General features: G+C 42.0%; 2 protein-coding genes across 4 annotated transcripts in view; one reads left to right on the top strand and one right to left on the bottom strand.

The window, feature by feature from the left end:
- GADL1 (glutamate decarboxylase like 1) overlaps positions 1-24,861 on the top strand; it is a 162,798-nt gene extending 137,937 nt beyond the window's left edge. The window contains exon 15 of the mRNA XM_032861030.1: positions 23,046-24,861. Coding sequence (XP_032716921.1) covers positions 23,046-23,219 — 174 coding nt within the window. The 3' untranslated portion in view covers positions 23,220-24,861. The remainder of the gene's footprint in view (positions 1-23,045) is intronic.
- A 29,339-nt stretch (positions 24,862-54,200) lies between these two features.
- Positions 54,201-139,795, bottom strand: TGFBR2 (transforming growth factor beta receptor 2). Of its 3 annotated transcripts, none has more exons than XM_032861027.1 (8): positions 139,502-139,795; positions 131,327-131,380; positions 104,674-104,842; positions 99,786-99,976; positions 71,274-72,073; positions 69,445-69,586; positions 57,599-57,726; positions 54,201-54,931 (listed from the first exon to the last, which is right to left on the bottom strand). In XM_032861027.1, exons 1-8 carry the CDS (start codon positions 139,593-139,595, stop codon positions 54,752-54,754), a joined length of 1,758 nt encoding a protein of 585 aa, XP_032716918.1. In that variant the 5' UTR covers positions 139,596-139,795; the 3' UTR covers positions 54,201-54,751. The 3 variants fall into 3 exon arrangements, with proteins under 3 accessions (XP_032716918.1, XP_032716920.1, XP_032716919.1); XM_032861029.1 differs by lacking the exon at positions 139,502-139,795 and adding an exon at positions 131,081-131,137 and having other exon boundaries at positions 54,202-54,931; positions 131,327-131,367; XM_032861028.1 differs by lacking the exon at positions 131,327-131,380 and having other exon boundaries at positions 54,202-54,931.
- Between the last annotated feature and the right edge of the window lie 4,384 nt (positions 139,796-144,179).

Here is a 144,179-nt window from a genome sequence, read left to right as displayed (position 1 = left end):
TCAATTTTTGCCATTCTACCTGGCAAATACATGTCCTTTTACATTTCCACATTGTTTTGGAGATGATGTCCTGTGTCTTCCAAAAAGATGCAAAATATATAATGTCCTGTTTATTATAGGCTCTACCAGGTCCTGATGTTCATTGTAAATTTTAAAAAAAAAAAAGAGCTTCTAAGTCAGGGAAATGAATTAGCACTTATTTTGAGTTAGCTGAAAATAAATTAGCTTGAAGAACATGCTAATTTAAATCAAGCAATAAGAAACCACAGAAAGAATTACAAATATGCATGTGTATATGTTGTGTGTGTGTGTGTATGTGTTGCTAATATTGACAACTGGTTGTGGAAATTGTGGCCAATAATTGGCCTCAGGGGTAAAAGGGAGGGAGATGGAATTTATCTCCAATGGGTGTTTCCATCATTTGAAAACACATTGGGAACCTTTCCATGGCCACATGGCCATTTCTTGTTGCCTCACCTTTGGAATGTCATTCTTGGATCTCAGTAGACATAGCATTTTGGAAGCCTAAGCCAGGGCACGCTGATAATGTATGAGCCCTCTCGCCCTCCCCCCATCCACTTATGCAACTTTTATGAGATAGACAGTTGGTATGTGTCTGGTGACCAGAGAATGCATTGCCCAACTCAGGACACTTTTGAAAGTGAAGTGGATACTATTAATAATTATACCAGGAAGAACATGCATAAATCAGGACTCCTCTAGTCCTGAGCAAACCAGCAACCCTAGTTGTATGCTCTTTTGATTGTAATTTTCACTCCTTTCTCATTCATGAAAGCACATCAGAGCAAGAGTGAGATGCATGGTATATGAAATAATCTGAAATGCTCTTAACTGGCTTTGAAGAAAGAGTAAGACACTTGTACTCTCTCCCAATTAATATTAAGTTGCCCACACATCACCCAGCTGACTGAGTGCTAGTAATAGCTCTAGACCCTTGTCAAAGGTACACAAATCTCCTACCCAAAGCTTTACCCTCCCCCATCCTTGATCGCTGGCTAGAAAACACTTTGACTTACCTCTCCATCATAGTTCATGCTATTCAACACATTTTGTTTCTCATGATAGTCATTTTCATGTTTTCTGACCCATCCCTGAGAGGCGATGTGTTTTTCTAGCCATTCCTTATAAGAGTCCCTCAGTGGCTTGTCTTTGTGGGGTGCTGACCTAGACCCAGTGATAGTGAGCCCTGTAGTTCTAAACCACTGTGCCAGTGTTTCCCCCATTCTGCCTGCCCACATGTGCTTTTCCAGTATTGGCTTACAGATTGAGAATTTATTGCCAAGTTAAAAAAAAAAAAAAAAAAAAAGCTCCCTCCCATTAGTTAAAGGACCACAAATAAATACAAGGGAAGCACAGTTGCAGTGTTGGAAAACTCCTCTATTCTCCAAGTTCAAAGTTAATTCTAATTGACTGCAAGTGTTGACTTCTTGAAGAAATGTCCCAAGAGTCACCTGTTGCTAAAAATAAGCATGGTTTAGGCAGTGCTTGGCTGGATTCAGATACTAATAGCTACTTAGCCATTTGTCAAACAGTGGACGATTTGGAAAGGGGAAAGTGAGAGGGACACTCTTCTTTTCTTCTGATTGGAGAGAGAAGACCAAGACCAAGGTTTGGTGGCCTCTCACTGAGGCTCGGAGACCTCTTGGAGGCATGCCTTCTTCAGCTAGAAAGGAAAACCCAGCAACACGAGGAGCATAAATGCAGCATTTGTTTCCATGGAGAGCAGCTACAGTTGGTTACTCATAGAAACAGTGACGTCCCAATGGCAATCTGACCATGGAGCTTCAGAGCAACAGCTGGAAAAATGACAGAACATGCATCCAATCGAGAATGGTAAAGTGGGGTTCTCTGAAAGGCAGAGTAAGATGGGTGAGGATTTGTTAGAAACAGTTGCTAGTTACAGTAAAAAGGACCACAATATTGAACTGGGGAGGTTTGCTGACATTTTGCTTTATTTCTCCTCCCCCAGGCCCATGGGAAGTTTAGAGGCAATCACAGAACATTTATTCCACACCAAGAGCACGGTGTTATATAGAAGAATTCAGAATGTAATAGTTGAATTATATTCAGCTTTCTTCACCAGTTAAAAATGCTAGCTGCCAATTTTAGTTATTGAACAATATTATATTTATGGAGAGCTTTTGGTGTGCAGCGCACTGTGAAATAGGTACTGTTGGTACTGATTTTCTGGTGATAAAAGCTATTGAGTTCTAGAAAAAAACTTAATTTTTTGATAGCTAAAGCCTCTGACATATATACAGCTTAACCGAAAAACACTGCAGCGGATAGATTTGTGTTTGAAAATCTGGGACCCTGGCATCATTCTTCCCAGACCCTCTGGTGCCATTCCCAGATGCTGACTTCCTGGCAGAAGTAGACTATTGATTGAACTGATTCTGCGGGAGCATTTCTTATGTCCTTACCGTGGACGGTGGGCAAGGGCTAAGAGGGGATATTGTCCCTTCTTTCTCAAGAGGCAGGGGGATAATCAGACAAATCCGGTCTGTGCTGGAGTCACTGGTCATTCTGTTTTGTTTTTGCCCTAATTTAGGAAAAAAAAAAAAATCACAGCATAGTTCACTGTGGGACCACTTAAAGTAGTCTGAAAGAAAACAATCAATTGAAACATAATTTGGCTTGGGAGTTTTTCTTCCTGTGTTCCTGCACTTCCTCAAATCCCTCACTAGATGGTGTCCCAAATCAATCCATAGTCTCCACACCTCTGCTTTGGTCCCGGAGGAAAGGGAAGTACACAAAGCCTTCTGCGACTAACCTAACCGCCTTCCTCTGGCTTCAAGGATAACTGCAACTTTCCCCATTATCTGATAAGTGTTGAGGTCCTTTTGCAGGCCACACCTGTCGATATTTTGGGGGTGGTTCTGACAGGAAGCATTTTGCGTGATTGGCAGGAAGCTTTGCTGGCTCCATCATTAGTGGCCCCAGGGATCTAGCTGGTCCCGTGAATCTGGAGCAAACTCATTTTAACTCCCTGGTGAAGACAGGTCAAACCACAGGCCACAATCCTGACAGAGCTGAAATCCAAGTTTGGAGAGTGGGTGGACAGATAGATAATGAAGAGAAAATACAGACTGTGATAGGCCAGTGGAAACTCATAATCCCAGTGCCCTTGTATGTAAGTCTTCAGTCCATGTTCCCTGAGATAGGGCCATGTCTAGAAACTTCACTTCAAAGGAAATGATAAATTACTGGGGGTTTTTTTGTTTGTTTTTGTTTTTGTTTTGTTTTGTTTTGTTTTTAAAGACTGGATCATTCATTTGATTCACTGAAGACAGTGGAGACTATCTTTCAAAAAGCAACTGGATTTGAGGATTCTGTAAAAACTGCCCAATGGGTTGTATTCGGAGATAGGAATCCACCGTTTCCAGAATTATTAAGTGTGGTTAGTTTCAGATTCTACTTAGCTCCACAGCGCCCCCTCCCCCTTCTCTCCCTGCTCGATTATTCAGATAGCTAAACACACCTTCATTCTGACAGCTAGATAGCAGTCGATTCATTGTTGTCAGTAGTCAAGGAGACTGAATTTTTTCATGATATGTTTTGAGGTCTGGAGCCAGATTTGTGGAAAAAAAGAACTTTTAGACAAGCCAGTGAATTGGATCCTGAAATCCCTGGGAGGGAACAATGGCTGGGCTCCACGTGGGATCACTGTCTGTCAATACAAGCAGCAGAGCTGGATTCTGACTGATTGGTCTGATGAGATGCTTCATGTGGAAGGCTTGGCTCCGGCCAATGGTAATGAAAATCACGTGAGGGACAAAGAGAACAGGGTCAGAACCTGAAAGTTGCCATGTTGTAGAGACATCCTTACATAGCTGCTACAATGTCACAAGGTACCGGAAAGGGCCTGTGGGGATGAAGGATGGAGAGAACTCCTGACCTAAATTGCCTTCTTGCACTGAGGGAATTTTCTGGACACTTCTGCCCTTAAACACCCAAACTCCACACTATTTCAGTTTTACTCCTCTGCATCAGTGACCCACAGAAACACCGAAACACAACACTGAATTTGTAGAAAATGATTTTTGTTCCATGATAGAGCTGGCTCATTTTTTTCAAATACTCTAATGGCGATTTTTATTGACAGTTATTTGGATGACAGTTTTCTGTCTTGTATCTCCCAAATAAACCTGGTTTTTTGGATTGATGTTCCTCAGTTTGAGATGACCAATGATGCAGGCTTTGATATTGTTGTCAGCTGAGAGAGAAGTACAAAGTAGGAGAGAAAGAAGCTTCTCAGGGGGAATGATTGCCCACCCTTCACCTTATTGCCCAGTGGGAAATGCCCTGGTGTTATTTTCACTGATGGTGATGACTTTTTGCATTTCTCATGATCTACCTGTCCCTTTACTTGGCTTTACATGGAAATCATAGGGAAGTTTTTGGCAAAAGTCAATTTTCCAGGCTCAATTTCTTAAAGAATGGAGGTTTATGAGGTCTACAGTGAGTGGTGCCCTAAAATCTCTATTTTTAACAAGCATCTCCAGATGATTCTAAGGCAATTTCTGCACATCTTAGACATATGAAGAAGGGTGATGTAAGGCCTGGTACAGATGCTACTCTCTCCACCCATCTCTGTACTTGAATTATGTTAACATCAGGAGTAAATGAATATTAAGCTATTTTCATGTACCATACTCCCTGTCCCATGTTTATTCAAGCATGGAATCATATTGTCGGTTCAGAGCAATTTCACTTACCTTCAAAATCTCCTCTATGAATAAGGTAGAAGTCTCCTTAAGCATATACTCACATTTTACAGAAGAATATTTCCACCTTTTGTTTTATACCATTTGAGGAAGAAGGTATTCATACCAGCCTTGGTGTCTTGGGAGGCAGCTGTGACAGATAAGAGGCATGTCAGATTATCTATCTCATGGGTAGAACAGACGCAGTGTAGTTGTTAATGATGTTGGTCATTATTTTGGCAGCAGAAGAGGTACAAAGAAAGAAGGAAAAGGGATTTTATTTGGAAACAGGGTGAATGCCAAGAGGATTGGAAGATAAATTTAAAATGTTAAGTCAGGCAGAAAATGTATTGGAGAAATTAATATACTTTCTTCTGATGGCATTTAAATTTACAGGGAGAAAAGGGTGGTTCAACTGTCTCACGGTTGTCATTGTAGCCCATGCGCCAAATATAGTGGATATTGGCCATGGGCTCCTGAGCACATTTGACCCTAATTATTTATGACAAAGGGTATTGAACAGATCATAGGGCAACATATTAAGATTCATTGCTCTTTTTTAAGGGGGGAAGGGGCAGAGGGAGAGGGAGAGAGAATCTTAAGCAGGCTCCATGCTCAGGGTGGAGCACAAACTGGGGCTCGATCTCCCAACCCTGAGGTCATGATGTGAGCTGAAATTAAAAGTTGGATGCTCTAACCCACTGAGCCAGCCAGGCACCCCAAGATTCATTGCTTTTTAAAAAGAAAACTTGACCCCCTAGTCTGAGTTTGAGAAATCCCAAAACTGACTTGTGTTTAATTGAGCAGATAGCACTGAGATTTTGTTTTCTACCCTTGTTCATGTAGGGCAGAGCTCTAATGTAAGGTTTTCAGAATTGCATGGCTTTGGTACAAAACACAGAATTATTATCTGTCATTCAAAATATATTCCTGAATTGAGAAGAAAGCATTTTCATGTCAGGTCAATATCATTAGAAGCCTAATTAATGAACATGCAATTATGACATGTATTAATACTTACTCTTCTTTATCATACCTTTATCTTATCAAACCAAATGCAGATGTCGACTTAAAGATTCTCTGCTTCACCTCATTACTGTTTGACTTCTTTCTTTAACCCGGCATGCAGTAAATAGGCCTTCAATGAGAATCCACTCTGCATGGACAAATGTGAAAAAAAGAAATGAAAGATGAAAAAAACTGAAATTCATTGAGTGCCTACTCACTGGCACTTTATGTTATCTCAATTAATTTCCATAAAAACTTTGTGAAGTGCCTTATATCATCTCTATTTTAAATGTGGGAAAGCCAAGGATTTATCCATGTCCTTTAGTGATCACTGGATAGCTTTTAATATTAACCAATATAAACATGACTGTGAAACATTAGTTTTGCTTTAAGATGCTTTTGCTTCCTTACGTGTCCTTTGAAGTTTTCTTATGCTATAGCAGGGTCAGCCTACTGACCAAATCCAGCCCAAGGCCCGGTTTTGTAAACTAAGTTTCATTGGAACAACCACACTCCCGTGTGTTTTCTGTTACCTGTGGCTGCTTTCACCTACAACCTGAGTAACTGACAGAAACTGCATGGCCTACAAAACCGACAGTATTTACTCTCTGGCTCTTCAGATAAAACATTCTCCTCAGCTGGGCGTCTGCCTTTGGCTCAGGTCATGATCCCTAAGTCCTGGGATTGAGCCCCATGTCTGGGTCCCTGCAGGGGAGTCTGCTTCTCCTTCTCACTCTGCCCCTCCGCCCTGCTTTACTTCTCAAACAAAGAAGTAAAATCTTAAAAAAAAGAAAGAAAGAAAGAAAACGTTTGCCAACCTCCATGCTATAAATTGATACTGCCTCTCCATATGTCTAAATTACTTTTAGGATGGCGGATACTCATTGAACAGTAGTTTAGAATCATCCAGTTGTTGCCTTGACTTTGCCTATGGAAATCTACATGTGTGGTATTCTCAGGATTCGAGGGCTTTAAGTCAGCCATGTCTAACGCAGGGAAAATTAGAGCCAGAGAAGAGGTACCTAGCTTCGTGTAAAGGGGAATTCATCCTGGATCTAACCTAATACATCTACTGTGAGCTGTGTTAATATGGTTTCACTTAATCATACAACTGCAGCAAAGGAGCCCCCACCCCCAATCTCAGGGGTTCTAGTAACTAAGACTCATTTCTTGATCACATGTCATGTCTGCTGCGGGTCAGTGGCAGTTCTGTTCTGCCCCATGGTCTTGATCTCTGCACCCATGCCAGAAGAGGAGCTCCCTTCTCCTCACAGCAAAGGGAAAGGAGGCGAGGGCTGGTGGAAACACTCATCCGCTCTTAAAGTTTCAGCTCAGACTTGACCAGATAATAATGGAATGGCGACCAACACATCTGCTATGGGGAGACACTGCAGGTTTCTAGGCAGAGGCAAGGACGCCTCCTCTCCGAGCAGGGCAGGGCGTGTGAATAATTAAGAACAATAATAAAATCTACCACAGACCCCACCAGTCAATCTCCCATTGGCCACCCGGAGCGCGTCCATTCTCCCAGCCATCGCTTAGGTAACCGGAGTGCACGGTGAAACCTCAGACTTACTGCTTCCTGGGAGCCCTTCACTCTCCCACTCCTCGTCCGGGTGGGTTATTGTTCTGGGTTTTGTTCTAGCAACCCAGCCTTATCTCATCTTCCCCACATGTGCTTCTGCTTCCCTTTCTGGGGTGAGTGCCCGTGACTTGACAAATAATCAATGGTGAGGTACAAGCCGGTCCGGTCAACAGATTTTGATTTATTTCCATCCAGAGGTATGTGCTCTTCTGAAGCCCTTCGGTTATTCCCCAGCCCTGCCTTCTATTTGTCGGGGTTATAAAAGAGAAAGTAAAATCACCTCAAAACCTGCCTTGTGATATAAGTTTCAATTTCCTTTTTAAAGAAAGCTGACCCTTTTGTGAGCCCGAAGATGAAAGTTGCCTGTTAAATGCAGATATTTCTGGCTCTTCTGCCTGGAGGTCAGTGAAGTAGAACAAGATATTAAAGATACTTCCCCAAACTGGGTCAGAACAGTGTTAAAAGATGAGAGGATTATTTCAGGGAGCTATACAATAATCCACTCACACAGGTTGAAAAACTTAATTTATGTCGTGTTTTTTGGATCCCCAAAAACTGTCTGAGGAGATGGATTAGCCAGCCAGCGTTGCACGCCGGGATGCCACACACGTCCCGTTTTTACCGCTCCATTCAGCAGAACTCCATTATTTCAAAAGCTAAGCAAAAGCAGGCTTTAAAAAAGCAATTTCATCATTTTCTACCTATCTCTGAACTAGTAAATCAAGAAAGCATTCCAAAATTATTTCTCCCACTTAAAATGAAGCAGGAAAAGAATCCTTAGAAATTGAAAAAAAAAATACGTAGGTTGAATGACCAAAATTAATATTGAGGCTGACAGGTTAGCTCACGGTGATATCCTTTGTTTGCTTATATGATGTATTAGATTAATATATCCTCAACATGAAAGCCCTTCTCATTAAACTCAGTAGTGAACGAGGAACATCTGCCCTCACTGTTGTACATTAATGTTGTTCTGGGAGTGCTAACCAACGCGATGTCCAGACAAAGACTTGGGCTTTAAAATATTTCAGAGGATGAGCCCCAAATGTGTTCATTTTAGATTGTGTGATTATGCATCTACAAAACCCAAGGGCATCACATAAAAAGCTTTTAGAAATGGCTATAGTAGGTATATAAAGTTAAATATCCAAAAAAAAAAAAAAAAAGCTTTTTCTTACACAAAGAGTAAGAATCTAGGACCTGGAAAATTGAAATTTTTATCAGAAGGCAGCATTTTTTTTAATTTTATTCTTTTTAAAAATAAATATTTTATTTATTTACGTGAAGGAGAGAGTGTAAAAGAGAGCAGGAGGTGGGGGGCAGAGGGAGAGGGAGAAGCAAACTCCCCTCTGAGCAGGGAGCCCGATGTGGGGCTTTATCCGGGGACTCTGGGATCCTGACCTGAGCCAAAGGCAGATGCTTAACTGACTGAGCCACCCAGGCACCATTTTAGTCAGAATAATTTTATCAACCACAATAGCATAAAATACATTTAATAACTGAGAGTTAAATGAATTATAGTACTTATGGAAGAAAACTGTAAAACTTTAGGGACCCCCTCCAAAAAACCTCAATGTTCCAGTAACAATTTCTGTTTTATAAATTATTCCAAATGCAACAGCTTTAAAGAGCCATTTTATTATGCTTATGGCTTTTGTGGGTTAAGAATTCAGATAGAGCACAGAAGGAGTGGGATGTCTGGACCCTCATCCAGAAAGGCTGAAATAGCTGAGGGTGATTCCATGGAATATTCTGAAAGCATCTTCACTCACTATTTGACAGTTAATGCTAGCCCTTGGCTGGGACTTCATTTGGGCTATCAACCAGAGCACCTACCTGAGGCCTCTCCAGGTGGCCTGGGATTCATAATAGGGTGGTGGGCTCAGGATAGTTGGACTTCAAGAAGTGGGTGTCCCTGAGAACCAGCTGGACACTGTTCTACCTCTCCTAACCTCACCTTGGAGGTCATGCAGCATCTACTGCCTCCTATTGGTAAGTAACCAGCCTGCCACAAATCCTTTCCAACTCAGGAAATCTCTTTGAGAAGAATGCCAAAGAATAGGCAGCCATATTTTTCAAAACTGAGAAACACCAAAATTCTAAATAAGATTAATCTTCCCTAAATAATATGCAAGATGAATATAAGTCTAATCATGTTAATGGAAAGCTTTTTATTTTTTTCTTTTTATTTTAACTTGTCATGGTGTTTTTTGATACCACCTAAGAGACCAAGTAGGTGGTAATAGGTAAGAACATTTTGAGAAGCGTGAATACTGAAAGGGGAATTCAATATTTTATAGACTGCAATAAATAAAATAGCTTGATTACTCTAAGAATAGACATATCAATCTTGCAGAACAGAAAGCTCAGACCCAAGTATTCATAGGAAAATGCATCATAGGCATTCCCAGTGTATGCTGGGGAAAGGCAGACTTATCCTATCAGCAGTGTGGAGACTCCTGGTTAAACACAGGGAGTGTTTCTCTAATTTATGCAAGGTACCAATGGAATGTTCAAGTGGATTAAAGGTTTTAAGTGTCGAAATCAAATCAGAAAAAAAATACTTATTTAACTGGTGTAGAACGTTTTCTAAGTACAAAACCAATGTTGGAATACATACATATATAGCTGATCAGTCTGATTATATAAGTTAAAAGACTGTACATGAAATAACTAAAATAAAATTAAAATAAGGTAAATAACTTGCAACACGTCAAGCAATCAGATAGCCAATGTTCCTAGTAACAAAGTGTTCTTCTAAATCAGTAAGGTAAAGATGATCGCCCAAAATGATCAAGGAACGTGAACAAGCAGTTTTCAAAAAAAAAAGCCATTCAAATGGCAAATGGATACGTTGAAACTCCAGGGTGATGATGGGAGAATAAAAACACAGGAATGGAATAACGATCACCTTCGAGAAGCAAAACAGCTCTTGGATGGGAAGGTGATACGGCTTTGTTACGCAGCCATGCTAGGACATACTTGAGGTTCAGTTATACGAAATGCCCAGTTTTTATGCAGTATGACTTTATTCTAACAAAGCTTGACCATGTATGACTTAACCTTAACTCTCAAGCAAAAGAAGCTTGGTTTGGGCAAAGCAACCTTTTCTCTGTGACTTCCCTCCATCTCCCCAACTTGGTCATGAATGTCAGACCAAGAACTCCCCTCTCCTCTTAGATTCAGCACATAGGAAGAATTAATTCCCTTAGCCAACATCCAGAGGGGTATTTTTCAGATATCTCAAAATGATTGATCTTGAATAATAATAATAAATACATTGCCAGTCAGATTTAGACTTGGTCTTTTTTTAATGGTGAAGCATTTTTGTCAAACAGATTCTTGCACAAAACTCCAATATATGAGACATGTCAAGTGGAGGTTGGTTTAGGCCACAAAGGGCCCTTTTTGCTCTGCTTCCTTCTGGCCCCTGGAGCAGCCCCGCTCCCCTCTCTGCCTTACTTTGTAGCCTGGAGCCCGCAGGAATTCCTGGACCTCCATGACTTTAAGGAAAGGGCAATTCCGATGTTAAGCGCTAGTTAAAGAGTGTTGAGTGAGCTCCATAGAGAAGAATGGATAATCACTTCCATCAATTTACACAAAATACACAAACCTAGAGCATTTTGTTACTTAAGGAAACTGTCTGGGTTGCTGTGAAAAGCTGTTGCTTAATATTTACAGCATTAATTGTAAAAAAAAATCCTCTAGGAGCATTTAGAAAGACTTCAGTGAAGAACACCTAACACTTATTTTCTAAATATTTTTATGAGTAATACAGGAACAATAATTATTTTTAAATCTCCTCATGGTACCTCTCTTTGATTTAGTAAAAAAAAGAAAAAAGAGAGAAAAAGGAAACGAAAAGTAAGGTACATAAAACACCTGTCTTTAAAAGTTGAGGTTTGCCTCTGAGGTTGAAACACCAAGAATTTTAGGATGCACTTGAGCTTAATTAATGAAGTACAGTGAAATCCTGCAAAAACCACTTATAAATAGACCTGCAAAGAAAAGGCCTGGGAAGAGGTGGGGGTATATCTTGTGTGTGCTACTAACTTCGGGATGGACAATGGCCATCTGTACTCCACCGGATCCCAAAAAAAGATCAAAAGGACAATTTGGACTTCAGTTTACTCTGGAAGCAAATAGCAGTGCAAAATAAAAAACAAAAACAAAACACACACACACCCCAAAAAAAACAACCCACCAAACCCCCCCAAATCTATAAACCAGATAAGGGTGCTGGTGAGTGGTTGCAGGTGGGTGATTGAGGCCAGTGGGCACTCGCTGAGGCATAATTCGGACGCATTGGCAGGCTGGGCAGAGTAAGATGTCTCTCAGTTCAGAGCAGCGTAACATCATGGGATCACTTCCTGTTTTACTCCATCTGTCAGGCCCAGAATCTGCGATAAAAACCAATAATTTTGCTACTCAGGAAGCTAAGCCTCCCAAGCCTAAATGCAGGTTCTGCACCTTAAAAATATTGCTGTGCCAACACAGCCCTGCCTCCCACACCTGTGCCTGGACCCCCAGGTAGGGCTTTGGCGGTTAAGCCCCAGACAGCCCCATGGGCTCTTTGTGTCTTGTTGGCAGGGCTGAATCAAAAGACAGAATGTCAGCTGCTAATTGCCCTTTGCCAAATGTCTAAAGGGAAAAGAATTCTTGGGGAAAGTTACCCTGGGGAAAAGGAACCAGTCTCTCATTGGCTTTGGAATGCTTAACCCGTGCTCCTTACCTGGCTTGAGTGTGTAGGAGAGATGAGAATGAGCCTCCCTCGGGCTAAAACCCAGGTAGTCTGAGTCACCTACTGTAGAAGGCAGTCTTTAAGCTGTGTCCCTGCTCAGAGAACCAGAGGCAGTATTTAGAAAAAGGCGCCACTGCCCGGAGGACCCGGAGAGAAACCTGGACTGTACTCCTTTTCTCCTCTCATGTGGAGTCAAACTCTTGGAATATGTAAAGAATCCGGGAGCCATCACTTCTCAATGTATGTGTGTATCAAGGCATCATATTGTACACTGTAATTATCTCCCATTTTTAGTTGTCAATTATACCTCGATCAAGCCAGAAGAACTTAAAACAAGGAGAGAATCTAAAGGCAACAACCAAAGGGACTGTTGTCTTTTGAAGATCCCATTTGGTGGGGATTCACTTTGCTGACCTATCAACTGAGTCCTCTGTTCTGGACCAAAGGAAGGTTCCTAGGTCTTGAGAGAAACTGGGAGAATCCAGAGGAGTCAAGACAGAGGGTGGGAGGGATCCCTGGAGCACACGGGGCTCACGATCCATGTTTCTCAGGAGAGGCATTGCTAGCATTTTGGGCACCGTGACTCTTCCTTGGGCAGGTCTAGTTGAAACTCTGTGAAGCATTCAGCGCCCTTGACCTTCAGACATTAAACGCAAATAGTCTTTGCCATAACCCAAAACCTTAGACACAGGTGGGACCACCCGAGGGTGGTTGTCATTTTAAGGAAAGAATTCCCGAACAGCTTGTCAAATGAAGGAACAATATAGGGACCTCCCCAAATGGGCGAAAACTTCGGAGCTGGCCCACAACAGTTACTGAGCACCTATTAGCTCAGACGACGGCTGTGACACATCGAGGATTAAGTTTTTGCTTTATAGAGTGTGTAAAATATTTATTGTGTCCATTCTTCAGCTAATGCTTTCAGTTCAGTTTGGTTTATTTTTATGACTGTTCATTTCAGCTGCCTTGAATATATGACTGACATTAGGTTTATTGGAATTGCTGTCATTATCATTTCCACGTTGTAAACACCAAATGTGAAGCTGACTGTGTTCTTCATTCTTTCCACGATGCTGACCTCTGTTTTTGTGGCTTAGCTCCTCTGTATAGGAAAGGGCATAAACTGGACAGTTCTTTTAAGTTGAGATCCTTTTTTTATTTTGTGCATGTCTGATTTTGAGAGATACTCTGGAGGAAAATCAGGGTAAAAAAAATCCATATTTGAAAAGAGGTATGTCCAGTCTAAGTATGGCCTATTTCTCCATGTTCTGCCAAGCTGAAATGATCTTTTAGATGCATCTGATTTCATGGGCTATAGACCACCAATTTTACATAATTTAAGCTCAGGAGACTTATACCAATGCGGCTTAGCTCCAAATTATAGGGGGGCAAATACCAGGGGAATGAGTGAGCGTTGTGCACAGACATAAGAAGAGAATTGGACAGGTAAGGAATGGCAGAAAATATATGGAAAGAGGCAGATTGATTCTCCAAGCAATCAAAAGAAAGAGCTTTATTGTTTCCTGGGCCATGGTTCAGTGTTTTCAACACTTTATCAGGTTTTATGATTAATAGAAAAGTTGGGCAGCAATTTCTTTGAAGGTCACTGGTCTATTTCTTATTTTTTTATTTTTCATTTTTTCACAATCAGCTAAGTCTTACTTTACTACGGAATTGACATAAGAAATTCAAGGAGGGAAGATTCCTAATCTCCTCTCCCCTTCTCTCTCCAAACTGTCTTTCCCAGTCCAAAATGTCTCTCATCTCTCACCCTACCTTTATCTCTCCTGAGGTCCTGCTTAAAGGACTGTCACCGGCCATGTTCCCATACTTGCATGGTGATAACAAGCATTTGAAGTGGGACGCCTGGGTGGCTCGGTCAGTGAAGCATCTGTCTTCAGCTCTGGTCATGATCTTGGGGTCCTAGGATCGAGCCCCTCGTCTGGCTCCTTGCTCAGTGGGGAGTCTTTGTCTCCCTCTCCGTCTGCCCCTCCCTCCCGCTCATTCTCTTTCTCTCAAATAAATAAATAAAATCTTTAGAACAAAATAAAACCAAAAAACAAGTGTTTGAAGTGCCTGGTAAATGTGAAGACCACCAGGTTACCAGGTCTAACCCTGAGATTCAAAGCCAGGTGCTCTGGATTGGTGCTTCCCCCCCCGCTCCCCCCGCCTCCCCTCCCACCGCCCCCCCCAATGATTTGTATCTTCAGGCATATTTGGGGAGCTCCTAATACTACTCTTCAGTCTTCCTTTGATAAAAATATAAGCGGCGGGATAGCACGAAGAGACTGTTTAATTTTGGACACGAGCTCATGAATATGGGGACAAGTGACCTTTTCAGTATATGACCTTTTCATGTGTCCAAAGAAGAAGTAAATTTTTACTTAGAAAATATCTCTGTTTTCTGCAAAATACTTACACAACACAGAGAAATTGCTAACATACAACAGGAGCTCATCCCTGCCCACAATACATTTCAGTGGGAAGCTTCTTTCCCTGCCTCCTGACCTGCCACTAAACTTGAGATGATCAACCACTGTCTCACTTTTTAAAGGAAAAAAGAGTTTACTTTGCCTATGTTAGAAAAAAAAAAACTTGGACCTTAAGTAGAAAATTAATATAGAAGTGGCATACATGAGGTATAAGATTTAATTTCTAAAACTGCTAACTTGCAACCTCTCCGAATTATTTAAATACAGTTTAGTTGCTTTGGGGAGAAAGAATAAATTACAAATTATGTTTTCACAGAACTTTCAAATGCTCATCTCTCAAGAGAGAGTAATGAAATAGTGTAATAAAAGACCAGGTATGAATATAAATTGATTAAAAACAAATTCATTCTAAGATATTAATAAGACTAGTTCATATTATTGAGTGTCTAGTGAATGCCAAATTCTGTGCTTGGTGCATTCATATATATTATTTCATTTAGTCCACATAACAATCCTAAGGGATATCAGGTCTTGATGAGTCCCAGAGCAGTTAAATATTTGTCCAAACTCACATAGAATTTCATGAATTGGGTCTCAGGTCAGTCTAAACTAGTCTGTTGGTCTCTGAATGGTTATTCTAAACCTGTAAATTAACATCTAGACTCACTTGTAACAATGAAAGGGATGCTGCTGATAATTACAGGTTTAAATTGATCTGTTGTGAGGAAACTGGATAATTGATTCCTCTAGTAAACAGAGCTAGTTTATTTAGCCATCGGACAAAATCAGCATGAGGGACAGAGGAACTGAATAGGGACATATAAAAATATTTGGTGGCCATATAAAAATGGCCTAAAAACACAAAAGAAGTATAAACTCGAGAGATGATGTTAGCTTAGACACCCACAACTCTCCTGAAATCATCCGTAATCATATGTGAATTACATTTAATAAGCATAGTGGGTACATTCATTTTATTTTTTTAAGATTTATTTATTTATTTGAAAGAGAGAGAACGAGAGAGCAAGCACTAGCTTGGGGAGGGGCAGAGACAGAGAATCCACAAGCAGGTTCCTCACTGAGCACAGAAATGCTGACTAGGTGTTGGACCCCAGGACCCTGAGATCATGACCTGAGCTGAACCCAAGAGTCAGATGCTTAACTGAATGTGCCATCCGGGCGCCCCAAGGATGGTGGGTACATTTAAATGTTTGATCAAATGAGCCTTCAAAAAAACCCACGCCGTGAAGAAAAGATTCAAGTGCCACTATGTCCAAAATAGCTTTCTATCTTTTGCACCTAAAGTGGTTACCATGAACTTTCTTATTTCAGGCCCACAGAGAAATGAAGTGATTTGCTTTATGACATGAAGTGAGTAATAGAACTGGGAGGAAACATCCTAATTTAGAGCTCCATTTCCTTTCTGGAGTTTGTGCTCTCAACTTTTCCTGAATGAGAATATTCATTTCCATTGTGTATTATCTGTTCACAGCATTACAGGCTGCATCTGTAATATCATAGTCCATGTTTTATTTAATTGTATGAAGGGGTACCATACTATTATCATCTCCTGCCTAAAGATGAGGGGACTGGGGCTCTGGGAACGAAAGGCATTTGCCTGATCTCTTGTAGCTACATATCCTCTTGGACCTGCCTTTATTTTTTTCAATGACTTTGTTTATTCACTTCAAAATTTACACACAGGTAAAATTCACCTTTTAAGGTATATAGTTCTATCAGTTTTGATAAGTGCATAACATTAGTACTGGCAAAGCTTTATATTTGAACCCACATTATTTGGAACCCAGATTATTTAGGAAGAAAGTATAAAGCAAAGTATTGTTTGTGATTCCTCAAAAACAACGGCTAGAAGAAAGTCACAGTGACTGTCTGCCAGTCTGTGTCCTGGTTTCTCACTCGGCTGGCAAAGGAGGGTCAAGAAGACTGTGAGCATTTCCTGACTTGATGTAGAATTTCTGAAAAAAGCCAACGAACATAACTTTCTATGTGCTTTTTCCCTTGAAGGGGTAGATTCTACATGTTGTAATGTATCTGTCTGCTTTAACCAGGGAGTCTATACGTATGCCCAAAACCAAATCTAACTTATTACCTACTTATTTATAGCCTAGGAGCTCTAAATTGGCTTGCCATTTTTCAGTGGTTGAAAAATAATCAAGAACAGCTTAGTATTTCTTGATATGTGAAAATCACATATTAAATGTCACAGTCCTTAAATAAAGTTTTATTAGAACACAGCCTTGCTCGTTTGTGTACATATTGTCTAGGGCTGCTTTCATGCTATGATGACAGAGGTGAGTATTGGCAACAGAGATCGTTGGCTTACAAAACCTGAAAGAGTTATTATATGACTCTTTAAGAAGAGAGATTTGTCCCTCAGATCTAGAGTAACAGTAAAGTATAGCAGCTGCATTGAGCCCCATTTTATTCCTTTTTCAGTGTTTATTTGCTTGACCAGTCATGGAAATGTATAGCCTTCCTATGTCTATAAACTATTTTGGAGAATACTGAAGGAGTATGAGTGGAGTGTCGATATAGGGAAATTTAAAACTCTTTCAAAGTACTTTTCATAGAGAGAAAAAATATCATAGATTATTTTCTACATTTGATATAAGTTTCTCTTAAGCAAGATAATCTTAGAACAAGATACTAATTACAATATAACTCTCATAATTTACTCTTCAGCTTATTAGGCTGCTTATTAGCCTGCCTGCCCACTCTATGCTCTACCCACAATATCTGCAAATTATTATGAGTTTGGCCTCCTACTCCCAAAGAATCTTTGCTTCCTTGGAGAAAATGAAATGCAGATTAATTAAATTGAAATTGAGATGATAACTCTAAAATCTGGAGTTGGAGGAGCATTGATTTGTTCATGATTTACGGGATAATTTAGCAAAATACGAGTCCGTCTGGATTTATTAGAAGCTCTAAATGGTATTGCAGGCTAGAGTGAGAGTAGATGCTTATACAGGGTTTGTCCCTCAAATTTGTTGCAAAAGGATCCCCTCTTTTAGTTATGGGTTTGTCTTCACAACCCCGTAGGTGTTGTGATGTTCCATATTTGACAGGTAAAAAAATGGGACTTGATTTCACCTGCACAGCAAATAATGGGAAAAGTTGCAAATAGATCCTAAAGTCTAGACCATTTTGAACCATTTACTGTTATCATCTCTGGACTAACTTTTGAGGGACTAATTTAGAGGTTTCATGATTGGGTCCATGGTTTCACTGACATGTCAGTGTAACTGTAGAAGGTCCAAGCTTTAACAATGGGGAAATGGTTTAGGTAAACTAAGGTAGTGTGGTATGATGGAATACAACACACCATTCAAAGTGGTATGGAGACCTTGGCAAGAAGCATGAAAAAATATGCAAGAACATCAAGATTCATAATTAAAATGATATGCACCCATAAGGAGCCATGGGAGTTAAAATAGAGCAGCGGTCTTCGAAATGTGTTCTCCAGACCCATAAACTGATTATTACCATTCTGCAATAAGAAAAATACGGAACTCAAGAGCTACTGTTTAGAAACTTTTACGACAATTTAACAGATTAAATTTACTGCTAAATTTAAAGTTTTCTAAAAATAGGCTTGTAATTATTCTTTTTTACTTTAATTTTTATTCAGTAATTCCTTTTCAAACAATAGTTCACTTTTATTGTAGTTCACAAAAATATTTCTGTAATGCACTGGTAGAAATACACTTCCTCTCAGAGAGTTCGAGAAACAGTGTGCATATTGAAAACAAATGTGTTGTTGTCAACCTTAAATATGTTTACACATATTTAAGAAGAAATTTCATTTGATGGATATTAAAATTTTGTTTTCAGAAAAGGCTATGCTGATGTCTGGTCAGTTACTTGTTATCAAATCACCATACTTGGCCAGAATGAGAGTTTTATTTTGTTTTGTTTTTCCGTTGCGTTTAAGCAACTTGTAAGTATCAAATGCTATTTTATGCTGCAGGAGTGTGACAACAAAATTCTGTTTAAATGACTAAATCATCGCTGGAACATAATTTAAGGTGGGGGGGAAGCAATCCTACAGAAACGTGTCAATTAAGTTTCTGTGCAACCAAATAGAAATGTCAGGATCTTCCCCCACTTAAGATGCAGGGACCAGGGCACTGAGGCATGTGAAAAGAATTTGATTTACAATTTGAAGGAAAACCAGCAGTAAAATAATTGAGAGCTGGAAAGCAATCTCACTCCTGCCAAATTGCTTTCCTCCATGCATGCTCCATTTAGGGGCGATATTCAGATATGTACATTTAGCTTGTGCATATTTTCTGTCCCTTGTGAATGTTCCATCCTGTCGGATTAGGACTGTTTCTCTGCTTCGATCAGCAAAAGAGAATAACCAGGTTACCCAGCACTGGACTGTGCCTGGAGTTTTAGAAATAGAAAATGCTTGATTTTTTTAAATGCAGATGTGATAAGCTGGCTGTTAATGAGAACGTTCTTGGTCCCTAAGTTGCAAGCGTGGGTTCCTTTCATAAACAAGCTTTAACCTGAGTTCGTGGGAATCGGCTATGTGAAAGTTCACTGCAAATTGTAAAGAGTTGGTAACATATTTGTCAACAACAACAAGAACCAGTACAACTACAACAGTTGTAATTTGTGATGGAGATTTAATGACTACCAGCCCTGGTGTGATTATGGCTTAGTTTTCCCATGGAGGATTTACGGATTAAAGAGGTCTTCCTCTCTTGCCTAGGAATAATTACCTCTACCAATGAATTATATATTCATGGATACATAAATAAAATGTGTATGGTCCTGCTAAACCCTTGCTTAGTTTGTTCTCTGAGTCCCATAGATATGTGGTCATTTACTTATATTTTTTGAAAGTCAGTGGCAGAATTTTGGCTTAGAAGTTTGGTTCCCATGACACGTGTTTGCCATGGAAGCACATTCTACAGCAGCAAGGATTTTAGAGATCACAAATATCTTTATATGAAAATGTCCGAGGGGTCCTCTTTTACCTTTCTCGCTCTCATTAGAACATATTTTTGGTTTACTTACAAGAAATGCAAAGCTGACAGTTTGATTTTGATAACTGCCTCATGTGAGCCTCTGACACTTAATGAACCGGAATCAAGACTCTAATGGTCTCCAAAGGTAAGGCAGAAAATATCATTTGGGGAGGGGGGAATAGGGTTATTGAAAAAGAAACAGGAATAGACAATGCAAATTAGGCTTGAGCCAAGTACCTGCCTGTTTTAAATTTAAATTTGACTATAATCCAGAGCTGGTTATACCCTGCGTACCTAGAGGAAGATGGAGATGAATATGAAAGGAATTTTTATTAAAAAAAAAAAGTTTGTAGACCCTCAATCTGTGAGCTCTACAATTGATAGTTTTCGACTCTCCTGGCCAGACATTTGTCTTACGCGAACCGGGTTTTCCTATATGTATCGGCAATGGCACTCTTCTGTCTTTCTCTCAGATCTTCAGTTTACCTTCAAGAGTGAACTTTTCTTTGAATTAGAATTAAATGTGCTTTTGTCACGAGCCCAAGTCAAACATGGTTCCGCGTTGCTTTGTGACTAAATAGGAAGATTTTAGGGGCACCTGGGTGGCTCAGTTGGTTAAGTGTCTGCGTTTGACTCAGGTCACGCTCCCAGGGTACTGGGATCAAGCCCCGCATGGGGCTCTCTGTTCAGCGGGGATCCTGCTTCTCCCTCTCTCTCTGCCTGCCTCTCTGCCTACTTGTGATCTCTGTCTATCAAATAAATTTAAAAAGTCCTTAAAATTTTTTTTTAAAAAGGAAGATTTTAAGAGCAGCACATAACAAATGGTACCTTAGAAGTTTAAATTACGTGTGTATTTTACATGTATATTACATGTATATATACACATGCGTAAGTGCACATGTGCCCTTCACATCCGTATTCACAGCAGAACCCCCCACCCACAGTGATGAGGAGAGGTCAGTTAAAGCAAACAGCCCTAGAAAAAAATGGAACACACACGTAACTGAAACATTTTAACTTAAAATATATCTACGCACATTTATTTCCCCATCTCTCGTTGGAAAGTTGCTATTGTTTTTCTTGCCCCACCAAGGGAAGACTTCTAAATGCTTTCCCAAAGTAAGTGAGGTTTTTCTTGAGAGGGGTCTGATGATCAAAGGGACTCTCCTGTGCTTGCGGTAACTACTCTCTTCCGGAATCATCTGTCCTGTCCAGCCAGGTTTCTGTAAGCTGAGGGCTTCTGTGGCCATCTGCGTGCAGAACCAGTCTGGACTCTAGATTCTGCCTGAAGTCTTTCCAGTTCTCTTCCCACACCCAACTTGCAGCCATGTTTAGCAGTCCCCATCTATCCAGTCTTTTCAAAGAATTCAGCTTCATTTTTATGAAAAGCATTCTCTTTTTGCACTCACCTTTCATTTGCTCGTGTATCATTTCACTCGATTTTTATGATTCCAATAACAAATGATACCTGATTAAAGAGCTTTGGAAGAAAACTTAGTAGATGCTTGGAACCTTCAAATGTAAGGGTTACAGACAGATATTCCTGGAGCTTCGGTATGTAGAGACTCACCTATTTGCTTCCTTTTTGCTTCCATGGACCACTTATCACTAAATCTTGCTAGCAGATTGGAGATAATTATTTAACCTTGCTTTTCGCATCTCTAAAGAGCTCAGAATAAAATTTGTAACATGCTTCCAGAAATCTATAGAATGCGATGGTCTGTATTTTTTCATTAACTTGACTTCTAACTTCATCTTCTTTTTCTACATATTTTTTTTTATGCTCATGAATTTTCTTTTCTATGTTTAATTATACCCTGCGAGAACTCCAGTTTTTGCTAGAATAGCAATGTGGTTGAGCTTAATGGATGTTTGTTGTTGCTGTTGTAGGCACAGTGTAGTCAGTGTAATGCAAAATTTAGGTTCTAAAATTAGCACATAAGGGAAAAAGTACATAGTTAAAATCATTCTCGCACGTCCCTTGAGAATCAGGCTCTGTGGCTGAATCCAGCACATCAAACGTCTAGAAGTCTGAAGCACCCAGTTTTCCCATAAGCTTTGCAACTGATCAAGGTTATGTTGAGCGTCTGATATAGTTTGGCTTGTTTTCAGGGGGGTATCTGGCAAGACATAGGTATGCTTAAAGGCTGAAGAGGTGTGGCATGGTCACACCCCAAGACAGGCTCGTGGAAACCGAGATATATTCCCCTCACCTAAGGAATTTCTTTCTTTCTTTCTTTTTTAAAGATTTTATTTATTTATTTGACAGAGATTCAAGTAGGCAGAGAAGCAGGCAGAGAGAGAGAGAGGGAAGTAGGCTCCCTGCTGAGCAGAGAGCCAGATGTGGGGCTTGATCCCAGGACCCTGGGATCATGACCTGAGCTGAAGATAGAGCCTTAACCCACTGAGCCACCCAGGCACCCACCTAAGGAATTTCAAGGCACACCGTGCTTGATGTTATTTATGTAGGCATTCTTCCCTTCTGGATTAACCAAGTCTCATCTTTCTGAGAAGATGAGGACAGAAGTACATGATATTCTCATCTTATGTTCACATAGGACACGCTCAGAAATTTTGGAAAAGTTAAACTAAAAAGAAAATGGAAAACCTTGGCTCGCCTTTCCGAGCCAGTAAGATTGCACTCTATTTTTTTAACTTGGTGTTTCAAAGATCAGCTTCACTATTTTAAAAGTTTATAACCCAGTTCTTGGGTGGTCATACTCCCGATAGGAAAACAGACTGATGTTCCCAGGTGGTTCTTAAGTTGGACTAATTTCTTCAAACATCGAACTTTTAGAAAAATTTGTGCATTTGGATGATCAGGTTCCATCTCCCCAGGTTATCTGCAGATCTTTAAAATACGGGGCTTCTTATTTTATTCCAACCTTTATACATCTTCATGAAAGAGTATTTTTGTTTCATGTGTCCTATTAATAAACTAATAAACTATTAGTCTTCAAAACAGAACTGCGCATAATATCAGTATGAGTGTTTTCCTTGTTAGACTATCAACAGAAGGCTGTTATTTTGTGTCTGTGTTTTTGTCTCACCCAAAACTAATTTTCTTTACTTAAGATGCCTGAACTGGAGCATTTTTTAGTTCGAAGTTGGGGAATGTACCATTTGACACTTTCACGACTGTGCCCCCTGAGGACACCTGATTTGTTTTGAGGGAGACAGCACCACATAATGGTTTAGGTTTCAGAGTGTGTGCTTGGCGAGGCTGCTGGCTCTTCTCACTCACCTTTCCCGAGCATGGGACCTCAGACTGTCTAATCTCCAACTTGCTCTTCAATTTCTTCATCCACGAATAGGGATATCTCTGTCTCTTTTCCGAGGTCACTGTGAAGATTAGATGAATTAAATTTATCTAAAGCCCTTGGATCAGTCTTCATATGCTGTGACTTCTCAGTAGATTATGATTAATATTGACCTTGATGTGTGCAAGGGAGTGGGATCCCAGTGGAAGCCAGTGGGTATCACGTGACTGGTTGGAACGCTGCCGGAATGTGCTCTGGTCTTTCACCGTTTCCCTCCTCTCACCCGGTACAGGTGGCCCCAGCCATTAAGGAGCGGATGATGAAGAAGGGAAGCCTGATGCTGGGCTACCAGCCCCATCGGGGGAAGGTCAACTTCTTCCGCCAGGTGGTGATCAGCCCTCAAGTGAGCCGGGAGGACATGGACTTCCTCCTGGATGAGATAGACCTCCTGGGGAGAGACATGTAGCTGTGGCTTTTGGTTCTCCAGAGGCATGAGTCCTGCCCTGAGGAGGCTTCCAGATCCAGGGCATCTGGGGACACAGAAGAGACTGCAGCCCTTCTGGGGAGAAATAGGAAAGACGCCTTGGCCTGGTGTGGCTAAAGGGAAATGCTAAGCAAATAGTGGTAGGACTCGTTAGCTGCCTGGGCACTACTGTTTGCTATTCAAGAAGGAAGTGAAAAGTGGATTTTCGTAAGAACTGTCTTTAGGACACAGACTTGAAGAGAGTTTAGTAAATACCACATAGGGCCTGGATTCTAAGCTTCCGTTGCTCTCTAAAGAACGTATAAATTAATAGCTGAAAGCAGTGATTCTCAAAATGGCAGTCCCTAGACAAGCAGCATCAACATTGCCTGGGAATTCATTAAAAAATTAATTCTCAGCCCAGCCCCAGACCTACTGAATCAGACACACTGCGTGCACCGTTCAGCATATTTTAAATCGCTTTCCAGGTCATTCAGAGGCAAGGTAAAATCTGAGAACTGGTGGTTTAGTGAAATCTTACAAAGACTGAGTAATAGCTCTGATATTTACCAGCAAAGAGATATCCACTATTTCAGCAGTCCCTGAGCCAGTGTCTGAAAATATGGCTGTGGCACCTGAAGCATGAATGTTTAGGGGCAGCAGAAGTCCATCAAAAACGATTTTTAAAAGGAGGAACTATTTAAGATGTTTACTTTATAAAGATATATCTTTTATGCAGCTGAGTACTTATTCTCAAAGAAGATAAAATTAACTATTATCTATTCTAAATTACCTAAAATAGAGGTGAGGATAAAAGCAAACACTTTGTAGCATGATCCTTTCAATCAAAGCAATAGTCCTAATTCACTTCCCAAAGCACTTTTGTCATAGCTTGGTGTAGACAGTAGATGTAGATGTCTCTGTGTACCTGTTTCAGCGTGAGGGGCCCATTTCTTATCTTGTTCTCTGCTTACAGGAAATAACCAGAATGAAGTCCAGGGTTATACAACATTCCCTTTCTCAAGCTTTGAAATGTCAGTATAGACAATTAAGTGGTTCATATTAGGCAGAGAATCTGAGAATTAGAGGTCTTTCAGTGTGAACACCTCCTCCATTTCTCCTGGGAGTGGATGATTGTAATTCTATCTCTGATCCTGGTCCTGGATTTCTGGAGAACTCTGGAGAACTCTGAACTCCTGAAGTTCTGGAGAACTCTATTTGACTAAGAAATAAACAGAATTCAGAGGTGTGGATGCAGAGTTCAACAAGGTAAGATTGTGAATCTAATTAGGACTCTGATTTGGAAGGCAAATGATGGAAGAGTGTTTAAGTGTTAGACTAGCATATTCAACAATCTTTCATACGATATCATTAACTTCTGTTGATTAAATTTTGAAGAGTAAAAAGCCCATGTGTACTGTTTGCTTTTATTCCATATTTTCACTTTAGGGTATGTGGTTTCTCTGTATCTCTATTGGTCAAAGAATATTTTAATCTTTTTCTTAATTACTTTCTTCTCTGGTTATAAATGTTTGTGCGGGCATTTGTTTTACATACTTTGTTGCTTTTTTGTTTTAATGTCTACATAAAATGTGCCTGAAATTGATGTTTGTAACAATTCTGGTTTCGTGAAATAAAAAGCAACATTGGCACACACTTCCTGTTACTGACTTTTCTTTTCCCGTCATCTCCTCATTACGGGGTTGTCTCAATACATTTTAGAAGTAATTGAGTTTCTTTGGCATTTTAGCTAAATAATCAAGGGAGCATGTTGGGAGCTGTCTATTTTTGAGGTAACACCTTGAAAAAACTGGAAAAAACAGTTTTAGCAAAGGAGGGATTTGCCTTATTTAGTTTTTCATCCTCCACTTGGCAAAGCCTCGGGAACCCAATAGACGCGTATCAGCTTCCGTTGGGCCTCTTCTTGAGAGATGATAGTTCTTAATGAATGAAGAGAACAACTGTTAACAGACACTTGAAGATTCCTTTCTTTTTTCCTTCAGATGTCCAGTTATACCACACCCAATCAGGTATTTGGATGGTCAAGAATAGCTTTTTGATAAAAGGTTAATCGTAATTCATTCACGCATTGAACATATTGATGGTGTCCCTACCATGTCCTAGGCAGTTACCCAGGTGCCAGGGAAGTGCAGTGAATGAGACAAAGTCCCTGCTCTTCGGAAGCTTTCAGTCTAGTTGAGGTAGGCAATCCACAAGTAAGTAGGTAACAAGTCATGTGGCAATAAGCATTTTGAAGAAAAATCAAGGAAAATAAAGGGAAAGAAGATGGAAAGGAGAGAGGGGTGGGCCATTGGAGAAAAGTTGGTTGGGGTGAGGCCTTTTAAATGAGATGACATTTGAGGGGAGATTAAGGAGGCCGGTAGGGGGGAAACATGTGGGCTTCTGGGGGAAGGGCGTTCCTGATAGAGGGTATGGTAAGCGAAAGGGTTGAGGAGCTGCATGCATGGTATGTTCAAGGCCCAACATGGAGGCAAGCAAGGCTGGAGCAGAGAGAATCTCAGGATAAGGGGCAGATGATGAAGTCAGAAGTATCTGGAAGTCTGTACACTGGGCCTTGTAGGTGGAGACTTGGGTTTAGATAAAAATACACTGGAGAACCTGAACAGGATATAGATGTGATTCAACTTATATTTTAGAAGGATCATTCTGATTATTATTTGGAGATTAGAGTGTCCATGAGTGAGCATGGATTCAGGGAGACCAAATGGGAGGCAACTGCAACAGTTCTAACAGAAAATGGTGACAGTTTGTTTATACTAAAGTCCCAGTGAGGGAAGTGATGAAAAGAGGTCCAATTGTAGAAGCACTTCAATGTAGAATTGAGGGGCACCTGAGTGGCTCAGCTGGTTGTGATTCCAACTCTTGATTTCAACTCAGGTCATGATCTCAGGGTTGTAAGATAGAACCCTACATTGGGCTCACATACTTGGCATGGAGCTTACTTATGATTCTCTCTCTCTCTCTCTCTTCCTCTCCCCAACTCCTCCCCTTGCCCCAACTTGTGTTCTAAATAAATAAATAAATAAATAAATGCAGAGTTGACAGGGTTGCCTGAAGAAGCAGAGTGCTCCAGGAAATGAGGAATTCAGGAGAATGTCATATACTTTTGTCCTGGGCAACCATAAGAAAGGAATTCCATCCACTGAGGTAAGGACTGCAAAAAGTAGTTTTACTCAGTTTGGCTCTGTAAAATTTGAATTGTCTCCACCAGCCAACCAGATTAGATGTAAGTAATTATGTTTGAATCTTGATTTCAGGGGGGAAGTTGAAGCTGAAGTTATTAATTTGACAGCCATCAACATAGGGATGTTATTTCAAATTATGGGATTGGATGAGATCATCCAGAGAGTTCCATGGATATAAAGGAGAAGCAGTACAAGAACTGAGCGCAGGGACTTCAGCTCAAGATGGAGAGGACTAGCAATGAAGACTTCAAAGAATCAGCCAATTAGGCAGAGAAAGAACCAAGAGAGTGGTCACCCACAGACTAAGTAAAAAAAACAGTTTTGGGGAAGGAGGGAGTGACCAACCATATCAAATGCTGGGGATGGGTCTAGTGAAAAATGAGATTCCCTCTGAAGTTGGCAATGTAGAGGCCATTTATTCACTGAAATTTTATTTGTCAAATATAGGCATTTAAAATATAATTTTCAATATTTCTTCTAGCAGTCAGCAGAACTTTATTCAATCAAAAGACTTTTAAATTCTTCTTTTGGCTTTTGATTTTTAACAGCAGTTCTTTATTAGAAAAAGATCTATAACATGAAAGGATTTGAACTTAAAGAATTATCACATTGCAAACTTCATCAAAGAAGATGAGATGTAGCAACATATAACAGAAAACCCAATTAACTGTGGTTTCTTTGCAGGGGGTTATTTTTCTCTGTTCTAAAGAGTTACCAACATAGAAATTCTGGAGACGGTGTCTTATATTTGGTTACCACAAGAGCAGACACGGACTAGGATTTGAGAGCAAGCAGCCTGTTCACTTGGTAGTCCCAGGAAAACTGTTCGGGAGGTAGTGGAGCGACAGAAGGGAAGGAAATCAGGAGAGTGAACATTAGTGAGTAAATTAATACTGTGACAACTGAGGCTCAACCCTGCCCATGACCTCTGGGAAAGAATGTAGAACATACTTCAGAGATGTCCCATCTCAGGGATAAGGAGGAGGCATATTTGGCACATTGGTGAATTAATTGGATGAGAGCTGATCCCAGGAGCATTAGTTCCCTGACCATCTTAATCATGCTTCCACGGCCTTAGGAGAGGGTCTCAAGCAGAGAATACAGGTGCTTGTGACCAAAGCCTAGAGCAGGATTGGTAAATGTTGAGGAGATTTGGGAAGGTGCTGACGGCTTTTGTAACAGACCGTGGTACCTCCCCACTATTGTCAGGGATCCCAGATCCTTCCATATTTTTGCTCTGCCATCCTTAAAAATGGATTCAATCATCAAACCTTACTCATGGTTGTCATCTGAGCACAGTGGCTCTTGGCATCTCCTCTGCATTTTAGGCAGCGAGAAATAAAAAGAAACTTTCCCAGAAGCTACCTACCATCCCTTCATTGGCCATACTTTCTCTTCAGGAAAGAAAGGGAAATTTAGTATTTTTTTTTTTTGTCTGTTTTTCTGGGATTTTTCATTTGTAGAAGATTTTACTTACTTATTTGAGAGACAGAGAGAACATGAGCAGGGGAGAGAGAGAGAAGCAGGCTCTCTGCTGAACAGGAAGCCCGAAGTGGGGCTCCATCCCCAGGACCCTGGGATCATGACCTGAGCCGAAGGAAGATGCTTAACTGACTGAGTCACCCAGGTGGCCCTTTTGTGGGTTTTTTCAAAGCAAGATATGTTGCTGCCCACAATCATACAAGTAGTTCTGCTCATGGTAAAGAAAAAGAGAATGCATACTGGCAGGCAGCTTGTAGCTTTTGCCACTTGGCACATGCGTTGAGTGACACCAGTTCTGAAAACATGATTTTTCCAGACAGGTCAGAAATTAAGTTAGTAAAGTTTAATTCCGTTCACACTGGAATCTGGTCTGGCTGGTTCTAGCTGAGCAAGTCAGCTCGGCCCCATTCACATTTATCTGATCCAGCTGCAAAGGGGTTGATACAACCTGAAATGTCTTAATCCCCTTAACTCAATTAGAGCCAATTTTGAGCTTGGAAAACCACTTTTTTTTTTTTTTTTTAATTTTTAGATTCCATTTAACCTCTTCAGAACTGGCTTCATTGCTCTTAATCCAAACTGGTCAGAACTCACCTAACATAATTAGAATTGGCCTGATTCCAGTCTGAAGCAATCTCATGTCTCCCCACCTCCATCACACTCCATTTGAGTAAACTTGATCTTGTGGGGACTCATTCCAACAAATTAAAAATGGTTAGATTTTTTTTTTTCATATTTGTCTTAGATTTATCTTGTATGATTTAGTTCAAGAAAAATTGGATTACACTCACTTCATCCAACTGGATGCATAAAAAGGCTTCCTTTTTAGGAAATTCCTGGCTTTAGGGAGCCCATTTAAATAGCAGTAAAGGAACACTTGACAGAGAAAAATCACCTAACAGCACAAAAGACAACCCCAGGCTCAATTCTGGTCACATGTGGGGAAAAGTGAGTGTTCTCTATCTTCCATTCTGTTTTCCACTTCTTTCTTTATTGAGATGAGACTGGTTAAATGAAGAACTGGTTACCCAGACCCTGAAAATAAAGGCTCGTGGAAGGAAGAGTGTATGTAAAAATTAGAAAAATTAACGCAGATGTCCTGTTTCTTTAACGTCCTAGTTCTACAGGTGTGGTGTTTCTTGTGGCTAGAATCCACAAGTGTGAGAAACCCCTCATGCGGAGAACAAATGATGATTTCACCAATATCTAACATTCGTTTAGTCCATACCACCTTCCAAGGGCTATGTCAGCTAGTACATTACACGGTCCTCATGACATGTCAACATGGTGGGAATTATTGTTAGGCTCATTTTCAGGCAAGGAACCCTGGACTCAAATAGTGTAAGAAAATTCCCTGAGATTACCGAACTAGTGAGTAGACAATCCAACAGTCAAATATAAATCTACCTCACCCCAGAGCCCAGGCTATAAACTTTCTTCATTTTGCTCTAGCTACGGCGGAGAGGAAAGAGTCATCTTGGACGGGTCCTAGCAATCTGACTGGGCCTGGCATCCCACAGCTACTTGGCAAGCAAAAGCATCAAGAACCAGCTTGGTCTCAGAGGGCAATAATTATATCATATTGTCTTGGTGCTTTTCTCAGATCAGAATATAGGAATTTTCCTGTCTGCTTCTTGTCTTGAACTTGGAGGGCTGTAGAGAAGGTCTTTTGGCTTGGAATACTAAGAAATATTGAAAAATTTTTACAGGGACCACAGCAGAGGTGGAAATAAATATTTTCTGAGTATTTGGTCCTTACTTTGTTTTCAGACATTTGTGAGATCCAGGACCACTGTGCTAATGCCTAATTGACATCTCCCCTCGGTGTCTCACTCAAACTCAGCGTGCCCAAAACTGACTCATGATTTCCTACCTCAAGCTTACATTCCTTTTCAAACCTGTTTCTTTGCCTGTGTTTCCATCTCAGGGAATGGCATCACTTTCTATCTAGTGTAGCAAACCAAAGTGTGTAATTCATGCCTGATACCTTGTCTCCCTCTCCCCCCCACCCCTCTGTCCAATCTATTAGCAAACCTTGTTGGGAATACCTCCAAGATATGTCTCTGATCCCCCCATTTATCCCATCTCATTGTTTTGTCCAAATTCCAAATTTCTTTCACATCTCCTCTGGACTATAGTAATAACCACCTTGCTGCAACCACACATGGGCTCTGGGCTTTGTCTGATCTACTTAACTAAACTGCAACCAGATTAGAACATGAAACTGATCCTATCTCTCATTTTGTTTGCTCTCAGGATTGGCAACTGCCAACTCTGCAAAAAGACCTTCAGAAAACCTGTTGGTCAAGCAAAGCTAAGTTTCTTAGCTCTGCTGAGTCCAGGAAACTCTGCCTTGAAACTCTATTAATGGTGTTTCAGAAGGAGGAAGTTGGAGGAGGATATTTACCAGCTTCCGGTCTGTGCTCAGGTGGCTTAAGGCGGGTCTTCCAAGGCAAACTGATGGGGACGTAGTTTATCATGGAACGGTTTAGGACTGGTGGATGCAGCAAGGTGAGAGTCTTGATGTAAGTCTTGATAAATAAACTGTAGTGTGATAAGCAAGCTGTTTCTGCAGGTGAGCACTATTTAGTCATGATGGGAGAGATGAGTCAAACGTTTGTCTAGATAAATTAGTTGGCAGGAATTTCCTAGAGCAAACAGTAAAGTTTCACTGATTTATGACCTTAACTTTCTGAGCGAGAATCTCCTAAAATGAACATTTAAATCATGTTGATGATAGTCATCTTAGTTCTCTGTCCTGGTGGTTAAGCTACATGGAGGCCGAGGCGAGTGATTTCAATTCTCGGGATAAAGATCAAATTCTGCCAGCGGCTGCCAAGGCTCTGCCTCCTTCCAACTCAGATACAGTTTCAGCTTTATGTTGTGTTACCTCCCTCCTGCGGAGAGCCAGAAAAGTCAGTATCCTTTCAGATCCTGCATGTCAAAACTTTTGGAAGTAGTACTTTCTTTTCCTAAAATGCTACCCCACATGTCAAAACTTTTGGATGTTTCTTCCTCTTCCCAGAATGCTGTTCCCCTCCTCTCCTAACTAAATTTCTTCACACAATACAAATCTCAGCTTGATTCTCAGCTTCTTAAGGATGACTTCCCTTTCTGCATCAATATAAAAAAAATCTACAATTTTCTTAAACTGTATGGATTTGTAATTATATATCTCTGTGCTCTTTAAAAATTAGACTGATATACGTAGGGGGCTTAGGACATAGTAATTGCTCAATAAATAATTGTGACAGTAAGGAAGGTTGGCAGGGAAGGGCTTCAATGTGCCTTCAGAGATAGCGTTTTTATTTAGGGGACATTTGGGTACATAAATGTAAAACAACTAACCTGTGTCTAAGAGAAAACTTCCGAGTCACCATTAATCTTAAAACACAAGCTACGAGCCAAAATGTCAAGTGTTCGTGTTAGTATGTGTGCTCCTGCAGAGAGAGAGCAAACTTTCCACTTAAACATGAATTTAGACTTATCTCAGACCAATGTTCTTACCGGAATAAGTAGAATTTACAATTTTGATTTCTAAATATTTCTTTGCGAGAGACTGAGACTAAATCACATCTACCTTAGGGCATCACAAGTTATGGCTTGGTCAACATTTCACTGACACTGCCTAACAGAAGCTTGTATTTGCAATATTCCACAATGCTGCCTGATCGCTGATAACAATGTACAACACAAAGAATCACAAACTGTCGCTCAAGTGAATGGTGAGCCCTAAACCATTTTTATTCTGTTAGTTGAAAGCTTTAAGGTTTCTTGAGGCAGATCATATTCTTTGGGAGACCAAGGGGTGAGAAGGTTGTTATGCTGCCATTATGGAAACACAGCTGCTCTCTCTGCAGGTGGGGTTCCCTACCGCTAGCAGGCTGGGTGAGGAAGGAAATAAGCAATGCAAGCTTTGAGGGCCCTTCATGACCTCTTCATCTCCCTACTCTTAGGGAGCAGGACATTAGGACAGGACCATAATGTCCCACTGAAGAACCCATGCTAAGTATAAAAATATGTCTTTCACGTCATACTGAAATCAAGATGAGTTTTACTTTTGGTTGAATGATTAGGTCAAGTGTTCAAAAACCCAAACACATGTTTCCCTAAGTTAAGGCCTCCCAGACTTGGGTTTACTAGTCCTCTCCACCGGAGAGGAACTTTCTCAACCTGAGACCAACAGCCTCAATGTAGTGTTTACAGGCTGTTGCCCTGGAGTCTGTGGATCGATTCTGGTAATTCTCACATCCCTAGGGAAGAACTATACAACCCAATTTGCATGGCTTTTAGGGAGGCCTCACATTCGTATTGTAGAGACTTGCTTGTCTGCCAAGCAAGAGCACACGGGTTCCTCTTAATTTAGTGTGTGAATTGGAAAAATACGTTTGGGATTCTCCACTATCTGCAGGCTCTGGATGTGGCCATTACAGTTGTAGCCACATGCTAGAGTCTACGTGGGAATTTCTGTATCACATCTCCTTATGAGAACAATCAAGGGTGAAGAACAGATCCTGGGAATTACACATAAGAAGATTAGATGGCACTTGGGTCTGTTCTATCTTTCCTGTGGCCAGCTCAACCATGTGCCTAATCCTGCATATTTATGCTGTAGCAATAGTGTCTTCTACTTGTATAGGTCAGTGTTATAGGAACGTGGAAATGAGATCTCAATAGTGTATTTAAGGAAAAGGTTCTACCTCTAGTCTCTCTCTCTCTCTCTGTGGTTATAGGTTGAAGGCATGTGGTTATAGGACTGGGGTTGGCTTGGCCAGGATGCTGGTCATGTGCTAGCAGCAGGACTGGGTTCTCTAAAGCCAGGAAGGGAATAGGAGATTTTACCTGGAATGCAGTGATTTGGTAACATCAACACCCTCTTCACCTTGGGAAAAGCATGCATCGAATCCTGAAAAGGTCAAGCCTAAATAACAAAACTGAGACACCAACGATGTAAAAGAAGGCAGAGTTAACTGATAGTTAGAGCTGTGAAGGCCTGACTTCTAAATGAGATCAAATTGGTACCAATGTTCCTGACTGAATGCTAGCTGATATTTGAATTTTGCCTTTCCAAGTCAGCAGTTTAATGTATGTGATGTTTGTGTGTGTGGATTGTACTATCCTAACGGGCCAAAGTCAGGCTGAACTATTATGAATGAAGACATTTGTGGAAGATTGATGCAAGTCTTCAATTCTGGGAAGATGAAAAAAAAAAAAGGTTGTTAGTGCCAGCGAATTTTGAAGGGGAGCTCGTTTGGCAGACAAGTGGGTGAATCTGATTTTGGATAAGCATGTACCTTGCAGTAAGAGCGATGTGATACAACTGAGAAAATGGAAAGAAGAAGCTAATGATCAAATTGTCATTATTTGTGAAGATTGAAGGAAAACTGGGTTACCAGCCCTGGTGCCAAACCATCTAAAAAGTGTCTGGCAATTAGAAACTAAGGACTGGCATTTGTGCAGTTGTGGCCCATCTCCAATTTCATGCCGAGTGATGTGTGATGCTGTCAGCTGTAATGATAATTGAATGGCTTGCGGTCTTGGGCCTCATCCTACCTATGTGGATTGCCTTTGGTTCTTATTTTCAAAATAAGAAAAATCCAATGTATATTCATCAAAGGTTTTGCTGAATTCAGGACAGGAGATGTATGCGTGGGTGACTTTGAACCCCATCATGAGCTTGAGCATGGGTGACTTTCCTTAATTTGAAGAGTAATTTTCCTTGAAACCCCCTTCTCTGTCTTTTCTGTCTAACATCACCATTAAATCCCGAAAATCAAACTTGGTCATAGTTGCTCTGGATGACAGGACTCAAGCATACTCCAGATTGAGTTAGGTTACAGATCAGTTTCCCACTTGGTGAGAAGTTGAGCCCAGTCAGTTTCAGTGGTGAAGTGGAGCAGCAGGATCACTGATTCAGTATATCTCTTCCGTATGGAACAACGAAACAACCGGACGGAATGTACCAAACAACAGTTTTGAAGATGATGGAATGAGGTGATGGAGGACAGGATCCCTGTGAAACAGGCAACCAACAGACTGCTTCAGCTTACTGTGAGTTTTTAGAGTGCAGCCCAGGTAAGGGGATCCCAGGTGGAGCTCAGTTAGCTAACTCCTTAGTTAAGAAGGCCAATTTGGGAGAAGGGAGAGATGGGGAGCTAGAAGGTGTGGAAAGACTACAACTGACTGTTGAGCAACGTGGGTTTGAGTTATGTGGGTCCACTTAGCAGGGTTTTTTGTTGTTGTTGTTTTTCTGAAAAAGTTTTATTGTTTCTATTTGGTGCATGGCTTGGGAGAAGGTTCCAGGGTGGTTAGATAGCTGCCTAACGGCTGCAGGGAGAGGCTCAACAGAAGCCCTGACACCAGGGGGTCATGAGAGGGACCCCTCCAGGACCACTGGGCTTCAGAGGCTCCTACTCTTGCAGATGGAGGTTGACCAAGCAGGTGATAGGGGTGGCCTCCACCTCAGTGCATTAGTTCTGAGCAATCTAGGAACTCACTGTTGATTGGCAATAAAGAGCTAAGCTCAAAAATTGTATTGTCTGGTCCAAAAGGTAGAGGATGACTCAGAAGGTGGTTCCCAGAGGTTGTGACTGGAAGAGAGGTTGGAGAGTGGTCAGATGCTGGAAGAAGGGGTGTCCCAGGGTCTGTGCTGTCTAAACACTGTTTTCTATTTTTTTAAAAAAGAAAATATTAGAATATTTATTTGTTTTCCAGATACAGGAGAAATTTTTTTCCTTTTTTATTTAAATTTGAGTTAATACCCAGTGTAATATTGGTTTCTAGGATAGAATTCAGTGATTCATCACTTACAGACATCACCCAGTGCCCATCACAAGTGCCCCCTTAACACCCTTCACCCATTTGACTTACTCACCTCTCTCCATCAACTCTAGTTTGTTCTCTATTGTTAAGAGTCTCTTATGGTTTGTTTCCCTCTCTCCTTTTTCTCCCCCTTTCTATATGTTCATCTGTTTTCTTTCTTAAATTCCACAGATGAGTGAGATCATATGGTATTTGTCTTTCTCTGACTGCCTTATTCTGATTAGCATAACATACTCTAGTTCTATCCACATCATTGCAAATGGCAAGATTTCATTTTTTTGATGGTTGATTAATATTCCATATATATATCACACACACACCACATCGTCTTCATCCATTCATCAGTCAATTGTCCAAAGACTGTTGAAGCAAGAGGCAGATCCATGGGACCACTGCGAACACTGCTCATATGCAGACTTTTTTAATTTTTTTTTTTTTACAGTCCAGTACTGTAAACCTATTTTCTCTTGGGATTTTGTTAACATTTTCTTTTCTCCAGCTTACTTTATTGTAAGAATACAGTCTATAAAACATATACAAAATAAGTTAGTTGACTATGTTATGGGTAAGACTTCTGGTCAACAGTAGGCTATGAGTAGTTAGGTTGCTGGGGAATCAGAAGTAATAAAGGGATTTTCAACTATGCAGGATTCAGCTGCCCTAACCCCTGTGTTGTTCAAGGGTCAAACACATTGGATAAGAAAAAAGCTTCAGAAAATTCTGGAGATCCACGATCCATGAAATTTTTCCTTTGAGGATTTTGACAGAGGACTGATCAGAATGTGCATGTGAAGAAACTGTCTGTCGCTGGAGAAAGACCCTCTTAAGAGACTAGAGGAAACAGTACTCAGGGTTTCTACAGAGTCTACCTCCTCCTATCAGCTAGACTGGAAAACCTTATGATTCACAGGACGCTGAGTAGAATATTCAGAAGGGCTTTGCTCATTGATGGGACAGAATTAGTCCTAGACCCAGACATATGGGTTGTTTCCTGTTTTACTCCAAGTAATATTAACCTTGATTATTTGGTTACAGTGGGGTCTACCAGGTTTTCCCAATGCGGACTGTCTCTTTGCTTCCTTTTCATATACTAGTCCTTAAAAGTAAGTTACTCACTCCAGGCCCCACTCAAATGAAAGAGAATTAAACACTGTTTTCTGGATAAAAGAATGTCAAAGAATTTGTAGACATATGTTAAAACCACCAACGGCGATTACTAAATATTTGGGAGGAGATACATTAAGGTTTATGCACCTATCCTGTTTCTCCTTAAAGTTTTACACACTGATTTTATCATTCATCAGTGCTTGTTGCTTTTAAGAATTATTACTTGGGAGTTCTTTTTTTTTTTAAGATTTTATTTATTTATTTGAGAGATAGTGATCGCAAGTAGGCAGAAAGAGAGAAAGGGAGAAGCAGGCTCCCCGCTTAGCAGAGAGCCCGATGCGGCGTTGGATCCCAGGACCCTGAGATCATAATCTGAGCCAAAGGCAGAGGCTTAACCCACTGAGCCACCCAGGCGCCCCTACTTGGGAGTTCTAATGGTGATTTTCTATTTCCTTCATACTTTCCATATTTATTAAGTGGAATTCTTTTGTAAGAAAGGTTTGTCTCCCCCCCCCCATTTATTTATTTAGTCATTTACTTATGTCAATCTGGACTCAGAGAGATTCATTGTATTCTCTTAGTCATAACGTAGTACCACTGCTATTTATCTTGTGCTCAAATTGTCCCAGCTTTGACCATTGGGATCTTTCATAGGCTGGTTCCTCTGTCTTGTTGACACGTTCTTAGCTCTCTCTTGAAAGCTCTACCTACCCATCGGCACAAGGAGACACTCTAGGCTCATCTTTCGTTACTCAGCTCTAGAGTTAGCCACTCCTCCATGGAGCCCTGGCTCTTTCCATTAGAAGCCAATATGTAGACACTAAGCGTGCTGTTTCTAACTGGGGTGTCATTACATCTAGGACATCTCAGAAGACTAGAGCTAGGAAATATATGCATATACCCTAGTCCAAGTACACACACACACACACACACACACAGAGTTTACGTATATTACACACACACATATAATGTGAATGCATTATACATTTGTGTATGATGTGTATGAACATTAATTCACATCATACACATTAATTAATTCATATTCACACTGATATCACCATTTCTAATCCAAAACTACAGGATTCTTTCTAGCATTCCCTGCCCTGCTTATGTATAACTTCTTCTCTAACAGTAAGAAATCTGGCTCTCTTTAGTTATATTTGCTTATTTGTTCAATTGTATTATACACACAAATTAATTTCAGAATTGTTAACCTGCATTACAGTGCCCCTGAAAGAAACAAATTTACCAACTAGAGTATGGTATTTATGAATAGCTCTTTTTCCCCTTAGCTTTACATTATCCAGCCAAAAATGTATTCTCCAAAGTCATTTAGGTTAGTACCTTTCCCCCTCAACCCCTTCAATGAAATTGTCACATATTTGCAACACTACTAGGTTTATTTCTCCTAGTCTACATTCTTGTCTGGTTGCTGGCGAAGAATCTCTTTCCACGCAGACTTTAGATAGACACTTCTGAGCCTTCTTCTCTACTAAGCTTTGACTCTGGACTTCTGTGTTTATCCTTACCAAGACTAGTTTCAGTAAGAATCCCACTAAGTAGTTCACAGAGAATCCCCTGGCTTGCTATGACCAAGTTCTCCATTCCCCACCTTTGATATCTGTCTTGACTTGCCATTAGCACGAATTTTGCCAAGTCAGCTAGGCAAGAACTCTGCTACCTTGATTTTCTCAGTAACTTCCTACGAACTGACTCCTCTCTCTCTGCTCATTGGCTATAAATGCACAGCTATCTCTGAATTCAAATTTGAGCCTAATTGCTCCCCTTTTGAATATTTTTATTGCCATAGTCTTGAATAAAGTCTTCCTTACCATGTTAACAAGGGCCAGAATTGTTTTTTCTTTAATATTGTCCTGTCATCCTACTTGGGTTTTTAAAACTTGCATATAGTAAAATTCACTCTTTGTGGTGTACTTTTCTGTGGCTTTTGAAAAAAATGCATATGTCAGGTATCCGAACTGTAGTAGAGAAGAGTTCCATCACCCTAAAAGATTCCTTATGTGGTCCCTTTGTCATCAGTTCCTCTATCTTCAAATCTTGGCAACCAAGGATCTCATATTATTCCCTTTTCCATAATGTTGTATGAATGGAATCATATGAATGTCGCATGCAGAGTCTAGCAACTTTCATTTGGTGAAATGTACTACAGATTCACCCACGTTGTTATGTTAACCAATAGTTCATGCATTTTTATTGCTGAATAGTAATCCTTTGGATGCATGTACCATAGTTGGTTGATGCATTTATCTGTTGAAAGATATCTGGATTATTTCCACTTGGGATCAATTACGGATAAGGCTTCTATAAGTATTTGTATACAGGCTTTTGGGTGGGCATAAATTTTCAGTTCTCTCAAGTAAATGCTTACGAGGGGATTGCTAGGTAATACATTAAGTATATATTTAGCTTTACAAGAAACTTCTAAATTGTTGTCCAAAAATGACTATACCACTTCACATCCCATTAGCAATGTATGCAACTTTTTTTGTTGCTCAATATTCTTACTACCACTTAGTGAGTTTGGCTTTTGTGTGTGTATAGGGAGAGGTAAAAAAGTTTTCCTTATCCTCTTGTGTTCAGTATGGGAACCTGTGAATTAATTGGGGAAAGAAAAAAAAAAAAGATTAACAGGAGAAAGGTTTATTTTGCCTGCTTGTGAGGACTTCATAGAAAAGAAGTAAAAACCCAAAGAGGCTGTTAGACCAAGAGGCCTATATATCAAAGGATGATAAATTGTGGGGGAGAGATTAGACAAAGGAAAAGAGAGTTTGGACTCTTTGGGGAGGAAGGTAACTGGTGGAAAGGTGACTAGGAAATATACAGTAAATAAGGATTGTTCAGTAAGTTTTGTTATACAGCACAAGTCATTTCAGGTGATCTATTTCCTTTACAAAAGGGAAAATCATGCCCTGCTTCTGACAGAAAGGAAAAGGGTAGAGAGATCCTCCTGGCTTTGCTATTTCTTAATTGCTTTCAGCTCAAAATTACCCTGATGTCAAAGTGGCATATTTTAGGGTGACATATTCTGATCTTTTCAATTAGCCATTCTGGTGCTTGTATAGTCATGTGTCTTTGTGGTTTTGATTTGCATTTCCCTAATGATTCATAAGTTAAGCTTTTGTATATACTTGTTTATCATCCCTCTATTTTATTTGGTGAATTTGCTGTTCAGTTTTTTGCCCATTTTTTAGAGCAGGTTTTTGTTTGTTTTCTTATTGTTGAGTGTTAAGTGCTCTTTATATGTCCTGAATACAAATATTCTTTAAAAAATATGATTATATGATTAAAAAAAAATATTTTCTTCCAAGGGTCTCTGGGTGGCTCAGTCAGTTGAGCGTCCAACTTGGTTTCTGCGCCAGTCATGATCTCAGGGACCTGAGACTGAGCCCTGAGTCAGGCTCTGTGCTGAATGCAGTCGGCTGGAGATTTTTTCTCCCTCCTTCTCCCTCTCTCTGCTTCCCCTGCACTTGTGCTCTCTCTTTCTCTCTCTCTCAAATAAATAAATAAATAAAATCTTTAAAAAATATATTTTCTTCCAATGCTTGATTTATCTTTGCATTCCCTTACCAATTCTTCCACAAAACAGAAGTTTAAATTCTGACCAAAGGCAGCTTGTCAATTTTTCTTCTATGGGTCATGCCTTTGGTGTCACTTTTAAAGAAACTCATTGTCAAACTTAAAGTCACCCAGATTTTTCTACTGTGTTCTTCTAGAAGTTTTACAATTTCACATTTATATTTATGATCCATTTTGTGTTAATTTTTGTATAAAGTGTGTGGTGTATATTGAGGTTCATTTATGTTGCATAATTACTCCCAGTTTCTCTAACACCAGTTGTTGAAAGGACTGTCATTTCTCCATTGAATTGACTTTGTACACTGTTAGGGAAAACACAAATATAAATAAATTCTCGGGATGCCTGGGTGGCTCAGTTGGTTAAGCAACAGCCTTCGGCTCAGGTCATGATCCTGGAGTCCTGGGATCCAGTCCCGCATTGGGCTCCCTGCTTGGCAGGGAGTCTCCTTCTCCCTCTGACCCTCCCACTTCTCATGCTCTCTATTAAAATATTTTTTTAAAAATATTTAAATAAATTCTCCTTCATACCAAAAGAGGAAGAAAAGTTGTTGCTCTCCTTTCCCTTTAGCATTTCCTTTAGAAAGTATGAAAATGTAAATGCTCTCTTTGTTTGTTTTTAATGCATTTTAGTCCTCTTAAGAGCTAAATGAGCCTCTTGCCAGTTTTACATTCCAGAGGTTTCTTTCTTGAGAATGATGGGCCATCTCTTTGAAATGCAAAGATCAAGAAGCATGACCTTGTCTTTCTGCCTCTGTGGGAGTTTTAGCTTCAGTGTTTGACTCTAAATTATAACTTTCTGTTTGGTATAGAGATGTGAGAAGCTTTATTTTTCCTTTTTGAAAATAAAATTAACATGTATGTAATGGATTGTATCTGCTTTGCTGTATAAAATGGTGTCATTTTTTTCTGTCTTTATAATCTCCTTAGATGTACCTCATATTCTGATTTAATGCTTATTCAATAATAAAACAGTTCTTTTTTTCTTTTCTACCTCTGTGGAAAAATTTTTGTGGGTTGGCAATAGATTTTATTTATATTACTAGATTCCCTCATTAATTATCAAGAATCAGTTACTTATATTTGTATAGTCTGTTTCTGGGCTGCTGATTCTGACAACTATAGCTTTATAGTCTGTCTTCAAACTAGATAGTCTGCCCTTCAACTTGGTTTGTTTTCAGAGTTGTTTGAGTTGTCCTAGTTCCTTTGGATTTATATATAAATTTTAGAATCTTTCTGCTGATGTTTACAAAAGAAGGTATGGGGCTAGGATTGTTACGGGATTGTCTTGAATCTACAATTCAAATTGGGGAATAATGATGTCTTAACAACAGAGTCTTCCAATTCATGATCACAGTTCCAATTATTTTGGTCTTGTGGGAAACATTTTTGCATTTTAAAGTATGCCTCTTTGATATATTAAGTTTTGTTTTAATATTTCATTTATTTGTTTGAATGAGAGAGAGATTACAAGGTGGGAGGGAAGGGACAGAAGAAGAGGGAGAAGCAGACTCACCACTGAGCAGGGAGCCCAATGTGGGGTTCGATTCCAGGACCCTGAGATCATGACCTGAGCTGAAGGCAGATGCTTAACTGACTGAGCCACCCAGGTGCACCTAAACTGTGTAAGCCTGTCTCCCTCTGTACCAGGAAGAGCGGGATGACTCTAAATCTCAAAACCTTTATCTCTGGAGAAGGCAAGGACTTGATCTACATAACAGTCTTCCCTGTGTTTGCCTTGCTTGTCTTGGTGACTTTCCATAGCTGACTCTGCATCCCCAACACCAGCTTTTGTCTTTAGCTGGAGATGGTATTTAAGGTGATTGTTTCAGCCATTTTGGGGAGTTACTCAGTTTTCCTGGGTCTTTTCCATGTATACAGGAGACATACATGTTATTAAATTTTGTTTGATTTTCACCTGTTAATCTGTCTCATGTCCATCTGATTCTTAGACCTGCTAGAAGAACCTCGAAGGACAGAGTAAAATGTTTTCCTCTTCAACAGTCTTTTATATTCCTTTTATTAGTTTGGTATAGTTGTTAGCATACAGATCCTGCACCCATTTTGTTAGAATTTAAACTGGCAGAACTTTTCTCACTTTGGGTGGGGGGATGTAATAATTATTTAATTTCTCCATATCCTATTTCTTTGCTAGTTATGCTCAGTCTGTATACTTTCTGATGATGTGAAATTGTTTGACTTCTTTTAATTAAATTTGATATCATTTCCTTTTCTAATAAAATAGATCAATACTGTCCACTTAATACTTTGTAATTGTTTAAAAAAAAATAGAAACAACCCCAGTGTCTTGGAGCAAAGTAAACAAAAAGATTATGGTATATTTATTTATGGTATATTTGGTATATTTATGTGTATTAAAAGCTAAACTTGAAGTTTATTTGAACAACTATCATTTTGAACTGGGCAGCACAAAACAGAAAGTTGTTAGGAGTATTCTACCAACAGGAGCTAGAGGTAGAGAAGACACAGAAGCAGAGCAAAGAAATTATTTGATTTGCTATAACTTAAGTGATTGCATTATTTGGGAAAGACTAGTTTGCTGTTTGTGATTGGTTGTTCTTCTTAACCTTGAGGCTTTCATAGAAATTAACCCTGGGTTGAGTTTTGGTTTGCTTACTAGGCTACCAAGGCATCTGAGCCGCCTCATTCTACTGGCATCTTTGTTTGATTAGTTTAACATGGGATTAAATACTACACGGCAGTTAAAATGAATAAGATATGTATCAACATAGATGGATTTCAAAAACATAATCATATAAAGGAAAAAGGTGGTAGAACAATACATATAGAGGTACACTTACATAAATTAAAAAAAAAATTGTACACAGAGGATAACACTCCAGATTGTAGATACACACATTGATGGAAGGATCCACGTTTAATCCATAACAGGAATGGGGTCTGGGAAGCTCAGTAGGAACAGGAATTAGGAACTAAGGATAGTTACCCAAATGGTGGTGAAATATTTATAATATTTTGTTTCTTCCTAAATGAAAGGTTAAATTCTGCATCAAATATGACAAAGTACATTTATGAAGTCTAGATATATGGTATAGGCCTGGGTATGTGCTGAATTTTTTTTTTCCTAATAAAAAATGAATGAAAACCAAAAAAAGCATGAACAACAACAACAAATAAAAAGCCATAGTGTTCAAGAAAATTCCAAGAATTGAAAAGTAGAAACACTGATTAGAAGTGACATTATCTATAGCTGCCTTGCACTGAAATTTGGATAATGAAGCAAAATAGTCCAGAAGTAGTTTCTATTGCAAGGACAAATCTACTGTGTCCTGAAGGAAATAATACAAATTAATCATTAATGAGTTTCTTATCCTCACCCCACATTACATGATGTTGGGATATCTATCTGGCAATTAGAAAAATATAAATGATCTTCCCTCAAGCCCATGCAATACACCTAACTACATTCTAGAGTAAATAAATAATTATTAAAAGAGAGTGTCACAGAAAATCTTTAAGAAAAGAGCATTGGATATATTTGTTTGGATTTTTGGAAAGACAGTTATTTTCTAAATCTGAATGCTGGAGAATTCATAAGAAAGTAGAGTGAGGATTTAGTTCCATACATGTTTTAAATTTTGGATATATTAAATACACATTAGCAAAATGAAAAGGGAGATAAAAACGGGGAAAGTGTGGCAACTATTATAACTTATAAGATCATTTAGCTCTAATAGATCAATATGTAAAGGACATGACAGATAATTCTCAGGAATTAAACTACAATCTCTAAACAAACATAAAAAAAGTTCAACCTTTTATGGAAGAAAAACAATATCAACAGTGATGTTTAATCACGGAATATTAAATTTTAAAAAAAGGGATAATCTGTAAAGCTGGTAAAAGTGCTGGTGTTCTCATGTATAGACACAATTATTCTGGGAAATAATTTGGACAGAGATGACAAGAACCATGAAAACATTCATAACTTTTTGTAATTTATCTTAAGGAAATGAAAAATATATAAATGTTAATGTATGTAAAGATGTTCATCAAGCCAATATTCCTAATGGTGGAAAATGGAAAATGAGAAATAATTTAACAGATAACAATGCACGAATGATAAATTAATGAGCATAGATATATGTGGAAGACAAAAAAAATTAAAATGGGATAAAAGTTGTTTGTTTGGGGGTTTCTAGGTGGCTTGGTCAGTTAAGGGTCTGCCTTCAGCTCAGGTCATGATTCTGGGGTCCTGGGATCCAGCCTCAAGGCTGACTCTTAGCTCAGCAGGGAGTCTGTTTCTCCCTCTCCCTCTGCTGCTCCCCCTGCTTGTGCTCTCTCACTCTCTTTTTGTCAAATAAATAAGTAAATAAAATCTTTTTTTTTTAAGTTGTTTGTTTTCCATGATTCTTCTCGACTTCATATTAGGTTATGCATAGTAGTCTACAGAACTTGTCTACATGATTATCCTCTGACTGTAATTTACTCAATCACTTTCATAATATTGACTGTTAAATTTTTGAATGTTCAATGTTTGAATTTAAACTGAGTATTAGCATTTTAAGAAATCACATTTAATATCAATTACTGAAGATTTATAACTTGTGAATGATTTAATATCTTTACACAGTGCTAGTGTATGAATGATTTAATTTCCTAACACAGTTTCTTTATTGTTAACAAAATACTTGTCTCATAAAACAAAACCACAAGGTATTGCTTACATTAACAGCTTTTTTCCTGTCCTGTTCTGTGCCAACGGCAGAGACATTCCTTCCAGTAATCATGACTCGGCATGGTCCAAAGGGGAGGTAGAGTGAAGAGGCATTCCAGCAAAACCAGTTCTGTTTCAGAAATAAGGTCTACTACCCTCAACCAGGAAAAGCTGAAGAAAATATACTGCTTCCTGGTTTTGGAAGATTTTCAACTGATTCCATTCAGTCCCAAACAAGTTCAAGTGTGGAGGCTGAGAAGCTGGAAGGATTTCAGCTAAATACCACCACCATTATATTTCTAGGTATAAAGTTCCATGCTCTAACTTGAAGGGCTCCTGAGTGCCCTGGGAAATTGAAAGGGAATTACCCACAAAGAACCTCAGATAGTGAATTGTAGTCTGCACTTTACTTTCCAATACTTCAGCACATACATTTGAGATACATATATTATATAAAATAACTTTTATATACATTCCTCAGATAGATAGCTGCTCCAGTCTCAATAAATATTCCAAGGATGGTTAATTCATATATAATTAAATGTCACACTTCATAGACTGTGACTGTAAATATTGCTGCTGGGTAGGGACTTGAGGATATGGTAGGTTTTAAAGGAGTAGTCCACGTGCACCAGGAAGCAAATCTGGAGCCGTGGCATCTAATTTCTCCCAAGAAAAATACCAAGTCCCCAGCAAGGCAAGGGACTGGAGAGGAGGCAGACCTGAGCAAAGCCAGCAAGTGGGATAGTGGGCACACCAGGGGAAAATCAGGGAACCAGAACTGTCCCACACACTCCTTGTTCTTATTGCAGGAAACCCAAAACAATGGTAAAACTTCAAGAGGTTAGCAGGGAAAGAACCCACCAAAATAAAGGCTGAATTTCCCACCAGTCCAGCAGGATACGGGCTCAGAATCAAAATTAAGTAGATTTATAGAAAAACAAGACATGTGACATTTCTTACATGCCTGAGTTTGTAATCTGAGGTTAATAACCACTACAATTGAATTGGGATATTAATTTTTACTGCTACGAAGCATGTTTAGTTACAATGGTAACTGGTTTCTCTTAAAAGTAGGATTCCAGAATGTCCTCCTGGTTTAATTCTGAGAAAAAGATTCCAAATTGGTGAACTGGTGAGTTTATCGCACTCACACACAGACACAAAAACACACACATAGAAAACAACTCTAAAAATTCATACAAGTCTAAGGAGTTTACGGAATCTTTTCTCTCCTTCCCCCTCCAATCTTCTGTAATATGGGTGTTTTCTAATAGAAAAGAAAGGAAATGAAATAAATATTAGGGGCGACTGGGTGGCTCAGTGGGTTAAGCGTTTGCCTTCGGCTCAGGTCATGATCCCAGAGTCCTGGGATCAAGCCCCATGTCGCGCTCCTTGCTCAGTGGGGAACATGCTCCTCCCTCTCCCTCTGCCTGTAGCTCCCCCTGCTTGTGCTCCCTCTCTCTCTTGTTAGCTCTCTCTCTGTCAAATAAATAAGTAAAATCTTTAATTAAAAAAATAAATAATTAATGTGAGCACATTAAGATAATGAAAGGAAAGTACTTCATAGGTTCTAAGTATTAGGGGAGTCTTAGAGAGAATATAGTTCCATTTTACAGATGAGAGACTGGGACCCACATACTGCAAAGTACCTGTGGCAGTTTTTAGGCATTGCCTCAAAGTCTTCATCAGTTCTCCCACTGGGAGATCCAAGGCCCTGTGTCCTTGTTGTGAATTTGAGTGACTTACAACTGTTTGGTTCAAGAGTGTGGGAGAAGTGATGTTCTAAGACTTCCAAGAAAATATCATAAATGTCCATGCAGTTTCTGCCTGGTTCTCTTGGCACATCTGCCTAGAGGAAGCCAGCTGCCATTAAGAACTCTGGTCCTCTGACACTGCCAGCTGGAAAAGCCATGTGTAGGTGTTCTTGGTGTTCTAGATGATTGTCCCAACTGAGCTCCCAACCAACAACCAGCATGAACTGCCAAGTGTGGCATCTTGGTCATCCGGCTAAGCAGAGCCATTAGATGATTCTAACCCCAGTCAATATGGAAGTTCAATAGCAGAAGAGACCCCCACGTGATCTGTCCAATCCGCCTTTACCAAATTCCTGACTCACAAAATTTGAGGAAGATAAAATGGTTGCTTTAAGTCATTAGGTTTTACAGTCATTTGCTATGTTAGAATGATGACTAGAATCCCCAAGTTCATAGAACTAAGGGATTAAGAAATAGAATGTAGGCTAGAACCTAACTTCTCATTCTCACCCTTCCTGGGTTCCAAAAGAATGAGATGGGACACTGGAATAAGGCACATGTATATTTTCACATAGTCATAGTTTAATGCTAAGCTTGGTACCGGTGTGAAATTCCCTAATATTGTTGGAGTACCATGAACTGCTCCCGACATGGTATCAGGAGCTGTTAAACACAGGATGGCACCCAAGGAAGGTGTAGTGGGTGGGAAAAGACATGCCAGCTTCATCGCATTCCCATATTTTTGAAGGACATATGCTGCTGGAAAAATAATAGGTGTACGAAAAGAACGTGAAGTTATTGACATAAATGGTAATCCTTAAATGATATTTTATTTGTACAGTATAGACATACCACTTGTGTGTGTGTGTGTGTGTGTGTTAATATAGAAAATGAAACCAAATAAAATCTTCAAAGTCAGAGTCCTCTTTGCAGATGCCTCAAGTGACCAAAGGAGAGAGTCTTAGACTTGCGATCATTTCATCTTGAAAGAATTTATACCAGAGGAATTGGCTAACGCTCTGTATTGGGTTGAATGATGGTCCCCCAAAAGTTATATCCATGTCCTGATCCTCAGACCTGTGAATGTGACCTTATTGGGAGAAATGTTCTTTGCAGAAGGGATTTAGTTAAGAATCTCGAGATGCGATCATCCTGGGTCATCCAGGTGGGCCCTAACTCAAAAGACAAATATCCTTGTAAGACACACAGAGAGAAGAAAAGAAGAAGGTAATGTGAAGATGGAGGTGGAGATTGGAGTGTTGTGGCTAGACATCAAGAACCGCCACGAAATGCCTGGAGCCAATGGGATCTGGACACATCAAGATCTAGTCCCAATGATTCCCTGGAGACTTCAGAGGGAATGAGGTCCTGCTGACACCTTGTTTTTTGGACTTCTAGACTCCAGAACTGGACATAAGTGTTGCAGACATAAGTGTTCCCCAAATTTGGGGGCAAAATAGACTATTGGGGAAAATGTCTGTAACTGTGAGCAGACCACCCCATATCCTGGAAGAGACTGTTTTCATTCAGTGTGCCTGTCATGGCTGTGGTGGTGAATACAGGGCCACCATTTATCCTTTCATGTGAAAGGATAAATTTCTGTTGGCTTAAATAGTGATAATTTACACTAGGATTATTTAATTACAGCAGCCCTAGGGAACAAACATAAGTTCCATGGGAGAGAGTTCTAGGGGAAATTGACAGAGCAAGGCCATCCTGTCAGGGGTAACCATGGTGGCAGGAACATTAACTTCCACAGGGGCAGGTATGGGACAGCAGTCAGGTTCTCAATGGAATTTCTCTGCAGAACCTAGGCATTTTTGGCCTCAGGCTATATCATTCCTATAGGTATTCTCAAAGTCAAGAGCCTTCTTTTCTTCCCTCAGAAGACGACTGTTACGTGGTCCACTCTGTGCTAACTTCCCATATAAAATACCGGTTAACACATAGTTCCTGTTTTCAAGGTGCAGGTAGACCTTGGGTGGTACACCACCTTGCATTCAATGAACATATGCTAAAGAAAGGGAAGAAATATGGACACAACAGCTTGGAGGAGTGGATGGTTTGTACTGAGAGATCCTGGTGCACACTGTAAACTGGCATAAGACACTTATTTTAATTTTCTTAACTGCAAAATGGAGAAAATAATCTCTACCTCATAGGGATGCCAGGATGATTACCATATACATATATTATGTTATTAATGAATGAGAAGCTCATGTTCCAGGCAAGTTTCAGCATATCTATCCATTGCCCCCCACCCACCAAAATACATTCTATCTTGCATCAATGATATCTAGAACTTTTCCCAGGCATTTTAATTTAGCGTGTCATTTGATTTTTCTCCAGCTTCGTAATGTAGGTAGGACAGGGAGAGGTCTCAGGTGAGGCACAAGGGCGAGAGACTAAAGTCATGGAAGAACAGAGTATGGGTGGGAAACAAGATTAAATCCCAAGGTTGCCTGTCTCCCAGAGCCCTGTATTCACCACCACAACCATGACAGGCACACTGAATGAAAACAGTCTCTTCCAGGATATGGGGTGGTCTGCTCACAGTTACAGACATTTTCCCCAATAGTCTATTTTGCCCCCAAATTTGGGGAACACTTATGTCTGCAAAATATTACAACAGAGCTTCATTTTCGACTAGGATGGAAAACATGACCATTATCATCCTAACAACTAGTGCTTTATGTGCACCAATCTCTGTTCTAACTCCTTTTAAAATAGGAATTCTGTTCTTGTAGCAGTTCTTACCATTCTAGGTAGGTCCAACACTCCCCCCCGCTTTTTATGCATTAGGAAGCCAAAGGAGTAAAATGGTTAAGAAGCTTGCACAAAGTCACATAGGTAGTTGGTGGCAGAACTGGGATTTGAACCAAGAGGGTCTGGCTTTTAATGATCTTGTTATGAATGGCTAGACAAAACATGAAAATTCAAAGGCATTTCATCTTTTTGATGACCCGATGGCAAACAGGCTATAGTTATTCTGTTGCTTACTGTGTGACTGCATAAGTGCAGAAGTGATTTTTTTTTTAAGATTTTATTTATTTGTTTGACAGAGAGAGACACAGACAAAAAGGGAACACTAGCAGGGGGAGTGGGAGAGGGAGAAGCAAGCTTCCTACTGAGCAGGTAGCCTGATTTGGGGCTCCATCCCAGGACCCTGGGATCATGACTTGAGCTGAAGGCAGACGCTTAATGACCCAGGCACCCCTACAGAAGTGATTTTTAAGGACCACGTGTGTTTGTGTGAGTATGTGCGTGTATGTGGCACACACACAGGCACGCCTGCATACTGAGTGAAAGGGAGCGAGCATTTCACAGTGTGCAATTTTAGCTTAATTAGGATGGCAAGACTATTAACAAGTTATTTTGAAATGCAGCAAAGATCAGGAGGGGTACCAGAATGAAATTCTGCTGTGTGAGGCTGATTGGCAGGCCATGTCATGTGAGAAAGTTCATAATCTCATCTTTGTCAGCAGAGTTAGCAAAATGCCTGGGAGCTGTGGCCCCAAACCCATAGTCTGGAGCTATAATTATTCAAGTTAAAAAAAAAGAAAAGTAATTGGAAATGTGATAAGCGACGATTAGAAGGCCTATTTCAGGAAGAAAGTGAACAGCATAAGCAGATACCAATTGTCGAGACTTTCATGAGCAAGGATGGACACGCTAGTTGAAATGAAGTTTCCCTTTTGTCTGTCACCTTGCAGAGAGATTTCCTTCAGCACCGCACTGTTAGCGTGTCATCCGCAAAGGGAGCTTAAAACAGAAGTTGCCTCTTGGACACAGAACCTTCTGGGCACAAACAAAGTCTGCATTGAAAAGCTGGTGACTGGTATAAGAATCCCTGCTGAGGGCACTTGGAGACTTACTGCCAACCGGGAACGCTCCTGACCTTGCAGTAGCCGGCACTGAAATAGCCCCGGCAAAACGGAGCCTGCGACGGGAGTCAGAAGACCTTGGCTCCTGTTTTGGCTGAAGCTCTTGGGCTGGAGCCCAGAGTACAAGTGCCTTTGAGGAATGACTTTCTCTCCCTGGGCTCCCTTATGGCCGACTTCCTCCCCTCCAGTGCGCACTACATTTTCCTCTTCCCTAGTTTAAGCTAAGGAATCAGGCTTAGGAGCCTCTGGCTGTGCCCTCTTAACACCAGATTTTATTTGTGTTCAAGGTGGGAAGATGGGCTCTGGAATCTCATTGCTTCAGCTCAACTCCTGGCCTAGAGATCGTTAACTGTGGGACTCTTGGGAAAAGCTCACTCTCTGCCTTGGGGTCCTCATCGCTAACATGGAGAAAAGACTCCATCGCAGGTTTGTGGTGAAGATTAAAGCAGATAAAGTAAAACAGTGAATAGGGTTTGATGCTTCTGAATACTCAATACACGTTAGTGATTAATATGGATTCATATTTGTGAAACCCCGTGCTTAAGGGTTTTTGTCTTCCTCTATTGCATGTTAAAATAAAAATAGCCCCACTAAAACCCTTTTTTTAAGGGTTGGCGTAATCTGAAGTCATCTGAAGTCCTAAGGTACATTTCGCCCATTGGGCAATGCTGTCCACATATATTCATTCATCTTCCAATCGTTCTCATCAAGGCTATGGACAACATTTATCATGTGAGTGGAGAGCAAGTGGGCAATAGAAATACCTCCCCTGAGCCAGCAGATCCATGGTGGGGAGATGGGAACAATGACCACGCCCTGTGTAGATGGAGTAGAACGTTTCTTCATGGTGTGGCCTCTCATTCCACTGGGTGGGCCAGTTCCCTCAGGAAACAGTATGAGGTAGAGAAAAGCACCAAGCATGATTCCAAATTATTCTAAATTCTAGGACAATTTGGCTTTGTACACAGATTCTATATCTGTGAGACCCTAGGCTTCTTTCTTGAGTTCTCTCAGCATGACTTCTCACCTGCAAAATGAGCACAGTGCTACCTCAGGGAGCTAGTGGGGGATTAAATGTGATGACACAGCGGGTAGTGAAAGAGAGTTCACCTCAGACTGTCAATGCACAGGGACAGAAACATTCCTGTTTTACAGGTCTGTAGTGTGTTCCCAGATCTCTTCTGTGTTGTGAATGCTTTCTAGGGTCTGTCTCAAAATCTCCCTCTTTGTGGACATTGGGAGATGGAGCGGAGAAGTGAGTTGGGGGAAATTGGAGGGGGAGACAAGCGATGAGAGACTCTGAGAAAAAAACAGAATTTTGGAGGGGAGGGAGATGGGAGGTTGGGTGAACCTGGTGGTGCGTATTATGGAGGGCACGTATTGCATGGAGCACTGGGTGTGGTGCATAAACAAGGAATGCTGGAACACTGAAAAAAAAATAATAAATTGGAAAAAAAAATCTCCCTCTTTGTGAAAGCAGCCATTGGCATACTAAACCAACTTAATCTTGGCCAATATGCATTGCAGGCTTTCCATGTTCAAGACAATTCCAAAAACCTTTGCATATATTCCCATCACAATGGTATCTTGTACAGATTGAGGCCTGTAAAATCCTATTTTATATATAATTAAACTGAGGCATGGAGAGCATAAGAAATTTATCCAGTTCGTGTAGCTGGTAAATGGAGGAGCAGGTAACCACTAAAATTGCCAAGCTACTAGTTAAGAAAGGACTATAACTCATGCCCACAGTAGTACAGGATATCGTCTAGTTCAGTGATTCTTAGTTGGGAGCGATTTTGTTCCCTGGGGGACACTGGGGGTGTTTGGCAACATTTTTGGTTGTCACAGCTATGGGGTGGGTACCAGGAACATTGTCTGCAATGCAAGGGACAAGTCCACTTCCCCAAACAAAGAATTATCCAATGCAGAATGTCAGCAGTGCTGTTTCTAAACCTCCGCACTATTACTTTAAATATGTATAATCTTAACTATTTGGAACTCAGTTGATTACTTAGAAGAAGCAGGATTACAAAACAGGTAGATGCAGGTTAACTAAAAGGAAGAGGGAGGAACCATGACACACAACAGAAGTCAAAAAGATACAGTTAACAGCCTGCTATATGAAGGAAGAAGAAGATATAAGAAGGAGCAACAGTGAACGTTGGCTGTGCCAGTCATGTGGATGGAAACGGTTCCTGGGACAGGAAAGATGGTGGCTGCAAGACATACAGACTCCATGCCCAGGCCACCAATCACAACTAGTACATCTCATATTATGGATCTTTTGCAATTTTTTTTTTTAAAGACTTGAGACTGTCAGCTGATGGAGACAATGAATATGGGAAATGTGGAGACAATCTGTCCTGTGACTTTTCCAGCATAAACTGTAGAATAACCAAATGAGTTTAAATGGCTTAATTATGATAAATAGGATCAGGAGGCAGGAAGCTGACCTGAGTATTTTTGCTTTATTCCATCTAATAAACATTTTATTTATATAAAAGACAAACAATGCATAGAATGAAAATAAGTGCTTGAGACATTTGATATAAGAAGAGTATATAGCATTCACATTCCTATTTTAATACATGAGTACTGCTGAAGTGTTCCATAAAAGAATAAAACTTTCCCTTTCTTTATAGTAGTAAAAAAAAAATCAGTATTTTTAGGAACTACAGAATGTTATTCCTTGGTCTTTTTCTTGACACAGAAAAAAGAAATAAAACAAGCCACAGTATCATCTGACACTACATTCCAGTTTATGCTGATGACCACCCAGAAATGAGAAAGCTCTTTTGAATCTTGGAAAATCCCATTAATGGACCAGTATTCTAGAAATTCACCACTAGAGGTCAATGAGCAACAGCTATTGGGACAGCATCCGCGAGCCCTAAGGTGCATGGAACTTCCGGGCACTTCCTGGGTACTGTCCCGAACTCTCTCAGCTCACGCCCACTGAGCACGGTGCCTCCAAGGTTCACCTAATCCCAAATCTCCACGTATCTGCTAAAACCTCAATGAGATGAGATCTTCCAGAATCCAAATGGAACTCGTCTACTTACTCATTGCCAGTCCTCTCTTGTATTCCTATTTGGCTGAAAATAGGTAGCTTCGAAAACATTTTAGAAAAAGAGACTTTTTTTTTTTTTTTTTGGCAGCATTAACACTTGTTTGTGGGTTAACAAGTTCCTATGGAGTATTAAAGCTCATTCTTTGTTCTTGCCCACATGGACACAGACTTCCTAACTGCAAATGGGACTCCTGTATCCCACATTCAAGTCCTTGCCGGCAAATCCTGCAAAGGGATGGTATGGTGGCGAGAAAGAGAACCGTGGCAAAACCTTCTCGGTAAGAGCTTCCCTCCCTAATGCGGGGGGAGAGGCAAAGCTCTTAATATATAGACAAAAACAGATTTGGCTTACCTGGGACCGCTTAGAGGGGGTCCCCTTCAGTCTGAAAAAAGACCAACTTCAAATCTAACACCAGACCAGGAAGAGGGAGGGACTCAAGCTCATAGAGCCAGAGAAGGGCTGAAGGAAAGTACATTTCTTACAAGAAGCCTTGGTTTGGGGTGGATTTAATACCCAGACGGGGGTGGGCAATGGAAAAGGCAAATGTTTACATCAAGAAGTAAAGCAGCTTTGTAAGTGTGTCTACACCTTCGTTTTGTGAATGATGTGGACTGGGGAATCATGGAAACCATCTGCTATCTATCCTCACTTGCGAGATCCAGATTTTTTTTTTTTTCAAAATCTCCAAATATTTAAGAAGTGGCTCAATTTTGTCAAATGCCGTGCTGGCCAAGCAAAACACATGTTCAGAGTGCCTGAGGAAACAGTTCTGACCACGGCAATGCTGTGCGGCTCAAATCCTCCTGACGAGGCCAAAATGTACCTGAGCATTCTGGAGTCCAGACAGATGGAACCCACGGGTGTTTGCATAGAAAGCTAGAGACTCGAACCAAGCCTGATGAAAAACCGAACACCATGAACCCCAGGGGGGAGATTTGTTCTCTTTAAGGAAAGGGAACACATTTTTATAGTAGCATGGGAATATAGTAACATAGGTATGGGGGCAGGGGGTTAGGGGGTAGGGGGTAGAGGGTGGGGCTTAAAGAAAAGAAAGAGTGATCTCTCCTTAGTAGAATACGTGATGATTTCCTAAGTGGGGAAATTTGTCCTGATTTTTATGCCTGTGACGCCTGCGAAGGTGAAAAACTGGGCTCGCAATTTTCAACTCTCAAAGATGGGATAGGGTTTCTGAGCTGGTTGAGGAAAGTGGCTCACAAACCAGATGTGGGCTTGAAGCTCAAGTGAAAAGTCCAGGAACACGCAGGGGCACACCGGAACCCCAGGATCTGGTCCCCAAACAGTGGGACGCTAATTGGCTCCATAGCCAGAAAAGACTATTTTGCAAAAGCCAGCGTGGCGTGGCCACGGCGGGCTCTGAGCCGCGGAGCCCCTCTCCTAAGGCAGAGCCCCCACCTCGTGCAGGCTGAACACCAGCGCCCACGTTGATTGTCAAGTGCTAATGCTGTCACGGATCCCTTCCTTCTGTGCCTGGTTCCAGAGCTCTCCAAACAAACCAGTTTCCTGGGATATTTGATTTTATTTTCCTTGTCTCCTTCCAGAGTATGGCTGTATATATATAGATATAGACATATATAGATATATATAAAACATAGCTATTCCATATTTATATACAGGCATTAATAAAGTGCAAATGTTATTGGCTATCTCATTTCCTGAGGAAGTGCTAACACAGCTTATCCTATGACAAAGTCAAAGGCATAGAATGCTTCATGTCACCCACTCCCCGCTGCTGGTGGTTCTGCTCAGCCCCACCAGCTTATAGGGAGGGCAGTGACCCCCGGGCTTCCAGGAAGCATTGGTTCAGGTTCAGGGACAGCCTCCTGCTGCCTCTTGTTCTTTGGTGACAGGGGCAGCCTCTTCAGACGTAGGCCAGCCTGCCCCCAGAAGAGCTATTTGGTAGTGTTCAGCGAGCCATCTTCCGGAATCTTCTCCTCGGAGCAGCTCCTCCCTGAGAGCCTGTCCAGGTACTCCAGTTCGCTGAAGCGCTCCGCCACGCACTGGGCAGTGAGCCGGGCCTCAGGGTCGTGGTCCCAACACTCGGTCAGAGTCTCGCACACCATCTGGATGCCCTGCGGTTGGGAGAGAAGGCACAGACACCCTGAGCTGCTGCACCCATTTGCTCCCGGGCACCATCTGATCACGGCAAGTCGTGAAATGGAGAGCCAGCACGTTTGATCGAGACAAGACCTCTCCTGGAGGCCTCTGGGGTACAGAAGCATCCCAATGCTGGAAAACTCCCCTGAAGAATGGCCCTCAATATCCTGTCACCCCCTCAATATCTTGTCACCCTTACCTCTTTTTTAGGGCACTTTTGGGCTTTTTTGTTTCAGGTGGTTTTAGGTTCACAGCAAAACCGAGTGGAAAGCACAGAGGGTGTCCACATACCTCCTCCCCCACCACGGACATCTCGCATCCGTGTGGTGTATTTGTTGCAAGCAATGAACCAACACGGACACATCCCTACCAACCACAGTCCACAGTTTGTAGTGGGGAACGTGTTAGGGGTTCTGACAAACGTGCGATGACATGCATGCACCCTTACCGTACCCCAGAGAGTAAGTTCCCTGCCCTAAAAATCATCTGTGCCCCCACCACCCCTTCTTCCTCCCTCCCTGAGCCCCTGGAGACCACGGATCTTAATGTCTCTGTGGTTTTACCTTTCTAGAGTACCTTGTAGTTGGAATCCTAGACACATTTCTGTTTAAACAGCACCGAATACCGCAATCAGAGTCAAGTCTAGGCTTTAGTCTGATTTCATTTTGGAAAGTCACCGGTTCTGTGGACGGCTTCCAGCAGTTGCCAAGGATGGTCCCCTGGGCCCCACGTCCCACCCCCCCACCCCCAGCAACATCAGGCTGCACTGAAGAAGCAGCTGCCTTGTAGGTCAGCTGGGCTAGATTCTAGGCTATGTCAGAGGGTTTCGTCCAAGCCCACGAAGGTCCCATTCAAAGGCCCATCAAGAAAATGCTGCCCAGTATGGTGGCAAGGGTTGTCTCTCAGGGCTGTCATTTTTATTTTGCATTGCAAATACTTTTTATCCTTTCAAACCCTTTTTTGGCAATAAAGCAGGCAGGGGTTAAATTGATGGGAAGAACTAGAGCCTGCTCCCGGCAGTTAGAGGCTGGTCTGGTCACTGGTGATCTTTCCCCAGAGTGGCCCGGGCAGACCGGATACATCCCAGAACTTTTCCGTCCAACATCTACTACCAATAACTTTCCCAACACACCTAGGAGCCTCTCCCTCCCTTCCCAACCTGTGAGTGAATTCATGATGTTGAATTAATTGTATAATTCACCTAATTGATGGTATTGATTGATGGCCTGTTAAGAGTGGAGTGGTATTGTTGGTACACAAGTAACATTTATTTTACTCTGGCACTGTAATTACAGGCAGTAAATTAAATTAAATATTAAGCATTAACTTGAAATCAATAGGGCAACAAATCTCATTAAGAGAAAAAATGTATTATGCAAATTCTTTCCAGAATTTTATCATCATGAATAATGGCTTCATTACTAGAACTGTACAGCGGAGGAGGCAACAGAATCTGAGAGAAATAACACCGGTGCCTTCTGATTTCAGAGGTAACACAGAACAGACTTGCCTTTTCAGTCAGAGAGGCTTTGCCCAAAACCCCAGGGGAAGCCCTGGGCCGCAATGGCCTGGTTCACGCTCTCTCCGCTGACTTTATTAGGGTCTGTCTGCTGAAGTGGCTCCAGGCCAGGATTGGCACAGACCGGGCTTCCTGCTCCATCTGTCTTCCTGATTGCGCGTGATTTGTTGTTTCTGTTTCTTATCTCAATTTGCCTGGCCCTGAGGAAAACCTAAGACTTTGCCCCAGCCTTCACTGGATAAGGGAATTCTTCCCAAGGAGGCAATAAAACTATTTACTCCGTAGAAAGATCAGCTCTGTCGGTGAGATGGGAGTGCACTGTTCTCTCTCATTCCTCCTTCATGCTCTCCTGGGTATGTTACATGGCCCTCTCGGCCCCGCCACCCGCCACTTTCTTCTTTTTCTCTGACCACTGCCCTCCTCGAAATGCCCCCAGACAAAGAATCTGGATAGTTCTCCCTCGTCCTGTTAAGTCCAGAGCCGCTATCCTTCCAGAAATGGCCAACCTACCATCTCTTGAAAGCAAAAAAAGCAGCAGCCAGGAAGATGTGCCCCACAGACACATTTCCTGTTTGTTCACTTGCACTTTCTTAATTCTCTTGGCTCTCTTCTTTCCTGAACCGGCCTCATCTTTGCAAACTCTGTGCACCCAACCCAATATGGCCCTGAGCACAAGGCAATGGGCCCCCCAGTCCAGCTGGCTGACAAACTCTGCTTACTTCTCACTTGCTAAGTATTTCCTTCTAGAGCTGAAGATTCCCAAGAGAAAATATCTGGAACCCAGAAGGCAACAAATCACAAACACTCTATGTAAAGTCTACGGGGTGAGGGGCAGAGCCTGCAAACAAAATATTTCAACCCAGAAACAAGCGGGCTTGCAAAGTGGGACAGATACCCCTCAAATGATTATCTGAGAGCCGTCTTTGAATGCCGTGTCTACCTGCTGCTTGGAACTCAGAACAAGTCTATACCATTTGACTGAAATTTTCCTTATAAACAAAACCTAAGAGGACCCTAGAACACAAAGGGACCCAGATTAAAGCCCAATATCCTACAATCCTCTCCTCTCTTAGAGGCTACTTCAGAGAAATCTTATTCTCCCCTCCTAACAGCCGTTCCTTACCTGGTGGTTGAGCCAGGAGCTGGGAATTTCTGGTCGCCCTCGGTCTCTCAGAACGTTGTCTTTCATGCTCTCAACACAGGGATGCTCCCGAACCTTGGAACCAAATGGAGGCTCGTAATCTTTCACTTCTGTTAAAGAGAGCAGGTGAACACGGGGCCATTGAGAAAGGCATGTGCAGCTGGGGACCTGAGCAGGCTGAGAGCTCTGGCTGAGAAGCCTGAGGCACTGAGCATCAAAATATATCTCTGATTACTCTGAGAGCAATTTTTAAGAACGGTGGATTAAAATAAGAAGGAAGGAATGGTTGTGGAAAGAGCTTGAGAGATATTCGACAGATAATCGTCAGGGGCTTATTATGAGCTAGGGACTGTGCTAACAGCTGGGGACAGAGAAGAACAAGACCAACAAGGTCACTGAGCTTTCATTTCATTTATTTCTTAAATTAATTAATTGATTATTTTAGACACAGTGAGAGAGAGAGAAAGAGCACAGGTCGGGGGAGGAGCAGAGGGAGTGGGACAAGCAGACTCCATGTTGAGCTCAGAGCCAGCCTGGGGCTTGATCCCACAACCCTGAGATCACAAACTGGGCCGAAATGAAGACTTAGGTGCTAAACGGACTGAGTCACTCAGGCCCCCCCTGAGGTTACATTTTAATGCAGGCATTCTTAGTGGGGTGATACTGCTCCAAGGGGGACAAAACTGGTTCTTGGGAGGTAGAAAAATCCTACACATTACGATGATTGGTAGCCTAGTGAAGGTCCCCAGTATATAAACAGGTTTAATATAAACAGAGAGCATGAGAGAGGAGAAGGTCAGAGGGAGAAGCAGACTCCCCAAAGAGCTGGGAGCCTGATGCGGGACTCGATCCTGGAAGTCCGGGATCATGACCTGAGCCGAAGACAGTTGCTCAACCAACTGAGTTACCCAGGAGCCCCGGGATGGCCTATTCTTATTGGTTTATTTGTTTTCTCTCCTTTCCCAGAACCCCCCTTTGCATATTCATCTTTGTGATACTCCCACTCCCACACCCAAGTAGAAGAGCAACCAGGATATCGTCTTTTCTCAGGAGATTTGAGATGAAGGCCTTGCATCACATTGAGACAAGCACAAACCATCCTTCTGTGTGTCTACTTTTGTCCTTGAGTGCCATAACGCTTCCTCCTCACTGTTCTAGGGGTGAGAGTGGAACTTTGATCAGCATAATATTCTTCTTTCTTCCTTACATTCCCTTATCTTCTATAGACTTTAAATTTGTAAGGTCCAAGGCAGAGGCTGAGTCTAGGGTCTTCCAATTCCCCACTCAGTGCTTAAAAGTGTGCCATATACACAGCAGGCATTCACTAGATAGGAGTTGGGTTGAATCCAAACAAAAGCAGAGGACTGGCAATCAGAGCTGGTTCTCAGTACAGCTGACTCTGACCTAACCCCTCTCTTCTATAAATGGAAGGGGCTGAATTGGATGACCTCCATATTCCTCTGCAGACTTATCTTGTAATCCAATCTAATCGAACAATATGATGACCTCTTAGCACACTGACTTGAGGTATGTATATTCTAATACAGTATAATGGGATAGGATTTGTATAGGATATAAAGTGCTCTTTAGATAATCTATCAGTCCACAGAGTGTCCATTTCCAGCTGTTTTGGCTGCCATAGCTGGTGTCACTGGCTCCCTGCCCAGATCCCTTTACCCGGCCAGCAGCGCCAGAACCCAGCTGCCACAGGTGTTGAGTTCTGAGGGCTCACACCTTTGTCCTCTCTGGAGGACTGCTGCTAGGCCTGGAGATTTCCAGAAAGTCTCATCCCCACAGTACCCTGCAGCCAACAATAAATTTATGTGGGGGTTTTCATAGTCTAACCCTTTGCCTCTGCAGGGAGAGGACTGTGGGGCAATTCACCCTCTAGAATTCCCCCATGAGATCAGGCCAAGGCTAGAACTCTTGAAACTACAGGTTTGCTGAGCTTCTCCCATCCCTGCTTCTCTTACTCCCTTCCTTTGAGACCTATTCTCAATGAACCATTGCACAAAAATCTTTGTGTCAGGGGCGCCTGGGTGGCTCAGTGGGTTAAAGCCTCTGCCTTCAGCTCAGGTCATGGTCTCAAGGTCCTGGGATCGAGCCCCACATCGGGCTCTCTGCTCAGCGGGAAGCCTGCTTCCCCTTCTCTCTCTGCTGCCTCTCTGCCTACTTGTGATCTCTCTCTGTCAAAATAAATAAATAAAATTAAAAAAAAAATCTTTGTGTCAGACTAGTTCTAGTAAAGCTGGCCTAAGACAGCTGCCAAGGAAGTGCTTTCTCTTTAGGTCAATCTCTCAGTGAAACTGCCCCCTCTGACCCTAGCTGCAAAGCCACCCTGAGGAAGACTTGCTAGGGCTTCTTCTTGAGAAACTGAATGTACTAACCCATCAGTGATCCTCACAGCACAGTGCTCAGAAAGGGGCAGGGGATGACCATGGTCAGGGAAGGAAAATGGCAGGATCAGAATCAATCCCAGGTGTCGATCTCATGGCTGAGATTCCTTCACAACAAAGGAAACCATCTTCATAGTTGAGGTTATAACCCAGGGCCAATTTATTTCATTTCTAGTCTTAATCTTCAAAGTCACATAAACCACAGTGTCTAATTTTGTAAGTTCTGTGGGGACCAAAGCAGGTTTCCATGGGGAATGGGAGAGCACTCAAGAGATGCATAGGACATCAGGGACGGGTAAAGGAAAAGTCATGAACGCTCCTTTGGAAAAGAAGACAAAGACGACAGTCCTTCACCAGAGCAAAGAGAATTTTAACTGGATTACTTCCTACTTTTCCTAAAACATTGGGAAGTTGTGAGATTCTCTAGTATCCCTAAGGGGTATGAGGTCTGTTTCCATTATGTGACTTGTGGGAGAGTTCGTAGGGAAGGGAGGTCAAGGACAGCCTGAAAGCAGCTGGCCCTGAGCCAAGCTGGGAGAATGTGAATCCATGAGTCTCTTTCTAAGTTCAAATTAGACAAGTCTGGGTGAGCATCATGTGGCCCAAACAGGCATACCCCAATTCCTGAACAGTGAAGTAGTCTTTCAGGTGAGGAACCAAGATGGAGACTTAAAGCGCATGCACGTTTAAAAAAAGTAAAAAGAGAAAAAGAGGGGTGCCTGGGTAGTTCAGTTGGTCAAGCGTCCAACTCTTGATTTCGGCCCAGGTCATGATCTCAGGGTCCTGAGACAGAGCCCCACATTGGGCTCTGTGCTGGGCATGGCACCTGATTATGATTCTCTCTCTCCCTCTCCCTCTTCCACTCCCTCCCCTGTGCTCTTTCTCTTTCTTAAAAAAATAAAAAATTAAAAAAAATAAAACATATGCATGTTTTAAGCTGACCTTTCTTCAACTCCCGGAGGATGTCATACTTATATAATACATATTTTCCAAGACAGCTAATTTTTGTCTTTTTTTGGTCTTACTGTGGATTTTTACAATTCTTCTTTCTTTGCTCTTTGCCCACAGTTTAAGCATACTGTTCCCACCTATTTTTTTAGTCATGCTCTAGAATGATGACCTATGCTTGGCAGTGCCTCTCTGTCACCAGCTTTAATATCTGATTGTGGCAGCATGAAAACCACCGTCAGCCAGTAATGCCTCCCCGCCCCCCTTTTGTGGCTGTGAAGGCAATGTCATTCTCAGACCTCCACCCCAATGCGGAGTTTAACTGCTGACAGACATTATGCTGGAGACCTCTTCTTCCTGGAGGGCCTTGTGCTAACTGCTCCTCAGGTCTGCCCAGAGGCCCTCAGGATACGGAGTACATCTGCTTTGTCTCCAGCGGAAGGAGGTGGCCACAGACACCCGGGTGGAGGCCTTAATTCCAGGCAGGGGTTTGAGGGCAGGAGGTCTCTGCTAGCCGGGTGGGCACCGATGGTCCTCCCGGGGACGGGATATCAAGCACAGATACCAGGATGGTCCTGAGGTATCGAGCAGAGCGAGTGACAAGCCAAACCAGGGACTAGTTTTAGCTCCCACTTTCTCCCATGGTTTCAAGCATCTAGAGGCTGAGACGTTTCAACCACTCTGGAAAAACTGCTGGGCCCCGATTCCATATCTTTTATCCCTACTTATCCATTATCTTTATCTATTTATTTTTCATGTTGGTGCTTGAAGTATTTTTATTTTAGAAAATGCACGTGAGGGGCACCTGGGTGGCTCAGTCGGTTAAGCATCTGCCTTTGGCTCAGGTTGTGATCCTGGGGTCCTGGGATCCAGCCCCAACATTGGACGCCCTGCTCGAGGGATGCTGCTTCTCCCTCTCCTCCTGATTTGTGCTCTGCTCTCTCTCTCACTATCTCTATCTCCCTCTCTTTCAAATAAATAAATAAAATATTTTTTAAAAAAAGAAAAGGAAAAAAGTGCATGTGATTAAGACTCCAAAATTACTAAATAGACAGATACGGCAAAAGCAAATCTTTCTCCCAATCCTCATTCCTAGTTGCACAAAACTGGCTTAGGTTGACTGCTGGGATTAAAGGTGACTTAAAATTTCCCCTTACTGTTTACGATGAGCCCTTCTCAATCTGTATTTTTATAAAAGATGAGGTGTTTCACTCCCCAGTTCACTGGAGACTGAAGCTTGAGTAAAACACCACGGAAACAAATCACAAGACAAATGAAAGCTACTCGGGTGTCATGGGCAACACCAAACTGCTCTTAAAGTCACAAAACACCCGCTCTGTCCTCATCATGTCACAAACCGGGAACGACCCATCCGAGAACCAGCACCTTCCACGGAACCGGCTTGGAGCGGCACTGCTGTAAATGTTTTTGCAAGGAAGAAATAGGAGTTGCATCTTGACAGAGGAAGTGAATACAAGTTATTAAGCACACTTGAAGCATTACAAATGAGTCAGACAGGGAATATCGAAGAAGAGTCTCCGAAGATGTGATCCAACACTTCATTTTACAGTTGAGAAAAGAGAGGCCAGAGCGTGCACTGGATTCCGGGAAGAACACTCAGAATTGCACGCTAGATTACTGGTAACTCTGAAAATGGTTTTGCCTTTTTAGGAAGCCTTGCATGCTTTCTCCTCTCTCCTCAAGCACTGCAGTGAGCTCTTTCTCCCCCAGCCAGAACAAGCCCAGCTGGGGCAGCCCCAGGTGGGAACACGCCTGTCACAGATGTGACAAATGTGTTCCTCCCTGCCCTGGCCAGCCCTGCACACCGCATGACTCTGAGAAGGGGAAGCTTACGGAACCAGTGGATAGTGATGGTTTGTAATTTCTAAACGAGTTATGCAAAAAAAGCACTGATTACTAAGAGCAGCCCTCTCCTTAACTACTATTATGTACTGACATTAAACCCAAACAGTCGTCCACTTTGGGTTTATGGAAACAAGTGGGATGGTGGGGGTGGGGATGGGGGTGGGGAAAAATGAGCCTCTCACAACTTGGTCTGTGAGCACCAGATCAGGACAGGGTTGGCAAAGAAGTTCGTGCACATTTTTCTAGAGTCCTCTTTGTGCATTTGATCAAACAAAGCCCAGGCTCAGGCCTCCCTTCTAGGAAGAGCTGGAGAGCAAGCCAATTAAGGGGTGAGTGGGCTCCCCAACATTACTCAGTCTACTCCCAGAAGACCGCTGGCCACACAACTTTTCATGCTTGCTGGCCCAACTCCATGTGGGACAGGCTGGGCAGCTTGTGTTCATCCTCCGAAACTACCCCAGGAGTTACCCTCCACCCAAGATGGAGGGGGCTCGGAGGGTAAGCCCCCAGCTTCCTCGTGAGCCAGGTGGTGTGATGCCAAGATCAAGGTGTGTCTGACTGCACCCGGGGTCCCCGGCAGGACTGAGCTCCAGCTGTCTGCAGTGGTGTCCTGCTTCATAACATGCCATTTCTTGGCCTCCTTCCCTTTCCTGACTCACTTCCCGTTCCCTTACTAGCATTTCCTGAGATCACTTCCCAAATAAACTATTTAGGCTCAATTGTTTGTTCCAGGGCCTAAGGCACCCAACCCAAGGCAGATGCTCACACAACAGAATTATTCAATCAAACCAAGTCCCTGTCACGCCCTCAGGCTGCTTTCCAGGCCAGGCACACCAAGCCCCACCACCGCACAATCGCCACCCCCACACTGACTGCCTCTTTTCTAAGAAATGTCTTTATTGGGAACAACTTGATCTTCTTTCCAACTCCCCTTCCGCCGCCTTTCCCCAAAGTCTTCTCACTGGTGGAAGCCAGCCTACACTCCCAGGCCCTTGCAGTGTTTTTTTTAATTTGTCTCGAAGGTTCTGAAGAGAAGCCACGCTTGCCTCTCTCCACTCCCCACCCCTCCCCAGTTTTGCGCGCCGTCCCTCTGGAAGTCAGCATCTGGAACACAGCTGTTGTTCTGATGTGCTGCCAACCCCACAGAGCAGCAAAGCCGTTGACACTTCTCCCAGAAGCAGCGCCCCTGAGTTTTAGATCTGCTTTCAGATTCGACTCCCCTGAAACCCAGGAAAGCAAAGCCCTTCTCTCCTGTCTCTCTTCAGCCTTTCTCCCCCACCCCTCTTTGTTATTGTCCTTGTTTTGGGTCTCTTTCCTTTCTTTTTGATTCGTGCATTCTTCCTGTCTGTTCTGCAAGGCGGTGGCAAGCTGACAGTCCGCTCAGGGCCTGCGTTTCTCCTCTGGTTAGACGCTTGCTCTGCGGGCTGCCGTGTGTCAGTTTCTATTCAGAAGCCAAATGGCCAGGGATTTGGAAGTCGGCTTGCTTGTGGGCCTGTTTAGGCTGGGGTTTTGGCTGGGGATGATGTGAATATTGTGCCTGCTGTGCTGGCCACAGGGGGCCTTGAAAGGGCCCCCGCCTCCATCCGCCTCCCACACCACAGACACTTGCAGGAACACCAAACAAACCGAGAGTCGGACAGAGATTTCTTTGTAAGACAGAGCTAGGCTCTGCGTCTGTCCTTGCCGAGTGACGACTGCATGACCTTCCTCCTTCTTTATAAGACAGGAACAGACCAATCACCTCCTTCTTCCAGTGGCTCTGAGAGACCTGTTTTCTTCACTTTTATATTCTGTCAGGCGATCCAAGTGTCTGAAGTTAGGCCCTCTGTCGTAACCTGTCTCTAACTCTTTATTTTTTCTTCCTAAAATCATCATATTTGCCTCCTCCCACCACTGCTATTGCATCACGTACCCGTTTGTTCACCACTTGTCTTTCTAGAATATTAGCTCTTCAGAGACAACTTGTCCCTTGAGGACAGAGACTGATTTTTGTTTTGTTTTGGTTTGGTTTGGTTTGAATTTTTTCACTGCTGTGCCTTTAGCATTTTGAATGTGCCTGCCATTTAACTGGTACTCAATAAATATTTGTTGAGGGAAGGAATGAATGAATAAATAGATCTTCAGAGAAAAAAGGGTAAGAAAGTTATCTCAGACTAAAAGGTGCTGAGGCCAAAACATGCTCAGAAAGGAACAGCTTTGGGATTCTGCTGACAGAGATGCACCCAGAGGAGATGGCCATGTCAGTCCCTGGACACTTTCATGAAGGAGGCTGTCACCGAATGTTTTTGCCAGCTACTTCCGGAGAGGCACTGAATTAAAGGCCAGGATGCACAAGGTCGCACTGGCTGCCCAATCTGTAACGATAACAATAGTGACAGCAGCTGTCCCTTACTTGAGATGTCCTTCGTTGGTGAGGCCGGCAGTATCCTAGGAAGGCCAGGGCCAGTGGGCTAGAGTCAGAGAGTAGGGCTCTGATCCCTGGCCACACAGCTTGCCCAACTCCTGACACCTCAGTTTTCCCATCTGTAAAATGCAGCCAGTAACAATGCTCACTTCAGGGTCCTTGGTAGATGGGAGGAGTGGACCCATGAGGCAAGTGCACAGTCACGGCGGCTGCTCCTCTGAAGCTTTCGTCATGATCACACCTGCATCCACCAGGAGGCCTTCCGCTTTTGACAGCCCTCTTCAATTATGACAGCTCATCGCTTGAGCTCCTGGGTGTGAATGGCGCTGGACCAGCTGCTTTCAGAAGAGTGCTATTACCCTCTGTTCGCATTTTCTCATCTGATAAGAGAGACTTCTCCAGTGTGGTGCTCTATCTTTCTCTGTTTCCCCCTGAGCTGTTCTACACAGAGGAGAGACTGATCAAGAAGGAACTCAAGGGGACACTCCTAAGTCTTCTCCTTCCTTCCAGAGCTGACCTAACCCCCCTGTGCCTGACCCTACTGTCGCACTCCCCTTAGCTGTCGTGGGCTTTCAGTGCCCTGCCTTACCTTCCTGCAGCACGGGTCACAACTGAATTGCACTTGCCTGTTCAAAAGTCTACTTCAATTCCCATTAGTAGCATAAGACAAAGCCTAGTATTGGGACCTAAAAGACATTCATAGAAGACCTGTTATGTGGTACGATGGTGCCTGGGAGACGAGCCCAGAAAGGTGAGCGGGGGTCAGATTTAGGATCCATGTGAAGAGTCTGGGCTCAACCACAAAAACAGAATGGAGTCACTTAAAGCCAGGAAAGCTGGGGTTTCTCATTCCCTGCAAGATGGTCCCTTGATGCTTGGTATCCTACTGTATTCAGTTCGATGTTTTGCTACGTAGAATAAAGCTGGAAGGAATATTAGCTGACCTACATTGCAAAATAAAAATCTCAATCTACAAGTCATCAGACTAAGTTAAGCTTCATATTCCACCATTTCCTTTTTGGAAACGAGATGGTCAATGAAAAATGGTAATTACACACGTTTTATCTCAGATTGCAGAAAAGAAGGCTTAAGCTTCAAGAAAACCTTTTTATATCCTGTTCTCTTTCTTAGACCTTCAGAATTAAAGCTTAATATTACCTGGAGGGAATTATTATTCATTTTACTTTTAAGGTAAGAGATGTGTCTGCATGCGTACGTTTTTAAAAAGTAAAGAAAAAGAAAAAGAAGTCCGTCTCATCAGTAGGCTACAAACTTCCTGAAGGCAAAACCTATCCTTCTACCCCTGTATCAACAACAGTTGGGAGGCAATGCATCTATCTTCAGGCTTTATGTTATTTCCACGAGACTCTTAAAATACAGAAGAAAAGTTGCTGAAACCAAGACTAAGCTAAGAATCTGCCTTTAATGTTTTTAAGGTAGATCACCCCCTCAAACAAACAAAAACAAAAATGCACACACAAAAAAACAAAAAACAAAACAAAAACAACAAACAACAAAAACAAAGACAAAACCAAAACAAAAAAATCCCTAAACCAAAAAACAATGCTTTCCAAAGAAGGTTAACGAAAGGACTTAATCTGTGAGTTCACATACTCAATCAATTGAAGGGCTTTCAGTGGGATCGAAGTGAGTGCAGATACATAACATGGGTTTCTGCAGCCTGAGCGGAGATGGGAGAAAAAGGACTGTGGGCTTAAGATCAAACAAAATGAGAACCGGGATGGCCTCTTTCCGGTTCCCCAAAAGCTGTCTGTTCTTATCCTAAAAGTTATGAAAGGTTTTTTGAGCAAATGAGATCCTGTTCCTTCCTTGGGAAAACTTGTTTATACTGTATCCGTTTTTAGACCTTGTAAAAGTTGGTGAACTCAGTTCTTCCCCATGAGCCTGAATTCTTCCACACTCAGCAAATATCAACAGGAAAGGGCTTCAGTCATTGATAACAATGAGAGCAGGGAGCTCACACAGGGCCTTAATAAGCTGGCTGCGCCGACAGAGGGAAAGAAAGAGACACAATCTCCAGCTCATGTTTATAAAATAGCGGGTTTGAAAGGAGAGAAAAGATACTGAAATCTAGGTAAATTTATTCTGACAGTGACAACAGCATCATCTCTTACACAACGCATACCGGTCTGAGGATTCATTTTGGAACTGTCAAAGCTTTTAAGCAGAAAATTATCCTCAGTGGCTAAAACTTGGTTAAACAAATTTCACTGTGCAAGGAAAAACCAAGTTAGTTTTGGAAGTGCTGTTGGGGAAGAAATTCAGCAAGACAGCGAGATAGGAAGTGCCATCCCTATGCAGGAACCCAGGCAAATAGGTGATGGGACAGTAAGCTTTCCAGTGGAAAAGAGTGATCTGGACCCATTCTGGAGGATCGGCTAAGGAAGTTCTAAACAGGATGAAGACTCAGAGCCAGCATGGTGCCAACCAGAGCCACCATGTTTTACCCATGGGTAGTATGGCCCCGTGATCAAAGCTCTGATGATCTGAGCAACAAAATAAATTTTGATGATATTAGATACTCATAGAATAAAATAAATATTCATAGCTCCACACAGATATAAATGCATAATGGAAAGAATAAATACTGGGGGTGGCGAGGGAAAAGACAGATCTCCTTTACAGCAGAAGATCTACTACCACATGTAGGAAGACTGAGAAAACAGAAAATCACTGATAGGCAAACATTACAATAATAGTTGCCAACAAGGATGACTGATGGATCCTAAAATCAGCAGGTAAATTTATGATAAGAAACAGGTCTAGTATCTTTACGAATATGTGTTGAGTACTTCTGAAACAGGTCAAGGTAGCTGCTTATAAGATATGTATTAACCACAAATGGAAAAAAATAGTATCTTTACAGGGGAGAAACCAGGCAGGTACCACCCCAATCCAGGGACCAAACTGAACAGGCACCCTGACGTCTTGTGCCCTCTCCCTGAGCTGCCGAGGAGGGCACAGCACCACTGCTGTGTTCTTCATGCCCCAAAAGCACAATCTCAATCTAACCATGAGAAAACATCAGAGAAACCCAAAGTTGAGAGACCGTCTATGAAAGAACTAGTCTAACTTCTTCCTGGGTGTCAAGGTCAGGAAAGACATACAGAATGAGGAAGTGTCACAAGTTGACCAAGAAGCCATGGACGTTAACTGGAATATAGGATCCTGGACTGAATTCTGCTCCAGAAAAGGACATTGCTGGGAACTCAGAGGCATGAATAACTTGTACGGACTAATTAAGAGTATTGTGCCAATGTCAATGACTGTGTTCAATAGCTGTGCTGTGGTTTAGGTAAGGTGTTAATGGTAGGGGAAGCTGGCAAAGAGTATATGGGAACTCCCTATCCTATTTTTGCAACTGCTCTGTAAGTCTAAAAATATTACAAAACAAAGAGTTAAAAATAAAACTAGAGTTGGCTTGGCTTGACTTAGCCATCAGCCAAGACCAAGCTGAGATGCATAAGTTTCAGTCATGGAAACTACTGAGAAGAATGCGAAAAGGATAAAAATGTAGACCTGAGCCATTCTCATGTCCATGGAGATCAGGATAATGCTGTCTAAAGCAGTGGCATCCCTTCTACACCCATGAAGAATACCATAGCATTCCTTAAAAACTTCTCTACTAGAGTTTTACAAATCTAAACAAATATACCAAATCGTTCCACTTGTTTCGCCCAACAAAGTAAAGTCATTTCCATAAAAATAAACTTTGAGCCAAATCCACTACCTAGACCTTATAATTCTTAAGGTTCAAAAAGAACCCTTAAAATAGAAAATGAAACAAAAATCAGATATTTTCCATTGGATATTTTTATAATATAAATATTTTTATAACATATATAAATAATATTTTCCATTGGATAAATAGAACTAATTCTATGAATTGTTTTCATGTTTATCTCTTGCCAGATATTTAAATATCTGGTGAGATATATCAAAAGAAAAGTAATCATACTTCAGAAAGGAGGATAGAAAGCTTTATACGCCAAACATGGCTTTCAGCTTAAAAATCTAGCCTTTATTAGCACAATTCCCAATCCTCCTGGAATGGCTGTGTACTAACAGATCTCAACTAGCTCCAACTGTGGGGTTAACACTATTATACCCCTGGAATCATGGTTGAAGTAAGAGGCATGACATCATTTTGAAGACGCATCAAGCCCTGCCCCATGATGGTGGTCCATACATACCTCCCACTGCGTTACAGCGAGATGTCATTTCCCAGAGTACCAGAGCCATGGAGTAGACATCTGTCTGCTTAAAGGATTCAACATTCTCCAAATTCATCCTGGACTCTAGGACTTCTGGAGCCATGTATCTTGCAGTTCCCACCTAAAGCAATAAAAGACATTGAGGCCCATCATGCAATTCCAGCTGCATCTTTATTTTAAAAATATAACTGATGTTTGTCCTCTACACATGCAGATGATTTCTGAAAAGTGCAGTGCTCTTTTAAATCATGAGACAGGCAAAGAAAGTTACAGCTTATGAAATTATTTTTAAAAATAGGTTTTCTCTCCCTGAAAACACTTTCAAAAATATAAACAAAGCATACCAAAATAAGGAAGTGCCAAACCCCAGAGCTGCTTTATCTAGTTTCATGATATATGTCATCGTATTATACAATAACATCCTCAGAGATAACTGGGGAGACGTCTGTGCTACTTTAGATCTTTATTTTTGCTTTCGCAAATTAACTGTTTTTCTCATTCCTGAAACACCAAGATTTATGGGGGAAATAAGAATCATTGTCATTAGTTTCAGTCACTTAAGGACTGTCTTAATCTTCTTTGTTTACTCTATGATACATTCCAGTGTGCCAAGAATGTAGTATAATTTCATAAAATCTCTAGTAAAATATACTGCATGAAAGTATTTCTGTAATAAAATACTAAATCTAGACCATTTTATAATTTTGATGGCCATGCCATGTAGTTTTGTTTTGACTATGATAATGTGAAAACACTGGCATACATAGGGAAAAAGAAAGATATTTCTAGGGAAGGGATCACTTAAACGTTTGGTTTTATAGCATGTGTGGCTTCACTAAGTAACAGTGAAGTCCTACCTTCTCAAGAAGCTAAGGAAGGTCAGGTAAATTGGTATTATTGTCCCAAGGAATGTTTCTTAATGGTATGTAACAGAAGAAAGTTTTCTTCTTAATAGGTCACTGCATGACTCATTACCCTGTCATATTACTCCATCCATGTTTCACTCGATATATTTATCTGAACATTGGCTGTGCAGCCACGGACCCAAGAGGTCAGACTGAGCAGTAACCAAATGGTTCAAAAGCACATACCCCCCCCACCTACTTAGAGGAAATAATGGTGCTTTCCAGACTGTACTGTAATCCACATCAAGCTTCCAGTGTGTGAAAAGATGGGGCGCTCTTATTCATAAAGGATGGCTTGGTACTTTCTAGTGACCTTCCAATATCTCCTTACCCAAAAAGATTTCTATTTTCATCTGTGAGAGGCTTCAAAGGAACCACAGAATTGTATGTTCACTCAGTCTGTCAACTCACTCAAATATTTATTGGTCACTTTCACTGTTTCAAGGCATTGTGCTAGATGGGAGCAAAAATGCAAGTGGATTTGGGCTCGAAGGAGGCTGCTTTCTAGAAAGGTAAAAAGAAAGCAAGGTAGCCACCAATAGTTCAGAGTAGGAAGGGCTGAGTAGAAGCAGAAGAGAGGAAAAAGATAGAAAAAAGCACAAATGGGGTTGTTCAAAGCAACGAAAAGTCATTTGCAAATGCGAGAGAAATGAAGACCGACTTAAGGAGAAGAACGTCTGTCTGAATTAGATGGGCTTGGCAGAAACCAGAGGGGAAATGTTGTTCATTAGAAAAGCACACTGGCAGGACAGAGTGGGGCATGCCCAGGGGCAACTCCTGAAGTTGGCTAGCATCTCTAGGCAGGTGTTCAGCGCATAGGGCTGTTTGAGACAAAAGACATGAGAGATGGGTGGAGAGGTGGCGTAGGCCCCCTGCAAGTAAGGTGATCCAGGTCTAACTTACCTGCCCACTGTTGGCCAGGTCATCCACAGACAGAGTTGGGTCGAGGCGCAGGGAAAGCCCAAAGTCACACAGGCAGCAGGTCAGGTCATTCTTCACGAGGATATTGGAGCTCTTGAGGTCCCTGTGCACGATGGGCATCTTGGGCCTCCCGCACAGAGTGTGGTCGCTGTGCAGGTGAGCGATGCCCCGGGCAAGGGAGCTACCCAGCTTGCGCAGGTCCTCCCAGCTGATGACGTGCCGCGTGAGGTACTCCTGTAGGTTGCCCTTGGCGTGGAAGGCGGTGATTAGCCAATACTGTTTCCCCAGCTCCGTCTTCCTCTCCTCGGCCGTCAGGAACTGCAGGATGTTCTCATGCTTCAGGTTGATGTCTGAGAAGATGTCCTTCTCTGTCTTCCAGGAGGCATACTCCTCATAAGGGAAGATCTTGACTGCCACGGTCTCGAACTGCTCTGAAGTGTTCTGCTTCAGCTTGGCCTTGTAGACCTCAGCGAAGCGACCTTTCCCCACCAGGGTGTCCAGCTCAATGGGCAGCAGCTCTGTGTTGTGGTTGATGTTGTTGGCGCAGGTAGAGCTGATGTCAGAGCGGTCGTCTTCCAGAATGATGGCCAGGTGCTCGCTGAATTCCATGAGCTTCCGCGGCTTGCTGGTCTCCCAGGACGGGCTCAGCTTCTGCTGCCGGTGAACACGGTAGCAGTAGAAGGTGATGATGACGGCTATGGCGATTCCCAGCGGTGGCAGGAGGCTGACGCCTGTCACTTGGAATATGACTAACAACAGGTCAGGGTTGTTGGTGGCATATTCTGATGTGGAAACAAAAGGAGGAAGAGAAGAAATTGGGTTCAGTGGGTATGCAAGGTCAGAGAATGGGTCCATATCTGCAGCACCTAGATGTTTTAACATCTGCATAGATTTTGTGGATAATAAATTATGACTTTTTATTCCACGGTGGGTGCACCTGTCCAGACTTCCTTGACCTTGGCCACCTACTCAAGGTCTCCTAATCTTCCCTCAAAGTTCAGCTTCAATGTCACTCTCTAAAGGAGATCCAGGAAAATGTGGGAAAGTGTTTTATTTTATATATTATCATAACACTCTACATTTTTCCTATATGACAACTTGGCACAATTTGAATTAAATCACTATGACTACAGTTATGGGGTCTTTCCCTATTTTTCCTACTTCTCCCACCCTCAAAGGACTGACAACTCCATGCTGCCATGGGCCACGTCTTCCTTTTTTACTACTGGAAACAGCACTGAACCCACATCAGGTCCTCAGTAAGTGTTGGATAAATGGATGAAGTATTTATTGAGTGTTAACTAAACCCAGGGCATTAAAGGAGGCTTTGGGAATAAAGAAAGAATGACAGCTCCTGCCTTGTATGGATGGCACAGGATAAAAATGAAGAGACTGGCACAGTTCTATCATCATCTTTGTTCTTTTATATACTCCAGCTTGTCCTATTCTGATCAATATTCAGGCCACCCTTAAGCAGGTGGTAGGAAGAGAGTGGGGAGAGGAGTCTGTGCAAAAGGGTCTCTTTGGAAGTCAGTTACCTCATATCCACCCAATATCCCTCTTTTTTCCCCAAAGGTATTATTTTTTCATTTGGGAAAGAGAGCGAGAGAGAGAACGCATGATAAGGGGGAGGAGGAGAGGGAGAATCAGGCTCCCCAAAGAGCAGGGAGCCTGATGCAGGGCTCGATCCTAGGACCCTGGGATCATGACCTGAGCCAAAAGCAGATGTTTAACCAACTGAGCCACCCAGGTGCCCAACATCCCTCTTTTCAATGTGCATGTTGATCTGAAGTTTCGTAGAACAGGAAATCTTACTGGCAACAGTGGAAATATTACTACAAAGGTGAGAAGAGTAAAAAGAAGGAAATGTAGCCGGTTTTCTAATTGGGACCACTGAGGCAGACCTGTGCGGTGATGGAGGAGAGTCCTTAGCCCCAGCTATCTGACCACACATAGTGTCGTGTATGTCAAACTTTACTTCATACACTGGCCTTGGCTGACTCTGGTCACATGGTTTTCCTTTAGGGAAGAAAAACACGAATAGAAACAGCGGCAAGCAACAGTGAAAGGCAGTTATGGTTCAGGGAGAGCTTTGTGGTGGGCTGTCTCCACTGGGCAAGAATGCCAGAATCCTATTGCTTTTATGTGTCATTCATTCTCCCTCACAGGTACCTACTAACAAGGAGACCTCATGATCAGATGCTAGATTCGCTCGTTCAACATAGAGCTGCTGGGTGACTACCATGGGTGTGGCCCTGCCCTCAAAGAGGTTACAACACAAGGAGAGGATTAGGACACGCACACAGATGAATAGTAACACATGGCCACCTGGGACAGGTGGGGAATGTATGCTGCAGTCTACACGCATTGGTGGAATGTAGAAAAGCTTAGAGAGACAGGGAACCACGGTGGCAAGGACTGTCTCTGAGGTGGTCAGTTGAAGATGGGAAAAAGTCAGTGATGGCTAGAAGGAATGTTAGGTTAGAAACTACGAATGTATGATCTGCTTGAGGAAGAGCAATTTTCCAAAACTGCCAACTCCAGCAAGGGAACCGAAAGAAAAAATGTGGGTGAAGGAACTGGACATCATGTCAGAGAAAGTATCTGTAATTGTTCAATAGGCAGTCTTCACCTACTGTAGGTGTTTGATGAGGATACAGTAGTAAGAATATAGTCCAGGTGAAAGGCAGAGAACCATAGCCTCTTGAAGAGAACCCATTACCTAGATCGTATTTGATATCATCACTTAACAAAGCACAGTGAAAAATGAAGCTTGTGCTGTGATGGTTTGGGGCGCTCGGGTTTTTATTTTGAGGGGCTATTCGAGTTTAACTTGACGTCCTGCCTGGTCTTAAGGTCAGTTCTAAGTAGAAACGCCAACTTCCACTGCCTATATATTCTAGATGAAAACCTTAGCTCTTATGTCTATCCGATGGCACTAAAAAAGACCCGGAAAAGTAACCCCAGAACATCTGAATTTCAGCAAACAAGAGGACAAAACAATCACCATTATGGGGAAAGATCAATTAGTGCATGAAAAAGAACAGGAAAGGGGAAACAATATGGTAACTGACTTGAAAACCCAAACTCTTGCTCACACTGGGAGGCATGAATGGGACAAAGGACAGGTGGTGAGAGTGGGGGGTGGAAGTAACAAGGCAATGACAGAGGGAACTGGAACTGCAAAAGTAGAAACAGTTCATGTGGACAAATACGGACTGTCCCCATTGTTCAGCAAAGTATGAGCCTGGAGAGCAAGGGTAAGGGGCCAGATGAAGGAGGTGTCCAAGTGGGAAACAATGTTCCCTCCCAGTAACTCTGCCTCTATTATCTGAAGGATCTCATGGATGGGTCTGCTTCAAGCACCCACTTGTCTGCCTCCACACAAGATGCCTTATCATCATAAATCGGCTTGATTCCCATGTTGCTTGTTTCCCCCAAGAGGAAGCGCGCTCTATAGGGTAAATCTACACATACTGATCACCTCGCTATACCCAGCACCTGGCTCAGAATGGGTACCTACACCAAGTGAATGTTGGTCACAGAAGCTGAATGGATGATGACTTCCACAGGACAAGAGCCCTCACACGTGTTTCTGTTCTAGAGCAGAGCTGGCAAACCATGGCCCCAGGGACTATTTTGTAAAGTCCCATACATTACAAATGTTTGTTTGTATTTTAAAGAGTTGTTTAGAAAAAGAAAGAGACTAAGAAGTTCGTGCAGCAGAGAAAATACCTGGTCCAGAAAGCCTAAAATATTGACTACCTGGCCCTTCCTAGACAAAGTTTGCTGGCCCCTCTTCTATAGATGTTATTTCTTTTAACAACCTCTAAGGCATTGGCAGAACGTGAGGAGACTTCACTTTGGTCCAAGGTGAATATTCTCTTTCACATATGGGGCAATGACAGAACTAGAAAATTAAAACAAACAAACAAACATTAATGGCATAATTACTTGGCTGTGTCTTCAATGGGTTAAAGAGCGCAACACGTTCAAATGAACAGTTCACTTATTGCTGCTAATTTTATTTGTAATTCCTGGCCATAGATGAAAAGAATCTTCCTCGTTAACTGCTATTCTTTTTCAGGCTGAGGGAAACACAAAAACAGAAATCCCCTGAAATTTATGTGTGAAGAAGATTCTAGAAATCACCCCCGCCCCTGTTCAATATCAGAAACCAAAGTTTTACTTTCCCCTCAAATTTCCTGTGATTTCTTTTTGAAAACCTACATGTAAAAATTTGGTGGGTCAGGAATTACTGAATAACATCTGTCAATCTTGAAACTTCAAAGAGGTGGTGAAAAACCCTAACAATAGCAAACCTTGTTAAAAGGGAGCTTTGGGATGTGGTTTTGTCTAAACAGGAGCCACCCACACCCTCTTACAGTATTAACCCTTGGGCTGCTACTAGAAAACCAACAGCTGTAAGTATACGCACAAGTTGGCATCTCCTTCACTCAGAAACTAACAGGAGGCATTTCTTTCGGCCAATCCCCAATTACACAAAAGCCCAGAAATCAAATACTCAGTATGAGCCTGGCTGTGTGCTAAGAGTTTTCTAGAATATTTGTATTTAATTGACAGACAGCTCTATGAGGTAGATATAACTATGACTGTATGCCCCATTTCACAGACAGGAAAGCTAAGAGCCGGACAGATTAAATGATTTCTCAAGATCATGCATTTAGGTAATAGCAAAGCTGATACCTGAAATGAATTGCCTGATTGGAGACAGACAATTAACCTTGCTCTTAACCCTATGCCATGTTGTCTCTACATTCACACTGGTGACAGCCAATTAAGAATGACTTTATAAAACTCTCAACTTGGGGCACCTGGATGGCTCAGTAGGTTAAGCATTTCCCTTCAGCTCGGGTCATGATCCCAGGCCCCACATCAGGCTCCCAGCTTAGCTGGGAGCCTGCTTCTCCCTCTGCTTGCTGCTCTACCTACCTGTTCTCTCTCTGTCAAATAAATTAAATCTTAAAATAAATAAATAAATAAAACCTCTCAACTTGCTAAATTAGTTGCCTTCACTGAGGCCTACACTACATGATTTTTGGCCATCGATTAAGTGATATCGGCCATTCTTAGAGAATGCATCCCAAAGGGCATGTTATAGGTGTGTGGACCATTCTCTTTGGTTTCTAACCAAGAACCGCTATTGAGTAGTGTCCCTGCCAATATGTGTCTTTTCCCTGCCTGGGAAGAAAAAAGTCTTATGCGAGGAGGAACCCTAAAATCTCTTTTGTCAGAGTCTACCCCAGGGCCTACAACATACGATGATCGATTCAATTCAAATCCACTGGAATTTTTACATAGACTTGACCATCACATTATGCTCCCTTGTGACATCACATCGAGTCAGACACAGGTATTCTCCACTTGTTAGACGTTCCTGTTATGCCACTCGCTCGTACAAAAGACTTACATTAATACCTGAGTTTGCCAAGGGTAAGAAATCCAAAGAGGACTGTCACTTCCACGGAAGGAGGCAAGAAGAGAAAACAGCAGTAAGTGTCTGTTTTGCAGCGAGCTGTTACAGAAGGGGCGTCCGTTCTAGCAGCGAGACTGGCCCCACCAAGCTCCTTCCCTGAGGACCGTACTTAGCATCTCAGCGTCCAGCCACCATAGCTTTGAACTCCGTGAACATCTGTGCTTTATCTTGATTTATTTTGGGCATCCGTTAACAAGATGTGTCCCACAGTATCAGAAAAGCCTCAACGTGGTTATTTTGGGGGGGTCTGGGAATGCTCAAAAAATGTTTCCAAATAAATTAATGGTAACTGCTTCTTTGCTTTATGCCATTTTGGCTTGCAGAAGGTTTCATAGGAACATTCTCTTTTTGGATAGTGGGGGATACCTGTAAAGTTCTGGGAGGGAAGGATTACAAAGAAGAGTAGAATTTCTCTAAGTTATAAAAAGTAAAGCTCTCCAGGGTAATAGTGAAAGTTGTTAGCTGAGCTACATGGGCAGAGTTCAGCCAATCTGTGAATGTAAATGGGCAAAAATCACATCTTTTTGTTTTTTCCAGCCATTAGCTAAAATTTAACATTTCCTATTAGCATCTGTAGCTATGACTTTGTCACCAATAGGAACCACAGATATTTTCATGCCATGTTACATTCATGGCAGATGTCTTGGTGTATCATTTATACTCATCACTGAGACATTTCGGTACCTTAGATCTGATGCTAGATCCTGTCATTTCAAACATGACTACAGAAGCACATGTTACTGTATCACAAATTTATTTTTAAAAATATTGGACAAGTATTTCTCAACATCAGTAATTTTCTTTGAAACCCCATGTATTTATTATACTTTAGGCATTTGAAAAACATCCCTTTGAGAAGGGGTCCACAGGGTTCTCCGGACTTCCAAGAAGTCCATGGCACATGCACAAAAAAAGCGAAGAACCCTTGGCAGAGGGAAGGCACTAGAACTCGTCTCTGCCAGGATTTCCTAGAGCAGAGATTTTGAGATTCGGCTGTCTCTGGGAAGTTACTAACGCAGGAAGCTTGTGCCAATGGCAGATCCTTCTGGCATGATGTGTTCTGTCCCCCAGGGGCAACTCTGAATTCTCTCAGACCTTCTGTCCCTTCTGTCCTGCAAGCAGGGAGGTCTGCAATGGAAAATGGTGGGAAGGCCTCCTTTGAAATCCCAACAATAATAAAGATACTAACATACAATGTGCTTTAAGGAACGAGGCAATTCATTTTATAAGCATCATCTCACTTTATTTCTCTAACAACCAAGTGAGGTTCTATTAATAGCTCTGTTTTCTAGAGAAGGATATTGAGCCTGGGTGGATTCTACAACATTCTTGTTTACTTAGCTTACTTAGGAAATGAAATACATGTTGCCCTAGTATCAGTTTTCCTGCCAATTTTCTCTGGCGCAGTCAAAGTAGAATTGTAGTTGTTAAAGAGAGAGTTTTTGTTCATCATCGTAACGCTCAGAGCTTGGCACATAAATAAGGAGACAAGTCAAATTTATTGAGTGGATGAAGGAATAGATTTGATGAATCAATCTGATGAGGAATCATTCTGCAGAGCTGAGCCCCTCTCCTCCAAAGGCCAAATTCCACGGAGGAGCCAGGCTCTCTCCTCTCTCTGCTTGGTAAATGCATGCTTCATAGCACACCAGTTTCCCTGTAAGTTGCATATAGCACCTGGGACATGAGTACTTGGGATGTGGTGTGAAGGAAGAAGCCCTATACTGGAAACCAGGAGACTGAGATCCTATTCCTGTATCTGTAATTAATCACCATAAAATCCGAGGAAGTCATTTAACCTCACTGTGACTCAATTTCTTATAAATGTTTATGGCTCTTGGTTCCACTTGAGAAAAAAAAAAAAATGCCTCATCAATAGAATACTTCCAAAGAAGAAATCAGAGCTTCCTGGCAAAATGGCCAATTCTAGGTCTGGGGCTAGCAATAATGAGTTTGGAATATTTTGTTATGCCATGTAACAGGAAGTGATCAAAGACTACTAAGGTCATGACGTGAAGACCCAGAAGCCACCTTGAAGAGATTCTCATTGGCCAAGACAGGATAGTTTGAAATTTAATGAAGATTTTAAAAAAGGAATGCACTAGGATCCATTAAGTATGCTTAAGCTTATGATATCAGAATGATTTAAAAATAATTAACAAGATGGGAACAAGACATATTGGTGAGGATGTGGAGAAAGTGGCACCCTCTTACACTGCTGGGAATACAAGCTGGTGCAGCCACTCTGGAAAACAGCATGAAGGTTCCTCAAGATGCTAAAAATAGAGCTACCCTAGGACCCAGCAATTGTGCTACTGGGAATTTACCCCAAATATACAGATGTAGTGAAAAGAAGGGGCACATGCACCCCAGTGTTCATAGGAGCAATGTCCATAATTCCCAAACTGTGGAAGGAGCAAAGATGCCCTTCAATAGACAAATGGATAAAGAATATGTCCATATACACAATGGAATATTACTCAGTCACCAGAAAGGATGAATATCCACCATTTGCTTCAACATGGATGGAACTGGAGGGGATTATGCTGAGTGAAGTAAGTCAAGCAGAGAAAGACAGTTATCATAAGGTTTCACTCATATGTGAACATAAGGAATAGCGTGGAGGACCACAGGGGAAGGGAGGGGAACCTGAATGGGAAGGAATCAGAGAAGGAGATAAACCATATGAAACTCTTGACTCTTGGAAACAAACTGTGGATTGCAGAAGGGAGTGGGGGGTTGGGGTAACGGGGTGATGGGCATTAAGGAGGGCACAGGATGTGATGAGCACTGGGTTTTATGCAACTAATGAATCACTGCACACTACATCAAAAACTAACGATGTATTATATGTTGGCTAATTGAATTTAAGTAAAAAAAAAAATAAAAACTTTTTAAAAAAGGAAAAAACAAACAATACACCAAATCTGCTGGTACTTTGATATTAGACTTCCCAACCTCAAGAATTATGAGAAATAAATGCTGTTAGCCAAAACAAACAAATAAAAAAACTCCAAAACAACAACAACAAAAACCAAACCAAACCAAACCAATTTATCAACTTCTGAGGATAATAGGATGTCAGCTCATTATACTGAAAACTAGAAAATGAAGAGAAACATCAAGCATGCATCCTGACTTTTTCACCGGAACCATAGCACAGGGTAACCAAAGAGTTGAAGAAAGCATCTCCTTATTAAATGATTCCAGCTAACAAATGAAAATTAGCTGATAGAAATTTTTAACCCTTAATTAATTAAATGGATCTAGGCAGCAAGCATCCATGCCAACTTATATCACAAAACAAAATAGTCAGACATAATTACCCTTGATGGAGGAGCAGAACCCAACCTATAGACTTGCCAAAGAGATCTAAACTGAGTCTGATGAAGACTCCAGATCCAGCTGCCAATATGCAAACAATACAGGGAACACAGAAAGGCAGCGAATTGCACCATGAATGCAATCAGCAAAATCCAGACTCTAAAGTAGTACAGATTACAGGGGTTATGATGTGCTATAAGGGGCAAAAAAGGAATTGGGGAGGGCAGTAGATTAACAGAAACTGTAGGTATATCAAATTACCAAAATAATAATAATAATAATAATAATGATAATAATAATAATAATAAAAAGGTAGTAGTAGTAGTAGTAGTAGTAGTAGTAGTAGGACAAGCTAGTGTCTACAGATGCAAACTTGGATGATAAAGCCTTTTAAGGAAACAATGGAAGTGATAATTACAAAAGAAGAATAGTGGTAACTCCGGAAGGAAGAAGAGTTTTGTGATTGAGTTGAGGAACATGCAAGAACTTCTGGGATATCTGGTAAAGTTATATTTTTTGGGCCTGGGCAGGGGTTACAAGAACATTAACATTATTCACTAAGTAGGACATTTGTTTTATGTGCTTTTCTGTATTTGTATTTTATTTTGGAATGAAAAGAGGTCTTTTTTCAAAAGAGAAATCACAAGAATAATTATAGAGCCCATGCCTTGCTACTGGGCTAAGTATATTATTTTGGATGCTCTTGGGGGAAAAGGAAAGGGGAGATAAAACTAACTTTATTTTGGAGCACCAGACAATGTGCCAGACATTTCAAATATGTAATCTCATTTGATATTCAGAACACCCCTTTAAGTATTTATCCTATTTTAGGGGTTAAGAAATTAATTTCCTTGTCTGAACATATAAGGACCACTACTGGTTCTTTCAAAGGTCCAACTGATGCTGCAAGACATGTTCTTGCAATGTGGAAGGAACGGCAGAAGGGAGGCAGGGAGAGGAGAGAGGAAGGAAGAAAGAGAAATTGAGTTTGATAAACCACTCAAGGGCAAATAGGGGAGCATGTTTCCTCCAAGTTTGAGCAACTCCAAAGCCTTTGTTCTTTCCATACTACCAAGCTGTCTCCCTAGCAATGAATGCCAAATTCTATTTAGTAATTCTGAAACTCTCCAACCAAATGTGCCCCACATGCAGAGGCCAGACCTAGTTGCAAATAAGAAACACTTTGCAAATGTCAGAGCCTTGATAAATAAATATTTTTTAAAGACAAATGTCAAAGATAAATGTTAGTATGCCATAAAAAAATACAAACTGGCAGAAAGCCTCAAGGGGAAAGTTCATGGTATACATTCCTTAGGAGCCATTTAAAAGTAAACAAGTTGCCTAGTAACACACGCACACACACACACGCACGCACACAAATGACCATAAAAACAGGTTGCTCTTAGCCTCTTCCAAGTCCCTTCTTATACCCAAATCCAACACTGGTTGCTAAAAGGAACTTCAAACTGAACCTCTATAATTCAGTTTCAAAAAAAATCTATCTATCTATCATTTGTAAATATTTTTAAATTGTAAATATTGTAAAAAAGACAATAAATGTAAAAAGGACAATAAATGAAGGTCAACATAGGAAAAAAGCCACAGGTGGGTCAGTTAATGTGTTTTGATAAAAGCTACATCACCATCGGTGAATTTGAGAGATGGGCTCCTACTTTTAATATTTGCAGTAGTTTTGGCAATTCCTCTACTTAATGAAGGCGTTTGGGGCACAAATTTACCAAGATATTAATTCATCCAAGCAATAGAAAGGGATAGGGATGATTGGTCCCTGTATGCTTTAGTGCGTGGGTAAATAAACACCACATGACAGCTCAGAGATTCTTGAAGATAACAGTGACAGTCTAACCACTAAGCTTTCACACGCCAATACCATCTAAAGCAACAGGATATATATGCAACTGGCTGAGATCCAAAGAAGGAAACCATGCTTGAGAGATAGGTTGTGGGGGAGGGGGTGAGGGGAGGGGAGTAGGGAGAACTTCCTGTCTCAAGTTATTCTGTTCATTATAATGTCAAAAAGCACAGCACTCATTTACTGAGCACTGACTTCATGCCAAACACTGTGTTTCGCATGGATTATTTTGAAATCTTACAGTGCACTGCTGGATATGTATTATTTGTTCCCATGCCCTAGAAATGGAAACTGGGAAATGTACATGAAGTGAGCTGAGGTCAGAGCAGAGGAGACTTGCAGGGTAGGTAGTGACACAGACAAAGGGGTGGGGCTTCGCTGAAGAGGGATGCTTATGGCGGCTATCAGGACCGTCAGCCAGCACAGGATTCAATGTAGAAAAGAAGACAGAGAAGAGGACAAGAGCCCTGGAAAGCGGCCAAGACTAGAGAGCCAAAGAAAAATAGAAGGAAGGAGATGGTAAAGATAAAAGTTGAAATCGGCGAGATAGGAAACAAAGACACAAGGTGGGGGGCAACAACACCCCAAACTGGCCATGCATACTGACTAATACAACACATAAGCCTCTGTGAGACTGTTAAGGCAATAAAGCAAAGGCACAGAGGTGCATCATTACAGATACGGCAAAGATTCAAAGCATCATGACAACTTTTTGCTAATAAATTTAAAAACTTGAAAATAATCGCTGAAGTCCTAAAAATATATATGTGTAACTTACCAAAACTGACTGAGGAAAAACTGTGAAACTTGAATAATCTCATAAATGTTAAAGAAATTGAGTAATAAAACATTTTCCTAATATCTTAATTTTTTTTTTCTCACCCTCTCTCTTGTTTTGAGCCTTTTACTGTCAAATTAGGGTCTTTGGTATTAACATGTCTGAACACACATCTCAGAATTTGAACTTTGCAGAACTGTCAACCCCCCATGCCAGATTTTCCTAAAATAAAAACACCAGTAGAATCCTTACAAAAATGTTAAGTCAGAATCCAATCAATCTGAGGGAAATGAAATCACTTCTCCAAAGAGATAGATGCACATCCATGTTCACTGTAGCATTATTTACAGTAGCCAAGACATGGAAACAACTTACATATCCATTGATGGATGAATGGATAAAGAAAATTTTATATATATATATATATATAAACACTACTGGTTCTTTCAAAGGTCCAACTGATGCTGCAAGACATGTTCTTGCAATGTGGAAGGAACGGCAGAAGGGAGGCAGGGAGAGGAGAGAGGAAGGAAGAAAGAGAAATTGAGTTTGATATATATATGTATATATGATATATATATATACACAATAGGATACTATTAAGCCAGAAAAAGAAGGAAATCCTGCCATTTATGACAACATAGATGGACCTTGAGTGCATTATGCTAGGCAAAATAAGTCACACAGAGAAAGACTAATAGTTTATCATCTATATGTGGAATCTAAAAAAAAAAAATCCAAAACAAAACTAAATGTGTAGATTTGGAGAACAGACTGGTGGTTGCCACGGGCGGGGGTTAAAGACAGGAGAAATGCATGAAGGTGGTCGAAAGGTACAAGCTTCCAGTTATAAGATACGTCTGGAGGATATAAAGTACAACCTAGTGATTCTAAAAATCCTGTACTTCATCTCTAAAAGTTGTTAAGAAAGTAAATCTTAAAGTTCTCATCACAAGAAAAAAATGTTTGTAACCATGTGTGGTGACAGATGTTAACTAGACTTATTGTGGTGATCGTTTTGCAATATATACATACAAGGAATCTTATGCTGTACACCTGAAACTGATGTAAGGTCAGACGTCAATTACATCTCAATAAGCAAAAAGAATTTCATTAAGCAGAGCTGGCCTGTTCCAAGTCAATGTCATAAAAAACAAGAAACACACAGATGAGGCAAAACAACCCTAGGCAGCCGCTGGTCCTTGACTGGATTCTGAATTTAAACATCAGTGACCCCACAGCTTTGGGGACATTTGAGTACTGACCATAATCTACACAGACACATGCTCACACACACACAGGCACATAAAGAGAAACAAGGGTGTAGTAAAATGTTAACACGGTAAATATTGAGAAGGGGAAAGTATACAAAGGTACCTGCCGTCCATGCTCCTTTCAACTTCTCTACAAGTTTAAAATGTTTTTAAATAAAAAGTGGGGAAGAAAGTAACCCAAAACACTTGAGCAACAGTGTTCCCCCAAAAGCCCCAAACACATAACAGTCCCAGATGAAGCTGAGAGCTACCCAACTTGCAGGGAACCGGTCATTTCAATTTTATACAAACTCTTTCAGAAAACAGAAAAAAAATGTACCAAGACTCAATGTACTTTATGAAAATAAGTACAACCAAATGCAGACAAGAAGAGTATGAGAAGAGAACATTACTGAACAATGTCACTCATGTACAGTGATTTTAACGATTTCAAAAAAAATAATTCTAACTAAATAGCAAGCCAAATCCATTAGACCACATGAAACAAAGATAAACCAGGAAAGCATCTCTTAGTGCCAAAAACAAACAAAACAACCCACTACCGTTTACCACATTAATAAATTAAAGCAGAAAAACTACATGATCAATTCAGTGGACACAGAAAGTATATGATGATGCTAAACACTTTGATGATATATACCAATGATCTTCAACAAAACTTATCCTAATGGGGAAATGTCAGATGCATTTTCTTTAAAAAAAAAAAAAAGATTTATTTATTTATTTGAGAGAGAGAGGGAGAGAGAGGGCGGGGAGATGTGGAGAGGCACAGAGGGAATCTCAAGCCAACTCCATGCCAAGTGCAGAGCCTGATGCGGGGCTCGATTTCACAACTCTGACTTCATGACCTAACCTGAAACCGAGAGTCAGAAGCTCAAACCGCGTGAGCCAACCAGGTGCCTCTAGGTGCATTTCTTGTAAAAATAGGAACAGGCGGCCAACCAGAGCCATCTCTGCTGAATATGAAATGGAGATCCTAATCAGTATAGTGAAACAAAATGCAAGCATCTGCATTACGACAGAAAGAATTTTTATACCTCGACAGTTTCATGAAGCTTAGTCTTTTACATCTGTTATCAGTGACTCTTGGTGTCCAAATGTCCCTGTGCTGGCTCCTCTGCTATATTCCAGATTCACTGACATGGGGCTTCTTTTCTGATGAAATAATATGTTTGTAAAAGATGATACAGGTATCAGGAATGACAAGAAGTTCATGTCGTTAGAAGTACTCTTGTTTTCAGTCAAGAAACTATTATTTCCAAACAGACCAACACTAAGTACATTTTGTTGAAACAGCTTATTCGAGGATTTTTATCCCAAAAGTCTCCCAATATAACCCAGTCATCTTTCTTCACCACGCTGTTTTGTCTGCTGCCTGGGATTTAAGGTCCCTTTACTTTGCTTAAACTATTTCACACAATATTCCGCAGCAGCCACTATGTTTAAAGCCCTGAAGTCTGGGCTGCTCTTGGAAGGGGAGTTCTCTGGATTGTTTCAGGACTAAGTGATGTGCTAATACGTTCTTGCTACTTCACCTCCCCACCACAGTGTGGGGGACACCACACTGAGCTGAGATCCAGTTTCATGGCTTTTTCAATGCACACCGAGAAGCTGACTTTTTTGGCAATTTGCGGGGAAATTAAAAAAACAAAACAAAACAAAACAAAAAACAAAACAAAACAAAAACCTAACTCTAAATTCAAACTAGTAACATTTTATCAGGCAATAGGAAGCTCCCAAAATAAAGTAGATCCTGAGATTAAAAACTTTACAGAAACCGTCCTGTGTATTTAGAAGCAGTATAACTTGTTTTAAAAAACAAACAAACAAAAAAACAAACAAAAAAAAACTTTGGAATCTGATTTTTAGATCTAGCTTTGTGTTTTTTCTCTTCCTCGTCCGCATAATGAAGACAACCTGGGACCAGCCCCACTGGGGTTTTTATAAGGCTTATAAGAGATCTTTGCCAAGCTCTTAAGTGTTTGTCAAGCTCTCTAAGGTGAGGTAGAAAACACTCAAGAATTGCTTGCATTATTTTGTGATGAACCCTAACAAAAAACAATTCTAAATAATAACATATTTTACAGATTTCCAACCAGGGGAAAAAAAAATCCTGGTCTGGTAAAGAAGCATTAAAATATCACGAAGTATGTGGTTTGATTGATGTCTTGTTGGCCTCTTTTGTGTCATGTTGAATGATAATGTGGCTTTTAGAGAACCTATCTTCCCCATGACCAAATGAGCTGCAAGATTCTCTTTCCCGAAAAAGTGAAATAAGTCAGAAATAAGTTTAAGATAACATAGATTTTGAGAGTTTGAAGTGAAATAGCCATTCTAAAGTAGAAGGTTCATTTAGGAAAGTTGGGAGGTCATCTGGCTGTCCTGGGAAAATGGAGGCATGTGATTTTGGTTTGGATGTCGTCCTCTGAGGGATATAACTCAGCTCGACCATATGCCTAATGAAGCCGGATCCAGCTACAATAAAGAAAATGACAAAAGTGAACCACAGATATCGCTATCTCCTATATATTTACTGAATATGTTTCACATAGGTTCATTCAACATGCAAAGAAATTATTATGGATCCACAGACCTCTTTAGGGACAGACACACTGGGATCCCCAGACAGTGAGATAAAGGATTTCATATGAAGCACAACAAACTGTCTCTCTTGATTCTGTTATATCCCATATCCTTACCAGTTTTCTTTTGTTCTTGTCCCACCACACATGCATACAAACACACCAAGCCTCCATATTTTACACACACACACACACACACACACACAACTTCCTAACTTGGTAGTTCCAAGATCTTACCAACATTTTCTGCATTTTTATAAAAAATTTTGGTGGTGAGAAGCCTCCATAGTTCAGTGGTTAGAGCACGGGTCTTGTAAACATTTTGGTGGCATGATAGAGAAAGAATCTCTTGGCAAACCTGCTGCTCAAAATTCCTCAGTTTATGCTGGAAACTAATGTAACACTGTGTATCAACTATACTCAAATTAAAAAAAAAAAAAAGAAAACAAAGTGTTCCCTAGACTAACAACCTCAGCAGGCATTACATGGGTGCTCATTTGAAATGCAGAATCTCAGCTATGTCCTAAATTCCTAAATCAGAATCTGCATGTTACCAAGTTCCCTAGTTGCTTCATTTTCACAGTCCAATTTGAGAAGCGGGGCTTTAGCAAACAGGGGCCAAGTTCCTTGGTGCTCCGCCATAGAAATGGACCTGTTTGCAAAGCCCTAGTAGAACTGCACTCAGTGCTAGCCAGTGAGAAAATGGTCCATTAGAATTTACGAAATCAACTGCTACAGGAGTGAGGAGTGAGATAGGATTTCTCATCCATCGTCCCAACAAAAAGCAAACAACTAAATTCAGGCAAACAACAAGAATCATTTTAATTAAACAACAGAAGGACAGTGAGCTCACTGGGCATACAAGATTGAATTTAGCTTCCAGAATATTGACAGAACAGTCTGACATTCTGGACAGACTCTGAGGATAATTTTTCCCAATATAATGGAAAATGTCTTCCCTCTTGTCCTTGTGATTGCTTTATTCCAATTATACATAGTTTAAAACTAAGCCATTCCCTAGCCTGTGCATCCTATTCCATTGTCTACCTTACATTAGTTCCTTCTTACCTTTCTCCCCAACAAAAGTACCTTAAAGGTGGTCCAGTCTGGTATGACAACCTCTTCTGGAATATTCCTGAGATCAAAACTCTGGTGGAAATGTTACAACAGAGGGACCACACTTTTCTGTAAATCATCCCATAATCTAATCTCAATAGGTCTAGCTACAGATCTATTAGGATAAAGTCTAAACACTGGGATATTTACAAATTTACTCTTATATTAAGTCAAATGTGGCCTTCCTGCTCATCTACTTACTGATTTTCATGCTATTCTTTAAAGCAAAAGACAAAAAAATGGCTTCTTGTTCTGTGGGATGGAGGTCAGCTCTTGAACCCTTGGTGAGCATTTCATCTGCTTCCCTAAACCACTTATTTTTCAGGTTGCACATCTGTTTCCTTCAATCGCTCTTCAAAAGACTTATACACCAGACTCTGAAGTCTGTCTACCCAGCACACAGCAGACCCCCACTAAATGCCAGGTCCTTTTCCTAAGTGTAAAGCGATCTATTCTCTGAAATCATTCTTGCTATTCCAGATTCTCCATGTTTCACTAGACCCGACTACAATACTTAGAATGTGATCTGTTTAGCAAAGATTACATTGGGACTCTTGCCGGCCCTTCGGAGGAGGGCAGTTAAAGACTACTGTTGGTTGGTCAGTTGGTTCTCTTGTTTTGTTTTGACACTCTCTGCCAGATCCCCTGAATTCAAAATGACCTTCACTCACTTGTAAACCCCTGGGTCTTTATCACATGAGCAGATGCCAAGCTGCTTTTGATGAGCTACTGTTCTGCAATCAATTGCCTGAACCTATATGCCCGATTTTCCATGAATCTGTTAAGTTTCATATCACTAGTCATTCCAGGCCATTAAAACCCTAATTCCGGGGACACCTGGGTGTCTCAGTTGGTTAAGCGGCTGCCTTTGGCTCAGGTCATGATCCAAGCGTCCTGGGATCGAGTCCCACATCAGCCTCCTTGCTCAGCGGGGAGCCTGCTTCTCCCTCTGCCTCTGCCTGCCACTCTGTCTGCCTGTGATCGCTTGCTCTCTCTCTAACAAATAAATAAATTTAAAAACAAAACAAAACAAAACAAACAAACAAACAAACCCTGATTCCGTTTCTGCTGTGGTAGGCCTTCCTTCCATTGCACTTACCATCTTTCATGTTCTTCCTTGGAATATAGATTTTTGCTACTTTTGTCACTATGGCTTTGGGAGGGCAACCAACATAACAGAGAGACTAAACCAAGCCAGGCTTTGTCCGAGAAATGATCACATGCTTATTTCACCACCGACAGAGCCGCAGCCTGACCACTTAGCTTGGATTTTGTTAGGCTCCACCACCCGCCTTGATTTTTCCATTCTTTTTTGGGCTGCCTACCTGGATGTCATCTTCTACTCTGTCTAGGGGCACTTCATGCTCTCAGAAAGCTTGAAAGCAGAAGTACAGTAAGTTATTTCAATATCTTCTCCAACAGGGACACCAGCCCATTTTGGAAAACATGTTAATTATTCCCACTATGGATCCCCCTTCGGCCACTTGCAACACATCCTCATTTGTCCTCTGGCCTTTCAGGGGAACCATAGCTTGTAAAAGATCCTCCTACCTGAGGATCTTCACCTCCTACCATTACGCACACCACCTCCCCTCGTTTGTCTTTGCCAAAGCAGTGATACCCCAAATATGCCATCCAACTTTCTAGTCACAGTTTGGGGTTAACATATGCCTGCTCTGATGTATGATTTCATCAGTTCTAAAACCTCAGATGCTTCCATTCAGTGAGGTACTTGTTTGGAAGCAATTGCTTCTAAGTTATGGAAAGCACGAGATTACCCTATAATAAAGAATCCTATTATTCCTCAAGGATATGATAATATAGGTTTTTTTTTTTTTTTTTTGGTTGTTCTTTTTCTTTTCTTCCTCGAACCTGGAAGGCTGAATTTCAGCTACTTCCTGTGGTGGTTGTCATTCTTTAATTGTTACCATCCTTTCCAGGTTATGTGAGGAACATGATGAAAAATTTAAAAATATTTGGCAGAACAAACTGTCTTGAGTTCAGTGGTTCCCAACACTGGCTGCATATTAGAATATCTTGGGGAGGTTGTTTTTTTTTTTTTTTTTTTCTAATCCTGATACCAGGCCTCAGACCAATTAAATCTGAAACTGCAGGGCTAAGACCCAGTTAATGAATAGTTTTTAAAGATTCTCAGGTGTTTCCAAAGTGGAGCCAAGGCAGAGAACAATGACTTCAGCTGGATGGGAGAAATAGGTATTCTGAATAGGATGGGACCTGAAAAAAGAAGGAATGGGAGGAATTTTAATGCCTACATTTAGGATCCATTGTTCTTGACACTGGAACCAGCTATATCCTCATGAGTCAACACGAGGTATATTTTTTTAAAGTAAAAATATGAATTATGTCCTTGAAATGATGAAAGGTAACAACAGGGAGACCCCATTCCTCTGTAAATCATTCCATAATCTAATCACAAGAGATCTAGCTGTAGATCTATGAGGATAAGGTCTAAACACTGGGCTATTTAAAAATTTCCTCTTTACATTAAGTCCAAGTGGACTTCCTATACATCCACTTACTGGTTTTCATGCTGTTTTCTAAAGCCAAAGATAAACAAAATGGTTCCCTCCTAATGACAGTATAATGACGGCTGGTAAAATTGATATTTTGCATAATTAGCACCATGCAGGAGTGATTTCAGGATCAGAAAAGGTTTTGCAAAAGCATGTCCGCCAGATGTCCAAGCGGTGGTAAATACAGCTTCTGGAGTTCAGTATGAGCGGAAATGAAAGTCAATTTCATGGTGGTTAGCTAGCGCGCTGGTGTTTTTCCATTGGTGGGACCCTGGGACACTTGTAAAGCAGCAAAAGGGTCTCCGTGGACACTTTTGGCCATCACCCACCCATGTGTTGTTTGTGGAACACGAGGAGGTGGTCACGGGGGTGAGGCAAGACGGCAGACGTACCACCTGATCAGACCAACTGTTTAGCTGGTCACTCACATCCAGTGGCTGGGATTCCAGACAGATCATGTCCTGACTGGATTCCGCTAGGCCATGATTCACATCAAAATGAGGTTCCAGAGTGGAAAAAGTCACAACAGGCAACCACATCTGGCCTCAGAGCTTCTTCGTTTACTGTGCTGCTTAGGAAAGGAAAAAAAAAAAATCTACAGAAAAGAGTTGCTTTGTCCAGAGATGCTACTAATATATTCTAAGCTGCACTCGACTGAGTCACGATGCCCTCTGGCACGGATGACCTTTATTATTTTCTTGGCCAGACACGGGCCATAATCAGTTTCAGAGGCTGCTTTTGAACCCCGCTCATTCACAACCCAAGAACCCTGGAGCCCTGAGTCATCACCTCAAATAACTGATTTCTCTTCCCAGGAATGAAACCAGGGACTTCCAGCCATAATTTTCTTCCTCTTCTAACAACTCTTCGCGACCTTATTTCCACACTTACTTTTGTCTTCTGCATTTCGACCGGAAAGTCAATCTGGTTTGTTTCTCCTAAAACAAAAACGCACAGCTGGCGAGACAGCTCTTTTGAGTTAGTGTCTGCACAGTTCAAAGGCAGCACACCCAGAAGTCCTACAGCTGCCAGACCGCCATTTATTCTTCGTGTTTCTTCCACGCAAGAGCTAAGAGTTTCCCCAAGAAGCCAGTTCCATGATGCTGGGACGGAACCACCCCAAAGTGGGGTTTAAGAGAAAGGGGGCCACACTCCTGGGTCGTCTCTGACTCAGAAACCAATAGGACTCAATGCGGTGTGGCAAGGCATGTGACCAATACAGACTGGGTGGCTGGATGGCGCGAGGCCATGTGATTAAGGTCACAATAGGTCCAGGGGGAACCAGCTGGCTGAGATGTTCTGCTAGCAAGTTAAACATAGACAGGAAACCGCGTGTCTGATACTGTAAAAAAAATCATTTGTCTTCCTGCCAGAGTTAGGCCTGCAAACCAAAGAGGCTGTTTTCATTTAAAAGAATTTCTACAATGAGAGAGGAAGGACTGGAACTCTGTGGCTACTGGGAGCCCTTGTCTTTCTCCTCTCAGCCTCTCAGGCTCAAGGGCACGCGAACTGCAAAGGTCTGCACGTAGCAGGCACGTCAGCAGTGAACGCACATTGGGCGGCAGCCCACTTCGGAAGGTCTGCTTCTCTGCTTAACCACATGGGTTGAACTTGGAGTCAGAAGTGGTTTCTAGAGTCCTCATGTTTAAGTTGACTGTACATAATTGATGTATTTACTGATAGTTCCATCCTGTTTAACAACAACAAAAAAGTCTCATGTAACCTATAGATAAGAACAGTAGAGAAGGAGTACAAGAAAAGAAAAGGCGGGGGAGGGAGGGGTGGAATGAAGACAACAAGAAGATAAATGTGGACTATAAGGCAAGCAGGGGGTGTTGTCAGGGCCCACATACTCTCTAGAGCCACGACTTAGTTGCTACGGAAGGGGGATATACAAAAACCATGATGAACATCAGGGGCTGAAGTTTGTTTTTGTAAATGAAGTGTTATTGGAACACAGCTGCATCCAATTGTTTATATGCCATCTCTGGCTTCTTCCACAGCAGAGCTGGGGAGCTGGGACAGGGACAGGCTTTAGGGCCTGCAGAGCCAAAAAATATTTACTAACGGGTCCTTTAGCAAAGACGTTTGCTGACCTCTACTCTGTACATTTTAAAGTGTCCTTAAGATCAGAAACGAAGAGGACACTGTGAGGGAAACACCCTTCCTAAGCGGGGCAGCTGAGAGAAATTTCTCCTTGCTTCCTCAGGGAGAGAACAACACAATGCAACCATTTCCCCAACAGCATTCCCTACAGTGTACATATCACCCTGATTTCATTTCTCAAAGCTCCTTGCTTATCTGGCTAAATCCAACAAGACATCTGAATCTAGGGGAGCAACAGTAACTATTTATAGCCCAAGTTTATCGAAGACTTGCTCTGGGCCAGGTACTATTTCTAAGTTCCCTATGTGAGTGAATAAGGTCATTTATCCTCACAAGAATCCTGTCCAAAGAAGCACAATTTTTCTCTCTACTTTTCAGAGGGGAAAACAGAGGTGAAGTGGTTCACTCAGGGACACTTTATTTGTGGCTTACTGGGGATTTGCACTCAGATCATCTTGGGGGGTGGGGAGGGAACCATGAGCTTCTCAAAAGATGAGCATCCTGCTGGCCATCCTTTACATTATAAACATCATTTCTCACAAGCCCGTCAAGAATGTAGGCCTGAAGTTGTACTTCTTGCCAAGATTTGTTGAATGGTGAGTCTGTACTTCAGCGACCCATCCTGTGCCCACAGAACAGACGGCCTCTGAGGTGAGGGGTGCAAACCATCATGGATATAAGCCTGAGGAAAAGCATATTACCCTCCCCTATCCCTCCCACCTGACTGTGGAAGGGTGAGGGCATTCCCTGAAGAAGACACAAGATTCTCTGGTTCTCTGTGGGCAAAAGGTGAAGAACCAACTGGGACATCTTGGGAAACTCATGTCACTCTCTGGAGACCCATTTCTTTGTAAGTAAAATGGCAAGTGTAGCTGAGCTTATTTCATGGGGCTCACTTCAGCATAAAAAATTTATGAGTCTAAAAAGGCAGGAGATAACAAGTGTTGTCAAGGAAGTAGAGGAAAGGAAACTTGTTTTGCACCGCTGGTGGGAATGTACATTGGTACAGCCACTATGGAAAACAGTATGGAGGCTCCTCGAGAAATCAGAAATAGAACTACCATGCGATCCAGCAATCCCACTTCAGAGTAAATAACCAAAGGAAATAAAAACAAGATCTCAAAGATTGTCTGCACTCCCATAGTCACTGCAGCATCACCCACAATGTCTGAGACACAGAAACCACCTAAGTGTCCATTAATGGGTGACTGGATAAAAAAGTAATGGAATACACACACACACACACACACACACACACACACACACACACACATACACAATGGAGTATTGCTCAGCAATGGGAAAGAAGGGAATTCTGCCATTCACAACAACACGGATGGACCTTAAGGGCATTAGGCTAACTGAAATAAGCCAGAAAAAGAAAGACAAATACTACATGGTATCACTTACACATGGACCCTTATATTAAAAAAAAAGAAAGTCAAACTCATAAAAAGTAGAAAAGTGGTTGCCAGAGGCTGAAGAGTGGGAGAAATAGAGAGAGGTTGATAAAAGGTACAAACTTTCATCTGTAAGGTGAATAAGGTCCGAAGATCTAATGTAAAACATGGTGAGTATAGTTGATAAAGGTCTTGTATAAACAAAATTTGTGAAAAGAGTAGAATTTAAATGTTCTCATACATACAAATAAATATGTGAGCTGACGGACATCATTGATTAGATGAGAGGAATCCCTTTATAATGTACGTGTAGAATTTTTTTTAAAGATTTTATTTATTTGCTTGACAGAGAGAGAGAGAGCACAAGCATGAGGAATGGGAGAGGAAGAAGCAGACTGTCCGCTGAGTAGGGAGCCCAACATGGGGCTTGATCCCGGGACCCTGAGATCATGACCTGACCTGAACGCAGAGGCTTAACTGACTGAGCCACCCAGGCACCACTGTATATGAATACTTCAAATATCTTACAATTGTACTTGCCTATTATACCTCAATAAAGCTGAAAAAAATGCTAAAACATGATGCTTAAAAAAAAAAAAAATAGAACCTAGCGGCACCTGGATGGCTCAGTCAGTTAAATGTCCAACTCTTGATTTAGGCTCAGGTCATGATCTCAGGGTCGCAGGATCAAGCCCTGCATGGAGCGCCACACTAGGTAGTAAGTCTGCTTTGCATTCTTTCTCTCTCTCTTTCTCTTCCTCTGTCCCTCCCCTGTCTCTAAAATGAATGAACCTTTAAAATATATATATATTTATTTATTTTAAAATTTAAAAATTTTATTTTATTTATTTTATTTTTTATTTTATTTATAAAATAACATTTTATTATTTTTGAAATATTTTATTATTTTATTTTAAAATTTAAAAATATTATATATACATATATATATGTATGAAACAAGACAACATATCTGTAAGTGGTTAGCACAGGTGACTAATCTATCACAGACTCCCAACCAAAGACAGTGATCATCACTGCTAATGTTCTAATATTCTATGAATTTCCATAGCCTGGACCTTGGACAAGGTTTTAGCCTGTTGGCTCTTCAGTTAAGGAAGGGGCTGGGTCTCTGGCCTTGAAACCAGACTTCTCAAAGTTCAGGACTGGAGTTTAATGCTAATTCCTTTTCCTGCAGAGCCATGGGGACTCCCAATTTCTGGAATGAGCAGTTCAGCTCCAAGTCAGGGGAAAAGTGGAATGGCCAGAGGTCGAGTCATCTGGGAGCTGGAAGCTCCTATAAGCCACCTTCTTGCTTTCCACATACCCAGCTCCAGCAGATGATCATAACAAACAACCAAGGAACAAACTGACTCAGGCAAACTTTTTCATGTTACTCTATTACTTGGCCAGGGCTGGCTGCCCAGGGCTACCAAACAGCTCCTTGGTAGACCCCATTCAGAACATCCTAAAAGCATTCCTAAATGTCTTCTTGCTTTGGGAAATATTAGGGGCTAATCCCACAGACAAATTAACATAAACATTATCATGGAAACAAAAGAAATATTACCTAAAAGGTGCTTGATATCTACATGCATCTGCTAGCACCAAGTTTGTGGAGTATATAAATGAATTTTTTACTTTACTAACATTGTTCAAAGACAGCCACGTTTCATGGCATAGTTCTGCTACATGATACATGAATGGACTGAGTACAGTATCTTTAGCTCATTTCCAAATGCTCAGATTTAAGACCAAATGTATTCCTCTTGGGCTGATTAGCTCAGCAAGACACCAGCATGAAATTAACAGGACTCATCTCTGGTTTCATTCCTTGCTGGGTGAGTTCACACCAGGGCTTTTTACTCTTCAGTGTGCAAAGAAATCACCAAGGACATTGTTACAGGGAAGATGCTGGTAGGACAGGTCCAGGAGGTTGCATGTGTCTTACAAGCTCCCTGGTAAGCCTGCCACCACTGGGGAGCCAAGACTTTGGGTATGAAAAGTTTTCAGCATTCAGAATAGTTGTGTTCCTTGGCACGGCATTCTCCTTCCTCAGGGAGGAAAGAGAAAGACAGAAGGCACCTGCTGTGTGCTGGCTACTGAGCCGAGCTCTCCCAGAATCACCTTCTCTACCCCCCACAGCCAGCCTGGGCAATAGGTCCCCCTATCAGCACTAAGAGATCGAGAGCGGCACGGCCATTCAGTGAGAAGGGCATGTGGCCCGATGTGAGCTTTCTGCTGAAAAGAAGAAGGAGTGCATCTCTTTAGTGAGGACAGTGTCATTACCCTCATCACCGATTTGAGTGGCACTTGTGAGTCTTTCCAGTTTTATTTAGCTGCTTCCTGCTGTGATTCTGAGTCAAAACAGGAACAAGGTGTCTCATTTGTCATATCATCCGGCGATAGGAGGGATGTGGTTAGCTGTCATTAGAAATCCTAGACTCGACATGCCCCCTTGCCTCTCTGAAGGCATGTGGAGGATGAGGCACAGATACGCAGCGGGATCTCAACGCTCTGCTGGCATGCCCTGGTCGAAACACTGCTATACGACCTCAGTGCCGGAGCAGACCTAGGCTGCACCGTCCCGTCCACGGCGCACGCAGAAGTCCCAGACCCTATACAAAGGGCCCCCATAAAACCAGCAGCCACTGGTGACTCCTCCCGCTGGACCGGGCACCGATGCAAATGTTCTGCCTGCATCCATCTATTCAATCCTGACAGTATCACGAAACCCCCACCCCGCCCCTTTATTTCCATTTCACACATGAGAGGATGGAAGCAGGGAGACATCAGGTAACTGGCCCAAGTTGGCAAAGCTAGTAAGTAGCAGGTCGGGCCCTCAGTGCATCGAAAGCCATCTCGAGATTTCATTCTTGACCAATTAGGTGACACTAGTCCTCTCTTTCCTAAAACCGCAACAATCACCTTGCTCAGCCTCTGCAAATGAAGGGTCTTCACTGCCCTTGGAAACTGGTGATGCAATGAATAAAACTGAGTGGTTTTGTTTGATTCTTAAAGTGTCAGTGGGAGATCAATAACCGCATAATGTCTTTGCAAAGTGGGTATGCCATCTGCAAGTGAGCAGAGCAGCTGGCTCTGGAGTCCTCTTCCTGCTCAGTCTTGGAGCCTGACAGGTCTCCTTTGACAAACAGCTGTCACTAGGCCATCAATAAGGACTAACACAAATGCCCACTCTTCTAGGTGGAATCTGAGGTCTGGGTGAGTCCAGGGGGCAGACCCTGATTTCTTGGAACTGTACACAACAGCTTTTGGCAAAAGAGAGGATCCATTCCCCCTGAATGTCAGCTATCAGGAATCACAGCCCTGAAAATAAAGATTTGCATTTAAAAAGAAAATCTTGGGGCTCACCTCTTTCCCTTATTTATTTATTTTTTTAAAATATTTTATTTATTTAACAGAGATCACAAGTAGGCAGAGAGGCAGGCAGAGAGAAAAGGGGAAGCAGGCTCCCTGCCGAGCACAGAGCCTGATGTGGGGCTCGATCCCAGGACCCTGAGATTATGACCTGAGCCCAAGGCAGAGGCTTTAACCCACTGAGCCATGCAGGCGCTCATCCCTTAATTTTTTAAAAAGATTACTTATTATTTTAGAGAAAGACTGAGATCATGGAAGGCAGGGGCAGAGGGGGAGGAAGAGAGAATCTCAAGCAGACTCCTCCACTGAGCACAGAGCCCAAGACGGGATCCCACAACCCTGATATCATGACCTGAGCCGAAATCAAGAGTAGGATGCTTAACCGACTGAGCCACCCAAGCACCCTTTCCCTTAAGTTTTTAAGAAAAATGGAAGATGTAAGTAATTATCATTTGCTGAGTTTGCAGATCAGAAATCTGGTAACAAGAACAAAGTACTATACTGATAAAAACACAGCTTAAAACACTTCAGAGTGTTTGTGTTTGACATTTTATTTGACTTGGAATGGAGAAATAAAAACTGCTTCAAGAGATTTCATTTCTTAGTGTAAGAGAGAGATGGTGGCAATGAGAGGGGAAGCGGGTCCACGAATGTTGCTAATTATAGGGTGTTTTAGGTGGTGGTGGGGAATTATTTCACTGCAGAGAAGGGAGATGTCTAAAAAGCAAACATTCCGTGGAGCATTTTAGGAGACTCTGAAGTCATCCAGCAACCGAGGCATTAGCTGCACTGGATTTCCTGAGCTGTACAATGAGAAACTGCCTTTATGCTGATTATCCTGCCTCACAGGGAAAGAAATACTCTGATAATGAGTAAGAGGGAAAATACAGAAATGAGCCCATGATTATCACCTGAGTTGAAATACACTGAAAGCTGAAGTCATGAATATCTTAAGAGCTTAGAGTAATATATATATATATATTTATATATAATATATATAATTTATATATAATATATTTATATATAATTTATATATAATATATTTATATATAAATTATATATATAAATATAAGTAATATATGCTATATAATGTAAAATAATATATGTTATATATGTTATTATATATAATGTAAAATATATAATATATATTTATAAAAATGTAAATACATATAGTATATATATTTAATTTATAATGTAAACTATAATTTATAATATATATATATATATATATATATATATATATATATAGTCCCTTTGACAAAATAAACTCTTCCATTGTGGATAAGCCAGGACACAAAAGGAGAGAAAAGTTTCATGGATGATAATAAACTTGTTTGGATACTCTGCTATTAGAGATTAATTCCTTTGGCTTAAACCCAGAGTTCTTTGAAAAGGTGAACTACTTGGGGAAAGTTAACATGTTCAGTCAGGATATCAGCTGTTACCATGCTGTAGTGTGATTTAATATAGTTACATCTTCCCTCCTAACCCAAATTATATTTTTAAAAATGAAAGAAATGGAGTATTCAGAATGAGAAATAGGAGGGAGGAGTCATTTTAGAAGGTGCTGCTCTGACAAGATGAACATATCTGATTTTGTACACTGAGCAGTTAACAAAGGTAAGGGGTTGGACAAGAAGAGCAGAGAAATGGCAGTAAGTGAAGCACACAGAGAGAGAAAAAGGTGGGTCGGCAGTGCTGGTGAGCACCAAACAAGAAGCATGAGACATCATTTTCCATAGTTGGGATACACATAGTAGCAGGGATAGTGTGTAAACCCAGAACTTGGTTCTAAACGCATTTCTTTTTCAATCAGACCTGTTTGGAGCTGAAACAATCTTTCCCCACTCTGAATTTACATTCCTAAAACCAAGAGAATATTATTTTCACTATCACACTGGCAAAGTTAAAAGGCTTATGATCTACAGTGTTAAAGTAGGAGCATGGAAATCCACATACTCAGAGTATCTTTGTGGGAAGGAGAACAACTTAATTGTGGTGATCCAGATTTAAAATGAGTGTAACTTCTGATTCAAAATTTCATTTCTAGAAATGGAATTGAAGTCCTATTTTTCAGAAATATTAGCACAGACATACAAGAGATTTGCACAAAGATATTTAATTAAGCATTGAGTGGAAAAATGAAGACACCTACATAATCTACCAATAGGGGAAAGTTAAATCAGTCAAAGAAAATAATCCATACTATGGAGTTTCTAGACAATAATTAAGAGGCATGTAGTATAACAATATATACATATAACAATATGTATTGTTCTGTTTAAAAGGAGTAAAAGTGTTTGGGTGAAAAAAATATTGTCAAATAATACTGTATGATCAACTATTTGCACTGAAAGGTAGATGAGTATATGAGATGGATGGACAGACAGATGGACAGATGGATGGATAGATGGATGGGTGGATGGATGGATGGATGGATGGCGTGGGTTAGGAATGAGGGGCTGAGGTTCATGTACTTCCATTTAAAAATTTTTACATACTGTTGGACTGTTTGAATTTTTCATAAGGAACATACACTATTTTGTAGAAGAAGGAGTCTGAGACCACAGGCCAGGGACACAGAGATGCACACAGAGGAAGCTGGGCTCCTGACCCTCAAGGGAAGAAAACTCACCTTCAGAGAAGATGATGTGATCATTGCATTCATCGGAGCTACAGGAACACATGAAGAAAGTCTCACCCAACACCTTTTTTTCCTTCATAATACACTTTGGAGAAGCAGCATCTTCGAGAGCGATTCCGTGGTAAGTGTCCTTGGGGTCATGGCAAAGCGTCTCTAGTGTTATGTTCTCATCATTCTTTCTCCTACGGTGCAGAGGTTTGTGGCAGGGGAGAGAAGAGAAAAAAAGAGAAGGGGTGAATATGGCCTCCTGGACAGCAAAGTACTCTGGACTCTATATCCTTCCCAAAGCTGTTTGAACAATGGCAGCTGGTTCCTGTTCTCCCACGTTAACAGGTTGTCCTCTAGTCTCCTGTGCTTTTTCCACTCATTTCAGTTTTTGCATTGCGTATTCTCAAAACCCACTTATGAGTGTAAATGAGAAGGCTTTCCTTAGGGGCTGTCTGGCTGGAGAACCTTACATATTAAATCTTAGTTAAACGAGGAGACAGGAAGGCATGGTCAACCGAAGACTGCGAGGTCCTCAGGGTTAAACCTTCCATCCTGAACACCCTGCTAGGTTCACACTGCGTTCCCAGTTTATCTCAGAGGATCAAGGTCACATCTAGCTCAACTGTGCTCCAAGAGCATTCCTGGGAACATCATGGCAGCTCCTCGTGTCTGTTTGCTGGGCCCTAGAGGGCTCTGTGTGAGGGTGTATCCCATGTCGGCAGCTGGCTGCGTGGACAGCACAGAACACGCTTCCTAGATGAAACACTGGCAGTTTCCCTGACTCACAGAAAGGAACGGAAGGGGAAAAAAATGAAAACACATGGGAAAGAACTGCAAGGTGTTCTTTGTTTATGGTTCAGTGAAATATTTTATGCTGTCATGAACAAATTACTTCTACATGTAGCATCCCTTCACTTCAAGTATCTGAAGCTTAACCCAGCTAAGGACTCCAAGAAGCTCTCCCGTGGCATTTTACTGAGGCCCTAGAAAGTGCTCAGTGGGATCTATGTGTACATTACATTTAAAAATGACATGATTAATGCCCTCTATTATAATTGCAAAAGCCAAAAGAAAACTCTGGCATCCTTGGAAAAATACATCGTTCTCTGCCTCTTTCAATCTGCTTCTCTCATAAACTTGCCCTCTTGCATGACTGCATCCAACACCAAGGTTGTGCTGACCTCTTTCCTCCCATCTCTGACGTTTTCAGAGGCAACCTGTTGTCTTAAATGGTCCTCTCTACCTTGGGAGGGGGAGTCTAGGGTAGGGCTAATCAGGCCTGAACTATTTGAACAGAATCTTCCCGGGGAAGGTTTCTGAGTGCCCACATGCCTGCTCACACTCACCAGCCACTGCCCTCCCCCCACAAGCTCACTGCTTGCAGCAAACAAAATGGCAGGCAGGCAGGAAGTGAAGAGTGGCATAAGTCCAGCCTTCACCTGGAAAACAGGCAGGTCCATATTCCCAGAGAATGAGTAATTTTGATGGCAACACCACTAGAGTGCTTTATTCTGGGACACTAAAGGACGGTTTGTCAACAAGGGGATGAGAAGAGCAGGAATGCGGGGCAGATGGAACAGTTGAACTAGGACCAGAGTCAATGTGGCTGACATCCATGCAACCCAGAGCTGGCTCCCTCAGAGGCAGGTGTGCCCTTGCTGAAGGAGTTCAGGGGTTCTGGTTCTCGACCTAACACTCCAGCGGGTGCAAGAGGGGCTAGCCCTAGCTAAGCAGGCCTCTACTGGAAAAGGAAGCACCCAAATCGGAATCTTTATTCTATCATGGCTAGCAGGGAACTATGTGACACTTGGCATGACCACACAACAAACTATGTATGTTTAAAACCCCACTTATTCTTAACTCCAAAACTCCTGGGAAGTCTTGGCAAAATGACAGTCATGAAACAAGAGCACCTTCCTCCCTGTCCCCACAGTGTGTGTGTGTTTGTCCTCAGACACGTGCCCGACAGGGTTGTTTTCTGGTTTGGGTCACAAAATGAAGGCTCTCTGCGTCTTCCATGCCCCCAGGTAAAAGCATGGTGTTTCTTCCTTGGGAAGCTTCTAGAAGCCAAGGAACGGAATGAGGAAGGAACTTTGCGCCCTGAAGTAGAGCTGCTCTATAACCACTGGGCAGCCCTTCCAGAGCCTCTTGCCTTTCATCCCTCACTGCTTAGAGGACTAACATCGCAGAGAGGAAATTGAGTTAGAATACTTGAGCCCGGGAAAGTCCTTCACTGGTTTCTCCACTCAACCCTACAACAGTGCTCCCTGGCAGGCAGAGCCAACTTTGCCAAAATATCTTTGGATACAGCTGAGCCTAGGAAGGGAAAACACAATGAACCAAGCACAGACTTCTTCTTTGTCCTGAAACGTTTGCTCTGAGCCAGTGAAGAGGTTTGTCACGATCTACTCACAAAAGAACCACGATGATCAAATTAATTTTGGTTCCACAGGATTTTTATCCTTGGAAAGAACTGACACGTTTGACATGGGATGGGTACCCAGCTGCCATCAGTGAAACAGACAAACGCATCAGTGAATGAATGAAAAGAATGCTAAGACTCATAAAGGCACTGCAGTGTACTCTCAGGGGAGAGCCTTTTTTCAGTTTCTACACCTGGCTGTTCCTTTGAGTTCCCTGGAAACAGACCTTAAGGCTGTGAGATTTCTGTGCAGAGAGTTTTCGGAGAGGCACCTGTAAGGGAAGCATTACCGCACACAGTGGGGGTGGAACCCTAGTGCAGATCACAGCCACTGACTCACTGACGCCTCGGAAGATGGGGGGTCAGAGCTGTCTCGAAGGAGGCCCAGTGGCCGGCATTTTGGACCCCGGCATCAACCAGTCATGGGAAGCTGGCTGCCTATGGAGAGGAGCAAACTTGAGGAGGGGCCAAAAGAGGGAAGAAGCTCCAGGCAGTGGGGGCAGGGAGTGGTACTCCCCTGGAGGGACTCCAAGGGATCCCTCCGCAGCGACTTGGGCCAGCAGCTGAGGGCAGAGTGCCTCATTGCTGAGGGGGATCAGCGAGGTGCACCACAGCACCTCTCGCTTCCCTTTCTTCTTACTGACATCCCACTCCACGGGAGTATTTGTCTCTGCCGAGACAGGTGAAAACATTCACTGCGTTAACTCTTTACAGTGGGAACGGAGAGGAGACGGGGCGGGGGGCGGGGGCGGTTTCCTCTCCCCTACATGCTCACATTTCCTGAGACAGCGAATAACGAATAACGTAATGCCTCATTCCAGAGAGACTTGATTCACATTCCATCAATGGGGTTTGTATGGTGGGTCAAGAAAAAAAAATGCCCTTATTGGATGAGCCTGTATGGGGTAGCAGAAGTAAGCTCTCACCCCACAGTGCACATTCACGTAAAGATGATCAGCAGAAAACAGGAGCAAAGAAGGAAGCAGGGAGGTCACCCAATCTGGCGTCTCAGTCTTTCCTGCACTAGCCTTTGATGGATGGTCCTCCAGCGTCTCCTGAACTTTGACTCCTCAGAGAGGAAGACTGTTTTGCTGTTAGGAAACCATGATGGTGAAAACGTTTAAATTTATACTGAAGTCTGTCCCCTGGTAAACATTATAGATCCTCTTTCTGCCCTTCGGAATTCCACAGGATAAGTTTATTATATTTTCCACTTGAGAGCCCTTCCAGGATCTCTCCACGGTACCCAAGTCTTCTCTCTACTGGACTGGCTGTATCTGATTCCATCAACCATTCCTCACATCTCTGCTTCCTAAGCCTGCAGTCCTACGGGCCCCTTTGCCTCTGGACACGATCTTTGTCAAAATCCCTTTTGCAAAAGCAGTGCTCGGAACTGGACCTGAATGAAGCTGGCGGGGACAGCGAGATGTCACGACAGTTCTTTGCTGTTAGCATTCTTTTAGTGCTTAAGAAACGAGTTCATCCGCAGTGTGTGTGGAAATTGGCAAGGTTTCCACATCTATCATCAAGGCTAACTATATGTGGTTAAAAGACTTATTCCCCCAACAAGGGGGGCGGGATATTTGGGTTTATATTCTCAGTTGCCATCTGGCCAGGTGACACATAGGTTACTTAAAAAAAAAAAAAAAAGGCTGGTAAATTCAAAACATCAGAATAAGTCTGCAAATGTTATATTTCATTAATGAATTTATACTTTTTTATAAAATGGGGACTCTTTTAATCTCTTTTTTCCTTTCATCTCTGTTCAGACTCCCAATCAGTAACTATGACAGAATCAAAGGATTTGTGAGCAACCATATGCGTGTGTGTGTTAAGGTGGGGGAAATGAAAAGGAGAGGGAGAGAGAGAGAGGGAGGGACAGAGAGAGAATATGGAGGGAATGTGATCTAAGAGAAATATGCAGTGTTGATCCAAGGAGATGTCGCATGTAGCCTGTGGTGCTGTGAGTGAACTGGTCAGGGCTTTAGAGTGAAGAATGGGTTGTCTTTATGGTTCTCCAAAAAGCTTTCCTTTTTTTTTTTTTTTTTTTTGACAAAGGCTTTCCTCTTCCAACAGCCCACCTTTCATCTCCTCTCCTTCCGCAGAACAAGACTGAGATTGCCTCAGAAGAACAAAGCTCCTGGTGTCATCCTGGGGTGCGAAGCAGGTGTCAATTAAAATGACAGTGGCAAATGTCTCTCCTTCATAAAAGGAAGAGGCCCCGGATTTATTGTAAATATGAAAGGTCATCTTATATACCGTCACGCTCATATATAGCGATTCACATGGGTGTGTATGAATCTGAGAATGTACAGAATATCTCTGGAAATTACATGTGATCATTGAAAGAGAGACAGCCTGAAGGAAAGGGACGTGTGAGAGGGCATGGAGACAGCCTTGACTCTAATGTACCATGGCGTGCATCACTTGCAAAAGGGGGAAAAGGGAGATTTTCAAAAGCCGCCTTACCAGACAGCCAGACAGACTTCATGTGGCTTCTCACAGATGGAGGTAATGCTGCAATTGCTCATGCAGGATTTCTGGTTGTCACAGGTGGAAGATCTCACATCGCAAAATTTACACAATTGCGGAAATTTGATGACACCATTGTTGTCCGTGACCATCATGTCGTTATTAACTGGGGAGGGAAAAGAAAGACACACTAAATGAGTCTCTCACTGCTAGGCAGCCTGCCAATGAATTCCTGATGATGTTATGCAATTTCAAATGAACCAAATAATGCCTTCACATCAGATTAGAATTTCCTTCACGTACGCAATTTGTAATGAAAGCCATTGTGGCGGGGGCGGGGGTGGGTGGGGGTGGTGTAGCTGGGGTGGGGGGAGGTTTGAGTAACTTCTTGCTTTTGTCAGTGGTTACCATAAGGCACTCTATCTCCAACACAATTGTTCAATCAAGAACCATAGATCTGACGGGTCCACTGCACAGTGCTGGGTGGTAAGAGCACAGAGAATACTATCTTAAGGAAATTATCCTTTAGGTGGGTAGACAGACGAAGAAACAGATGAGGGTAGGGTAAGCCAAGATAGAGAGAAGCACAGAGGATAAAGGATCCTGATGAGAGTCATGACCAAGATGGGCAGAGACAGGTCACAATGGTGTAGAGCTGTGCAATGCGTAAGGCTGTTGGCCAACTCAGAGGAGACACTGTAGGTGAGGCAGGGCACTGCCTGTGTTCTCCGACCTGCATAGGAAGAGCTCTAAGACACTTGCTTGATAGAGGCTGGTGCTAGGGGCCCCTGGGTGGCTCAGTCAGTTAGGCATCTGCCTTCCACTCAGGTCATGATCTCAGGGTCCTGGGATCAAGTCCTGCATCAGGCTGTCTGCTCAGCAGGGAGTCTGCTTCTCCCGCTCCCTCTGTGTTCTCTCTCTCAAATAAACAAATAAATCTTAAAAAAGAGAGAGAGACTGGTTCTAATTTCTCCCATTGCCTTGAGGGAAATCAGGTGATTAACCAACACCGAATGAGTGTCTCTGAGACAGAATCCCAAACACTGGTGAGGCTCAGAGCACTGGAGTCCTGCAGGTGAGGAAAAGCCGAGTTCCACCTTGAGAGTCTGCTCTCCGCCACCTCTCTGACTTCATCCCCCACCACCAACCCATTTACTCCTACTCATTACCTTTTAGGACACATGGGCCTTCGCTGGAAGAAGCCAAGTTCCTTCCTCCTCAGAGCCTTTCCCTTACAATCCCCTTCCTCACCTTTCTGGTCCCCTGTTAACATCGCCTCTTCATCCTAAAGCAGCCCACGGGTAACTAGCCCAGAATTCTGTTTTATCTCCTGCACAACGACCTCATTCACTTACTTGTTTATAACCTATCCACCAAAATGTACGCTCCACGAGCTCTTATCTATCTTGTTTATGTACTGGGTGTCCAGTGTCAAGAAGAGGACCTCCTCCATAGAAGGTATCCGATAGTATTTGTTGAGTGAGTGGGTGAATAGTGACTGAATTTAAGAAGTTCACACTTGGCTCTATATGCCATGTGGGAAAGGATATAGAACTTCTTCACTCAGATGGGGAGGGTGGTGATTATAAATGCAATATTCATTCACAGTCATCTATAGTATATCACAGGCAGGACCATTCTTAGCAAAACACATGCTACACGTTGCCAGACTATTAAAAAAGGTATAACACCACCTTCCCCATCTTCTTCTTCCAACAGATCCATTTCTACTGGCAAAAGTGGAAATTAAAGGGTTGAGTTTAGAGAATCAAGTGAAGGAAGACAAGGCTACGAGGCATTTGGTCAACAGACACGAACTTAGAAACACTTACAGGCTAGTCTAAGAAAGATTACATGCTTAGACAAGGTACAGCACTGGACCAATCACTGGCTATTAGGCAGCTGGGAGGTGTGTTTCTGCCAGGGATCTCCCTTGGAAAGGCCTGAGGAGCGCCTCCTCATCTCCTCGCTGTGTCAGATATGCTCCTGCCTAAAGCCAGACAAACAACTTTAACGCCCTCCCACGGTCTCTCCTTGCCCCGTGAATTTTGATTTCTGTCATCCGCACTTTGCCACAAAACCCTCCTTGTCACTTGGGCATAGCACCTGTTTCCTGGGTCTCTAAAAATACAAACATATATAAATTTAAGATTTGCTTTCTTGTGGTAACATTAAATATAGAAGAAAAAAAAACACCCATTCATCCCTCTCAGGCCTCAAGTTCATTTCAGGAAGTGTATTTTTAGGCAACAAACTATTTTGAAATTTGTCTCCCAGACCAAGAGCTCTATGCTAAGCTAAAAATACAGGCCAAAATGCTTTCTGAACTTTGTGTTCAATTTGGGACTAACACAACAATGAATATATATATTTTTTCTACAACAGTTAAAGTTGGATCTATTTGTGAAACAACTAAGTTAACCCCTCAGGTTTCCCTATAAGACATGGGTAAAAAAACAAAAATCTGGGTCATGTTTTGATTATGTGAATTTTTTAATAGAGTATGTTTCACACAAACATGTATTTGCTGGCTAGGAAGCTTTGTTGTTTTTAAATATAAAATCAAGCCTCCATGAAATGGAATTCGGCCTTCTCACATTTTAGGATTTTAGCCTGTCTTAGTAATTATCAACTTTGAGGGCATGTTACAAGCAATCACCTAAGGAGGTTTAAAAAATAATGAGGCCTGAGTCCTACTTCAAGATACACTGATTTAATTATTCTGGAAGGTGGCCTGAGCATTGAGATTTTTTGAAGCTGCCCAGATATTCTAACATGCACCCAAGGCAGAGAACCCTGACCTGGAATGAGTTGAAAACAACCTGACTGGCTGAAAACAAAGAAGCACCTACTCCGCTCCCCACCGTCCCCCACACACACTTTCTGTGACAGTGAAGGAGCAGCCCTTCAATAAATCTGGAAGGAGACCCTTGTGAAAAACAGGGTCTGAAAGCTATGTGATGAACTCTTTTACACCTCAGATGGAAAGGGGTCCTCTGCTGGGCTGGCCAATGCTTTTCGAACACAAGCTAAGAAGTGTGAGAAAAGCGAGAGGAGTCAGGAGTGAAATGAGAGAAGTGCCACCAGTGAGTCTGCTGCTGGAAGCCACAGAGGCGGCCACAGACGTGTTGACAAGCATAAGCGGTTTAGATCTGATGCCTACAAAAGACGGTCAACAGTGAAGACACCAAAGGAGGCCATGGAAAAAGGGAAAAAAAAAAAAAAAAGGAATGGAGAATGGCCACCAAGCTGCACAGCTCCAGGGGCGTCACTCAGATCACCGTCAGCGTACAGGGCCCCTGGAGACCTGCAGGTGTATGATGGCGGCTGCCTACAGCAAGGTCCAGAAAGAGAAGACCTTTGCAATGAACTCTGGGAGAAAGGCCAACAGCGAACTTCACTCCACACTTGGAGGCAGAGGTTTGTGGGGGAGGGGACGGCATACGATGGGAACTCATACACACTAAGCGCCTACTGTGTGCCAGTTAAAGTACGTAAGTCGTCACATATCATGTCCTAAGTAGCCAGTGAGGAGGCCTCCTTTGTCTCTTTATTATCATTAAAGTGACCACTGCTAAGGTGAACAGACTTTTCACCTTGAGCAGCTTCTTCTTCTCCTTCTTCTTTTCGAAAAATGTGAAAGCCTTTACCTGGGGCGTAGTCGCTATAATTTTCCCCCTCCCTTCCCCCGACAGCCACTCCTTAACTAATTGACCTCAGGAAGCTCCCCACCTTCAGTAACGGTCAGCCTCTGGTTTAAGATTCCCTTGTGAATATGTGTTGGTGGGATAGGGTGAAGTGTAAGGGGCAAAGCTACCTTTAGGCTGTGCTGAAGATCACCGAATTTAGATAAAAACTGATGGAGTCACGCTGGGGAGAAGGGACCGAGAGACCTATGTACAAAGCTTTGCTCATCATTGCGGGGGGCTGACTTACAGACTCCCTGAAGACCCACAAACCCCCACTGAAGGATCCAAGGACTAGCCTGGTGTCCTCCGGGGTCACAGATAACACCCTAAGTAGTTCCCGCTCATCAGAGGGGTGGAGGGCTCCTGGGAGCAGGAAGGGTGGCGATGGCTACTCACTACAGGCATGATTGCATCTGTGCGCTCCAATCAGCAGGAAAAGAAGTTACCATTGCAACCACGGGCATCAAGCACCTTCTGCTTAAAATTGTTCGCGAAGCCTAAGTCTTGAAGAATAAATGCATGTATGTGAATAGCCAGGGACAAAGATATTACCCTCAATGGCACAACAAAAGCCATCTCATTAACCCCAGAGTAGACCTTAACTAACTTCAAAATGACTTCCATGCAGGTTAAATGACTCCTGCATCTTCAGCTAATCTGTTCTCATATTAAGGTAGTGTATTTTAGTGTCTCTAGGCCCTCTGTGCCCTGCTGACCATCTCCAGGGAATTTTCTACCCATAATGGGCAAATCAGCTATTCATGACGTCTCCCAAAAAAGAGGTTCCAATAAGAGTGTCTCTCTCCTAGAAAGTCATGTGCTGAAGGAAGTGAGCCTGGACAGCTTCTTTTCAGCATATGATGGGATCACATGGTTCATCATAGTTCACTTTTCTTCAAACAAACCCGTGAGTAATATCAAGCCCTTCAGTCTAGGTCATACTGCCTTCCTCATTTTAGGGCACATTTTCCCCCAAACTCATTGCCTGGAGACACAGTTCCAGGTCTTGAGAATATGAATTAAGTAAATGCTTAGCTGTGTCTATGGCTGGAAAAGTACTGTTGTCTTTGAAGGTCAACGATGAGCAGCCTAGTAAGGCTTAGCTTTACTCCAGATAAATATAGGGAGTTTTGAATATAAATTCTTAGTCTGTATCTTTGGAATGGTGTCAACTATTAACTGAGCTAGTTGGTAAAAATCTCAAGACTCTACAAATAATCTTAAATACTTTGCCAGAAAGGCATATTCACGCCCATTTGAATTCATGCATCTGCCTACTGTTGTTTAGTGCTGTGTTTTGGGGGGCAAGGAAGAATCTATTTATTCTACACACACCTGTGGCTGTCTTGCGGCGTGCTATATGTTTCAGAGCAGGACCACGAAAACTGATCCAACTATGTGCAGCCTCTCAAAGAATAATCCATGGCAACTGGTGAACAGAACTCAGAACGCTTCTCAGCCGTGCTTCTCAGATGTTAAGAGGGACACAAAGCTTTTGGGAATACGTTTAACCCACAGGTGTGGGGTAGTGTATTGGCTCATGCAATAGGGGGACTGGCAAGTCTGAAATTTATAAGGCAGTCCAGCAGCCTGCAAAGTCAGGCAGGAATGAATGCGGCAGTGTTGAGACAGAAATTGCTTCTCGGGGAAACCTTTTCTGCTCCCAAGGCCTTCCAACTGACTGGGAGAGGCCCAGTCACATTACCGGGGATAACCTCCTTTACTTCCAGTGAGCCAGTTGTAGTTAATCACTTTTGCAAAGCACCTTCACAGCAACGCCCAGGTTAATGTTTGATGGAGGAACTGGGCCCTGTAACATGGCCAAGTCCTCATTAAACTGAGCGTTCCAGGTAGGAGCTGAGACCGGTCCTGGGCTATGCCCATGCTCCTGGTTCATGTGCTGAGTGGGAAGGCGAGGGTGAACCCAAGTCTTTGAATGGCCACTATTTCCCTTTCTCCACTAATGCTGGATCCAGCAAAATTAAATACTATTCCTCACCTTTTTTTTTTTTTTTTTTTTTTTTACGGGCATGTCTCATCTTACAGTTCTTTCCATCTGCTTTTCTCTTGAGTCTGGCCTCTTAAACGATCACAGGCCCAGAGGCTCTGATCACCATATGGGCCCAGAATTGAAAGACTTGTTCTCTGAAAGAAGGTTTTTAATTGCAGTTGGCATTTCAGAGTCAGACACTGAGGCAACCATCTGGCAGACAGCCGCCATGGTCTGTGATGCTGGCAACAAACACCCTAAGGCCCCCGAGACCAGGTGGGACAAGTGTATGGGCCCGTCACACACGTCCTCCCCTCCAGAACAAAGCAGCAAGTCAAGCAGCCTCAGAGGAGTCCCTTCATGATCCTTCATGAAAGAAAGACATTTCCAAGTGAATAAAATACTTTGGCCAATTACTATGAACAAACAAAAAACACCTCATGATTAAGTCAAAGATATCTCTGGCATATTCTTCTTCTCTACGGCATACCTGGAGATTCTAACACAAAGTAATACCTTCTTTTTCAGTTTTAAAAGGGCTTGAACCCTCATTCTCTAAGTAATTATAAACATCTTGAGAGCAGGGGAGGCGGGCTTTCCTTCAAGTGATTGTTCCACATGGTCTCTGGGCCCCAGGATCAGTATGAAACCATCACATAGTTAACCTGGAGACCAGGGTTTGCGAAGGAGAGAAATAGAGACAAGCAGCCTGAACCCATCAATTCTTTCATTTTATTTCAGAACATTTTCATGCAAATGTTCTGTAATAATAATACTTTTTAAAAAAAAAAAACCTCCCAAGGATGACCTGGCCCATATGCTAAAGTATCTTTTGAAATGGCAGAAAAATCATTCCAGTCAAAACCTAATAGAAAAGATATTTCCTGCATTCTACAGATGGGAAGGCTGAGGGGCTCATCAATGCTCTGGTGTGCATGCCGTTCATACACCTGGCTTGACCCAAATGAGATTTACAAAAGGCAAGGAGACTTAAGAAGGCAGAGAAAAAGTCCCAGCAGAAGCATAAGGGCCAGGAACAGAATCTCAGACTTTGTCCGCCTACTCTTATAATAGAAATAGTCTACTCTAGAAGTGAAATGAATAAACTCAAGGCCTGGTTTAAAAACTTAAAAGTTGGGGCACCTGGGTGGCTCAGTGGGTTGAGCCGCTGCCTTCGGCTCAGGTCATGATCTCAGGGTCCTGGGATCGAGCCCCGCATCGGGCTCTCTGCTCGGCAGGGAGCCTGCTTTCTCCTCTCTCTCTGCCTGCCTTTCTGCCTGCTTGTGATCTCTCTCTGTCAAATAAATGAATAAACTCTTTAAAAAAAAAAAAAACTTAAAAGTCAGGGGCTGGCAAATAAACTAACAAATCTGGACAGTTGTCAACCAGCCTAATGAAACCTCCCTGAAACATAGGTAACTCTGAATGAAATGGTGAGGAGGGGTGTGTGTGCGTGTGTGTGCGTGTGCGCTTGTTGTGTGTGTGTGTGTTTCTCCCTCTTTGATTTCTTCTACTGAGGAATTTAGCTTTGATGGTTTTGGTTTCTTTCTTTCTTTTTTTCTTTTTCCTTTTTAGCTAAAATGAGTTGAATTGTTCACTATGGATTGCTTTAAGGAAACTGCATAAACAAACATAGAAATCCGTATTCACCCAACAAGCAAATCAAGGGATTAAGGCATATTTCAAAGGGATTCATCCAACAGGGTACTTTAAATTGAAAACTTGACTGTGTCTTTAAAAGACAATTTTTAAGATTTGATTTACAAGGAAATTTTTTAAAGCCACATATAGAATAAAACAAGCTGTAGCTGAATGGAAAAGTAATTAGCATTTTCTAGTGACAAACATAAAATAACTGAGCTAGGGTTTCAATAGCAAGCTTCTCAATTGAACACTCCCCGGCCCCTAGAGCTCCAAATAGCTCCCAATATGCACACTCTGTTTTCTTGCTTAGCCTTGAATTTCTTGGATCGCTGAGGATGAAGTGCAGCTTGAGTTCTCCCAACACTTGCTGAATCTGCTTTCTTTTTTTTGGATATATGTCCCAGAATCAGGTCACATATCAGGTGACAAAACCCAAACATTTAAAATGACTCTTGCAGACGGAAATATCTCTGTTATTGCCAAAGTCAGTATTTCAGGATGCTAGCATTTTTGCCATATTCAAAGAGCTGAAAAACTGTTAACATTCTCAATTGTTCTTCTTCATCTTTAATAGGGATCCAGTAGAAAAACAGCCCCCAGAGAGCTGGGCAGGGATGAGCAGTCGGCAACAAACACCACCATCCATACATGTAAATTTTAGTTTATCATTGAGAAAGCTGATTTTCACAGTGTATTTATCTGGCAAGTCCTAACTGTAGACTTTGAGATGAGCCAACCCTAGGAGCATGCAGGGACGGGGGCTGAGGAAAAGATGAAACCAGCCGAAAACATCAAGCCACATCAATGTAAGTGGGATACCATACCAAGTGAAGGAGTATAATTTGGCACTATTTCACGTACTGTCAAAATATTAACTGTTCTTCTGCTGGGAAGTGCTTGAAAGTTGGTACTTTATGTAAAGTAATAGTAACTGAAAAAACAATTCTCCCTGAGTCGATACAACTTGGATGGTATACTGTAGCAACAAGCGAAAGGACCCAGAGATTATTGCAAGTAAATATGATTAGCTAACTCCTTGGTGACAGTCAAAACAGCGTTGGTAAATAGCCTGATAGAGGCACGATAATGAGCACACGACTTATGGAGTGCTATCGCATTCCAATTCAGCTCAAATAAATTGTTACCAGAAAAATTAGCCGACATAAACCAACAGTATTACGTATCTGCTCTGTGAGCAGCTTTCTATTAAACCATGATCGCAAAGGCAGATAGCATAAGACATAATCCTTTTTCCTCAAGATGCTTACGCTCTTACAGGGAACCAAAAAAAAAAAAAAAAAAAAAAAAAAAAAGAGTACAAAAATGATTTTTATTAAAAGAACCTCGGAAATGGAAAGGTTCTTCTTGAAGATGTGCTTTTTAATGAAGTTACTCATTTTAGATTTTTAAACAATACTTTATCTTGAAGTGCTAAGGCAGCCTAATGCCAAATTCCAAAACTAATGGAAAATCTGGGAAGGGATTTTTTTTTTTAAGGTAAAAACTCTTAGAGAATCAGAAAAACAGGCACTTGAGATGAACCATTTGCTTCAATGAAGTAAGGAATTTGGCCTGCATATCAATTTCCGGTGAGAGCGGCTTTTCATTTAGAAATTTCTCTGTAGAGGCTTTCTCCCCTTCTCTTCAAAATGTCCTGCAGTGTCCTGGTGCCTGGCTGGTGCCTGAGACATGTTTCAATTACAGTTGTATCAAGTATGCGAAAATACTGGTCAAAGCAGATGATTCCCATATTCCCACTATGGAAAAGGACGGGGAATATTTTAGCACACAGGCAAAATACTTTTTTGAGGGGTGATGCTTGGTTTCTGACCATCAGGTAACACAGGAGTAGACCCGTCTGGGAGACACTAGAGCAGGAACTGTATGAGCTACGTACAGTCCCCAGAGGTCCTCTGTCCCAAGTGTTAAAATGAGGATATTTCGCACGAAAAGCCGTATTTCCAACTCCATTTAAGAAAATAAAAAGATGTGGCAGCAGTGGGCCTACAGGGTCCCTTGAGGACAGCCCGCAGTCAGCTGGAAAGGGGGGGCTGGGCCCTTGAAGTGGCACGAGGATCCATGTTTGTCCTCCCTGCTACTCCTTCTGGCCCCTGCAGCCATCTGAATTTTTACCATTAATGATTTTTTTTTAACATTTTTATTCAATTATTTCTTCCACTCTTGGAGGTCTATTTAATTTCTTAAAGATTTTATTTTGTATTTATTTGAGAGAAAGAGAGGTGGGGGGGACACAAAGGAAGAGGGAGAAGCAGACTCCCCACTGAGCAGAGAGTCCAATGTTGGACTGGATCCCACGACCCTGAGATCATGGCCCAAGGCAAAACAGAGTCATATGCTTAGCCAGCTGAGCCACCCAGGGGCTCCCAGTATTGGAGGTTTAACTGGAATGCAAAAATTCATGAGTAACTCTCTAATATGGATATATTCCAATATGTACGTGATTCATGAATATGGAGACTCATATTTCAGTTCAAGGAAAAGGAAAATTTTCTACTTGAGAAGTCAGATCTGCATGGGAACATCATCATCACCATCATCATAAAGCTAGTAATCATAATAGGTATTTCTACACCATTTATTGAATGCAGACCAAATGCCTAGCCCAATACCAAGTGCTGTGATGATTATTTCATTTACTCATCACAACCGCCATGTAATTTTGTCATTGCCATTTTATAGATGGGGAAATTAAGGGTCGAAGAGGTAAAATAACTATCGAAGGTCAATGAGAGACAGCTCATGAGAAACAAAGCCAAAACTGTCAGCCTTCCTGATCCTAGCAGTGTGATAGCCATCCCCATTGTAAAGGTTCTCGGGCAGAACTTTATGGTCCCTCTGGCAGAAGGCAAAGACAGAGTGTGGCCAGAAGGAGTTGGGTAGAGGGCAGGTAGGGACAGAGGAGCAGTATGTTTCTTAGAAAAGAGCTTTGGTTCTTTGCAATTACTTCACTCATTTGGGGAGACATATATAATAGAGGCAGCTTGGTGAAGTACAACGGTTTTAAATTCAAGGACTTCAGAGTTCAGGTTCTGCTGTTAATCAGAGCCATGCGACGCAAGGCAAACCACTACACTTCTCAGAACCCCATTTCTTGATCTATGAAATGGTACTCTCGAGGGTCAGGATGAAGAGAAAGCAGGCTTGGACTACATGTGAAGTCGTCTGGACAATAGAAAGTGCCACACAAGCACTCTGGTTAGGAAAGTAACACGGCATGCAACACTCTCTCTCAAAAGAAAATTACAGGAAAGGCATGACAAGATAATTAAGAGTTTGGAAAATCTATTCCTACTCATCAACAGAATGCAGCAGTTTGATGACTTCTACAAAATATTTCAGGAAATTTGAGTGAACAACAAACTGAAATATAGTAACTTTTTGTTACCACCACTATCCGAAGCTTTCAAAGAAATCTAATGGAATCAACCACTGCTATAGTCAAGTTCCCAAGAATGCTGGGATCTTTAAACACCCTACCAGAGCCAGATCATCTGGTTTTAAAATATTGTTCATCACCAGCTTATTAGGTCTGGCAAATAGATAGTAACTTGAGGATGGAGTTCAATTCTCTAATCCTCTGCTGACTCTTGCACAATATTCACCAGGGAGAGCAGATCTGCCTTGGTTTTGAGGCGCTTTGTGTGTTATTTGGCAACACGCTAATAAAATTAGTGAGTTTGACAAGCAGAGATGGGGAGGCACTGAGGCGTCTGAAGATCATGGAATTCTAAAATGTTGAAATGAAGTTACGTGTGGCCTTCTTTCTCGGGGAAATAAAACCCGTACAGTTTGATTCACAGCTGATGAGAAAATGGGAGAATATGAGCAACAATTCGACTAGATTTTTAAGTATCTAGTTAAGAAGTGTTCCATGCCATTCAGATATATGGAAAGCAATATTCCTTAATCTCTTCTCCTTGAAGCCATTTACTCATGTAAAAATTAATTATGTGATATTGCTATAGAATTTTCACTGGAGGAGAGCTCACACTGGGAGTCAGAAGCAGCCTGCAGCAGAGAAGGGTCTGGACCCACAGTGAGCAGGCTTTGGGTCCTCCAGGAAGCTACTCAACCACTCTCCGTGGCCAACATTTGACAGTCAAAGAGGTGGGCTGAATAGGATTATCTTCAAATCCCTTTCATTTTGGAAAATACTCACATTTCAACCCCCAGAAGTCAAGAGAGCTCAATCATTCAAACGTGCTCCAGCCTGACCTGGCAGTTCTGGTTAAACAGAACGAGATGCTATGTTTTAGCTTATAAGAAAATGGCTTCAGAACGATCAAGCAGAGTGGTTTAAGTTTTGTGATCTCTGCACATTGAGAAACCCACTCTTTGCAATTGTGGGGGGTCCACATCCCTTGTTCACACTCGGGCTTAAACCCGATCACTGCAGCGGGTCCATGTTGCAGAATGAACACTCGTGCATCCCAAGGTTGGAAGGAAGGAAAATTATGTCTGATGACATAGGATCACTTTCCATTCAGCTCTTGTAGGCATTTCCTCTAATTTTATGGGGGATGTGGAAGAAATTCTGGTTTCAAGCACAGACATTCACTCTAGCAGTTTAAAAAAACAATCTCCAGCATTAGAAAAATCTCTGTTTACTCTGAATCCATTTCTGGGCTTTGCTTGAATGATAAATCATAATAACACATATGATTGTACAAAAACATCCTATTACTTGATCTACACTTTGATTACATCTGACAAATAGCTATGGAAGATTAGCATTATTGCTTCCATTTTACAGAAGAGGGAAGCATTTAAAGTAACTTGCTGAGGTGGGCTGACAGTGGGCTGTAAGCTTCATGGGGTCAGGGACCGTCATCTATCTTGTTCCAAGGTGGACAGCCTTGGCCCAGGGTCTGTCACAAAACAGGGGCTCAATAAATGTTAAATTAAAAGCCAAAAATTCCAAATCAAGCTCCTTCTACTATGCTATCTATTTAAGGCTATTTTCCCTAAAGTAAAAATTAAGGCAAAGAAATTACAGTCAGTTTTAAGGAAATGAAAGTACAAACCACTCCTGGTATAGTTTTAGCATTATATTAATAAACTGTGATCCACTTCTAAAAAAAATTGGGGAGACTTTTAACTGACAAGTAGCAGCCACACTGCCCTTGCTTAGTTGGCATAAGAGAACTAAAAGGCACGTTCAGATTCACTTTGGTTTGTAAGTAACACCAAATACTTTGAAACCTTCCCTTCGTGTTTTTCAAACAGAGGAAGTGAAATAAAAAAGAAATGTGTTTTAAGTATTATGAAGCCTTCAAGAAGGGACAACAAAGGGTAGGAAATATGAAATGAAATCTGAGAATCTGCCCTTAAACTGGGCAACTCTGCTTTGTTTTCTCACAGTGCAATTGGATGAGAAAGTGTGAGGCGGACTTATGCCTTTCCTGAGCATTACTCATCGCTGTCATGACCTTAATGTTATTTGCGGTAAACAGCAGAGAGGGCCCTCGTAAGGTAGAGGAGCTGCGATTTGTGTGATGCTCTCCTCCACTGAGTAAAAAGTCAACCTCCCTCCACGCCATAACAACCCCACCGAAGTTGGTGAGAAGACAGAATTTACATAAGGATGTTGCTTTCATTGTCAGCAAGCTGTGGAAGAGTCAAGATAGACTCCCCAGTAGTCATTTCGATACAGAAAATGAGAGGCATACCCACAGTTGTGAGCTGCCTTGTTCTTGCCACTGGTAATGGAATACAGGGGGCTCCTTCCACCACTGGGAACAGCCATATTTGCATACGAAAATAACATTCATTACTAGGGCTAAGCGTGCAGTAAGTAACTCAAACTTCAAAATGTTTTGAATTGTCTTTGGGAGGTCAAATGACAATACCTTTGAGTTCTTCAGAAGACTTGTGAAACACACTCTCATAGGCAGCGAACTTCTGCCCCTTGGATTTGCCCCCCACTCAAATAATCTGACTCGTTCAACCTCCCTAATGCTGGAAACTACCCAGTGCCGGAATGAGAGCTGAGACATGTAAATTGCTGCATGGCCCCTACTGGTGACCAAGAAAGCACATTTGGACTACACTGTGTGGTCACTCATCCATCTTAATCTAACCTTTTTACCAACACCAATGGGGTTGTGGACTGACTCCTTATCTTGAGGAGTCTAATCTAGAAATATGTACCTATAAATGTAAAAAAAAAAAAGAGAGAGAGAGAGAGAGAGAAGCAAAGATGAGAGACCATGGGGATATGGAGATGGTATGAAGAGGTAATACGAACACTCTGGTTTTAGAACATTAGGACTTGCTATTCCCTCCAATTGGAACATTCTTACTCCAGACAGTCTTCTTCAGATAGCAGCATGACAACCCTTTCTAAAATTACTCATCATCAGTCTCTGCCCCACACCCTGCACTTAACATCTCCAACATATTAGTAGAATCTTGTTTGCTAGCTTGAGCACAAGAGACTTTGTTTCGTTCATTGCTTTACTCTAGAATCTTCAATGTTGACTGGCATGTGGTAGTTGACACACAATAAATACTTGTTTTCAGTTTTTCATATCCCTCTGTGCTGCGATGCCACGTTTCATATCCCTTCCTTAGGTTCCTGGAGAAAACATCTACTTTTCTGACAAATTCCTTTTATTTGTAAAATAATAATAAAATAATGCAAATTTACAGTTGTTGGACAAGGAATAAAGATATGCTCACAGAGGAAATAGGACAATGGAAAAAGACAAGCATGTTGAACCCAGTTGTGGAGAGTGTGAACAACCTGTGTAGCATCTAACAGTATAAAAATAAAAAGCTTAAGTTTCCATTAATCAAAATTAGCACTATAAAGAAGTTAGTTCAGAAGTCAAGAGAACTTCTTTTCTGGGAAGGACTGGTTCACAAAGGTAGAAGATCATGGGGCAGGGCATCTGGGTGGTTCAGTCAGTTAAGCATCTGCCTTTGCCTTAGGTCATGATTCCAGGGTCCTGGGCTCGAGTTCCACGTCAGGCTCTCTGCTCAGTGGGGAGTCTGCTTTTCCCCCTCCCTCGGCCCCCTCCTTGTTCATACTCTCTCTCTCTCTCTCTCTCAAATAAATAAATAAATAAATACATAAAATCTTAAAACAAAACAAAACAAAACAAAAAACCAAAAACCACCACGGGGCACTCAAAAGAAGATGCTTTCTGAAGCCAGTGGTCTGGTGCCACACTGTGTAATATGTGTAATGTGTAATATGGTGTCCAGGAGTACACATGGCTTTCTAAATTTAAATAACTTAATTCATAAACATAAATATCTAAAGTAAAATAAAATCACATGTTTGGTTTCAAGTAGCACTAGTCATTTTCAAGCCCTCAGTAGCCATGTGTCACTAGAAGAGATGTAGAACATTTTCATCACAATAGAATGTTCTATTGGACAACGCTGATCTGAAGAAATCCTGAAAAACCTGGGCTTCTCAGCTTCCAGGGAGCTCTGACATCAGAGGCTACAGGGACATGGAAGGAGAAGTAGGGCAGAGCCAGAAAAGAAGTGCCACAGGGAAAAGACTTGTCTACTGGCTAGGATGGCCTTTGTAATCAACGTTCTATCCCGACTTCTTAAGGGAGGTGTTATGTAGGAAACGATGGGCGATCTGTAGTATTTACTGTGAGGTAGGGACACAAGACAATTACGGACTAGGACTAGAGTTCCCCAGTAAACTCATAAACCATGAGTGGCAGCAACATAAGGTTCTAGAAGTGAGAAAAATGGGCCAAAATCAGTTTGCAACAAGCTAAAACCTGTGGGGGCTCAAGTCAGCTGGCAAAGCCTCTCAAAATGCAAATCCCTGCGCCAAAGATAAAAGAATGTTAAAAAAAAAAAAGTGAGGTTCATCTGACTCCCAAGGTATCAAGTAATTCTTACTAAGCCCCATTTCAATGACTGAAACATAAAGCAGAGCCGAGGTGCACAGATTGAGTTTCTAGTCAAAGCCTACATAAGCCTAAAGCAAGGAAATTAACATTTGAGAAAAAAATACTGGCTTCTTTTCCAAGGTTTTCTGGAAGGTTTAAGTCACGGCACGTCAAGTAAGGGTGAGTGTGCAGAAGAACACAGTAGAGGGATGGCCGATGGGGGAGAGAATTTATTCACAGGGGAAAATCCCGATGTCCTCAGGGAAAGCCAGTTTGCTAGACCCTTTTGAGGGAAGCTAAATCTAATTAAAAGCATTCCTCCAGGGCAAGTTTTCTCCCTGGAGACTTCTACCTGCCTCCTTAGCTTCTTTTTTTATTCAGTATTCCCAGGATAAGTTTGAGTGTTTTATAATCCCTACTGCTCCACGGCCATCACTTTAAGCATTTTTTTTTTCTTGCAAGACAATGCTATTTTTATAGCCCTTTTAAGACTAAAACTGAAAACACGATGATAAAAAGAGGCCTGGCTGGGTCCTCCCAGAACAAAGTATTATAATTAAAGTGTACTACTAAAGGGTATTTCCATAAACATTAGAATATCATGTGTCCAGGACAGAAAGAGCCTACAATTCCCAAGTACAGGGGTGGAAAGATAGAAATAATGTAATCGGCCCCACTAGGACTACAGAGGTTAAGAAATTACCTGACTGTGCTCCTTCAGAGGACCTGAAAAGAAAGAGGATTTTAAAGGATATTCTGTAACTGTTCTGTCCATTATGGTAGCCAATAGCCACGTGTGGCTATTTACATTTAAGTGTAATGGAAATAAAATATTATTTTAAACTCAGTTCCTTTGTTACACCTGCCACATTTCAAGCCCCAGGTGACTAATGGTTAGTGCAGTGGAGAGCACAAGATATGAGATACTGTCATTGCAGAAAGTTCTAGTAAACAGTGCTACTGTCTAAAAGGGTTACACAATTTGTCCCGATATTGTCATGGTGATTAAGAAGTAAAAAGCTCCTGGGCGCCTGGGTGGCTCAGTGGGTTAAGCCTCTGCCTTCGGCTCAGGTCATGATCTCAGGGTCCTGGGATCGAGGCCCGCATCTGGCTCTCTGCTCAGCGGGGAGCCTGCTTCCTCCTCTTTCTCTCTATGCCTGCCTCTCTGCATACTTGTGATCTCTCTCTCTCTGTTTCAAATAAATAAATAAAATCAAAAAAAGAGCCAAAGACACAAGTAAAAAAAAAAAGAAGTAAAAAGCTCCCTAAACACCACATTTCTGGGCTATTGGCATCGTTCTCCACTCTAGTAAATTCCTTGCAATGGTTTATATAAGTTGTCCAATCAACCCAACCTCCCTAGTCTCAAGCCCATTAAAACAGCATTAGATATAATAAAAGTATTCCACTGAGGCTCTACCCAACTGAAACTCTAAATTCTTCAGATTTCTAAAAGTATGAAGCATATGTTGGAGATACTTGGGGTGTGAACATGTCAGGAAAAGGTCTATGAGTGAGGTCCTGGCAAAAGCAAGCATCCCTTTGGAATTAATGCATTTGCACTCTTGCTTGGTTCCTTCACACCTCATTCCAGAGGAGTCAGCAGACGCCTTCGTACGGAGTGAGAGCTGTACAAAACCTAAACAGAAGGTGGAAATGTTAGAAGTTCTGGGACACTTCCGAGCTTCCCCATATAGCTTTTGAGGTACCATGAAGGAACTGGTGTTCTAAAAAATCACAAGGTGCTGACAGTGGACCCCTAAGAAGGGCCCAGGTGCCGACCAGGTGCATGGGCAGGATGTGAAGGGCACCCCTGCCCTTGGCTAACTACAGAGGCAGCCACTAGGGGCAAAGAGGAAAGGCATTCACAGCCTTCACATCACAAACTCATGGTTTTGCGATGGCTCCATTATGCCATGTCCCCACTTAAATTGTCAGTGACTCAGAGAATTAAGCCACCACAACATGGCCTGGTATTTAAGGCCCCTATAGTCTGATTATCTTTCTGCTGAGCAACAACCCCTAACCACAAACTCTATGGTACGTTAACTCCTTCTGCCTTCCTCACCCCCGGCATTTCCACCTCCCCACAGGACCTCCCATCCCCAGGGTGGTCTGCCCAGGCCTCAGAAAGAGCTCAGTGCCTCTGCCAGCTGCTGTAGGGGTTATTCTGACTGGAGAGGGACTCAGAAAATGGCTTCTCCAAGGACACTAGTGTCTGCCATCTTCCATGAGGAGAGGCCCAAGACAGAGAGTGTGCTGACTGCCCATGTCGGCTGTGGCTTGGGAGAGCTGGACACCTCCTCCGTGTGGCTGGTGGGTGTGCATCCCATGCAAGCTTCTCCCCAGCTGTGCCTCAGTTTCCTGAAGCAAGCACAGAAACACCACTGCTGACGAGTGGACAATGAATGGTACCACGGAGGGGTGTCCAGGCTTTCCAAGCCAGGTCAAATGTTTGTTCCTTTGGAAAGTCATCCCCTGCAACCCACCCTACAATGCTGCAGTCCCTCTGGCCTTGATTTTCAAACACGAGTACTGTGAGACAGGCTTTTACATGAGCATTTAACCCTGCTCTGCTGGTGAGTTTCCAGAAGGAAAGGGGTTTTTGATTCTCCCATCGTTCTGTAACAAAGCCTTTCTTTTATTTGCTATACTGGATTTAGAGTCAGAAGGTGGGATCTTCTGACCCTAATCAATGGTACGGCTTTGCTGAGAGGCTTTAAGTGAATACCTTGACTTCTCTGTTCAAATCCTCCATTTGTAGCAATCAATGTTTCTCAACCTGGGTTCCACAACAGAACCATCTGGAGATTTTTCCAAGCAATACTGATGCCAGGGCCCTATACCAGGGCGAATGATTCAGAACTTCAGGGGTTTGGCTCGGGCACTGGATTATTTTAAAAGCTCCACAGATGATTTTTATGTGCAGCCAGAAGTATAAAAAAAATAAATATGGTTCAGGAAAGGATTTATTCTGTATGGAGCAAAGAACTAAACAGGAACAAACTTGGGGGTTAGAGAAAGCAGATAGTCCCAGAGAGAGGAAGGAGGGCAGGTATACTACAAACCATGTTTTGCAGCTTGGTCTGGCGGCTAGGAAAGTCGCAAAGGGCATTATAACAGAACATTTTAATCAATGAATATCTCTTTTATATACCCCTTTTTTAAAAAAAAGATTTTCTTTATTTGAGAGAAAGAGATGGAGCATGAGCAGGGGGAGGGGCAGAGACAGAGGGAGAAGCAGGCTTCCCACTGAGCAGGGAGCCCAATGCAGGGCTTGATCCCAGGACTTTGGGATCATGACCTGAACTGAAGGCAGACGCTTAACCAACTGAGCCACCCTGGCGCCCCTCAAGTGATTTTCTTATGTGACTCAAACTCTAATAATTTTTCGGGATGAGGTAGGAATCATCAACATAATTGGTGTCAGGTATTTGGTTGCTATTGTACAAATTCTCCTTGGAAGGTCATTTTTAGCTTAATTTTTTAGTAGGAGTTTTACAAATTCCTATCTTTTTAAAGGGTGGAAATCCTTTGCCAATTGCCAAGGGCACAATAAGTTTGAAGGAAGATCTGTCGGAAGACCTGAGGAGAAGATTTCCTGAGAAAGCTGAATTTTTAAAGGGTTTTGACCCCACACGGCAAAATGAATAATGATTTCAGAAAAGTCAAACATAAGAAAGTGTATCTCCCTTTAGATAAACTACCAGTGAAATCAATAAGATAAATAGTTCCCTAGATCAGAGTTAACAGTTGTGGATAAGCCTTTCCTTCAGAAAATCTCGAAGCTAAATAGATACAACACAAAAAAATAACTTTTAAGTCAATATAGTCCTACAATTTAATTTCTCTTCCTAGTCTCTGATTTTTTTTTCTTTCTTATTCCATTTATATACTAAGCACCACCAATGTAAGACATCTGAAGAAGGACCATCTCTGAGATGTTCAAAATTTGGATATTTTTAAAAATATAATTACATCTGCCTTAACAGAAAACAGTATATACAAATTACCATTTTTTAAAGGATGATATAAAAGGTAGTCCTCTAGAAGATTTACTATGGCATCCCTTTTAGATAAGAAGTGCACAAAAAGGTAACACTGAAATCTATTCTAATTTGAAGGTCTCTCCACTTTCCATATAAATTCATGAACCCAGTCATTCCTTAAAGAAGCTGATCTCTTTTGGGAAATTTTCACAGAGGTGGAAGGATCAGAATAATCCTTAATCCCAAATCCACTGGGAAATCATCCTGATGAATAATGGTGGAAAAGAGGAGAAAGAAGTCCATACTATACAACATGGGAGCTTATTTAACCTGTTTCCTTAACCAAAATGGAGTAAACGATATCATGACTCAACTTCCCCTTTGATGCTGTGGGGGAAATGACATTTTATAGAACAAATCGCAGGCAGGCGTATCAGTTACCTTCATGTGGCTGGCAAACAAATGCAGTTTCTGCTCATGAAGGTGATGCTTTACCATCGCCTTTGAAAATGTCAGTCAAATAAGAAGGCTTTGCTACTCCTCAAGATATAAGTTCTTTTATATAAAAGTAATTTAAATAAATCCTAGATGTCTGTGTTTCTTCTGTTCTGCCAGTCAAAACAATCCTGTTCCTCTCCAAATCTTTACTCAGACACTTATCTTTAAGAAGTTCTGGGAAAGGAAGCCAAAGACAGCACTTGACCTCCAGGCCTATATGGTGAAGACACACCCTTCCTGTGTAAAGACGTCCATCTCCCTGATTATGTGAAGGACCTTGAAGCTCTGGAGAAGAGCAAAACTACAGGACTGTGGTAACTACCACAGTCTTTTATAAATGGCAACCTGTGTCTACTGGTAGGCATGACATGACCCTCAAAAAGGCAGACTGCACAGTGTGTAAAAGAAAAACTGCCCCACAAGAAAAGAAGAAAAAGAAAAATTACTCATTACATAGCCTTGAACTCTAGTAAGACTTGGGGACAAAGCCCTCAGAGAAGTGTGTCTTGAAGGAGGGAATTCTCCCATCCTCAATATGGTTTCCGATTTTTGAGGCAAAGAACAGGGTTTCTGATGTGAACCCTACCATCCCCTCTATTACAAGTTAGCTATGGAAATATAAAAACACAATAGGACTGTAGTGTTTGTCTTACATTTACCTAGGAAATTAGGCAGCAAGGGAGCATGAGATCAAAAAATGGTAAAATGACAGAAACACAAATTTGTGAGTCTTTACAATGCTTCAGATGGTTTCATCTTTCTGGGCTTCTGTTTCCATATCATTTGTAAAACAGGGTAATTATACCCACTCAGAGGGTTGTTTCCAAAATTAAATATGACATCCAGGTGAAACAGTTTACATAAAACACTCTATTAACATAAGGGACTATTAAAAAATTATTATAGCCAGACATGGTCAACATGTTTTCTTCAAAGTTATCACACCAGTCTTTTTTCCTACTGGTGCTCTTTCCCCCATAAGCCTCAAAAAGAATAAAGTTATTCAAATCCCTGCTCTTTTCTGTTTTCCTGACACCAGTTTTTTATCTGCCTGGACAGGCTGGCAAATGACTATTTTTACGATGTTTGTTGTGCTTTTCATATTCATTTAACAGCCATTTTAACAACAAAGGACATTTTATATGTTCCCAAGAGATATGTGCCAGAGGGGGCTGTGGGCAGAAATGTTCACAAACATCTGGACCTTCCACTGCAGCCCTGGTCACTGCTGATAAAGAGCACACAAGTGGCTGCTTTCAATTACCACCTCCAGCCCCTTCATTGGCTCTTAACTTCAAGGCACTTCCCTTCGGAGAGCACAAGTGCCAAGGTGGGCTCCACGGTCACTTCCTGTAACTGGGAAGAAGTGACACTGGATCAGTTTTTCCCAAGATTTTCAGGGACTCCCTCTAAAGACTCTCTTTTCTCATTATTATTACCATTAATATTAACTGAAGTACACTTGACTTTCAATATTATATATTAGCTTCAGGGGTACAACAGAATGATTTGACAGTTGGCACCTTACAAAATGCTCACCATGACTTGCTTTAACATAAATTTTATTAAAGTACTGATGGTACATTGTGTCAGAGGTCAAGGTGAAGATTCCCCTTCCAGAACTTAAAGATGAATGTCTGAATCAAAGTAGAGAGAGAAAAACAAAACTGTTTGGACTGGCAGAATATGAGTCACACAGACATCTACCATTCAGTCACTCGCTTTTTTTTTTTTTAGTAAAGATTTTTCTTTATTTATTCGACAGACAGAGAGCACAAGTAGGCAGAGAGGCAGGTAGAGAGAGAGGGGGAAGCAGACTCCCCGCTGAGCAGAGAGTCCGATGCAGGGCTTGATCCCAGGACCCTGAGATCATGACCTGAGCCGAAAGGCAGAGGCGTAACCCACTGAGCCAGCCAGGCGCCCCTAGTCAGCTGCTTTTAAGAAGAAGTTATACCTTGAGGAGTAACAAAGCCAGTAAGCTTGGAGCACAGGTAACTATAGTTCCAACAGTTATTCAAAAAGTAAAAATGGGACTATCAAGAAACCAGGTTCCTTCCTTGGCCCTGAAGATACCATAAGTATTACATTAATAAGCTGGTAGCTGGTAACAGGAGACACTCTTGAGTTTGGCCAAACGTTTCACACAGCGCTGCATAAGTGATTATGTAACGGCCACAAACATCCTCACCAATGGCATCATCAAAATCTTGAAAGAGAAATGTTTTCAGCAGTTCTGAAAGCTAACCAACAGTACATCAAATTAAAAGTATTCTATCTCAACCATTTCTCTTAAGTGCCACAGAATATTAAGACAGAAAATTCTTGTTTCATCTCCTGATTCCCTGAGATAGTGCAGATAGAGCATTGTTAGTCCATGCCTAAGTAATGTTATGAAGTCAGGGGAGCTCCCCAATTTCCCTGGAAGAGGGGTTCCCTGGGTGACAATCCTGCAGGAAGAGAGGCAGGAGCATGTCTAGAAACTGTGCTGTTAAAGTCAGGAGTCACCTTTGCAACAGGGGATGTCTTCCCTCAGGCAGGTAGAAAGGTGTCTTCCGATGCTCTCCATTGCACCTAGACCCCTTCATTCAACTACCCCTTCTCCAAATATCCCAGTGATAGGAGATAATCTACAATTCATAAAAAAAATGAAAGGCAGGAGTGGCAAAAAAAATCTTCTGAGTCAGATAATATGATTTACTTTATGACTTCTTTGGGCGCCTACAGGCATAACACGTTGGGTCCTCTACAAAAGATTCACACACGAGAGGAGGATGAATCAAAGGCAGTCTGTGACGGACGGAAAAGCAACAGGCCTTAACAGCCACAGACTGCAGCTCCCCCAAATTCACAGAAGCTAAAGACTGAAGGCACAGGGAACCTCCCCTGCAAAGAGAAACTTACACGTATCAGATCATTCAAAATTTCCCACAAGCCCATTGTTCCCTCAAGGTGGCTTTATTATAAATGACAAAGCCCCTGATGACACACTTGATGGTGAGAAGGTAAACAGTCTAGAAAAAAAAAAAATAAGCATATACAAATTTAAATATAAATACATAAATAGAAATATAAATTATTTATATATGTGTGTGTGCATGTGTGTGTATAACCTATAATCCCATCTTGGATTTATAAGCAGTTTCTCTGGCCTTTAAAATAATGAATTCTAAACAGCAACAATCTTTCAGTGAGAACGCACAGTGAATGCCAGGGAAGAATCAGACGGAAGATTCTCCATTAAAGAATTTTCATTCTAATAACGGGCACATGCATACAGCCACACACATTAAGTCACCTGAGTGTGGAAGCCAGGCCTGTTGGTGAGGCTGTGAAGAGGAAAAAGGAGAGAAATCTGACTGGGATAACTAAGTGAAGAGCCAAGAGAGGAAATGGCATCTACTCAGGTGTTATTTCAGCATGTGGAGGATGGTAGGGCATGGGTAGAGAATGGGAAAATTGGGATAACAGTCACCAGTTAGAAAATCTAAAAGCAGAAGGATGTGTGAGGATGTCCAGTTCAAAGGGAACTAGGGCCTGAGACATGTATAAGAGCAGAAAGGGAAATGGGGGAGAGGCTTGGCCTCATTCATGCATGGAATCATCTAACTGGTCCTGGGACCCCAAGATGCATCTTAAGAGACAAGGATATTGACACAGCCCCTGACCTCAAAGAGAAAGTCAGGGCTGTGTAATTATCAGTCACCTGGGATCCACAGAGAAGATCACGGAAGGCTCTCTATCAGGAGCCAGCTATTCAAAATGTTATCTGGGGAGAAGATTTAACCGATGGCCTGGATATGTATGAAAGAGAAAAGGGACGAAGGGCATCCACAGGCAGAAACCAAAGAGCTTCTCACACCAGACAGAAAACACGAGTTCAGACTTGCATTGTGGTAGCATGATTTAAGAGTAAAAATGAAACCAAATGGTTATGTATTTCATGTAACGGCATTCCTGTTGTAAAAATTTGTCTGATTACGAGATTCTAGGTAATAAGGTTTACAGTTATTATGATGAATAAGTTGAGATTTGAAGCAAAAGGCAGCAACATGAGATAGATTTCTATGGAAAGTTTTTTCTGTTTCTTTTTTTGTTTTTTTGCCGAGTACAGTCACAATGTCAGAAGGAAAAAAAATAGGTAATAAAATTATTTGAAAAAAGTCAGAAAGAGGTGTGAGAACTGATTGTTGTTACTGGCTGAGACCAATAATTCTTAAAGGCAAAAGTAACGGAGGTGCAAAAAATTGCCTTATGATGAATAAAATACCAATCACTGAAAAACCCACTGGTAGCATGATCTGAACAGACTAAAAAAATGTTGATGGATTCAAGAAAAATTCAGTGAGTTCTCACTCAGCATCAGTGAAATAAGTTTCTCAAGGCAAAAGATAAAAATGTTTTTAATGCCGAAGACTAGAACCATGTCCTGAAAAACCTGGCATTAATTCATTAATTTATTGGGTTCATACTTTGTATACAGCACAGTGCTACATGCTTTAAGAAACACCAAGGTATAATAGCTCTTAATTAAGGCCTACAAATGGCAAGGCAGTCTATGATTAAATGCCTAATGAATAAATGTGTTAAATGTTATGGGTTCAGCAGAGAAACGGATCTCTAGGATCTACAGTTTTGGGTCAAGAGAAAGAACCATGGAAGATGTTTTGGGTAAACAGACAGGATAAAACTGACTCACTAATTGACTTGACTTGCTGTCAGAGCATTTGCTTCTGCTAGCTTCAGTGTGTTAGTTACATACAGTTAGAAGGGGGCCTTGTAGCCAGGCAGGAGTCAAAATGCCCTCATATTACTAGAAGCTACTCTTCCTGGAATCCCTGTCTTCCTTGGGGACAGAAAGAAGTCTGATCTGATTCACCAACACTACTGCAGGTCCTTCGATTCCTCTGTGGAAGATGCTTTAAGGCTACTGGGGCAGCGTGTCGCAAACTTCAGGGCATATGTACACGAATCCCCTGGGGATCTTGTTAAAATGCTGGTTCTGAACAGGACCAACATTCTGCATTTGCAGTAATTCTCAATGATGCAGGTGCTGCTGGGTCTGGACTACCCCCCTTTGAGTAGCAGGGTATTAGAACATCTTCAGCTACCGTTATCAGGGGATGATATGAAAGCATCATGTTGGGGTCAAAATGCTTGAGCTCCAGATCTGAACCTCTGTGCCTATTCTAACTCACAATAGGTAGATGTTAAGTGAGGCTCATGAAGGGGTGAGAAGTTGGAACAAGCAGGACTTCCCAGAGGTGATGGAAAACAGAAAATAGCAAAAAGGAAGAGACTGGCTGGTCTGGGGATCCTTGGAATAAATAAATAGGTGATAAGAGAGGCAATATAAATTATATAATTAATTATGATAGAAACTATAAGAATAAAAGAGTGCCCAGGAAGGGCTGCGATTGTTAGAAACTGTTTTACAACAATGTAATTTTAGGGATTCCAGAATAGTGAATACACAATGCGACTGCCGGTTGTCAAAATTGTTGTTTTTCCTTTTCACACATCTGAGGTCAAATTTTATCATTGTTTTCCCCCAATACAATGCATTTTAGAGAACAAAACATAAAAGTGATATGAAGTAACAAGACAGTCATTCAAAGCAATAGTTAGATTTCTCCTCTGTGCTAACTGGTGTATGCAGACCATACAGAAATGCAATTATGGGGCTCATAGCTACTCCCCTGCCGAAAAAAGCAGTCTGCAATCTGCCAATCTGTAGCAAATTCTGTCTTTTCTGAGAATATTTTAAGAAAAGTGGTGGACAGATCTTTGAAAGGCAAGAGAAGACTAATTATAATTCAGACTAGTTTCTTTTCCTTTCCCAAAAAACATAGAAGCTCCTTTAGGACTTTCTTTTCCTAGACACAGCAAAGCATTTCATAATTCTCTTCCTCAGGAAAAACTTTCACAGATTCTTCAACCAATTCAGAGGAAGGGGAGAATGAGAACACCATAATTAACAAAAGAGAAATGGTATTACCACCAAAACCAAATAAACCTTTTTTTTCAGCAAGGAAGAAGTGCTAGCTCAAGTAAACATGCTATTTAGTTAGGGTGTATGCTCAGGCACCTGTAGCAGGAAATTTTCAAAATAACTATGGTTTCGTTCTCTTTTTTCAATAGTAGTCATCTCCGACAAACTCTAAGTGGATGTTTGTGGTATGTGTCTGCTCTGTCCTGTTATGACTTTTGAGTTTTCTACTTCGATTAGTTAAGGATTATGTTTTTTCATTAATTTCAATGGTTTCCTCCACTAAAGCTACAAAATGAAACATTTCGGAACAGAAAAAAACTGAAAATCTCATCTAGGCCAACTCTTGCCACTGTACCTAGACAAAAATGAGAACCAGTGAGGCCAAGGGACTTGGCCAGATCACCCAGTCACCTTGGTTGCCAGTATAACACGCTTTAGTCTTCACCAGCTCTCTTGTAGGTAGAGTCTTCATCTCAAACTAAGGGTTAGATCTGGGTTTCATTCAGGATCGAGGTTCTGCGATAATTACATATTTACAACTTCTTCTCTACTTGGCATGGGGCCTCTGAACGAGGAAAAAAAAATGAAGGGTTTAGCTAAACCTGGAAAAAGAAGTTTGGGTTTGGTGATGTAACAATGCAGACTTCAGTCTCTGTATGGGGGTGGGTGGTAGAAGAGCAGGCATTTCTATTTATTTTTCTAGGCCAAAAAGCAAATCCTACCATTAAGCATAGATTTGGGTCTTGTGAATGTTGAAGCTTTTAAATTTCAGGGGCACCCTAAGAAAAAGAATATAAAAATTAAGAATAGAAATTAAGGTATGAAAGTGAATACTTGAAATTTAAAATATCATCTTACAAATTGTAAAATTTAAAAAAAGCTACAAATACCACAAACATAAAATTTGAAAAGAAATGATTATTTTTATTAGTTAACTGCCTGACATGCCTCTGAGATATTTTTACTACCTTTTTTGATTGCATACTCTTTGATTGCATCTTCCAATGATATTTTGTAATAGTCCGTATAGAGAAAATTGAAAAATAAATCAGTCTTTCCCCTAGAATTGTTGATCCGAATTCGTAATTTATTTCTGAACAGCTTGGAAAAAGTTTCAGCTTCATCATTCATTTTAAGTGATATACTATAAATGTTCTGAATTGCCCCTAAATTTGGGAAAACCTCTATCAAGTTCCTTTTATATGGTGAGCTATAATATTCAAGGCACAGCAAGATTTCTTAAATATTCTTGGACTTGATTGACACTCACTAACCACATTGCCAGTCTCCCTTCCAAAGCCAGGAGATGGGTCTACACCAGGCATAAGCCTTAAAAGTTATATTCCATTCACTTATGGTGAATCCACCTTGGCATACTATATATATCCCCCATGTATTTATGCATCCTTTAATTCCCCCAATCCTTCCAAACAAAGGTTTAGTTTTGCTCAGAATACCTAAAAATTCCTTGACGGCATAAATATGCCACGATTTGTCAAGTGATGTATATATTTCATTCTCTCATTGAGGTCACTAGACTGGCATGACGTTTGATTACCTGGTGTAGGCATCAAACATTATTTTATTTAGCTAAAGAAATTAAATTGGATAATAAATGAAAAACATTAAAACATTAGAAATATGTTGGATATTACCATTATTTTTCTTAACCCCTATGTTCTCCCACCACCCATGCTACAATAGAGAACAGTTTATGTCAACTGAGGTGACTTAGTCTCAGTATAATATATAATAGAACTATTGAAGGCCAGGTCCCTAGACCAGACCATCTTGGTTCCAACCCCAACATAATCACTTGATAACAGGGCAGCCTTTGCTAAGTTTTCTAAACTCCAAAGCGCTTATAATGAGTATTATAAAATCTACCTCTTGGAGTTGATTTGAAGGTTAACTAAAGAGAAGAAGTGTTTCGCACAATCTAGGCAGTGGAAGATCTCGGTAAGTGGGCTCCATACATTAGTGGGAAACCGGTCCAAGAAGGCTCACGAATGAAGCTTCCTCAAGAGAGGGACACAGCTCCCCAGGAGCATGAAGCCAATTCAATTTCCCTACGTGGAAAAGTTTCATAGAGTTTTAGGATGACCACTAGTCATCCACAAAGCAGCAGAGTGAGTTTCCTCTGAAGTCAGTGAGTCCTCTAATGATTTACAGCTTTCACAGATAAGACCTGCTGTGGCATAGGCTCAGAGCATACACCTGACCCCATATTTTCCTTCGAAACATTCATGTTTGCTCTGCCAACTCCCCGGCTCTCTAAAATGCATAGTTTTGACAACCTTATACCTTTTATAGTGTCAGAAGGGCTTTTTACTTCTTAACACTGTTCTAATGTTCTTGTTTTCTTACAGAGCTTGAGAAGGCCATGGATCACTCAAATAAACATTTACAATAGCAGAAAAAACATCCAGAGAGGTTTCACCTTGCCCTAGTGTTTCCAATACATGTAGGAAATGCCAATAAGCACTGGGAAATCTTTTAAAAAAATATGTTACGTGAAATAACAGACAGGACAAGTCAAATTAATAGAACTAAGGTTTCCTTCAAGAAAATACAAACTATGAAACACTGAATTCCTCAAAGAAGATACGATGTTATGATTATAGAAGGAGTCTTAGCTTTTTTTGCTAATGACCAGTCTCTCCAGGAAGAACAGAATAAAATCAACAAAAACCAATCTGGTGCCCCACACCTCTGCAAAAGAATGTTGTTCCAATGGCACTGGAAGACCCAGGGTGAGGGCATACAGAGGCCCACATACCAAAGATCAAAATATTGGAAATTTATAAATCAAGTGGAGAAACTGTCCCATAAAATAGGTTTTGTCCTACCTTGACTGACAAATGTATCTTTGTAATACTTTGGAAGGCCTAGTATAATTCTGAAACTCTTGAGCTACTCAAGTCCCTTTCTGGAACTGGGTGCTTTGGGTGAACATTGTCCCAGGCCTGGCCAGTAATACCTTCCTCTTTCCACTGCCTGCTCCATCCTATATCAAGTGGGGCCTTGTGAGATATGCATGGACACCCAAGTTGTAACACATCCCTGCACACACCCTATACATACACAGCTCCCCCATAACCACCCCTTAGAGGCACAGAGGTACCCAAAGGTCCATATAGCCTGTAAAAGTTAACCCAGGGCTATTTGGACAGTGAAGTATTGTTCCCAGGTACCTGAAATGTGATCTTAAAAAAGGAGGGGTTTGGACTCAGAGGCCCAGAGTCTTCTTACTCCATGTACAGGGGTCTGACTTGAGAAGACCAAAGGCAGTGCCCTCTAATATCCAGGGCAGAGGCCCCTTTTGCCCAAATACTAGGCCTATATTTTAACTGAGTTGAAAAAATTGAGGGGGGATCTCATCATAAAAGAAGAAAGAAAAGAAGAGAAGGAGAAAAGGGAAAGAAGGGAAGGAAAGGAAGAAAAAAAAAGAAAGGAGAAGAAAGAAAGAAAGAAAGAAAGAAAGAAAGAAAGAAAGAAAGAAAGAGAAAGAAAGGAGAGAGATAGAGCTGCATGTCTTGACAGCAAACAGCCTTTCCCCCCTATATCCTCATATCCTTAGAAGTCACGGGCATTTACTCTGCAACTAAACCCTAATTCTAATGAACTAACTAATTCTAATGAACTAACTAAAACCCTAATTCTAACGAACTAAGCTTCAGTCCTGTAAACAAAACAAAGATATTAGGGAACCCTTAAAAGCCTAAAGGGGAGATCTTGAGTTGACTACATCTAAGGAGGCAGTAGCTTCATGCTGAGTGCCAAGACCTAAAAAGCTGATCACAGCAAGTAAAAGGCCAGATCCTATCATGAGGAGAAGAATCTTAACCACCTACAAGTTTTCAAATTAGTGGGACCTCAAAAGTCAAATCATCCCATCCGCCTTTGTTATGTTGGATAAATTCTGTTCTTTCTGCCCTCACCAACAGTTGTTTGAGACCTGTACACAGATGCTGGTCCTACGTGCCTGGAATGTGGGATGTACAATACACAGCTTTGAAAACGGTGCTTGTCCTGCTATAAACGGTCGAACCATGGGGTCACATGAGGTGGGTCCCACCACCAGGACTCTGATCAGACTAGGAAGAGTAGAGTTTCCTTCTAAAGAGATGGCCTTATCTTGATTTTCTATGGTACAGAGTTACTCAGGAAGGAGGCAGATCATGCAAGCCAAGCAAATCATGAAATCAAGAGCACTGAATTGATGGTATCAGATGGTATATTTCCCCTTCTCAAACACGAGGACTCCTTACCCCCTCCCTAACTTCCATCTCAACACAGATGCTCACAGATGGACTATGTGAAAGAGCCTAGCTGAATGCAAACAGGGCAAGTTGAGAACGCACGCACATGCACGCACACCCGCACACATGCACACGCACACGCACGCATGGGCAAACCTCAAGAGACCTTGAGCAGACTCCACCTTCCCCATCTAGAAATAAAGTTAACAAAACTCATCTTGCAGACTTCTTCTGAAGATTAAATTAGATAAGTCATGTCAAGCAGCTGGCTCAGAGCAGATTTTCAAATGTTGGTTTCCCTTTTCCCCCCGCTCCTCCCTGAAAGGAGCCAGTGTGCCCGCTCAGCATTCTAAACCCTTCTGACATGCCAGGCAGGGAGGGAGAGTCATCGTCTTGCCTCGGTCAGAAGTAACACACACCTGGGGAGCAAAATGTGACATGAAAAAGAGGTAGCACAAAATAAGTGGTGAGCGTGCACACCCCTAGTGCATATCTGCTAAATCACTTCCACTGAAAATCACGTGTTAATTCGGCCAAAGCTACACGTGAGGAGCTGGAGGGCAGAAGCTAACAAGGTGACAGAGTTATGCCTTTATGTGGAAATTGGCTAAATAATGCCATGCTCTAGCCAGGAAGTAGGTTTCCTCTGCACCCTATTTTAAACTGTTTTGGTGGTTTGCATCAGACCTAAATAATACCCACACTGCTCTACAGCAGACAGAAGCTGCTTACAGGGCCCACACTTCCCTTCGATGGACTCTGCTTCACCGCTTATAAACCAAAACATCAAACCCTGATGAAAAAAGAAACTTAAAAGCTAAATTTAGATTTTCAGCACTTCATTTTTAATGAAAGTCTCCTTTCGACAACCTTCTAGAGAAGAAAAAGAGAGAGAGAGAGAGAGAGAATTCAGTATTTACTGGAAAATTTCTTTGGTGAAACCCTAAAGTTTTGGAATGGCTTAGAATGTCTTACATCAATTCAAAATGTATAGCTAAAGGGACTGCATGAGAACTTTCCAGAATGTTTGTCAGAAGCTGAAGCATCTTTTTCCATATCTCATCAGAATAATAAAAAAAATACACACCAATTACATACTAAAAAACAGCCAAACTGTTTACTTAGATCAGAGTCAAAAGTAGTAGCTAACTAGTAGAGTAGTTAACTACTCTACTAGTTAACAACTAGAGTAGCTAACTGCTCTAACTTAGAGTTACTCCTAGTAGTTAACTACTCTACATTAAGTTAGTAAAAGGAAGATTTTACTATTCAGAGCAAACTCCCAATAGATAAGGGCTGCCTGGTTGTTAAAATGGTTGCTCTGGATTGTACCAGGAGCTCAGCTCAACGTTTCCTGGGTGCTAGGTGATGTTTCTGGTCCTTCCAGAAACCCTGGATATGGAGAAATTAATAAGACACGCCTCCTGCTTTTGAGAGGCTTGAATGGCAAGGGAGTCACGTAAAGATGTAATTTCAGCTATTGTTATGAGCTAAGAGAGAGGCCTGTCCTCAGGAGGGGATGTTTAGCTCAACCACTAGGCATTCAAAGGGGTTTCCTTGGGCAGATGACACTTAAGTCTGAATGATGAGGGAAAATTATTCGGGTGGTAGGAGTTCCAGAATGACAGCAGCTTGAACAAAGGCACTACTAAGCTGCTCAGAGAATGTGTATGTAAGATGAACAGGATACAGTGGGAAAGTATGAGCCTTGGTGGGATGTGAAGTCTCAGAATCAAATGGCAACCAGGTCATGGAGGATCCTATTGAGGCCTGAATTCGGAGTTAAAAATAATAATGAAAGCTGGTATTTACTGAGCATTTACTATGTGGCAGGCACTAGGCTAAGCACTTCAAAGCATTATTTCATTTAATCTTCACCATAACTCCAGAATCCCCATTTTACAAATGGGTATGGGGGTTAGAGAAGGAAGGGGACTGTGTCCCCTTACACAGCCAGTAAATGGAAGCTGGGTCTGGAACCCACGAGGCCTCCATTCCAAAACTCGTATCTCGAAGCTTCTCCTCAAAACAAAGATTAGACCGGCACATTGGTCCACCACAATGGCTACAGAATGGAGGACTGGGGTGGGGGCCTATAACATGGCGGGCATAGAAAAGAACAGATGAACAAAAAGGAAGATATTCAGAGGGACTGAGAAAAAAAAAAAAACATTCAACTTGCTCCCCTCCAAGTGCATTCAACAACCAAACAGCTCTTGTAAAGGGGGAGTCTGGAAAATAAACCACCAGTATTCATTAACGCTCCCAAGTGTTAAACTATGTGTCCTGGTCTCTGCCTTTAACACCCTCCCATACGTTCAACTGTCTTATTCGTTTGGGATAGTGTCTCCAGGTCTGAATCTCCTGCCTGGTACAAGGAGATACTCTATAAATATGCTGAGAAGGACCAATTAGTAATAGCTGTTTTTTTTTACAATGGCACCAATGAGGTGTCATTCTTAATTGGAAAAATGGGGTTAAAAAAATAAAGAAAAATTTTAAAAGTTGTGTTGATAACTAAGGATTGGAAAACTAAAATGGAAATCATGTAGCAGTTGAGGCAGCTACACAGACAATAATAAGGACTCATCACCATGGGGTGCTACCTTGTAAAAAGGCAAAAAATCCAAAACAGGATTTTGTATAGACCACAACTGATGTTACTAAAGGAAGCAGTCAGGGGGGTCAAAATTTGTTTTCTGAAAAGCCATAGACCAAAGATCAAATTCTGGGCCTAGTAATCACTAGTCTCTGACCTTGACAAAAATAAATACATAATTAATATGATTTTAGGTAAGAAGTTTATCTGTATGATACTTTTACCAACACTGAGTCCTCAACAGAAATCTCTTGTTAGGTATTTGAAAAGTACTGGTCACATTTTCCAGATCTGAAGAGTTTTCTAACATTTAAGATTTCCCCCTGAAGAGTCATTACTTAATTTGGGGCATTGAGGAAGGGTGGATCTACAAAACAAAACAAAACAAAATTTAAGAAGGCTTTAAGTACATTTCTTAGTGAAGTTTGTTCTTATACTGAAATCCTTGGCCCACTTATCAATCTATGGAACAGAAGATGGACTTTTTTGCGGGGCCTAAAAGGATGTTGCTAGGCATCTCATTTCCTCATATCTTATCACACAGGAAGATATTTTGAAAAATGTCTTGACGGTTTAGCAGTTATTTTAGAAAAATCCTGAAACTGCTTACTTATATGGAAAATTAAAATGGAAGTGGAAGTAGGTTTCTCATTTTCATTATAGCTACCTTCAACCTTCCAGTATCTTTGAAAATTTAATTTCAAATGAATGCAAATTCCAAAATGATTCCTTAGTTCAAATTTGGAGACTTTAATTCCATCAAATATGAAATCTGTGGGTTGTTTAAAACTGTTCAAAAGCCCAAATAAAAAGCCACGAGGCTTTTAAGTTAATTGTTTAGAAATGTGTATATAGATGAAATGAAATTGACTCATGAACTACTGAGTCTGGAATTTGAAAATCCATAAATCTTCCTTGTAAACGAAATCAAGGTCGTTTGATTTCCTTCTTTCCTAGCTTGAAACAAAAGTTTTAATGATTTTTAACATTTTTTTTTGTTTACAACAGTGTTTCTTCCTCATGCCATTCAAAACTCCCATCTCCATGCCACCTTCAAGAAGAAATGTCATTTTAAAAAGTTCTCAATTCACTTCAAATACTCCGAGGCCTACCATTTAGAACCTGGTGCTTATTTCTTCTAGACAAACCTAAAGGTAAGTCTGTCCGTGGCCCAGGTAAATAAAGCAAGCTCCTCAGGGTGATGTGGGCTATCAGGGCATCTCCAAGTCACCAAAGGGGAAAGAGAGCGACAAGATGTCACAGATGAAGGGGATGTAAAGTTAACCAAATCTAACCATTTTACAGATAAGGAAGCTGAGGCCCTCAGGTTCCAAGTACTCAGTTAACCCAGGCCCCAGCTGCAGATAACTGGGTTATGCAGATCACGGCTGCCAGAAAGTAATAACTTTTAAAGTCTCAAGGGGGTTCGGTACTTTCCATAATAAGTAATTAACAACTCAATTCTTGCATTTTTTCACCTCCGAAGACGACCAGAGATGGGGAGCTCAGGGACAGTTAGGAATTTAACCTTTCCGTTTCCCTCAAAGGACAGTTGCAGAGAACCATCACCTCCGGCAAGGCAGGGCTGTCTGGCTCCAGGCAACATCTCGGGCACCCAGCACCCAGCACCTAGCACCTAGTGGGCACCGAGTTAATAATTCCCCGCCTGCCACCTGACAATCCCCGCTCCCTACCCCACCCACGCCCAGCCCTCGGTGGAGCCAGATAACTTTCTTTTGGAAATTGCCTGGTTCCGTGAAACTTTCATACAGTGACTCGGGGCCGAGAAGCGGGCCTGGGGGAACGTGCAGCGCCTCCCCAGAGCCCAGACTGGAATTGCGGGCCACTGAAGGGGGTGTCTGGCCGGGAGCTGGGTGGGCACGCAGCATCGCCCCGGGCCGCGGCGACCCCAGGTGCGCCAGCTGCTTTGGCGGCCTCGGCGGCCTCCGCACCGGGCCGCAGCTCCCCAGCCTCCTTCAGATACCCAAGCAACTTCTCAAACTTCCCTTTCCGGGGGTGGGGGCTCGCCTCGAACGCGGCAGGCACAACGCCTTTCCTGCCCGCACAAAGGGGGCCCGACGTGCCCCGTGCCCCTTCCTCTTTAACTTTCCTCCTCTTTTGAAAGAGAAACTCACAGCCCGGCGCCCCGGGGAGCCGCGCTGCGTGGGTGCAGCCGAGGGAACTTTCGCGTTTCCGCCCGAGCGCCGGGCGCGGGGGGCCGACTGTCAAAGCGCAGCGGGGACCCCCCGGCGTCCAGCCGAGCCCACCTGGGGGCCACTCACCCGACTTCTGAACTTGCGGCGGGATCGTGCTGGCGATGCGCGTCCACAGGATGATGTGCAGCGGCCACAGGCCCCTGAGCAGCCCCCGACCCATGGCAGCCCCCGCCGCTCGTCATAGACCGAGCCCCGAGCGCAGCGGACGGCGCCTCCCGGAGCCCCGGCTGCGCCTCCGCGCCGCGCCCTCTCGGGACCCCGCGCCGGCCGGCCGGGCAGATGCGCGGGCCAGATGTGGCGCCGCTCGCCAGCCGGGAGGGGGCCTGGAGGCCGGCGGGGCGCGGGGAGGCCCCCGGCGGCCGAGGGGAGCTGCGCAGGAGGCCGGCTCCTGCCCCTGGCGAGCGCGCGCGCGGGGGTGTCTTCGGTCGGTGCGCGCGAGTGACTCACTCAACTTCACCCGGGCGCCGCGGGGGAAACAGGAAACTCCTCGCCAACAGCTGGGCAGGACCTCTCGCAGCCCGAGAGCCTTCTCCCTCCACTCGGCTTCCAGCCCTCCTCTCTCTCCTGACTGCCAATCATGTCCCTGAGACCGGCCCCTCCGAGGGCTTTGGCAAACTTTCCGCTGCCCCCACCGCCCTCGGGAGTTCCTGGCTCCAAGTATTTACCCCGGCGTGACTGAGGGCACGCGTTTCAGAAAGGAGCTGAACACACAGTGTATACACTACCCAGAGCACCCCCAGGGAGCATCTTCCGCCTCCCCACGACCTTCTTTGCATTGTTCCCAGGTGCTCCAGAACTGTGTTTTCCAGCTCCCAAGAGTGGATGCTGAAATCGGAGCTGTGAGCACATTTCTGTTTCAAATCGAATAGTAAGGATTGCCTCACTGAACTTTGGTTTCGGTTACACAGACACACGCCGCCACATTGTAAAATGTTTTGCTTAAGGTAGGTCGAAGTCCGGAATTTTTTGTTTGTTTGTTTTTGTTTTTAGTTTTTTGTTTTTTGTTTTTTGTTTTTTTCCCAAACTTTACTGCACAAATAGACCACCTGAGTATTGTGAAAATGCGGGTTCTGATCCGGGACATCCATGGTGCCACATTTCTGATGCACTCTCGAGCACTGCCTCCCTTTTGGAATTGCCTCTGCAAGGGTAAAAGAACAGCAGCCACAGAGTGACAGTGGTGGGAATTTTATGTTGAGACTATATGGAGTGTGGCAGAAAATGAAAATGGAAAAGTGGCCTGGGAGTCAGGTCAGTGCTGGGGTTTGCATTCCAAACCCTGCGATGAGAGACAACCCTTAGCTTCTCCTCTGTGGAAGGAGAAACAAAGGCAGCAGGACAGGATAGACTTTCAACCCTCCCTTCTTGCTAGGGTGACCAAGTTTGCCCTCAGAGATCCTGAGGTTTAAACCTTTGAGGTTTAATTATTAAAGAAGCCCCTTCTTCTTTCCCATGCACCTTGGATGGGTAAGGAATTATATGCTCATCTTACTTCCAGCTCTCAAAGACTTAAGTTCTGTATGGTTTGCTGGCCAGGAGATCTTCCAGTAGGCTACACAATGAACTTCCTTTATCTGAGAGAAAGATTATTTGCCAAGGCAGGTGGCCAGGCTCGCTGGGAAGAAAAGCAAATAGCTCTCCCCGGAAACCCAACTCCAGAAAACGTCCCTGTCAATCTAAGCATTCATTTGTTTGGTCCCGGAAACTTCAAGTCTCCTCACCATTGGTCCCCCCAACACTGGGGCTGCCTCTGAATGTCTCTTAGGAAAAGACCACTTCCCAGCTCTTGTGTTCAGGAAGGGCAGGGAAATCAGGAGCACTGGGCATTTTCTTGCTTACCAAACAGCCTTGCCTTACCAAACAGGCTTCCTGCTAATGCAGGAGCCACTTTAGTCAGAGAGTTGTGCTCAAAATCTGCTTCTTGCCATTTCCTCCACTTCAACCCCACCCATGCCACTGCCATCACTAGGGTGGGAGATCTCCTAACCACCCATCCCCAGTCATGGGCATTCTGGGCCCAGTCATCCAGTTTCTTAGCTCAGAGCTGAAGTCTGCTTTTCAAAATGCAAACCTAATTATACCAAGCCTCTGATTAAATTCATTCAATGGCTTCCCACTGCTCTTGAGATGGAGGTTAGAAACCAGATCCTTCAATGCCCTTCCTCTCTGGTAACCTTTCAGTGGGCTTCTCTTCCTCTCCAGCTGAGAGCCTTTTCCAGATTCATAGAGCATACCCACGATTCCTCCTGCACAGAGCTTTTCCCAGGGCACCCTTCCCTTTCTCCTTCCTTCCTTTCCTCTTTACCCAGCCAACTTCCGGTCTTGCTTGAACCCATCCTAACTTCCTGGATGGACAAGCTTTCCCTGATCTCCCTGAATAGATCTTTTATTACAGGTTCTCTTAGCACCTTACGCTTCTCATTGTTAGCACTTAGTACAGCTTTGGTTTTGTGATGATTTTGTGTCATTCTTTCATTTCTATTCCTCTCCCCCACTCAAGTCCAACTTTTCTGAGGACAGGGATTACATTTTCCCCTTCGACTCACTGTTGTATCCTTAGTACCAAGCACATAATAGGTGTTTAAAAAATACCTGTTGGATGAAGGAAAGAAGGAGGTCATAAAGATTCAGAAGAAAACTGGACTTCATCATCCTCCCTATTTCACAACTCCGGAGAAAGCATTCTGTTACCTACTGAATTGAGATGTAAACAGGCTAGATTTTAGCTAAGGGTGATGTCACTATTACTTCCTTTTCTTTAAGAAGAAGTATGTGGGTTTTTTTTTCTTTTTTTCTAAATTTGCCCAAGTTCCTCTGGGCAGTATACATATACTTCCTTATTCCCCCCCAAACACACTGAGAGGTAAATAAAAATGTCCAAGTGATTCTAAAGGCTTTCTTCTCTATACTTATTGCCAAGACAGATGTTTTTCGCTGTTAGAGGACAGTGGTGTCCATGGTGGAGTATTTAACTGGTGGTCTTTGTCATCATGTATCACGAATGTTGATTTTAATTTTGTTTGCCTTTAGCATTTCTGACTTAATCCCCAATCTCCTGTGAAATCGAGAGTCTGAAGTCAGCATTGCCAAGTGCAAACTCATCCCTTAGAAGCCATCACAATGAAATCAGAGACATGTAAACTCACACATATTGCAATTTGGCGATGTGAAAAATTTGTCAATATGACCTTCCTTTTGGGATTCTCGCTGAAAGAGAAGTCTATACTCTCCATTAAAACTTTGTTTTCAGAGGCGCCTGCATGGCTCAGTTGGTTAAGCCACTCACTGCCTTCGGCTCAAGTCGTGATCCCTGAGTCCAGGGATCCAGTTTGGCATGGGGCTCCCGGCTCTGCGGGGAGTCTGCTTCTCCCTCTGACCCTCTTCCCTCTCATGCTCTCTCTCACTCACTCTCTCTCTCTCAAATAAATAAATAAAATCTTGAAAAAAAAAAACCCAACAACATTGTTTTCACACAGAGTTATATATTTGATGCAATACAATTTTCCGCTAATATACATACGCAAAAATGGGGCCATTTGCAGATAGAAACAAAATTTAAAGCTCAACTCAGGACTTAAAAAACAAAGAGAGTAATTTTTAGGCCCTTACCAAGTTGAAAAACAATAAATCCCAAGTCAAGCCAAAGTTGAACAGCTTGAGTGTCTCCATATTTCCAGTTCCATGAACTCTGAACACACAAAACAATTGGACTGAATCAAAATGTAGTTAATGTAAGCCCTGCATTTTCCAGTTGTGATGAGGCAAGAACTCTCTACTCCCCTGAACTTCTTGACATGCAGCTGTTGAGGTTACTGGCAACCAAAGCAGTTGACGGGAGACTCTTTGCCATATAAATCAAGCGTTCTGCATTCTCAGCTCTCAGCTCCTGACCAATTTTCCTTCTATTGTGAAGCAGACCAGATGAGCACTGAGAAAATAGTGAATGTGGGAGGATCACTCCCCTCCCCCTTTCAGACTCCTACACAGGTTCGCTCCTCCAGGAAATAGTCTGATTCCTCCAGCTTAAACTGACGCCCCCTCTCCCAAGGAGAACTCTAGGGGCATTTAGTTTATTTAGCCATATGTATATATATTTTTTTTAATTTTATTTATTTATTTGACAGAGAGAGATCACAAGTAGGCAGAGAGGCAGGCAGAGAGGGAGAGGGAAGCAGGCTCCCCGCTGAGCAGAGAGCCTGATGCGAATTCTATCTCATGACCCGAGCCGAAGGCAGCGGCTCAACCCACTGAGCCACCCAGGCGCCCTAGCCATATATACTTTTTAATATTTATCCCATTCTGATATGGAGTACGTTATAATTATTCGTCAGTTTCTGGAATCCTACCCCACCAATTGTAAAGTCCTTAAAAACATAGATTATTCCCTTTTCAACCTTGAACCACACTTGGTGCCCGACAGTACTCGATGTATGTTTCCTGTCTTCGATAAGGGAAAAAATTAGAGGAAAAAAGGGGGGAAAATGAGAGTATTTGTTTTTCTAATCCATCCCCTTGCTTGCAGTTCTTTACAAATATTAATAAAACCTGCAAGTACACTACTTGTTTAGAGAAAGCATGAATAGTTTCTTTTGGAGAAAACATAGCTTTGTTTCAAGTTACAAAAATAATATATGGTAACCACAGGTAGAAAAAAATCTGAAATACAGATAAGCCAAAGGCAAAAAATAAAGATCCTTCACTCTCTCACCCAAAGATAATCACTTGTTAACATTTGGGAGCACGT

Source organism: Lontra canadensis, unplaced genomic scaffold, assembly GCF_010015895.1.
Source record: "Lontra canadensis isolate GAN:19392208 unplaced genomic scaffold, GSC_riverotter_1.0 scaffold20, whole genome shotgun sequence".
Classification (NCBI taxonomy): domain Eukaryota; kingdom Metazoa; phylum Chordata; class Mammalia; order Carnivora; family Mustelidae; genus Lontra; species Lontra canadensis.
Note: the sequence above shows the minus strand (reverse complement) of the source record. Positions and strands in the feature narration are given on the sequence as shown.

Excerpts from the sequence above, each read along its gene's own strand:
- TGFBR2 (XM_032861027.1), bottom strand. The coding sequence starts at position 139,595 with ATGGGTCGGGGGCTGCTCAGGGGCCTGTGGCCGCTGCACATCATCCTG. Across the intron at positions 104,843-131,326 it reads AGAGTATGCAATCAAAAAAG|TTAATAACGACATGATGGTC; the intron begins GTAGTAAAAATA and ends TTCCCTCCCCAG. Across the intron at positions 99,977-104,673 it reads GAAGTCTGTCTGGCTGTCTG|GAGAAAGAATGATGAGAACA; the intron begins GTAAGGCGGCTT and ends TCTGCACCGTAG.